This window comes from Mytilus trossulus, chromosome 5 (assembly GCF_036588685.1).
Source record: "Mytilus trossulus isolate FHL-02 chromosome 5, PNRI_Mtr1.1.1.hap1, whole genome shotgun sequence".
NCBI lineage: Eukaryota > Metazoa > Mollusca > Bivalvia > Mytilida > Mytilidae > Mytilus > Mytilus trossulus.
This window is the reverse complement of record NC_086377.1, coordinates 17,089,190-17,218,110: the sequence shown is the minus strand read 5'-3', so window position 1 is coordinate 17,218,110 and position 128,921 is coordinate 17,089,190. Positions and strand designations below refer to the sequence as shown.

The window sequence follows — 128,921 nt, the reverse complement described above, 5'->3', positions numbered from 1 at the left end:
CTTAATATGTATATGTATAATGTGAAATGATATAATATGTAGTTTGTATAAAATAATGCATACTGCTCATGTAGTAAAATTGTAATTTCAAGATTTTTCAGATCCTTGTAAGCAAAATGTAGACTTGTTCCCTGTTCATTGTCTGTTTTACTCTGACAACAAAGATGAAACAGATACCTGTAAGTGACAAGAAAGATAACTAGCCTAATCACACATGTTTTAAACATAACACATGCTTTTAACGCCAGGTCAACTTATGTGCAAGAATGGAAAAGAACTACAATTAGTGTTTAGACTGTTAGTTATTCAGAAGCGTTTTGTCGGAATATTGTTCTATACAAATCTGTTTACATACGCATGTCTTTGTTTCTTGTGTTGAAAAGACGCAAAACACAAATTCCAATGCTGAAGCTCAATCTTTTTAATGCAGGATCTACTCTTGATGATATGATTTCTACATTTTTCATAAACTCAGAGATCTGTTTTAAATATTCATAAAGCAATTATCAAAAACAGTTTAAACATTGTTTTGTTTTTTGCCCTTCATACATGACATTTTATCTGTGTTAAAATACTTATTGTTTTTCTAGCACTATAATGGTGTTTCGCAGCGAATGGCGATAAAATGAAGGCTTCTATGGTGACTTGTAAAGTTATACCCGATGGTATTCTTTATTTGTTTGACAACTCATCTTCATACATTGCAGGAGTATCTTTGACTAACTGTATTGTCAATTTTACTGCTAATCAAAGTTCGGTGATTTTCTCCGGACTTTCTGACAATCTCCTCCAATTTAAACCAGACCTCCATGATAAATAAAACTCACAGTTTGCTGAAAGTGGTGTTCAATACCAGAAATCGACCAGTCAATCAAATGTTTATTACAACACAACTTAATCAGATATAGGAAGATGTGGTGTGAGTGCCATTACAATAGGGATTCTATGTTTAACACAAGACAAGATTATTTTAAAAGCTTAACGTACGAACAACACTCTTCAAAAACGGCCAAAGGGAGAGAATATTAACACAAACAATGTTGTTCCTTTCATGAATCGTAATATATTTCTTCATAATAAGATTACATATGAAAAAAAAGAAGATGTGGTATGATTGCCAATGAGACAACTATCCACAAAAGACCAAAATGACACAAACATTAACAATTATAGGTCACCGTACGGCCTTCAACAATGAGCAAAGCCCATACCGCATATAGTCAGCTATAAAAGGCCCCGATAAGACAATGTGAAACAATTCAAGCGAGAAAACTAACGGCCTTATTTATGTAAAAAAAATTTAACGAAAACCAAATATGTAACACATACAGTGGAGATCACTTCTAACCTCTCATTAAATCTGTCAGAATCTGTCAGGAGAACTGTTCTAGGACAGTACGTAGAACTGTCAGCCTGACACCTTTTAGTCAGTTCTAGGTTAGAACTGTTCTAGCTAGAACTGATTTGGTCAGTTCTACCTAGAACTGATTTGGACAGTTCTACCTAGAACTGGTCCTGACAGTTCTACCCTAGAACTGATTTGGACAGTTCTACCTAGAACTGATCCTGACAGTTCTACTCTAGAACAGTTTTAGTCAGTTCTACTTCTAGAACAGTTCTGATTACAAATTCTACGGCTAGAATTGATTTATAAATTCTACGGCTAGAATTGATTTTTAAATCCGACGGCTTAAATTGATTTATAAATTCTACGTCTAGAATTGGTTTATAAGTTTGAAGAACTCTTTGTCTAAATATAAAGGCTTCGGCAAAATAGCGATTAATATTATAAAGAGTTTTGCTATTTTGCCGGTTTTATTTCAAATTTTTCGTCGACAAGAGAACATGTTTAACCCCGTCATATTCTGCATGTATGTGGCTGTTCCAAGTCTGGAGCCTGTTATTCAGTGATTTTCTTTTGTTGATGTGTTACATAAATTATTTGTTTTTCTTTCATTTTTGAACATAGATTAAGCCGTTAATATTGGGAAAAAGGGGGGGCATTTGTATTTCAATTGTTTTACATTTGTCATTTGGGAAGTCAGGATAGATCATTTTACATAAAAAAATTATCTGACCTTAATCTTTGTGTAATATGTTATTCTGGCCCAAACCACCAGGGACGGATCCAGCAGTTTTAAAGGGGGGGGGGGGGGGGGGGGGGGGTCCAACTAAATGGCCTCATTCAAATGCATTGATCGTAAAAAAAGGGGGTCCCCCCACCGCTCTGGATCTGCCATTGAGCCACTATTAACTTAAACTGATCATATTTGATTTCATCATATAAATCTAAATACATTTAGCTGCAAACTGCAGGAATCCAGTTTATCTTTAGGCAAGGATACCAATTATATTGGAAAACATTAATGATTTCAAAATCTTATTTGCACTCAATTTATAGTACCTAAGCATGTCCTCTTTTTATTTAAAATATTGAATTGTAAACAAATGTGATATCTTTTTACAAGTAGTTTTCATACCTCGGACGGACCTGTTATACAAAAATCTTTTGACCGCATCAATCTAAACTGACCTTATTTGCTCTTTCTTCCTGCAAATCTATATAGCTGCACAGTAATTCAGTTATAAATTTAGGTCAAGAGGGACTGTAATATACAAGTTACAGCAATATTGGAAAACAATGACCTCAAAATTTTGTTCACATGAATTTAAAGTGCTAGCATGACCTCTTTTTATTCAAAGTATTGAATCGTAAACAAATATCAGTAGTTTTCATACTTCAGACTGAGTCGTGTAATAAAATATTTTGACCGCACCAATCTAAACTGACCTTATTTTCTCTTTCTTTCTACAAATCTGCTTAGTATATAGCTGCACAGTAATTCAGTTATAATTTTAGGTCAAGAGGGACTATAATATACAAGTTACAGCAATATTGGAAAACAATGACGTCAAAATTTTGTTTGCATGAATTTATAGTGCCAGCATATCCTCTTTTTATTCAAAGTATTGAATCGTAAACAAATATCAGTAGTTTTCATACTTCAGACTGAGTTGTGTAATAAATTCGTTTGACCGCATCAACCAAAAATGACCATATTTTCTTTTTGTTTATGCAAGTCTATATAGTTGGACAGTACATCAGTTAGAATTTTAGGTCAAGAGGGACTGTAGTTCATAAATAACTGCAATATTGGAATTCAACAACCACAAAAAAAATTCGCATTGATTGAGAGTGCCATCATTTCCTACTTTTATTCAAAATATCGCATCAGAAACAAACATCAGCTAGTTTTCATACCTCAGACTGACTCATGGAACAAAAATATGTGTCTAGGCAACAACAACCCAACCATAGAGCAGACAACAACAGATCACGATGGATTGTATAATTCAAATGACAGCGTGTCCTCTTTTTATTCAAAATATTGAATTGTTAACATATTTCAGAAGTTTCGATATATCAGACTGAGTCGTTTTAATAACAAAATTATTTAACCGCATCAACCAAAACTGAACATATGGGACCTTTTATAGCTTGTTGTTCGGTGTGAGTCAAGGCTCAGTGTTGAAGGGCGTACATTGACCTATAATGGTTTACTTATTTTTAAATTGTTATTTGGATGAAGAGTTGTCTCATTGGCACTAACACCACATCTTCATGATCTTCCTATATCTATATACATCTTCTGACATCAGACTCGGACTTCTCTTGAACTGAATTTTAATGTGCGTATTGTTATGCTTTTACTTTTCTACACTGGTTAGAGGTATAGGGGGAGGGTTGAGATCTCACAAACATGTTTAACCCCGCCGCATTTTTGCGCCTGTCCCAAGTCAGGAGCCTCTGGCCTTTGTTAGTCTTGTATTATTTAAAATTTTAGTTTCTTGTGTACAATTTGGAAATTAGTATGGCGTTCATTATCACTGAACTAGTATATATTTGTTTAGGGGCCAGCTGAAGAACGCCTCCGGGTGCGGGAATTTCTCGCTACATTGAAGACCTGTTGGTGACCTTCTGCTGTTGTATTTTTTTATTTTGGTCGGGTTGTTGTCTCTTTGACACATTCCCCATTTCCATTCTCAATTTTATTCTTTATCATGTAAATATATATGGCTTCATTGTAAACCAATAATATTTCTAAGTCAGGACAGATATTGTATGATAAAGAGGACACCAAATTTTATCCACATCAGAGCGCCATTATTTCCTCTCTGTATCGATAATATTACTATTTAAGGAATGACTGTAATATTTTTTCTGTCTATGACGAAAATACATAAAAAATTTGGTGCACACTGATAAATGCGCGTAGAGGGTTTTTTAACAGTGTGCACCACATTTTTTACGTTATATATATACATGTATAATATAATAGACAGAAAAAATATTACAGTCATTTCTTATAATTTAATTCTAAATTTCATTTTAACAAAATGTTTAAACCTTGGCAAAACATAAAAAAACGTTGATGATGTTACGTTCACATGACTAACTTATGTCTATGGGTGTTGATAACAAAATAATGTCAGAAGACCCGTTACATCCAAACTTAAATTATTAAATATTGAACCGTCACAAAAGTGACTTTTAAGTCAGTAGTTCATGATGTTTTTTTTAAACAAAACTATTTAACGGCATAATCCAACACTCACATGACTGATTCATATACTTTATTTTAAAATGAAAAGTACATGTATGAGAAGTTCTCTTCTTAGACTTGGAATAGTATACTGACTATACTGTTAATATATAATTTGAAGAAGGACAAATGATTGGTTTTGTTTGTAGCCTAACGTCCAGTGGCAAATATTTCATTTATGTTCAATCGAGTATATTTTTCAGACTTTCAGGACTCCCAGATTGAGATATTATTCATAATCGTTATGGATAAGTTTGGCAACGAGCTAATGCAAATGTGCATATTTTTTTTTACGTTAACAACACTGATTTCATTAATCCCATAATCCATCCACTGTACAATTTTCGTTTGAACATTTGTCAAAACAGAATCCTAAGTCATGAATGTAAATCCAAGGCAAACAAGGTAAATTAAGATTAAATTTCCATGAATTAAATGCAGAGTTATATTTATGAAGAGACAGTTAAACACGGGGAACGAAGAAACGTAAACAATGATGTTTCATTTGCAATCTTATAAAAATATTTCTCCGATGAGTTGGATAACCTCCTATCCACTTCGATATTTGTACATGTAAATTTTGATCAGTAAAAATATAGAAAAATCCGCTATTAAATATAGTAAAGTAATTGGAACTGATTTTTTCTTCTAAATTCTAAAGTGCCCTTTCTGCAAAACGTCATTTAGAACTGTTCTTCAGTCCTGACTGATTTGGTCAGTTCTGCTGACAGTTCTACAGTTAGAACTGATTTGGTCAGTTCTACCTAGAACAGTTTTAGACAGTTCTACCCTAGAACTGATCCTGACAGTTCTACATAGAACTGATTTAGTCAGTTCTACCTAGAACTGATCCTGACAGTTCTACGTAGAACAGTTCTAGGGTAGAACTGTTCTAGCTAGAACTGTTCTAGGACAGGTTAGAACAGTTCTATGACAGATTATTCTGACAGTTCTAATGAGAGGTTAGAACTGATCTCCACTGTAGTATGTAAACACTCATAATTCAAACAAACTATATGTTTCACCCACCAAATTCTTTTAACTTACATCACGTGCCTGTAATTTAGCAGTTAGTCGATTCATGTCTTTCACATTTGTTTTTTTGTTTGTTTGGAAAATAGTATTGCTATAAAGTAGACCTTTAATTTCTCGTTCGGATTATTTCACATTTTTCGTGTCATTTTTAATCTGACTATACGTTGTGTGTTATTCTCGTTATTCAAGACCCTAAGGTGGCCTATTATTAATTATATCTCGACCTCGAGTTGAAAGTTATCTCATTTGTAATCATACAACATCCTTCTGTATTTATTTACAAACGTGTTTTAAGGTGGTATCTAACACTACAGGGAGATAACTCTGTAAAGTCAGCTAAACGCTTTAATTACATTGTGTTGTAAAGGGTATATTAAGCTTCTCAGCGAGCAAAATTGGTGTTTGTCAAACTGCTATATAACCAGTGTAATTTTTCTGATAAAAGAGTTGGTTTAAAGTTTTTGAAATTTCAATATTTTTGTTAAAGGGTCAAAGTAAATACTTTATTAAAATTTTATGAAAATTAAACAATACAAAATAATTTTAGTGAAAGTGTTTGGTACTACCTATAGCCGTCGATAAGGAGAACAACTAATCTTACTACATATGCGTTCTTATAAAAGGCATCGCTGTCAGTCATTGCTTTAACAAACTTCTCAACCTCATCTTTATCAAACAAGTTCCTAAAAACAAATACCATACTAAATGTGTTATATATATATATGTGTTGTGTACCAGATGTAAGTTTGTACAAATTATAATTTCTACAGGGTTTTTGACACCTACCTTCTTGCAACAAGTGATGCAGGTACTGTATCTTATAAAATGTACCAGTTTAGTGTTTTAAATTAAAAAAAACCCACATCAACCTAACATTTAATTCTATTCTCCTAGTCTTCAATCTGGAAACGAGGATACCTGAATGGTTTAAATTCTAATATTATTTTTTTCCTTATACCATATTCATAAATTACATATGTGAAACGTCTATATAACAAGAAAATTTAACGTAATTTAATTTATATATTATTCATGTTTTAGGCTACCACTGCTTCGAGTGTGATAAGAACTAGAAAAGTTAAATTTTTAAAGTTGGCTTACTAGAGGAAAGCAAAATAAGTTTTAGGCACATTTTATTAGGCTCCAATCGTCATGATCGTACGATAATTGTCAATTACAGAAAAAAAGGTCATAATGAAAAACGATAATCTTATATCTCCTTACTGCTAGTGAGAGTTGTCATTTTTTTTTTTTTATCAAAAAATATTCTCAATCGAAATAAAATATGAACATCTAATAATAAATATAAAACTATGCTTTTATTTACTAGTAAACATCTAATATGTATCGAGGCAAGCAATTTGTGGTGTTATCCCCAAGACAAGCCTTTAAGTAATATTAATTTAATGTACTGATCCTGTTTTGACATATAATTGTTTACTTTTAGAAATTGTGACTTAGATGGAGGGTTGTATCCTTGGCACTCATACCACCTCTTCTTATTTCAAATTTAAACGTACGAAACAAAAAATGCACATACCTGACAAGAAGAAAACCTTTGGCTTTAAAATCTTGGACCATTTGGTCAGTGGTCTCAAAATTATCAGTGAAGTTATACTCTGTCAAAAAGAACGATTAAAATGATCTCTGTCTGGTATTTCAAGGTCGTATGATTGACAAATTCAACATGTGACACAAGGTAAGGAAAACAACGAAAATCTGAAATTGTCTTTAAAATTTAATTTTACATCTTTTAAGAATTTTCGTATAGGCTTATCCCATTTTTTTGTACATAAACGAAAACCAATATCTACGGTCAGCAAGTCCGAGGTAACGGTCTTCAGATGTTACATCATATCCTTTGTGTCCGTATACACAACTTTGGTTAAACTTCCGTTTTGTCATGCGCATTGTGTTCCTCATCAGCTGCGTTGTGATTTTGATTTTTTTTAATGTCACTTGAAAGACACTTGAACCAAAAGCACCAAGGAGTATTTTGAAGATTTATATAGTCCGATCTTATAAATTCAAAAGATGAATATTAAGTGAACATGTTTTTTTATTTATATTTGGTTCATAAATTAAGCCGTTAGTTCTCTCGTTTAAATTGTTTTACATTTGTCAATAAGGACCTTTGATAGCTGATTATGCGGTATGGGCTTTGCTCATTGTTGAAGGCCGTACAGTGACATATAGAAACTTTATGTGGGTTTTGTTTGTTTGGCAATCATACATTGTACCACATCATCTTTTGTATATATATAATGTAACCTATAATGCCGTTCTGGTCTTTTACAGAACAAAAGGCTTGAAAATCAGTAAATTTACATTTTTATAAGAATTCAAATATAATATGAGTCAAAAATAAAAACATACCAGCTAGCTTTTCCATGCTAAAAAAGATATTCAATATCATATAAAGATAATACAATTTTGTCAGTGTCTGTTTATTCTTTTTTTCACCATGGCGTTGTCCGTTTATTTTCTTTATAATGTGTTTGAATATTGTTATCAAATGTACCAGGACTATATTTTAGTAGAATGTCCCTCTGGTATATTTACCTCGCCATCAAATAACATTTAGCAATTGCATTTATAAACATGTATCAAATAGGATTTGACATCATCTGCATTACAATGGCTAGTAGGGTTTGTTTTAACAAATATAAAACGAAAAGGCAACAAATTGTTTTTCGCCCTTGGAACAAAACAAATTGTCTTAAGGTCGTGAGATTAATTAGAATCTAATGCGATTTGACAATGTCTTTTTCTTGTCTTTATTTTATTGGGTAGATGAATAAATTAATCAATCAAAGCTATTTTGTTCAGGAAACTTTCCAACTTAATTCTTAATATGACGTGCTTTTATTGGGGGAAAACATCTAATCGTTTTTTCTAGACATACGAAGAACGAATAAAGAATAGAAAACATATTAATGTATGAAAACATTGTCTTGCTTACTCCCTGACTACTGCTAGGATTTTTTTCAAATAAGGACCTGTTGTATATTCGTTTAACGTTCAGTGGCAAATATATCAGGCATGGTCAGTAGATACGTCATTGATTTTATGTATTATTGTCATCAATGTTAATTCGCCTTTTAAGAATCTAAAGGATTATGGGTAATCTCATTGTTCGTACACCAAAATGAAATTAACGCTACGTCATTAGATCATTTTTAACCTATCACAACCTTTTGGTCTACTTTTTTCAAAATATTACCCGGAATGCAATAGATACTAAAACGGCGAATTTGCTTGTTCGCTATTATTTTTGGTTTGTGAGTATTCTATTGTTTGGTCGGTCGGTATATTGTTAAAAGCGATGTGTACAAGTGATCAAAGGTAGATAAAATAAGTCTTTTAGATAATTTTTAACTGCAGTGAATTTATTAAAAAAAAAAGCAAAGTAAAGGACGTCCGACGGATGCACAGTAGAATCAATATACAACAAGTAACGCGACAACTGCACTCACTTCTGTTTATTTTGTCTAAATACATCTAAAAGATCCTAAAAGTTTACTCGGTTTACATTAATTATTTTAGCAGGTTTTTTATTTGTAAAGAAAGTGTGCCATTCAAAGGACTCAAGGTCATTGCATGATTTTATCTGTTTGTTATATGCATATTCAGAACAAGGAAACATCAACAGTTAATATAAACATAATAAGCTTGGAAGATCGACCAGAATGAATGGCTGGAAGTGTGTTCTGCCACTATGAAAAGGTTTTGCACCATGTTATTAAAATATTTTTCGTCACCTATTTAAAGAATGCTTCTGGACATTTTCTAAAATTGCTTGTAAAAACAGAACTAAACAAAACAAACAAATACAAATACAATTTAAATTTACCTTGCAATACTGTCCAGAAATATGTTATCACAAGCGATAATTTAAATCGTAACGACGTCCTTAAATTTGAACTTCTCATACATGTATAGTATATTAGATTATGTACATGAACATTACATACAATAAGTAAATAAAGAAGTGAATTTGTAGGTTTACAAATAAACATTACCTACTATATTCTATATACTATTTTCATTTATTGTTTTGTACAGTCTGTTCTTTGTATTTTATTGTAGGTGTTGGTGAAGGGTTGGCCGCCGGCCGAGAACGTGTTTAACTCAACCCTATTCTGTATATATATGTGTCCTTTCTGGGGCAATACAGCTTGTTGTGTGGTCTGAGTTTTGCTCATTGTTGAAGTTCGTAAGGTGACATATAGTCTCTTAATACTAGATCTTAATATGTATATGTATAATGTGAAATGATTAATGTAGTTTGTATAAAATAATGCATACTGCTCATGTAGTAAAATTGTAATTTCAAGATTTTTCAGATCCTTGTAAGCAAAATGTAGACTTGTTCCCTGTTCATTGTCTGTTTTACTCTGACAACAAAGATGAAACAGATACCTGTAAGTGACAAGAAAGATAACTAGCATAATCACACATGTTTTAAACATAACACATGCTTTTAACGCCAGGTCAACTTATGTGCAAGAATGGAAAAGAACTACAATTAGTGTTTAGACTGTTGGTTATTCAGAAGCGTTTTGTCGGAATATTGTTCTATACAAATCTGTTTACATACGCATGTCTTTGTTTCTTGTGTTGAAAAGACGCAAAACACAAATTCCAATGCTGAAGCTCAATCTTTTTAATGCAGGATCTACTCTTGATGATATGATTTCTACATTTTTCATAAACTCAGAGATCTGTTTTAAATATTCATAAAGCAATTATCAAAAACAGTTTAAACATTGTTTTGTTTTTTGCCCTTCATACATGACATTTTATTTGTGTTAAAATACTTATTGTTTTTCTAGCACTATAATGGTGTTTCGCAGCGAATGGCGATAAAATGAAGGCTTCTATGGTGACTTGTAAAGTTATACCCGATGGTATTCTTTATTTGTTTGACAACTCATCTTCATACATTGCAGGAGTATCTTTGACTAACTGTATTGTCAATTTTACTGCTAATCAAAGTTCGGTGATTTTCTCCGGACTTTCTGACAATCTCCTCCAATTTAAACCAGACCTCCATGATAAATAAAACTCACAGTTTGCTGAAAGTGGTGTTCAATACCAGAAATCGACCAGTCAATCAAATGTTTATTACAACACAACTTAATCAGATATAGGAAGATGTGGTGTGAGTGCCATTACAATAGGGATTCTATGTTTAACACAAGACAAGATTATTTTAAAAGCTTAACGTACGAACAACACTCTTCAAAAACGGCCAAAGGGAGAGAATATTAACACAAACAATGTTGTTCCTTTCATGAATCGTAATATATTTCTTCATAATAAGATTACATATGAAAAAAAAGAAGATGTGGTATGATTGCCAATGAGACAACTATCCACAAAAGACCAAAATGACACAAACATTAACAATTATAGGTCACCGTACGGCCTTCAACAATGAGCAAAGCCCATACCGCATATAGTCAGCTATAAAAGGCCCCGATAAGACAATGTGAAACAATTCAAGCGAGAAAACTAACGGCCTTATTTATGTAAAAAAAATGAACGAAAACCAAATATGTAACACATAAACAAACGACAACCACTGAATTACTGACTTGTGACAGGCACATACATACATAATGTGGCGGGGGTTAAACATGTTAGTGGGATCACAACCCTCCCCTAACATGGGACAGTGGTTTAACAGTACAACATAAGAACGAACTAAACAAAGCCGTTGAAAAAAGCTTAACTCATCAGATAGACAAAAATTAAAAGTGGACATGTATGCTTCCTCAGAATCTGTATCGAAAGATTTTAATTTAACTCTTCGATTGCCACTCATGACAGCACGTACATTTCGTGACATTGACAAAATAACTGAACGTGCATCCCGTGACATCGTCACAATGACTGCACGTGCATCCCGTGACATCGTCACTATGATAAGACGTGAATCCCGTGGTATTATTACCATACAAGTACGTGCATCCCGTAACATTGTCAAAACAATGTAAAGGAAAAAGAAAGAAAAAAGATATAACTCTAAACATCACGGTTGTACATGTAGCATACATAATGTACGTATAATTATAAGATGAATAAGCATGTTTTTATTTTTGGATAGTTGTTATTGGCTATGAAACTGCGAGTACGTTCATATTTGTTTTGAGAATGTATCAGTACCCGTCCACGTCTAACTATGATTTTGTTATATATATGTTTTTTGTCTTTTAGTTAATCTACTTTTTCAGTTGATTTTTATAGTTTTTTTTCTGATGTTGTAATGTAACACAGCTAATCCAGGGTAGGATAGGGTTTGCGCCTTCAAACTATTTTAACAATCTGTATATTGCTGTCCGAATCTAAGAGCCTGTAAATCAGTGGTTGTCTTTTATTGCTGCGCTACAAATTTGTTTTTCGTTCATTATTTTGGGAATAATTTAGTCTCCAGTTGGATTGTTTTACATTTGTCATTTTGGGGCCTCTTTTAGTTTATTATGCGTTATGGGCTTTTCTCATTGTTAAAGGCATATGGTGACATTCAATTGTTATTTTCTGTGTCGTTTTTGGTCTCTTGTAAAGAGTTGTCTTAATAGCAATTACATCAAATTATTTTTATAAATCATAAGAATAGAATATATCTTTTTGTAATTTTATAGGGTTGTAAAAGTGTTAATCGTGCGCTCTTTTTAAGCAAGAAATGAGCAAGCGTTTTATAGAAAATGAATTTCAATTAATTGGTACCAAAACCTTAACTAAAATTAAGTTTGCTCGTTTTATTTTCATAAAATTTTGCCAAAAATATTTACTTTGATCCTTTGACAAAAATCTTTCGACAAAAATGTAAAATAAAAAAGAAAATGAATAGACTCCTTTATCAAAAAGACTTCATAGGTTTAAATAGCAGTTTGATAAACACTAACCCTGATCATAGAAAAGCTTTATATTTCATTAACTATAGAACGTGATTAAAAAATTCACCTGGTCTTTACAGAGTTATCTCCCTGTAGTGTTATGTACCCCCTAACATTCTTAAAGAAATCTTGGTAGTACTGACGTTTTCTTCACACTTTTGTTCGATATAGGTTCCTGTTATTTATTGTTTTATGAGGATCAGGGGACAGTTTCTTTCTTTCATTTTTTGTCGAGCCTTCGACTTTAGTCGAAAAAAGCGAGACTAAGCGATCCTACTTTCCGTCGTCGTCGGCGGCGGCGTCCACAAATATTCACTCTGTGGTTAACGTTTTTGAATTTTTAATAACTTTCTTAAACTACACTGGATTTCTACCAAACTTGGACAGAAGCTTGTTTATGATAATAAGGTAGTATCCAGGAGTAAATTTTGTAAAAATAAAATTCCATTTTTCCGTATTTTACTTATAAATGGACTTACTTTTTTCTGGGGGGAAACATAACATTTACTCTGTGGTTAAAGTTTTTAGAATTTTAATAACTTTCTTAAACTATCCTTGGATTGTACCAAACTTGGACAGAAGCTTGTTTATGATCATAAGATAGTATCCAGAAGTAAATTTTGTAAAATATAAAAAAAATAATCCATTTTTTTTTTAGTTTTTCTGTGGGGAAACATTACATTCACTCTGTGGTTAATTTTTGTTTTAAATTTTAATAACTTTCTTAAACTATCCTGGGTTTGTACCAAACTTGAACAGAAGCTTAGTTATGATCATAAGATAGTATCAGAAGTAAATTTTGTAATAATAACTCTATTTTTTCTGTATTTTACTTTTAAATGGACTTTGATTTTCTTCCAGTTAACATTACATACAGTCTGCAGCTAAAGTTTTCAAAACATTTATTAGATTCATTAACTATCCTAGATTTTTACCAAACTTGGACAGAAGCTTCTTACAATCAAAAGATAATATCAAGAGGAATATTTTTATTGATTTTTTTCCTTATTTTTGTTGAGCCTGCGATTTACAGCAAAAGTAGGCGAGACACTGTGTTCCGCGGAACCCTTACATTTTTTTTATGGAGAGATTATTTCTCTAAAACCAGAAAGCACCACATATTTTTTTCGTTATGCATTAAATGAAATATTTCTGATAGCTGATTATGAATTATACAAAACGGGAGTGGCAATACAAAAATAAATTAAAAACGATAGAAAAAATCGGATAAAATAAACTCACGATCAAAACAATTAAGATAAACAAGAGGCCACAATCTCAATCAATAGCAATCACTATATAAAACATTCGAGCACAACAAACCCAATTAAGTAAGTCATAGTGCGTCGAAGGGATACACAGTTCCAGTTAAAATTTTTGACAATTGTATTTTTTATAAAAAAAGAATGAAAAGAGACAGTACTTTTTAAATAAAAACACAGACAAAGAGATAAAAAAAGATATGGCAAAACCGTATGATTGCAACTGAGACAACTCTCCACAAGAGACCAAAACGACACAATACGGCCTTCAACAAAAAGCAAAACTCATACCGCATAGTCAGCTACAAAAGGTCCCGAAATGACAATGTAAAACAATTCAAACGAGATACCTAACGGCATAATTTATGTATAAAAATTAATATAAATCCATATTCCTTTTTGGCTATCAAATTACATAATTGTTATGCACATCTTACTGCCACCCTTTACTAGTATATATCGGATGTAAATATTTGAAATTCAGTTATATCCTTCTCAAGAATATTTTATTAAAAAATTGCTTTATATACGTTGTTCATGTTTTGTCAAAACATTTCAGTTTACTATATTTTCCAATCAAATATTTACATTGAGACAAAAGTAACAATTTGAAACTTATGAATGTTTTATTATAAACTTCAAACACAAATTGAAAATCATCATCAAATATAAAATACAATTATTCATAGAGAAAATTTAGTTCATATTTCAGTTAAAACAATAGAGTTCATGAAACACAAGTTATTTGTTTACACGATTTTAGACTGTACATTTTGTCGCCTCTTTGATCTGAAATATATTGACATCACAACCAAAATGGCAACCATTGCCACTGCTACAACGACGACTCCAACGACGTACAAAGGCTTGTTTCCCTTGTTTTCTACTTCCGGATTGTTTCCTGCATTCAACGCCTCTGAACCTGTAATTTTTTGAAAGCAAACATATGCATTGATTTCAGTCTTCAACAAATATGTTTGTTCCGATATTGGAATAATTCTCGTGATAATTATAATGTAAAAAAAATCACGCTGTGCTTTATTAACATGAATGAAATACCGGAACAAAAAAAATAAGCAATGAACAAGGTTTTTAGATTTAATATATTCTTTGTGCTTCTTTGTTAAATTTTAGCTTGTTTTTGTTTTCATTGAGAATGTGACACGGTGATGACTGCTGTATCCGTATTTTGACAATTTTTTGCCTATCATGTCTATTTTAACCACGTCAGGAATATGACAGTTGTTGTCCATTTATTTAATGCGTTTCATTTTTTGACTTTGCCATTTGATTAGGGACTTTCCGTGTTGAAGTTTCCTCGGAGTTAAGTAATTTTTTAATTGTACTTTTTAATGTGCTAATTTGCGGAGACGCTATTTATAACCAATGCAAGTTTGTTAGGATAATAAAAACCTTTTGAACAAATGTAATCTAAATGACTTCTAAATTATTTAAAGTTTTAATTTATATTTAACATCTCCTTGGATACATGAAGAAATTGTCAAAAAGTTTCTACATCACTCAGCCAAAGTTGTCATTGGACAATTTCGCTACGCTTTTACAGTATCTGAATTTAGTTATATGGGTCATAACTTTGTATGCGTATATTCATCCCTGGTTTTAAATGTTTAGGCCACACCAATTTGATTTCTTGTTCGACGGACCCGCCCGCACTTTTTTTTTTCAAAACAGATTTTTTTAATTTTTTTAATTTTCCCGCTTCACGCATCCGGAAATGTAATCGTGTCCATTTCCCGCACCGTTTTTTGTTGTTGTAAATATTCTAAAAAGATATCAACATCTGTTTTTAAAAATTTAAATCACAGTCTAACCTGTATATAAAGATTTTAAACATAAAAGCACCGCATCGAACTGTGATATATCTGTGAGAATATTTGTTTTAGCATGAAACCTATTTATCCAAAGCGGGAGTGCTCCGATATAAATTGCAGATGGCAGTTAGGTCCGCTGCTGTATGCCCTGAGGTAATCGGTGCCCTCAGGTAATCGTGACAATAGTGCCCTTATGCGTAGTAATAACATGATCTAAAAATAGAATAAACTAAAAATACGTATTGTACTTTCTATTTCGACTGATAGTATATGTGCGAAAAATAGGAGAAAACAGGAACACATACAATGTTTTACAATAAGTTACGACAAATAATTCACGAAAAAAATCCAAATATTTGGTTTATTTGTGATCATTGCAACGTGAACAGATATTTATTTAGTGAAACGTAAATGACTTAAAATAATTAAAAAGAAAACACTTTTTGAATGGCGATTTAAACTTTTATAATAATAGTTGTCAAAAACTAGAGCTTTATGTAAATAAATGTTTATACAATTATTTAAACTAACTATTAAAGAATAAAAGTTATCCACACATGCCTAAGGCAGCAAACATTTGATTTTCGGGGAGGGGGGGGGGGGGGGGGCTATGGATTTTTTCTTTCATTTCAATTTTAGCATTACATATAGTGGCAAAACAATTAGAAACAAACTTTAAAAAAAACCAAACCTCCCCCCCCCCCCCTGAAAATGAAATGATTGCTGCCTAAGTTTCGTGAATGTCCTGTTGAAACTTTGACTATCATTGTGTTTGGTAATATATGACACTTACATATGGACAGATTACGCATATATTGATTTTGGTTACTTCTTTTAAAGTAACATAAGTAGAAAATGATAACATTTAATAGATAGGTTATTAAAATCAGTCCATCACTACATGAGGGGCAGTGGCGGATCCATTCATTTAAAAAAAAGGGGGAGTCCCCAATCAAGGACACAAGGAGGGGGTTCCAACTAAAAAGGGTTCCTATCCCCAGAACACCCCTGGACCCGCCACAGAGCTGTTACAAAAAAAATCGCTATAAACTGTCACGGCATTATTTGAATTTAAGTGTACTGCACGCATCTTGCACTGTAAGATTAGCATTAACACAAATGCAAAATTGTTAAATAATTACCACTTTCGTTGGTTTTTTCTTATCTTTGTTTGAAATGTATTTTATTTAAAGTTTGTTTGTGTACCATTCTTTGTTTATTCGAAAGGGGTAGTAGATATAGATATATATATATACAATTAAAATAGAAGAACCTGGATAACGATATGTATGCGTTCAATAATGATACATATAAAAAAGAAGCTGTGGTATAAATCCCAATGAGAAAACTGTCCACAAAAGGAAACAGAAATTAACAACTATAGGTCACCGTACGGCCTTCAAAAATGAGCAAAGTCCATATCGCATTGTCATCTATAAAAGGTTCAGAAATAACAATAAAATCCAATTCAAACGAGAAAACAAACGGCCTTAATTATATGAAACAAATGAACAAAAACAAATATGTAGCACATACTAGTAAACAAACGACAACCACTGAATTACAGGCTCCTGACTTGGGGCATACGTTTTTTTTCTCATAAAAGTTGTACACACAATCGATATGTGAAATGTATTCCATCAATTATATCAAAGTATAAATAATCATAAATCTTTATCATTTAAGCAAAGCATACATTTATAGATTCGTATTTTACTCGATTGGCTTTAAAATAGTTAATAATATATGACACTAGCATATGGACAGATTATGCATATATTGATTTTGGTTACTTCTTTACATAACATAAGTAACATAAGTAGAAAATGATAACATTTAATAGATAGGTTATGTGAAATCAGTCCATCTTGTCCGACTGCATGAGGGGCAGTGGCGGATCCATCCATTTTATAAAAAGGGGGGTTCCCAATCCAGGACACAAGGACACAAGGAAGGGGTTCCAACTATATGTTTCCATTCAAATGCATTGATCTCCACAAAAAAGGGTTCCTATACCCAGAACACCCATGGACCTGCCACTGTCCATTGTTCAACTACTAAATTGTCTGTTTTACTTACTAGTACACTTGGTACAATAAAAAAACCTGATAATAAATTGTTCAAATAAGGCCTTTGAAAATAGTGGAATTAATTACTTTTGGAGTGTCAAAAACTCATTGGAAGTACTTGATAAATTGCATGCATATATTGGTGATTTTAAATCTGTTCAAAGTTTTGATTTTTCTACCGTATATACCACTTTGCCTCATATTCTTATCAAGAAAAAAATCACATTCCTAATTAACTGGGCATTTAAAAAGTCGGAATGCGAGTGCATATGTTCAAACTCTTTGCGATCATTTTTTAGTAGCAATAAACAAAAGAACTATGTCAATTGGACATGCTTTGATACTATTTATACGCTTGAATTTTTATTTGATTACATTTTTGTTCGCTTTAGAGATTCCGTATATCGTCAAGTTATTGGAATTCCAATGGGGACTAAGGGAACATATATTTATTCTAGTGAGCTTCCTCCAGGCATGCTTGGAGGATGCTCCGAGCATTTTAGAGAAGCTAATATCGTTAATACACCATTACATTCCCATTAATGTCAATCAAATATAATAGTAATAGTTAAGAGCTTGTGTGAGCTTTTTGTGAGCCTTTTGTACGCCTGAATTAATAAAGTTTTACTAAGTTGCCCTAGAAAATTAGTTAATTGACACAAAAATAGATACATCAAAACTTGAGGTTAAACAGTTTAGGGACATTTCATCAACATGAGAACGAAAAGCTCTTATATAACTAAAACATATTTATATAAAGCCGATCATAATAACACAACAGTGGTTGTAAAAAATGAATTACATCAAACCAGTAACAAGTCACCTTAACAGTTATAATTACTTGAAAATAAAAATGTTGTTGTCAAATCTATACAAAATATTGTTGAAAAACTATATAGGAAAAAAGAAATAGATTCACAAACCTATATTTTTTGGAAGAAGGATAACGAATCAAAACATAAACACATGTACTTACTTCCGAAAATTCATAAAGTCAATCTAGAAAAAATTAATGAGGCATTTAGAACTGGTCAAATAGTTAGCAACATAAACATTTCTTACCAACCAATCATCCATAAATGTAACTCTACCACGAGACGCATTGAAAGATTACTGGATCTAATTCTAAAACCATTATTGAAGAGTCGTCACTTTTACATTCAAGATACCAAAGACTTCATTTATCAAATAAATTCGCACAAGGTACATTTAGAATGCATTCTCATTGTCTATTATGTAACAGTTATCAATGCATTTTCATCAGTTGACAAACTAGAATATACTTTAAAAATTGAAAACAAACAGAATAAACGGCATTTGTAGAGTTAAGAAACATTGAACTGGAATTCAATGGGCATTTATACAAACAAATAATACGAGCGCCTATTGGTGGTATATGATTTACATCTGTCTGGTCTATTAAAAATATCTCAGATATTAAGTTCCAATGGATAGAAAACATCAAATTCCACTGCCAATACAAAGACGACAGTTTTATGTACTTCACAGGCACATTAAAACAGGTTGAAGATTTCTTTAACACAGCGACCAACATTGTCCCTCTGCTTAAAATCACATTTGAGGTGTCTAGATTTAGCTTCACCTATTTATTTACCGAAGTGTACAGAGGTGAAAGATTCAATAATAATAACATACTTGATGTTCAATCAAAAAAAAAAAAAGACACGAAACGTAAAAATATTTGAATATTATATGTTTATTTAATTCAGCGATGTGACTATCTCTAACACTAAAATTACGAGGTCCAATCTGTCAGCCGTCATCACGTGAAAAAGAAGAATCAAAAAATTCAACTTTATATATAACTAATATAGTACAAAGGTGTAGATTAAAAATTACACCACTCCAGGTCCGTTTGTTTTCCACGTAATTAATATTGCCAATAATTAAAAAGTTCCGGGTCGTGTCCGATACCGATACCAATTACCTTATCTGTACGTTCCGCATCTAACAGGCACACCACAAAACGGTGTATTCATTATTGATATGCTATATACACGAGTCATAATGACGGGGTTGACACTACTAAATTGTCAAATTGTAACCTATTGTAGTATTTTAATCAGTAAGACTTTCTAAGATAACAATACGAATACTTATTTTTATTTATTCAAATGTATTTATAACTAAGACTAGGACATTGCTGTTGATTAAAAAATACTCCATTCCAGGACCTTTTGTTTTCCAAATAATTAATATTACCAATAATTGATTCGACGGGTTAAAACAGAAAGATTTGACAGCAGAGAAAACTGTGCATCTTAATATCGGCATGACTTTATCAGATGACAATACTACATGTAATACAAAAATAAGGCTTGCGCATAGTTATATACTTTAATTCAGTCACGGACCCGCTATATCACGGGTGTGTTCTAGTTATTTCTAATATGACATATATAGTAACACACTGTAATACTTTTTAATGTGTGTGTATGATGGGCTCTAGTGATTGGTAAATATTGATACGTTTTGCGTTTTTGTATATTTGATTTAACAAAAAGTAAGTTATTATTATGGAATCTTTCACCTTTGTGCACGTCGGTAAATTCTTAATAGGTCATACTAAATCTAGACACTTAAAATGTGATTTTAAGCATAGGGTCAATGGTGTTCGCTGTGTTAAAGAAATCTTCAATCTGTTTTAATGTGCCTGTGAAGAACATAAAATTGTCGTCTTGGTATTGACAGTACAATTTGATGTTTTCTATCCATTGGAACTTATCTAAGAAATTTTTAGTAGGACAGACAGATGTAAATCTGAATGTCGGAAAAATTATACCACCGAAAGGCGCTCCAGTAATTTGTTTGTATAACTGTCAAGTTAATTCAAGTTCATTGTTTCTTAACTTTACAAATGCCGTTTATTGTGTTTGTTTGAAATTTTTAAAGCATATTCTTGTTTGTCTACTATTGAAAATGCATTGATAACTGTTTCTTCTTAGTTATTAATCTTCATATTTGTGTACATTGACGCTACATCATAGGCAAACAAAATGCATTCTTTCTTGACCTTGTGCGACTCTATTTATAAATGAAGTCTTTTGTATCTTAATTGTAAAAGTGATGACTCTTCAATAATAGTTTTAGAATTAGATCCAGTAATCTTTCAATGCGTCTCGTGGTAGAGTTACACTTACGGATGATTGGTCAGTAATAAATGTTTATGTTGCTACCTATTTGACCAGTTCTAAATGCCTCATTAATTATTTCTAGATTGATTTCATGAATAATTTTTGGAAGAAGGTACATGTGTTTATGTTTTGATTCGTTATCATTCTTCCAAAAAGTATTATTAAGTTTATGAATCTCTTTTTTCCTATATAGTTTTAAACAATATATTTTATAGATTTGACAACAACGTTAATATTTATTGTCATGTAATTATAACTGTTAAGGTGACTTGTTACTGTTTGGATGTAATCGATTTTATTTATTCCACTGTTGTGTTATTTTTATCGGCTTTATATAAATATGTTTTAGTTATATTATAGCTTTTCCATCTCATGTTGATGTAATGTACCTAAACTGTTTAACCTCAAGTTTTAATGTATCTTTTGTTGGGTCAATTAATTAATTTTCTAGGGCAACATAGTAAAACTTTATTATTACAGGCGTACAAAAGGCTCACAAAAAGCTCATACAAGCTCTTAACTATAAACTCTTCTATGTGATTGACATTAATGGGAGTGTAATGGTGCATTAACGATATTAGCTTCTATAAAATGCTCGGAGCATCCTCCAAGCATGCCTGGAGGAAGCTCACTAGAATAAATATATGTTCCCTAACTGTGAACCAATTATTGCGGACCTGTTTTTGTATTGTTATGAGTTACAATTTATGACTTAAGTTAGCAAAGACCCATCAAAACAATATTTGATACAAACATTTAACTATACTTTTAGATATTTGGATGATATATTGGCTCTCAATAATAACGACTTCCGTGTGTATACTAAAGAAATTTATCCTGTAGAACTTACTTTAATTAAAGCTAATGATAACAATGACCACTGTCCTTTCCTCGATCTTGATATCTATATCATAAACGGGAAGATTAATACAAAAAAATTTGGTAAGAGAGATGTTTTTTCATTCCCTATTGATAATTATCCATTTGTAGATGGTGACGTTCCCTTGTCATCATCTTATGATGTTTATATATCTCAACTTGTACGATTCTCTCGTGTATGTAACAACGTATTAGATTTTAGCGAGAGAAATTTATGAATTACTAAAAAATTATTACACCAGGGTTTTCGATATCACAAACTGGTCAAAACATTTACTAAATTTTATCATCGGTATAAGGAAATAATTCGTAAATATAACTAAACATGCAGACATCTTATACGTTCAGGTATTTCACATCCATTTTTTTATGGAAGTATTCTATATAAAGAACAAAAATGTCAGTATTCTCCTCAGAAACTAACAAAACCTTTAAATAGACTTGTTAAAAAGGGATATAGTTACGATACTGTTGTCAGGTCATTAAAGATTGCATATTTTGGCTTTAATATTGATTCACTGATAGAGTCTTTGAATCGGAACTAAACACATCTATTTTAAAAAAAACAGTTGTTGGCATGACACGGGTTATGTTCTTCTCATATATTTTATGATAGTATGATACTAAACCCCTAACGGGAGGGATTGTGCCTGATATTCATATGATGAACACACAATCTTTCAATCAGTTTAATTGAGGTCTGGAGCTGGCATGTAAGTTAACTGCTAGTAGTCTGTTGTTATTTATGTACTGTTGTCATTTTATTTATTTTCTTTTGTTACATCTTTTGACATCGGACTCGGACTTCTCTTGAACTGAATTATAATATGCGTATTGTTATGCTTTTACTTTTCTATACTGGCTAGCTGTATAGGGGGAGGGTTGAGATCTCATAAACATGTTTAACCCCGCCGCAATTTTGCGCATGTCCCAAGTCAGGAGCCTCAAGCCTTTGTTAGGCTTGTATGATTTTAAATTTTAGTTTCTTGTGTATAATTCGGAGTTTAGTATGACGTCCATTATCACTGAACTATTATGCATATTTTTAGGGGCCAGCTGAAGGACACCTACAGCTGCGGGAATTCTTGCTACATTGGAGACCCATCGGTTGCCTTCGGCTGTTGTCTGCTCTATGGTAGGGTGGTTGTCGCTTTGACATATTCACCATTTCCTTTCTCAATTTTAATAACTATGTTTCTGATCTTATTTTGTAGTCTATAAACGGCATCTATATATTTACACTACAAATCTACAACTCTCAGTCTATGGCTACACGTGCTGATCTTATCTATATTCATGCATAATATTCCTTAGCTGTGTATGAGTATCAAAATCGTATCATACGCGATGATGACCAGCCAGTACACACTGTAAGGATTTTATTCACCAGTATTAAAAAAATCTAATTTGTTTTCATTTGATATTACTTTGAAAGTAACGTAGTTACAAACACAGGTTATAAAGTATATAACTGCTTTTTTAAAATGTTAATTGTCTTTATCAATCTTATTTGAGAGATGTAAGATATTTTCAATGAAAAACCTCACATCTCCAGTGGACTTTTGTACATTGTCAGATAACCTTAGGTCATCTCTAAATTACTGTGTATTTCCTGTATCTCAGATCATATCTATGATTGCTCACATGGTGAGGTTACCTCAGGTCACCTCTGTATGATTGAACATTGTGAGGTTACCTAATATTACCTCTGTATTGCTGTACATGGTGAGGTTACTCTGTATTACTGCACATACTCGTATTACCATACTTTGTATAAACTGTACAAAACACTATATTTTTAGTTTTCCTCAGGGCACTTCTGCATTTCTATACATGGCCAAGTGCACATGTTAACTAATGTAATTTCTTAACTACTGTATATAAATATGTAACCTCAGAATACCTCTGTATGTTAGAATATGGTGAGGTTACCTAAGGTCACAACTTCATGGTCATTGTACCAGCTGCATGTTACCACAGATAAACTTTGCAAAACGCTAATTTTCTACAAACCTCAGGTTACCACAATTGAATGTTCATAACTCCCTTCGTCAGCTTAGTCAGTCCAGATTACATCTATGTTCTTTTTTTTCACGGACAGGCTACCTCAGGTCATCTGTAAATTATTGACATGACCAGGTTACCTCAGGTCATCTGTAAATTACTGTACATGACAAGGTTACCTCAGGTCATATGTAAATTACTATACATGACCAGGTTACCTCAGGGAACCACTGTACTACTGTGCATGGTAAGGTTACCTCAGGGAACCATGGTACTACTATGCATGATCGGGTTACTTCAAGGAACCATTGTTCTACTGTGCATAGTCTGGTTACCTCAGGGATCCATTGTACTACTGTGCATGGTCATGTTACCGAGGGAACCATTGCACTACTGTGCATGGTCAGGTTACCTCAGGGAACCACTGTACTACTGTGTATGATCAGGTTACCTCAGGGAACCATTGTACTACTGTGCATTGTCATGTTACCTCAGGGAACCTATGTACTACTGTGCATGGTCAGGTTTCCCCAGGGAACCATTGTATTATTGAAATGGTCAGGTTACTTCAGGGAACGATTGTACTACTGTGCATTGCCAGATTACCTCAGGGAACCATTGTACTTCTGTGCATTGTCATGTCTCCTCAGGGAACCACTCTACTACTTTGCATGTTCAGGTTACCTCAGGGAACCATTCTACTACTGTGCATGGTAAGGTACCTCAGGGAATCATTGTACTATTCTGCATTGTCAGGTTTCCTCAGGAAACCATTGTTCTACTGTGCATGGTTATTTAAACTCAGGGAACTATTGTACTACTGTGCATTGTCATGTCACCTCAAGGAACCATTGTACTACTGTGAATGGTTAGGTTACCTCAGGAAACCATTGTAATACTATGCATTGTCAGGTTACTCAGGGAACCACTGTTCAACTATGAATTGTCAGGTTACTCAGGGAACCACTGTTCAATTATGCCTGGTTAGGTAACCTCAGGAATACATTGTACTACTGTTCATTGCCAGGTTACCTCAGGGAACCCTTGTACTACTGTGCATGGTAAGTTTATCTCAGGGAACCATTGTACTACTGTGTATGGTCAGGTTACCTCAGGGAACCATTGTACTTCTGTGTATGGCCATGTTACCTTAGGAAATCATTGTACTACTGTGCATGGTCATGTTACTACATCGGACTCGGACTTCTCTTGAACTGAATTATAATATGCGTATTGTTATGCTTTTACTTTTCTATACTGGCTAGCTGTATAGGGGGAGGGTTGAGATCTCATAAACATGTTTAACCCCGCCGCAATTTTGCGCATGTCCCAAGTCAGGAGCCTCAAGCCTTTGTTAGGCTTGTATGATTTTAAATTTTAGTTTCTTGTGTATAATTCGGAGTTTAGTATGACGTCCATTATCACTGAACTATTATGCATATTTTTAGGGGCCAGCTGAAGGACACCTACAGCTGCGGGAATTCTTGCTACATTGGAGACCCATCGGTTGCCTTCGGCTGTTGTCTGCTCTATGGTAGGGTGGTTGTCGCTTTGACATATTCACCATTTCCTTTCTCAATTTTAATAACTATGTTTCTGATCTTATTTTGTAGTCTATAAACGGCATCTATATATTTACACTACAAATCTACAACTCTCAGTCTATGGCTACACGTGCTGATCTTATCTATATTCATGCATAATATTCCTTAGCTGTGTATGAGTATCAAAATCGTATCATACGCGATGATGACCAGCCAGTACACACTGTAAGGATTTTATTCACCAGTATTAAAAAAATCTAATTTGTTTTCATTTGATATTACTTTGAAAGTAACGTAGTTACAAACACAGGTTATAAAGTATATAACTGCTTTTTTAAAATGTTAATTGTCTTTATCAATCTTATTTGAGAGATGTAAGATATTTTCAATGAAAAACCTCACATCTCCAGTGGACTTTTGTACATTGTCAGATAACCTTAGGTCATCTCTAAATTACTGTGTATTTCCTGTATCTCAGATCATATCTATGATTGCTCACATGGTGAGGTTACCTCAGGTCACCTCTGTATGATTGAACATTGTGAGGTTACCTAATATTACCTCTGTATTGCTGTACATGGTGAGGTTACTCTGTATTACTGCACATACTCGTATTACCATACTTTGTATAAACTGTACAAAACACTATATTTTTAGTTTTCCTCAGGGCACTTCTGCATTTCTATACATGGTCAAGTGCACATGTTAACTAATGTAATTTCTTAACTACTGTATATAAATATGTAACCTCAGAATACCTCTGTATGTTAGAATATGGTGAGGTTACCTAAGGTCACAACTTCATGGTCATTGTACCAGCTGCATGTTACCACAGATAAACTTTGCAAAACGCTAATTTTCTACAAACCTCAGGTTACCACAATTGAATGTTCATAACTCCCTTCGTCAGCTTAGTCAGTCCAGATTACATCTATGTTCTTTTTTTTCACGGACAGGCTACCTCAGGTCATCTGTAAATTATTGACATGACCAGGTTACCTCAGGTCATCTATAAATTACTGTACATGACAAGGTTACCTCAGGTCATATGTAAATTACTATACATGACCAGGTTACCTCAGGGAACCACTGTACTACTGTGCATGGTAAGGTTACCTCAGGGAACCATGGTACTACTATGCATGATCGGGTTACTTCAAGGAACCATTGTTCTACTGTGCATAGTCTGGTTACCTCAGGGATCCATTGTACTACTGTGCATGGTCATGTTACCGAGGGAACCATTGCACTACTGTGCATGGTCAGGTTACCTCAGGGAACCACTGTACTACTGTGTATGATCAGGTTACCTCAGGGAACCATTGTACTACTGTGCATTGTCATGTTACCTCAGGGAACCTATGTACTACTGTGCATGGTCAGGTTTCCCCAGGGAACCATTGTATTATTGAAATGGTCAGGTTACTTCAGGGAACGATTGTACTACTGTGCATTGCCAGATTACCTCAGGGAACCATTGTACTTCTGTGCATTGTCATGTCTCCTCAGGGAACCACTCTACTACTTTGCATGTTCAGGTTACCTCAGGGAACCATTCTACTACTGTGCATGGTAAGGTACCTCAGGGAATCATTGTACTATTCTGCATTGTCAGGTTTCCTCAGGAAACCATTGTTCTACTGTGCATGGTTATTTAAACTCAGGGAACTATTGTACTACTGTGCATTGTCATGTCACCTCAAGGAACCATTGTACTACTGTGAATGGTTAGGTTACCTCAGGAAACCATTGTAATACTATGCATTGTCAGGTTACTCAGGGAACCACTGTTCAACTATGAATTGTCAGGTTACTCAGGGAACCACTGTTCAATTATGCCTGGTTAGGTAACCTCAGGAATACATTGTACTACTGTTCATTGCCAGGTTACCTCAGGGAACCCTTGTACTACTGTGCATGGTAAGTTTATCTCAGGGAACCATTGTACTACTGTGTATGGTCAGGTTACCTCAGGGAACCATTGTACTTCTGTGTATGGCCATGTTACCTTAGGAAATCATTGTACTACTGTGCATGGTCATATTACTACAAGGAACCACTGTACTACTGTGCATGGTCATGTTACCTCAGGGAACCACTGTACAACTGGGCATGGTCAGATAACATCAGGAAAGCATTGTATTACTGTGCAGGGAACCTTTGTACTATTGTGCATGGTCAAATCTCCTCAGGTAATCATTGTTCTACTGTGCATGGTCATGGTCCCTCAAGGAATCATTGTACTGCTGTGTATTTTAAGGTTACCACAGGGAACCATTGAACTACTGTGCATGGTCAGGTTACCTCAGGGAACCATTGTACTACTGTGCATGATCAGGTTACTTCAGGGAATCATTGAACTACTGTACATGGTCATGTTACCTCAGGGAACCATTGTACTACTGTGCATGGTCAGTTTATCTCAGGGAACCATTGTACTACTGTGCATGGTCAGGTTACCGATAGAACCATTGTGCTTCCGTGCATGGTCAGGTAACCTCAGGGAACCATTGTGCTTCTGTGTATTGTCAGGTTTCCTCAGGGAACCATTGTACTACTGTACATGGTCATGTTACTCAGGAAACCACAGTACTACTGTGCATGGTCAGGCTACCTCAGGGAACCATTGTACTACTGTTCATGGTAAATTTATCTCAGGGAACCATTGTACTATACTGTGCATGGTCAGGTTACCTCAGGGAACCATGGTACTACTGTGCCTTGTCAGGTTTCCACAGGGAACCATTGCACTACTGTACATGGTCATGTTACTGCAGGGAACCATTTTACTTCTGTGCATTGCCAGGTTACCTCAGGGAACCATTGTACTTCTGTGCATTGTCATGTCTCCTCAGGGAACCACTCTACTACTTTGCATCTTTAGGTTACCTCAGGGAACCATTCTACTACTGTGCATGGTAAGGTACCTCAGGGAATCATTGTACTACTCTGCATTGTCAGGTTTCCTCAGGAAACCATTGTTCTACTGTGCATGGTTATTTAAACTCAGGGAACTATTGTACTACTGTGCATTGTCATGTCACCTCAAGGAACCATTGTACTACTGTGAATGGTTAGGTTACCTCAGGAAACCATTGTAATACTATGCATTGTCAGGTTACTCAGGGAACCACTGTTCAACTATGAATTGTCAGGTTACTCAGGGAACCACTGTTCAATTATGCCTGGTTAGGTAACCTCAGGAATACATTGTACTACTGTTCATTGCCAGGTTACCTCAGGGAACCCTTGTACTACTGTGCATGGTAAGTTTATCTCAGGGAACCATTGTACTACTGTGTATGGTCAGGTTACCTCAGGGAACCATTGTACTTCTGTGTATGGCCATGTTACCTTAGGAAATCATTGTACTACTGTGCATGGTCATGTTACTACAAGGAACCACTGTACTACTGTGCATGGTCATGTTACCTCAGGGAACCACTGTACAACTGGGCATGGTCAGATAACATCAGGAAAGCATTGTATTACTGTGCAGGGAACCTTTGTACTATTGTGCATGGTCAAATCTCCTCAGGTAATCATTGTTCTACTGTGCATGGTCATGGTCCCTCAAGGAATCATTGTACTGCTGTGTATTTTAAGGTTACCACAGGGAACCATTGAACTACTGTGCATGGTCAGGTTACCTCAGGGAACCATTGTACTACTGTGCATGATCAGGTTACTTCAGGGAACCATTGAACTACTGTACATGGTCATGTTACCTCAGGGAACCATTGTACTACTGTGCATGGTCAGTTTATCTCAGGGAACCATTGTACTACTGTGCATGGTCAGGTTACCGATAGAACCATTGTGCTTCCGTGCATGGTCAGGTAACCTCAGGGAACCATTGTGCTTCTGTGTATTGTCAGGTTTCCTCAGGGAACCATTGTACTACTGTACATGGTCATGTTACTCAGGAAACCACAGTACTACTGTGCATGGTCAGGCTACCTCAGGGAACCATTGTACTACTGTTCATGGTAAGTTTATCTCAGGGAACTATTGTACTATACTGTGCATGGTCAGGTTACCTCAGGGAACCATAGTACTACTGTGCCTTGTCAGGTTTCCTCAGGGAACCATTGCACTACTGTACATGGTCATGTTACTGCAGGGAACCATTTTGCTTCTGTGCATTGCCAGGTTACCTCAGGGAACCATTGTACTACTGTTCATGGTAAGTTTATCTCAGGGAACCATTGTACTACTGTTCATGGTAAGTTTATCTCAGGGAACCATTGTACTACTGTGCATGGTCAGGTTACCTCAGGGAACCATGGTACTACTGTGCCTTGTCAGGTTTCCTCAGGGAACCATTGCACTACTGTACATGGTCATGTTACCTCAGGGAACCACTGTTCTACTGTGCATGGCCAGGTTACCTCAGGGAACCATTGTAATACTGTGCATTGTCATGTTACCTCAGGGAACCATTGTACTACTGTGCATCGTCAGGTTTCCCCAGGGAACCATTGTACTACTGTACATGGTCAGATTACTTCAGGGAACCATTGTACTTCAATGCATGGTCAAGTTTCCCCAGGGAACCATTGTACATCTGTGCATGGTCAGGCTACCTCAGGGAACAATTGCACTACTGTGCCTGGTCAGATTACTTCAGGAACCATTGTACTACTGTGTATGGTAGGTTTCCTCAGGGAACCATTGTACTAATGTGCATGGTCAGGTTACCTCAGGGAACCATTGTATTCTTGTGCATGGTCAGGTTACCCCAGTGAACCACTGTAAAAACTGTGCATGGTCAGGTTATTCATTAAGATAGACAAGAATGAGATTTACAGATAATTTAGTAGACTGAATTTTTTTCTGAAGTCATTTTTTTCTGTTTGTTTATAGGTTTATGGTGAATGGAAACATAAATATAGACTTTTTACAAAATCTTGCATCTTTTTGAGATATCATTCAAGGAAAGTGGAAGGATATCATGTTTACTTGAAGTGGTGAGGTCTAGTAAAAATAGCAAACAGAAAGTAGAAAAAAAATGAGTTGACTTCAGGATTGCGTAACGTTTTATTCTTCGTGGCAAGACCCCCTTTTTCAATTAAATCACAATTTCACTTTTGTACATCCATGGTATGAACATGAATTTTTTTTTCTAAGATCAGCTGTTTTGCATGTAAGCCTATGGAGCAGTCAATAACAAGACTGCAACCTTATGTTAATTTGATTTGAATCGATTATATTTGTTGTTATTTTTTGGGTTACCTGAGGTAATCCTGTTATGAAAGAATACTTCGTAGATACTTTGCTGGTATATGCATTTATGCTGTAATTACACAACTTCTTAATTTAAAATGTAAGACTTCATAGATTTGTATTGTTTATGCGATTATATGTAAATGTTACACGAGTTCACTTGTTAAATGGGTTGTATTTGGTGTTAAAATTGGGGTTACCTGAGGTAACCCTGTCATGAAGGAATACTTCGTAGATACTTTGCTAGTCTTTACATTAATTGTAATAAACCAACTTATTCATTTTGAATGTAGGACTTCATTGAAGTTATGTTGTTTATGGGATATATATGTAAAGGTGATCTCAAATAACTTCAGCTAAGTGGGTTATATTTGCAATTATATTTGGGGTTACCTCAGGTACCCCTGTTATGAAAGAATGCTTATTAGATAGTTTGCTAGTGTGAAAATTTATGTTGTAATCAAACAATTTCTTTATTTTACATGTAGGACTTTACAGATGTAAATTGCTTACGCGATATTTAGAAAATGCAATCTGTCTTAACTCGATTTAAATGGATTATACTTGTAGCTATTTTATGGGTTACCCGAGGTAACACTGTCATGACAGAATACTTAGTAGATACTTTGTTAGTATATGTATTTATGGTATAATAAACCAACTTCTTCATTTTCAATGTAGATATTCATTGAAGTTATATTGTTTATGAGATGTAAATGTAAAGGTGATCTGAATTAACTTGAGTTAAATTGGTTGTAATTGCTGTTATTGCTTTGGTTACCTCAGGTAACCGTGTTATGAACAAAATATTAGTAGATACTATGCTAGTGTATACATTTTTATTTTAATCACACAATTTCTTAATTTGAAAATGTAGGACTTCATAGATTTGTATTTTTTATTTGATGTTATTGTTATGGTTACCCGAGGTTATCCTGTCATGTAAGAATACTTTGTAGATAGTTTTCCAGAATATACATTTAAGTTGTAATAAACGATTTACTTTTTTATAAATTTGAACTTCATAGATGTGTATTGTTTATATGATATTTAAGAAAGGCAACTTTAGTTAACTTTATTTGAATTGATTATATTTACTGTTATTTTTGGGGTTACCTGAGGTAACCCTGTTATGAAAGAATACTTCGTAGATACTTTGCTAGTATATGCATTGATGTTGTAATTATACAATTTCTTAATTTAAAATGTAGGACTTCATAGATTTGTTTTGTTTATGCGATGTATAGATATATGTTACCTGAGTAAACTTGAGTTAAAAGGGTTGTATTTGTTGTTATTATTAGGTTACCTGAGGTAACCCTGTCTCTCAGGTAACCCTGTAATGAATGAATTCTTGGAAAATACTTTGCTAGTGTTTACAGTAATTGTAATAGACAAACTTCTTTATTTCAAATGTAGGACTTCATGTAATTTGTATTGCTTATGTGATGTACATGTAAAGGTGAACTCAGTTAACTTCAGTTAAGTGGGTTATATTCGTAATTATGTCTGGGGTTACCTCAGGTGCCCATTTTATGACGAATGCTTTTGAGATAGTTTGCTAGTGTTAACATTTATGTTGTAATCAAACAATTTCTTCATTTTAAAATGTAGGACTTCATAGATGTGTATTGTTTATTTCTGAAAGGCGACTTAAGTTAACTTGATATGAATGAATAATACTTGTTTTTATTTCATGGGTTACCTGAGGTAACCTGTCATGACAGAATATTTAGTAGATACTTTGCTAGTATATCCATTTATGGTGTAATAAATCATCTTCTTTATTTTTAATTTAGGAATTCATTAAAGTTATATTGTTTATGTGATGTATATGTAAAGGTGATCTAAAGTTAAATAGTTTGTTTTTGTTGTTTTTGTATTGGTTACCTCAGGTAACCCTGCTATGAAAGAATTCTAAGTATATACTTTGTAAGTGTATACATTTATATTCTTTTTACACAATTTCTTAATTTAAAAATGTAGGACTTCATTGATTTGTATTGTTTATGTGATGCATATATATTTAAAGGTGATACCTGAGTTAACTTGAGTTATATGGGTTGTATTTGTTGTTATTATTGGGTTACCTGAGGTAACCCTGTAATGAATGAATTCTTTGTAGATACTTTGCTATTGTTTACATTAATTGTAATAAACAAACTTCTTTATTTCAAATGTAGGACTTCATGAAACTTGTATTGTTATGTGATGCACATGTTAAGGTGACCTCAGTTTACTTCAGTTAGGTGTGTTATATTTGTAATTATGTCTGGGGTTACCTCAGGTACCCATGCTATGAAGAATGCTTTTGAGATAGTTTGCTAGTGTTAACATTTATGTTGTAATCAAACAATTTCTTTATTTTAAAATGTAGGACTTCATTGATGTGTATTTTGTATGTGATATTTCTTAAAGGCGACTTAAGTTAACTTGATATGAATGGATACTACTTGTTTCTATTTCATGGGTTACCTGAGGTAACCTGTCATGACAGAATATTTAGTAGATACTTTGCTAGTATAACCATTTATGGTGTAATACATCAACTTCTTCATTTTTAATGTAGGAATTCATTAAAGTTATATTGTTTATGTGATGTATATGTAAAGATGATCTGAATTAACTTGAGCTAAATAGGTTGTTTTTGTTGTTTTTGTATTGGTTACCTCAGGTAACCCTGCTATGAAAGAATTCTTAGTATATACTTTGTAAGTGTATACATTTATATTTTAATTACACAATTTCTTAATTTAAAAATGTAGGACTTCATAGATTTGTATGGTTCATGTGATGCGAATATATTTAAAGGTGATACCTAAGTTTACTTGAGTTATATGGGTTGTATTTGTTGTTATTGTTATGGTTACCTGAGGTAACCCTGTAAGGAATGAATTCTTTGTAGAATCTTTGCTATTGTTTACATTAATTGTAATAAACAAACTTCTTTATTTCAAATGAAGGACTTCATGAAAGTTGTATTGTTTATGTGATGTATATATATAAAGGTGACCTCAGTTAACTTGAGTTAGATGGGTTATCTTTGTTATTATTGTTATGGTTACCTGAGGTAACCCTGTAATGAATGAATCCTTCGTAGACACTTTGCTAGTGTTTACATCAATTGTAATAAACAAACTTCTTTATTTCAAATGTAGGACTTCATGTAATTTGTATTGCTTATGTGATGTACATGTAAAGGTGAACTCAGTTAACTTCAGTTAAGTGGGTTATATTCGTAATTATGTCTGGGGTTACCTCAGGTGCCCATTTTATGACGAATGCTTTTGAGATAGTTTGCTAGTGTTAACATTTATGTTGTAATCAAACAATTTCTTTATTTTAAAATGTAGGACTTCATAGATGTGTATTGTTTATGTGATATTTCTGAAAGGCGACTTAAGTTAACTTGATATGAATGAATAATACTTGTTTTTATTTCATGGGTTACCTGAGGTAACCTGTCATGACAGAATATTTAGTAGATACTTTGCTAGTATATCCATTTATGGTGTAATAAATCATCTTCTTTACTTTTAATTTAGGAATTCATTAAAGTTATATTGTTTATGTGATGTATATGTAAAGGTGATCTAAAGTTAAATAGTTTGTTTTTGTTGTTTTTGTATTGGTTACCTCAGGTAACCCTGCTATGAAAGAATTCTAAGTATATACTTTGTAAGTGTATACATTTATATTCTTTTTACACAATTTCTTAATTTAAAAATGTAGGACTTCATTGATTTGTATTGTTTATGTGATGCATATATATTTAAAGGTGATACCTGAGTTAACTTGAGTTATATGGGTTGTATTTGTTGTTATTATTGGGTTACCTGAGGTAACCCTGTAATGAATGAATTCTTTGTAGATACTTTGCTATTGTTTACATTAATTGTAATAAACAAACTTCTTTATTTCAAATGTAGGACTTCATGAAACTTGTATTGTTATGTGATGCACATGTTAAGGTGACCTCAGTTTACTTCAGTTAGGTGTGTTATATTTGTAATTATGTCTGGGGTTACCTCAGGTACCCATGCTATGAAGAATGCTTTTGAGATAGTTTGCTAGTGTTAACATTTATGTTGTAATCAAACAATTTCTTTATTTTAAAATGTAGGACTTCATTGATGTGTATTGTTAATGTGATATTTCTTAAAGGCGACTTAAGTTAACTTGATATGAATGGATACTACTTGTTTCTATTTCATGGGTTACCTGAGGTAACCTGTCATGACAGAATATTTAGTAGGTACTTTGCTAGTATAACCATTTATGGTGTAATAAATCAACTTCTTCATTTTTAATGTAGGAATTCATTAAAGTTATATTGTTTATGTGATGTATATGTAAAGATGATCTGAATTAACTTGAGTTAAATAGGTTGTTTTTGTTGTTTTTGTATTGGTTACCTCAGGTAACCCTGCTATGAAAGAATTCTTAGTATATACTTTGTAAGTGTATACATTTATATTTTAATTACACAATTTCTTAATTTAAAAATGTAGGACTTCATAGATTTGTATGGTTTATGTGATGCGAATATATTTAAAGGTGATACCTAAGTTTACTTGAGTTATATGGGTTGTATTTGTTGTTATTGTTATGGTTACCTGAGGTAACCCTGTAAGGAATGAATTCTTTGTAGAATCTTTGCTATTGTTAACATTAATTGTAATAAACAAACTTCTTTATTTCAAATGAAGGACTTCATGAAAGTTGTATTGTTTATGTGATGTATATATATAAAGGTGACCTCAGTTAACTTGAGTTAGATGGGTTATCTTTGTTATTATTGTTATGGTTACCTGAGGTAACCCTGTAATGAATGAATCCTTCGTAGACACTTTGCTAGTGTTTACATCAATTGTAATAAACAAACTTCTTTATTTTAAATGTAGGACTTCATGAAAATTGTATTGTTTATGTGATGCACATGTAAAGGTGACCTCAGTTTATTTCAGTTAAGTGGGTTATATTTGTAATTATGTCTGGGGTTACCTCAGGTACCCATGTTATGACGAATGCTTTTGAGATAGTTTGCTAGTGTAAACATTAATGTTGTAATCGGACAATTTCTTTATTTTAAGGGTAGGACTTCATAGATGTGTATTGTTTATGTGATATTTCTGAAAGGCGACTTAAGTTAACTTGATATGAATGGATAATGCTTGTTTCTATTTCATGGGTTACCTGAGGTAACCTGTCAAGACATGATATTTAGTAGATACTTTGCTAGTATAACCATTTATGGTGTAATAAATCAACTTCTTCATTTTTAATGTAGGAATTCATTAAAGTTATATTGTTTATGTGATGTATATGTGAAGGTGATCTGAATTAACTTGAGTTAAATAGGTTGTTTTTGTTGTTTTTGTATTGGTTACCTCAGGTAACCCTGCTATGAAAGAATTCTTAGTATATACTTTGTAAGTGTATACATTTATATCTTAATTACACAATTTCTTAATTTAAAAATGTAGGACTTCATAGATTTGTATGGTTCATGTGATGCATATATATTTAAAGGTGATACCTGAACTTGAGTTATATGGGTTGTATTTGTTGTTATTGTTATGGTTACCTGGGGTAACCCTGTAAGGAATGAATTCTTTGTAGAATCTTTGCTATTGTTAACATTAATTGTGATAAACAAACTTCTTTATTTCAAATGTAGGACTTCATGAAAGTTTTTTTTTTTATGTGATGTATATATATAAAGGTGACCTCAGTTAACTTGAGTTAGATGGGTTATCTTTGTTATTATTGTTATGGTTACCTGAGGTAACCCTGTAATGAATGAATCATTCGTAGACACTTTGCTAGTGTTTACATCAATGGTAATAAACAAACTTCTTTATTTTAAATGTAGGACTTCATGAAAGTTGTATTGTTTATGTGATGCACATGTACATGTAAAGGTGACCTCAGTTAATTTCAGTTATATGGGTTATATTTGAAATTATGTCTGGGGTTACCTCAGGTACCCATGTTATGAAGAACGCTTTTTAGATAGTTTGCTAGTGTAAACATTTATGTCGTAATCAACAATTTCTTTATTTTAAATGTAGGACTTCATAGATGGGTATTGTTTATGTGATATATTGGAAAGGCGACTTAAGTTAACTTGATATGAATAGATAATACTTGTTTCTATTTTATGAGTTACCTGAGGTAACCGTGCATGACAGAATATTTAGTAGATACTTTGCTAGTATATGCATTTATGGTGTAATAAACCAACCTCTTAATTTTTAATGAAGGAATTCTTTGAAGTTATATTTTTTATGTGATGTATATGTAAAGGTGATCTGAATTAACTTGAGTTAAATAGGTTGTATTTGCTGTTATTGTTTTGGTTACCTCAGGTAACCCTGCTATGAAAGAATTTTTAGTACATACTTTGCTAGTGTATACATTTATATTTTAATAACACAATTTTTTTAATTTAGAATGTAGGACTTCATATATTTGTATTGTTTATGTGATGTATATATAAAGTTACCTCAGTTGACTAGAGTTTAATGGTTGTATTTGTTGTTATAATTGGGGTTACCTCAGGTAACCTTGTCATGAATGAATACTTCAGATCATTAATTGAAATTTTATAAAAAAAAAAAAGTTTATAATTTTACCAGCCATCCCCACCCTACACGTACATACGAAATGAATGATCGGTGAATACAAATAATAAAATCATTTGGGAAGTTTGTTGACATCTTTGGTACTTGGTCACATTAAAATTTGGTATTAAGATCTATCTTAATAAGAACTATATTTTCGTGCGTATTTAATTAATGACGCACTACCATGATTACCTCAGGGCACCGATTACCTCAGGGCACCGATTACCTCAGGACACCGATTACCTCAGGGCATACAGCAGCGGACCTAACTGCCACCTGCATATAAATTTAGAACAGCGGAAATACCTTTTAAGAACAAAACAATGGTTTCTATCCCCCTTACTTATATTCCATTTCAACAAATGTTCGTTGTCAGAATAAAGTACAAAGAACTTCTGATGGATTTGCCTTCAACTGCAATTATATTGTATGCTGGCGAAACAAAACTATCCATAGCCGCTGCATGTTTATGCACCTGTCCTGATACATTTAGGGGCCTGTCGTTCAGCATCGTTTGTTGATGTTGTTCATTGGTATTTTCCCGTTCAGATATATAAATTAGATCGTTGGTTTTCCTGTTCGAATTTTGTATGCTTATAATTTTGGGGTCCTTTTTAGCTTGCTGTTTGGTCTATGTATCTATGAACGCCCCCCCCTTTTAAAAAAAATCAAAAAAATAAAAAAAAATCGTTATAATCTGCTAGTATTGTAATGAATAATGGCATTTTACTGATATGCCTTCGCCTGAAACATTCAGGCAAGAGATGAGACTCTGGAAGTCGTTTTGGGAAAATCAGCCGGACAAACCAGAGTCAATAACATCAATCTTAACTGATGTAAGGGCATGTTCGACTTTATTTCCAAACATCACAAAAGTTCTCTTCTTACTTGCTTTGACGAGCGTCACGTCAAACTCCACCGAAAGAGCTAACGCATTCCTTAATTTGATCAAGAATTATTTGAGAAGCACCATGAAGGAGGATCGCTTAAATGCTCTGCTTCTTGCTTCTGTTCACAGAGACATTAAACTTGATTTTGATAAAATTATTGACGATTACGACATGAGAAATCTTCGTAGAATGGTTCTAATGAATCCACTCTATTAATTGAAAATGAGAGTCCGTCAGTATTTTTCTGTGTTCATTTTAGGTTTTGCGTCAAGGTACATGTATACTTGAAATATGTATATTTCCACATCAAAGCAATACTCAGAACGAAAGAACTTTATTCTTCAGTGTTTATTTTTCTTGTATCATGTGTGTCGTTCAACGAAACCCGAGACTTAATCAAAAATAGAGGGATAACTTCATAATTTGATGCTAAATTTTTGAAATTCAGGAGCTTCAGAGCTTCCCCATGGACCCTCAACCGTAATCACGCCTCTCGTTCATAAAATCCTGGCCTAGGAATTGAAATTTTAAGTAACTCCTTATACCCTTAGTTTGGATTTTCTCGTTATTGGTCTACTGCTGTTAAGATCCATCCAATCATAGACAATTAATGGAGAGAACTCGGCATAAAAAATGTCACACCCTGATACTTTAACTATAAAATATACATGCTCCAAGTCAGGAACCGTTACATTAGTGCAATTCTCTATTATTTTATGTTTTTAAGCCAAAAAAAGGTCCAAATTTTTTTTCGGCGAAATATTATATTCTACGCCCACCCTTTCAAATATCATGGACACGCCCCTGAAAGCCCTGTGTAAAAGGTCGTACTTTGACCTGTGTTTGTTATTATCAGGTTGAGAACAACCCACCCTCAGACAAGGGGTCATTTTACTGACGTAGAAAAGAAATTAGAAATACCAACATGACCAAGGATTTGTTTAGTTCTTATATACAAAACCTTTGAAAACTTAGAATTTTGTACTCAAAAGAGGAGAGTTTCATCATATTTTAAACAACTTTTTCTAAAAGAGGGTCCACTGATTTTGAATAATTATTAAACTGTTAAAGTATGATGTGTTAACATGCAAGGTTAAAGTCCAGGAATATCACAAAAATTCTTGGACATGTTTTAACCATTTAATACCAGATAGATATATAGTTTTTTGAGAAAATATGAGCCCTTTTGTACAAACAAATATACATTTGTGTATTATAACTTATATTGATCCCTCATAAAACATGTAAAAGGGATAAATTTATAGCATTATAAGGGTTGCCCCAAAAGTTGAAACTGAAAATGACTTGGATGGAGAATTGTCTCATTGTCATACATAGACCAGATTTAAATATTTCTTGGTGAATAGGGAAACAGTACTTCAGAAATTAAAGAAATGTCTAAGTACAAGTGATAAATCAAGTTTTAATTTTGTCAAAACCTACTATTTTATGTTTACCAAAAAAAATCATAATCGCTCGCCTCTACTTTCCAAGCTTCGCCTCAAAAATTTGCAAATTAAATATTTTTTTATTAAAATTTTCAAATCGCTCGCTCGCCCCAAATTTTTGAGTCCAAAAATCCGTAGAACAAGAAATTAAACGGGTGTGGCCTTAGCTCTGATAAACCCAATGAAGGTAAATCAAGAATGCGTTTTAAAAAAAGTATAATTTTTATTTAAAATAAATGACTATATCCCCGAATCGTTACTTTATTGAAGTTTATTTTTTCAATGAACCAAGTTCTTTGTTCGTTAGACTTGGTTTATTTGTCACCTTGATTTTTTTCTTAATCAATTTAAGAAATGTAAACGTCGGTACCGAAGTTAATATTTTACCGTGCCCTGTTCAATGTTTTGGAATTTCCTTAACCAACTTGCCTTTTTGAAAAACAACTGTAGCTTCATCTTCAGCATAACTAATTGGTCCAACACCTTCAATAGGTTCATCATCTTGATCCATAATCCCGACTCGCTTCCTGTTGCTACAACGAGGCTCACAGTCCCGTGAGTAGTCATTGCTATGACAAAACGTGGCATTGCAATGAACATACATTGAGTCAGGGTGGAATGCGTACTCGAAATCCTGGAAGTGGAATCTGGTCTCATGTGTAGACTTGGTAGTGACAAATACACTAGGTGCCGCAGGACATCTGTCAAAAAAATATATTGTGGTACATTTTTTAAAAATGTATTTACAAATACATTTTTAAAGTAGAATTGAGAATGGAAATTGGGAATGTGTCAAAGAGACAACAACCCGACCATAGAAAAAAAATAAAAGCAGAAGGTCACCAACAGGTCTTCAATGTAGCGTGAAACTCCCGCACCCAGAGGCGTCCCTCAGCTGGTCCCTAAACAAATATATACTAGTTCAGTGATAATGAACGCCATACTTATTTCCAAATTGCAAGCATGCATGCAGGCCGTACTTTGCCCTATAAATGGTTTTTCTTTTACATATTGTGACTTAGATGGTGAGTGGTCTCATTGGCACTCATACCACATCTTCTTATATCTAATGATTGCAAAAGACAAGAACTAATTAAAAGTTTAAATGATTTTTAGAGTTGCATTTCTAAGTGTAATATCTTTTTATGTATTTAAAATATTGTAATAAATTGAAATTGGAAGAATAATGGAACTTAAACAGCAAAGAAATTGAACTGTTCATGCGCTTATTTTGGCGATTTAAGCCCTTGAAAATTTGGCGGGATCTGAGTCTCTCTGATTTTTTATGTACATTTTACATATGCACCTTTTTTTCTTTTAAAAATTAAGAAATAATAACAAGGATTTGATTGTACTTTTAAACATGATTTTTTAAAAAAAATATATGTATTAAATTATGAAAAGATAAATAGTGGCAAAAAATGTAATGATACTACATAGATAAGACTAGAGGATTCTGAAAACTGTGATATCGTGACACCAAATCGCCTGCACTGCAGCCGTCCCGCTAGACCACACGACCACCTGGGTTCTCAAAAAAAGAGCTTTCGCTGGCCATGTGTTACCTTTCCACGTCAGTGTTAATCTAGCGGCGTACTACAGTACATGATATATAAGGCATGAAGATGTTATTGTTACAGATCAGCTAAATTATCTATAGTAAAGGATCCTACAAATTAATGTAAGATACAGTCACAAAAAATAATTATATGCATAAGTACGTCTGAGTCAGTGACAACCCTACAACAGATGTATCCATCGGATCGCCATCAATGATGGTGATACATGGCTGTGTACATAATGTATATTGTTACGATTTAGTGATCGTATTTTTAAATTAATGGAACTCGTGTTTTCCATAGTTTACAGTAGTAATTTTATGAGTCAGCTGTTTTTGTTTACGTTTTCGCAACGCTATTTTTACGATGGAATGTCACCTCGTACAGAGTATTCACGGTTGGTTGGCATATATTTTTATGACAAATGATGTGGTTATGTGTTTACCTTATAAGCTTATTTATTTTCTTAATGTAATAACTTGTGTTTTAGCCGTAATCGTCCAAATACCAGCAGTGCCATTGTTTATTTACAAGAGAAGCCATATTTATTTGTGTATTGGCGGCCTAATACACGAGATTGCCTGTGAACATAACAAACGTTTTGATTGGTCGATAAAATTATAAATAGAAGGTTGACGAAACGAACTTTAGAATTAGTCTCACAATTATTCTCACCGCCTGCAAGAGCAGTCGTAATTTAGCTGTCTTGATGTCCTTATATTTAGTGTGAAGGTTTTAATGGTTTTGAGAAAACTCAACCTTCTTAAACATGGCAATTGTTTGTTTGGAAGAAGAAGAAGACGACCTTCGACCTACGGGAAAGTCCCGTCAGCTGTCGTTCCACTTAGTCAACTTTCTATAAATACGATGAGAGAGGTTTTCTGGAAACCTACTTTCACTTTAGCAGGGAGAAACCTTTAAGAGACGATTACGGCAAATGTATATAAATATAAATGTATGTTTTTAGATCAATTGTAAATATTTGATTATATAGATGTTATATAAAATGCATCTGAACTTTATACCTGACTTAGTTATTATTTCAACCATATACCGACTCAAAGGATCCATGCAAATTATGTTCGATCGAGCCTCCTTATTCATTTAAACTTACCACTCGGTTTAAGGGGCGAAATCGTTACATTGGTGTCAGAAGTGGGATTCTATCAACTTTGAATTTGGTGGTTGAAATAAATAATTTATAAATTATACTAAAGAAGCTTTAGTATATTTACCTGATTTCACTAAATTTTTATAGTAAGAATTATTAAAATTTTAGTACAATATGGATGATTCTAGAGAAGTAATTATAGATGTAAATCATTCTTTCCAAGAGGAAAATGATGGGGAAATTACCATTCCTTTAAATGAACAGAAGGTTGATAGTGTTGACTATGCAGAGCAGACAATAAGCCCTGACAAAGAGCAAAACTTATTTATGAATGAATTAAGAAACCTTAAAAGTTTATTTCATAACCAATTTGGGGAGATAACCCATGAGTTTTCTAATTGTCAAAAAGAAGTAATCATTGCTGTAAATCAGATAAAAAGAGATTTTCAAGAGGAAATTTCTTGTATTAAAGACCGCATATGCAAAATTGAAGATGCTGTATATGAAAACAAGAGAAATATTTCTACCAATTATAAAACTATTGAACAAAATAAAGATTTAGTAAATCACAATAATCACATGAGTGACATTGTAAACACTGAAAACAAATCTAAAGGTGATGGACAAGCAGTTCCTGATGAAGCTAATCAGACAAATCAAAATACAGAAAAACAACAACAAAACACAGATGATTTTTATTCATTTAATAAAGATAAAATGTATAATATAAATCAAAACTATGCTGTACTGGATAGACCCAAGGTTACAAGATTGACCAATTCCCATACCCATTCACCCAAGTCTAGTAATGTAACCATGAAGCCACAGTTGTATGAGGGAGATGAAGATTTAGATGAATATTTAGCTCAATTTGAAATTTTAGCTGAAATAAATGGTTGGAATTATGCCACCAAATCATTATATTTGGCTGGTAGTTTAAAAGGGGGAGCAAGAGCTCTTTTAAATGAACTAGATAAAGAATCTAGGAAAGATTATAATAGCTTAGTAAAAGTTTTGGACAATAGATATGGTTCAGCTGAGAAATCAGAACTTTTTAGGGCAAAACTCCAGACCCGTATGAGAGGTAAAGAAGAAAGCTTACCTGAGTTAGCTCAGTCAATTAAGAAATTGACTAAGCAAGCTTATCCAAGTGCCCAATCCACAATAACTAGTGTATTAGCACTAGAACATTTTATAGATGCTTTACAAGATGCTGATTTAAGACTAAGACTTAGGGAATCTAACCCTAAATCTATACATGAAGCAGAAACACTAGCTGTTAGGCTAGAAACGTTAAAGTTAGCAGAGAGACAAAAAGGGAGGATGGTTAGACAGGCAGATTCAGTTCAGACTGATGCTAAATTTAATACAGAGTTGAATGATGACAAGGGAGAAGATTTAAAATCATTAAAAAATGAATTGAGTGATTTTAAAAGAGAAATGATCTCATTGTCCAGAAATATAAAGGGTATGTCCCAAAACCAAAATAGGAACCAAGGGGGAGGTAACCAGCAGAGGAACTATCAAAATGGTCAGAGAGGGTATAATAACCAGAATAAGAATTTTGGTCAGGGCAATAGAAATTTTAACCAGAGAAATAATAATTTTGGTCAGAATCAAAATAATTATTATCAACAGGGAAACCAGTTGAGGTCGGACTCAGGGGTCGGAGCCAGGCCGGGACAGAATGGCCCAAGTCGATAAAGATTAATGAATCTTTGGCAAATAATGAGGGACTATTTGTTAGAGCTAAAATTAATGATAAATGTTTAGCTTTTCTTGTGGATACTGGAGCAAATGTTACTATTTTGAGTAAGAAATTTATTGATGAAATAAATCCCTCATTACTTCCAAAAATTAATCCTGTAAATATTAATTTAATTACTGCTACTGGTGATAGTGCACCATTTATAGGACAAATTGATGTTGAAATTTGTCTTGGAAATTATATTTATCACCACAATGTGTTAGTGGCTGATATTTCCAATGAAGGTATCATTGGAATGGATTTTCTAGTGACTCATGACTGTGATGTCTTGTTAAGTCAAAATCAGTTGAAGATTAAAGGGGAGATAATTCAATGTTATCATTATGCAAGCAGTGCTAAATCTTGTTATAGAGTTGCTATACAAGAGACAGTAGATGTGCCTCCTAACTCAGAAATGATTGTTTCCGGGGAGTCAGATGAGCCTATTTTTAGAGGTTATGCTGGGTTAATAGAACCTAATGAGAAATTTATGGAGAAAAATGGTTTATTGGTGGCAAGATCAATTGTACATCCAGAGATGTATAATATTCCTTTGAGGATAATAAATTTAAATAAAGAGCCCTGCACTTTATATAAGGGTACAATTATTGCAACCTGCAATAAAGTAGACGAAGAAGATATTCAAACTTCTGAGTTTGTAAATAGTGTGGCTGGTAGCCAAACTATAGTAAATAAGGGGAGACAATTACCTGATTATTTACATGATGTATTTGAGTCTAATCAAGCTAATCTTGATAAAGATCAAAAGGAGAAATTTAGAGACCTTTTAATAGAATATAGTGACATATTCTCAAAGTCCTCTGAGGACATTGGTTTAACTGATTTAGTTGAACATACCATAAATACTGGAAATAACCCTCCAGTACGTCAGCGACCCAGACGAATACCCCTAGTTAGAATGAAGGATGCTGAAGCAGAAATTCAGAAAATGGTTAAGCAAGATATTATAGAACCTTCTACAAGTCCCTGGAACTCCAATATTGTTCTCGTGAAGAAGTTGGTAGTTGGCGATTCTGTATTGATTTTCGCGCCGTAAATTTATTGGTTTTACGCCCATCCTACCCCTTACCACGTATAGATGACACAATTGATTCCTTGTCGGGTTCCAAATTCTTCTCAACCGTAGATTTAAAGTCGGGATATTATCAGATTCCAGTAGCCAAAGAAGATAGACCAAAAACAGCCTTTTCCTTTCCAGGGGGTGGTCTCTGGCAGTTCAAGAGAATGCCAATGGGTCTATGTAATAGTGCCCCTGTTTTTGAACAATTAATGGAGACAGTTTTATCAGGTTTGACCTGGAAAATTTGTTTAGTTTACCTAGATGATATAATTGTTTTCTCAAAATCATTTGAGGAGCATATGAAAAACTTGAAAGAAGTTTTTCAAAGATTAAAAGCAGCTAATTTAAAGCTGAATCCAAAGAAATGTAACTTTCTTAAGAAGGAAGTTAAATTTTTAGGTCACATTGTTAGCGAAAGTGGAGAAGCTACTGACCCAAATAAAATTCAGTCAGTTAAGGACTGGCCAGTGCCCAAGAGTGTGAAAGATGTGAGAAGTTTTCTAGGATTGACATCCTATTATAGCAAATTTATTTTGAAATATGCTGATAAAGCAAAACATTTATATAAGGTTACGGAGAAAAACCAAAAGTTTGTCTGGACAGAAGAATGTCAACAATCTTTTGAAGAATTAAAGACTACTTTAATTAGTGCACCTATTTTAGCCTACCCTACTAGGGAGGATTTATTTATTTTGGATACCGACGCAAGTAATGTTGGTATGGGAGCAGTGCTATCCCAACTCCAGGATGGAGTAGAAAGAGTAATTTGTTACTTTAGTAAAACTTTCAGTAGAACTGAGAGAAAATATTGTGTTACCAGAAGAGAACTACTAGCTGTAGTTGCCTCTATTAAACATTTTCACCATTATTTATATGGTAAATACTTCAAGGTTAGAAGTGACCATGGTGCATTAAGATGGTTGTTCAATTTTAAGAATCCAGAAGGTCAGTTAGCTCGTTGGTTCGAGGTCCTGGCATCATATGATTTTAAAATTGAGCACAGAGCTGGAAGGTCCCATAATAATGCAGACGCCCTAAGTAGAAGTCCTTGCTATAATAAAGAGTGTCCTCACTGTGCTAGAGCAGAAATGAATTATGAATTGGTTGCAACTCATGAAAAAGTTTTAACGGTTGAAAAATGTAATGATAATGTCACTATTCGTGAATCTTGCAGTAATGTTCAAGATGTTAGTGTCAAACAATCAGTTACAACAACTAGTATTAGCTGTAAAAATGAAGATTGGCCAAACATGACAATTGACGAAACTTGCCACAAAGTAAAAAGTCATGTTTTTCATAATGAATTTAGAAGTAAGGGTCCAGATGAAAACCCTGATGTACTCCCTGTTCAGTCTAAGATAGTAAGAGTTTGTACCAGATCTAAGGATTATGGTTGCCGTCAAAATAAGAAGGACGACCCAGAGAAGGAGATAAATTTTGAAAATGTTTCAGAATCTCAATTATCTGATGATGTAATCAGTATAATTATCCAGTGGAAAATAGATGATGTTAAACCCATATGGGCAGATATATCCCATATGAGTCCTGAAGTTAAATTTTATTGGTCAAGATTAAATTCTTTAATTCTTGTCAATGGAATTTTATATAGAAAGTGGGAAAGCTATAATGGAAAACATTATGATCTACATATTGTTCTTCCAGCTATTTTTAAAAGGTTCGTGTTGAACCAAGTACATAACACAGTGACCGGTGGTCATCTTGGTGTTAGGAAGACTCTATCAAAAATAAAACAGATATTTTTGGTATAAAATGAGACAGGATGTTGAATTTTGGTGTACCAAATGTGATATTTGTGCTTCTAAGAAAGCACCTTGTAAAAAACCTAAGGCCCCGATGAAGCAGTATCTTGTGGGTGCTCCTTTGGAAAGAATGGCTATTGACATTCTAGGACCTTTACCAATAAGTGAGAATAATAATCGCTATCTGATGGTAGTTCAAGATTATTTTTCTAAATGGACAGAAGCTATACCAATTCCAGACACTGAAGCAGTGACTGTAGCTAGGAAATTTGTGGAAAGAATAGTAACCATTTTTTGGGTTCCTCTTTCCATCCACTCAGACCAAGGGTCTAATTTTGAATCTAATGTATTCAAAGAGATGTGTTTTATTTTGGGTATCCATAAAACCCGTACAACACCATTTCGACCAAAATCGGATGGTATGGTTGAAAAGTCGAATTCAACCATTGAGACGATGTTATCTGCTTTTGTAAGCAAACACCAGAGAGATTGGAACAAATATATTTATTTATTGATGTTGGCCTATCGGTCATCAGAACATGAGAGTTTGGGTACAACTCCATGTTCTATGTTATTTTGGAAGAGAAGTTAATCTTCCAGTAGACTTAATTCTGGGTAGACCAGAGACTGAAAAGTCACCTTTGCCTTTAAAAACTGTTTATGCATATGAATTATCCCAAAAGTTGGAGGTAATTCATAAATTTGCACGAAATAAATTAAAACTGTCAAGCGACAGAATGAAAAGAAATTATGATGTTGGAACTAAGATGCAAACATTTGATGTAGGAGATCCAGTATGGTTGCACAATCCTCGTCGTGTAAAAGGATTGTGTCCTAAATTACAAAATAATTGGGAAGGCCCATATATTGTTGTAAATAAACTTAATGATGTTATATATAGAATACAGAAAGGACCAAAGATGAAACCTAAGGTGGTACACCAAGACAGGTTGAAGCCATATCTAGGAGAAGATGTTCCTGTTTGGTTTAAATAGAATACATGGAGATTGCAGTACAGAAGAAGATGTTGAACAGTCAAACTAGAACATTTTTTGGAAGAAATGAACATTGTATTATATATTTATTTATATGTGTTTTGTAAATGATTTTATTGTGCATATTGATGATGATATTGTATTATAAGACAGGGTTGTCTTATTGGATTTTGTTTTCAAGTTTTGAGCCAACCAATTATTTAGTGGATTAATTTAATTAATGTATAGGTAGTTTCTGTGCATTTGAGGACAAACGCCTAGTGGTTAGGGGGCTGTGTTACGATTTAGTGATCGTATTTTTAAATTAATGGAACTCGTGTTTTCCATAGTTTACAGTAGTAATTTTATGAGTCAGCTGTTTTTGTTTACGTGTTCGCAACGCTATTTTTACGATGGAATGTCACCTCGTACAGAATATTCACGGTTGGTTGGCATATATTTTTATGACAAATGATGTGGTTATGTGTTTACCTTATAAGCTTATTTATTTTCTTAATGTAATAACTTGTGTTTTAGCCGTAATCGTCCAAATACCAGCAGTGCCATAGTTTATTTACAAGAGAAGCCATATTTATTTGTGTATTGGCGGCCTAATACACGAGATTGCCTGTGAACATAACAAACGTTTTGATTGGTCGATAAAATTATAAATAGAAGGTTGACGAAACGAACTTTAGAATTAGTCTCACAATTATTCTCACCGCCTGCAAGAGCAGTCGTAATTTAGCTGTCTTGATGTCCTTATATTTAGTGTGAAGGTTTTAATGGTTTTGAGAAAACTCAACCTTCTTACACATGGCAATTGTTTGTTTGGAAGAAGAAGAAGACGACCTTCGACCTACGGGAAAGTCCCGTCAGCTGTCGTTCCACTTAGTCAACTTTCTATAAATACGATGAGAGAGGTTTTCTGGAAACCTACTTTCACTTTAGCAGGGAGAAACCTTTAAGAGACGATTACGGCAAATGTATATAAATATAAATGTATGTTTTATGATCAATTGTAAATATTTGATTATATAGATGTTATATAAAATGCATCTGAACTTTATACCTGACTTAGTTATTATTTCAACCATATACCAACTCAAAGGATCCATGCAAATTATGTTCGATCGAGCCTCCTTATTCATTTAAACTTACCACTCGGTTTAAGGGGCGAAATCGTTACAATATACAACTCGTCTAAACATCAACCCAACAATGTTAGATCTGTAAATTTGCTTTCGCAAATTTTTGATTCTTCCCTCGCCGGGATTCGAACCCATGCTACTGTGATATCGTGACACCAAATCGCATGCACTGCAGCCGTCCCGCTAGACCACACGACCATCTGGGCTCTCAAAAAAAGAGCTTTCGCTGGCCATGTGTTACCTTTCCACGTCAGTGTTAATCTAGCGGCGTACTACAGTACATGATATATAAGGCATGAAGATGTTTTTGTTACAGATCAGCTAAATTATCTATAGTAAAGGATCCTACAAATTAATGTAAGATACAGTCACAGAAAATAATTATATGCATAAGTACGTCTGAGTAAGTGACAACCCTACAACAGATGTATCCATCGGATCGCCATCAATGATGGTGATACATGGCTGTGTACATAATGTATATACAACTCGTCTAAACATCAACCCAACAATGTTAGATCTGTAAATTTGCTTTCGCAAATTTTTGGTTCTTCCCTCGCCGGGATTCGAACCCATGCTACTGTGATATCGTGACACCAAATCGCCTGCACTGCAGCCGTCCCGCTAGACCACACGACCACCTGGGCTCTCAAAAAAAGAGCTTTCGCTGGCCATGTGTTACCTTTCCACGTCAGTGTTAATCTAGCGGCGTACTACAGTACATGATATATAAGGCATGAAGATGTTATTGTTACAGATCAGCTAAATTATCTATAGTGAAGGATCCTACAAATTAATGTAAGATACAGTCACAGAAAATAATTATATGCATAAGTACGTCTGAGTCAGTGACAACCCTACAACAGATGTATCCATCGGATCGCCATCAATGATGGTGATACATGGCTGTGTACATAATGTTTATATAACTCGTCTAAACATCAACCCAACAATGTTAGATCTGTAAATTTGCTTTCGCAAATTTTTGGTTCTTCCCTCGCCGGGATTCGAACCCATGCTACTGTGATATCGTGACACCAAACCGCCTGCACTGCAGCCGTCCCGCTAGACCACACGACCACCTGTGCTCTCAAAAAAAGTACTTTCGCTGGCCATGTGTTACCTTTCAACGTCAGTGTTAATCTAGCGGCGTACTACAGTACATGATATATAAGGCATGAAGATGTTATTGTTACAGATTAGCTAAATTATCTATAGTAAAGGATCCTACAAATTAATGTAAGATACAGTCACAGAAAAAAATTATATGCATAAGTACGTCTGAGTCAGTGACAACCCTACAACAGATGTATCCATCGGATCGCCATCAATGATGGTGATACATGGCTGTGTGCATAATGTATATACAACTCGTCTAAACATCAACCCAACAATGTTAGATTTGTAAATTTGCTTTCGCAAATATTTGGTTCTTCCCTCGCCGGGATTCGAACCCATGCTACTGTGATATCGTGACACCAAATCGCCTGCACTGCAGCCGTCCCGCTAGACCACACGACCACCTGGGCTCTCAAAAAAAGAGCTTTCGCTGGCCATGTGTTACCTTTCCACGTCAGTGTTAATCTAGCGGCGTACTACAGTACATGATATATAAGGCATGAAGATGTTATTGTTACAGATCAGCTAAATTATCTATAGTAAAGGATCCTACAAATTAATGTAAGATACAGTCACAGAAAATAATTATATGCATAAGTACGTCTGAGTCAGTGACAACCCTACAACAGATGTATCCATCGGATCGCCATCAATGATGGTGATACATGGCTGTGTACATAATGTATATACAACTCGTCTAAACATCAACCCAACAATGTTAGTTCTGTAAATTTGCTTTCGCAAATTTTTGGTTCTTCCCTCGCCGGGATTCGAACCCATGCTACGGTGATATCGTGACACCAAATCGCCTGCACTGCAGCCGTCCCGCTAGACCACACGACCACCTGGGCTCTCAAAAAAAGAGCTTTCGCTGGCCATGTGTTACCTTTCCACGTCAGTGTTAATCTAGCGGCGTACTACAGTACATGATATATGAGGCATGAAGATGTTATTGTTACAGATCAGCTAAATATTATCTATAGTAAAGGATCCTACAAATTAATGTAAGATACAGTCACAGAAAATAATTATATGCATAAGTACGTCTGAGTCAGTGACAACCCTACAACAGATGTATCCATCGGATCGCCATCAATGATGGTGATACATGGCTGTGTACATAATGTATATTCAACTCGTCTAAACATCAACCCAACAATGTTAGATCTGTAAATTTGCTTTCGCAAATTTTTGGATCTTCCCTCGCCGGGATTCGAACCCATGCAACTGTGATATCGTGACACCAAATCGCCTGCACTGCAGCCGTCCCGCTAGACCACACGACCACATGGGCTCTCAAAAAAGAGCTTTCGCTGGCCATGTGTTACCTTTCCACGTCAGTGTTAATCTAGCGGCGTACTACAGTACATGATATATAAGGCATGAAGATGTTATTGTTACAGATCAGCTAAATTATCTATAGTAAAGGATCCTACAAATTAATGTAAGATACAGTCACAGAAAATAATTATATGCATAAGTACGTCTGAGTCAGTGACAACCCTACAACAGATGTATCCATCGGATCGCCATCCATGATGGTGATACATGGCTGTGTACATAATGTATATACAACTCGTCTAAACATCAACCCAACAATGTTAGATCTGTAAATTTGCTTTCGCAAATTTTTGGTTCTTCCCTCGCCGGGATTCGAACCCATGCTACTGTGATATCGTGACACCAAATCGCCTGCACTCCCGCTAGACCACACGACCACCTGGGCTCTCAAAAAAAGAGCTTTCGCTGGCCATGTGTTACCTTTCCACGTCAGTGTTAATCTAGCGGCGTACTACAGTAAGTGTTAATCTAGCGGCGTACTACAGTATATATATATATATATATATATATATATATTGTTTGTTTTGAGTTATGTCTTGGAGATAGTTGATGATCTGAGATAAAAACAAGAAGATACATACTGTTTTCGCCTTTGTCACACTTTTTATCATCATGAAAAAACACGACACGACAGATAACACTACTGGAGTAGGAACATCATACATTTCTGATGCACAGTGCCACGATGATGGCGTCTCCGTATTCTTGGTTATATGGGAAGTGTTATTTTTCCGAGGGTATCACAGGTCGATTCCACTGCTGGTGGATATTTATTTCCCCGAGGGTATCACAAGCCCAGTAGTCAGTACTTTTTGTGCTGACATGAATTGTCATTGATATGGTTATATTTATAAATTAACTGTTTACAAATTTTTGAATTTTTTGAAATACAAACGCTTTTCTACCTCAGACATAGATTATCTTAGCTGTATTTGGCAAAACGTTTAGGAGTTTTGGTCCTCAATGCTCTTCAACTTCGTAATTTATTTGGCCTTTTTAACTTTTTTGGATTCGAGCGTCACTGATGAATCTTGTGTAGACGCCTGGCGTATATACTAAATTTAGTCCTGGTATCTATGATGAGTTTATTTTAAATATTGTCTGTTTGGGCTACTTCTTTTTTTCCCCCACAATGATGTATTTCTGTCTATTGGGTTTTGTTTGTGTTCTATTGACGTTCTTTTTCAGCTGGTCAAGTTTTAATTCCCCGAGGGTACTTCTGTGCTGACATGAATTATCCTTCCTATAGTCGTATTTAAAATTAACTGTTTACAAAGCTTTTGAATTTTTTAAAATACTAAGGCCTTTCTATCTCAGGAATTGATTACTTTAGCTAAATTTTGGAAACCTTTTAGTCCTACAATGCTCTTCAAATTTGTACCTCATTTTGCCTTTTAAACTTATTTGGATTCGAGAGTTCAAAATTTAGTCCTTGTATCTATGATGCGTTTATTTTTTATTTTTTTTAACAAAAACAACGTTGAGGTTTACTAATTTGTGGTCCATGAGAAGACAGCGGGTTTTTGTTTCAGTTCATATTGAACAGTCTTTTAGTTTTTATGTTGTGTTTTGTATACTTCTGTTTGTCTGTTTTGCCATTGTTTTGTTAGTTTATTCCGAATATAGACTTTGAATGTCCCTTCGATATATTTCGCCTCTCTTTGGCATTTTTTCTGCGTTGTAAGCTGAATGTTTTGAAACATTAGGTAAAAGGAAATACGCAATATTACAAAAACTATGTAAAAACACAACACAGTAAATATCTAGTAAACAGTTCGAAAAATAATACATTAAGGAACACATTTAGTGTTTTAGGTACCAATAGACGTATGATGAATTTGTAATAAAATTCTCAACCATTCTTCACACAAAAACATGTAATTGATAGTACCAGACTATGCCGATGTTTGACAATTGTATCAATAACATATGTTATGACATAATAAACCAGTGTTAACTAGAAATCCTTATACATCAACCAAACAATTGAATTAAAAAAGAAGATGTGGTATGCTTGCCAATGAGACAACTCGCTATAAGAGAACAAATTACACAGAAATTTGCAGCTATAGGTCACCATACGGCTTTCAACAAGGAGCAAACCAAATTGTGTATTGTTGGATATAGCTAGGCTAACTGTAGTATTTTATGCTTTGAGTGTTATTACTTTGTTCTGAGCGAAAGTTCTGATTACTTCTACATTTGGTATATGTATTTACAAATGATCCAGTAACTTACTTCAAAATAGGAATTTACATGTAACATACGTATGTATAAACATTTATCACAATAACTTACTTCCAAACAGGAATTTTCTTTAGTGCATTTATCTAGAGCTACCCATACTGTCATCATATCCGGATAAAGATTTCTGCAATTATACCAGTATCTAATGAAGAAGAAAATAATGAGTTTGTATTAAAACAAATTTAAATGAATGAAATTGAGTGAATTAGAATAAAATCATTGGAAGAATGAAATAGTCACATTATTTTGTAAAGCTTGACAACGTGTATTTTTCTATATACAAAATACACATGTAATATTTAGAGTTTTGCAGAATTCCCTTTTATTAGTTTTATTACTCGTACCATGTGGTCAGAGAACACAATATTTTGCAATCGTCTTAAGTATATTCACAAGTCTGTATATCAGTACATGTACAAAGTGTTTTTAAAATGAAGATTTTGTTTGCCTTTTGTGTACTCTTTTATTCGGCGGAATATATTCCCAGTGGTTACTGTAGTCTGTTGTACAGCAGTTTGATAACTGATACTCGTATACACATTAAACTTTATCTTATTGTGACTAGAAATGTTTAAAACAAAAAAAATATATTTAAAGAAAGAAAGAAGAAAGACAGAAGGAAAGAACGAAAGAAAATGGAAAAAAGAATCATTACCCATAGTCTTGGTGCCAGTAATGTGGTGCTGTAATTTTAGCATCTTTTAACATATATTTTGAATGGTAATGGTATACCTCGCCACCAAGTAGCTGTTAACAAAACAAAATTACAACAAGTGCGTTAAACAAACCACACATACCATAAAATATAAACACCCGTACAGAAAAATATACAAACGCACTAAACTAAATTCACACGATACACTCGTAATACAAATATAAAATGTTTCGATAATACGTTACATGTATTAAATCTTTTTTGTGCGCCTAAAACCTAAGCAATGTGAACGTGACATTATTATGGGAATCGGATAGATATTAACGTGTGTTTATAGTTTAGAAGGATTGGATAATGTCAGGATTAAGTGTCAAAAAAGAAAGGAGAGAGAAATAAAAAGAATTAATGCATTATTTTGAAAGTAGGAATGAATGTATCGAAATTATGTATATTAATGTTATTTTCATTATGACCCTTGTGAATCGAATTTGAGGGTTTTGGTTGAACTCACTTTAATCTGCCAAGACAGAAGATTTTGTCTTTCCAAATTTGGACAAATATGTGATAGACGATTTTGGAAAAAAAACATTCCTTGTTCTTTAACTGTTTACGATAAACTATCAACATGGTGTGTACATATTATTTAGTAATTTGCATTACTTTATATGTTTTCTCTATGTTCAAGGTTTTACAATACCTTTTCACACGTGGTGACCACCTTTTCGGATCTAGCCGCTAATCCGGTCACGTCACTTCCTGGATGACTCCATGTTATTCTGGGAACTTTTCTTTCCCCGGCTTCTAGCTAAAAGTAGACAAGTGTCAGAAATATTTTTCTTACTACCCATTATAAGACTAGTTATTCCGCTGTTTCTTTTAGTTATTCCGCTGTTCCTATAACACATTTTGATAGATATCCTCTCTATGGCAAACAAAAACAGCGTTGATTTTATGAACAATACGTACAGTCATATACATAATAATAAATTTTTAATGTGTTATCTTTTTTTATGCATTTTAGAGGGGTTTTTAAGAAATAGCTTATCTAGTTAATTGTATTTTTTTGTTTTACATGCTTCAACATTTTCGAAGTTTTTAATCCTCATTGTTAAGTTTTTAATCCTATATCAAGGAAATCAGTTTTAATCAACCAAAAATAGAGAAACACGACTCGCGATCGTGTCTAATTAAATGATGTTATAAATCGTACATTATTCAATGCACCCTATTCAGTAAAGAGCTCAAACTATTTTAAAAAGTAAGCAACAAACAAACATCTAAACGAACAAACTAACAAACCAACAAATTAACAAAAACTTGTGTGTACATATGTGTCTGCTCCTTTATTTAATCTCTCGGTTATGATGTCTGCTGGAGGTTTTTTTTTCACCTCATGCTGTAATTACGGTGGCAGTTTTCACCTCTTTTCTTGAATTGCAAATTACCAATACAAATAACAGAAATGTCATAGAAAGGAAACGTTTTCTGTGAACACTCATAATTCCAATCTAATTAAAAACCAATCTCTCATCTCCCCGTTTTCTGATATGTCGCGTGGGAGATCTAACGAAACCCGCTTTGAGGTCACATGTGAGTGACCTCGTAGGTGTGTCTTTTTCGACCAATGAAAATGAGTCTTCTACGATCTTGAAAGTTTATCGTGAGGTAAAGGGATGTAACTCATTTTATTTACGAAGAAATCGTCAGTCAAAAGAATTCATCAACTTTTTTGATTAGCTTTTTGATAGGTCGTCAGCTCATTTGCATATCATTATAAAATCATAAATTCTAGTTCACTCACATGTGACCTCAAAGCGGGTTTCGTTAGATCTCCCACGCGACATATCAGAAAACCGTGAAAACGGGAGCGATGAGAGATTGTTTTTTAATTATAATCATAATTCATAACATCATACATTTTTCACCCACCAAATTCTTTTTACATGTATCAAGTGCCTGTAATTAAGCAGTTAGCCGATTCATGTCTGTCACATTTGGATTAATTTTTTTAGAAAATCGTATTGCGATAAAATAGACCTTAAATTTCTCGGATTATTTCACATTTTTTCATATCGTGTCATTTTTTATCTGACTATACGGTGTGTGTTATTCTCGTTATTCAAGACCCTAAGGTGACCTATTATTATTTATATCTCGACCTCGAGTTGAAAGTTATCTTACTTGTAATCATACAACATCCTTCTGTATTTATTTACAAACGTGTTTTAAGGTGGTATCTAACACTACAGGGAGATAACTCTGTAAAGTCAGCTAAACGTTTTAATTACATTGTGTTGTATAGGGTATATTAAGCTTCTCAGCGATCAAAATTGGTGTTTGTCAAATTGCTATATAACCAGTGTAATTTTTCTGATAAAAGAGTTGGTTTAAAGTTTTTGAAATTTCAATATTTTTGTTAAAGGGTCAAAGTAAATACTTTATTAAAATTTTATGAAAATTAAACAATACAAAATAATTTTAGTGAAAGTGTTGGGTACCACCTATAGCCGTCGATAAGGAGAACAACTTGTCTTACTACATATGCGTTCTTATAAAAGGCATCGCTGTCTGTCATTGCTTTAACAAACTTCTCAACCTCATCTTTATCAAACAAGTTCCTAAAAACAAATACCATACTAAATGTGTTATATATATATATGTGTTGTGTACCAGATGTAAGTTTGTACAAATTATAATTTCTACAAGTTTTTTGACACCTACCTTCTTGCAACAAGTGATGCAGGTACTGTATCTTATAAAATGTACCAGTTTAGTGTTTTAAATTAAAAAAAACCCACATCAACCTAACATTTAATTCTATTCTCCTAGTCTTCAATCTGGAAACGAGGATACCTGAATGGTTTAAATTCTAATATTATTTTTTTCCTTATACCATATTCATAAATTATATATGTAAAATGTCTATATACATTTTTGACAAGAAAATTTGACGTAATTTAATGTAAAAACAAAACTGTGTATTATACATGTTAAAGTCTACCACTGCTTCGAGAATGATAATAACTAGAAAAGTAAAAAATTTAAAGTTGGCTTACTACAGGAAAGCAAAATAAGTTTTAGGCACATATCATTAGGCTCCAGTCGTCATGATCGTACGATATTTGTCAATTACAGAAAAAAGGTTATAATGAAAAACGATAATCTTATATCTCCTTACTGCTAGTGAGAGTTTTTTTTTTTCAAAAAATATTCTCAATCGAAATAAAATATGAATATCTAATAATAAATATAAAGCTATGCTTTTATTTACTAGTAAACATCTAATATGTATCGAGGCAAGCAATTTATGGTGTTTTCCCCAAAACAAGCCTTTAAGTTTTATTAATTTAATGTACTGATCCTGTTTTGACATATAATTGTTTACTTTTAGAAATTGTGACTTGGATGGAGGGTTGTATCCGTGGTACTCATACCACCTCTTCCTATTTCAAATTTAAACGTACGAAACAAAAAATGCACATACCTGACAAGAAGATAACCTTTGTCTTTAAAATCTTGGACCATTTGGTCAGTGGTCTCAAAATTATCAGTGAAGTTGTACTCTGCCAAAAAGAACGATTAAAATGATCTCTGTCTGGTATTTCAAGGTCGTATGATTGACAAATTCAACATGTGACACAAGGTAAGAAAAACAACGAAAATCTGAAATTGTCTTTAAAATTTCAAAAGTAATGTTACATCTTTTAATAATTGTCGTATAGGCTTCTCCCGTTTTTTTGGTACATAAACGAAAACCAATATCTACGGTCAGCAAGTACGAGGTAACGGTCTTCAGAAGGCACATCATATCCTTTGTGTCCGTATACACAACTTTGGTTAAACTTCCGTTTTGTCATGCGCATTGTGTTCCTCATCAGCTGCGTTGTGATTTTGATTTTTTTTAATGTCACTTGAAAGACACTTGAATCAAAAGCACCGAGGAGTATTTTGAAGATTTATATAGCCCGATCTTATAAATTCAAAAGATGAATATTAAGTGAATATGTTTTTCATTCAAATTTTGATCATAGATTAAGCCGTTAGTTCTCTCGTTTAAATTGTTTTACGTTTGTCAATAAGGACCTTTAATAGCTGATTATGCGGTATAGGCTTTGCTCATTGTTGAAGGCCGTACAGTGACATATATAATCTTTATGTGGGTTTTGTTTGTTTGGCAATCATACATTGTACCACATCATCTTTTGTATATATAAAATGTAACCTATAATGCCGTTCTGGTCTTTCACAGACCAAAAGGCTTGAAAATCAGAAAAATTACATTTTTATAAGAATTCAATTATAATATGAGTTAAAAATAAAAACATACCAGCTAGCTTGTCCATGCTGAAAAAGGTTATTAAATTTTATTAAGATAATAAAAAAAATGTCTGTACCATTTTTTGTCAGTGTGTCTGTTTGTCAAGTCTCTTTTTTTTAACCATGGAGTTGTGCGTTTATTTTATACTTTATATTAAATGAGTTTGAAATGTTCCTCTGGTATAATTTTTTATTTACCTTTCAATCAAATAACAAAGCAATTGCATTTATAAACATGTATCAAATAGAATTTGACTTTTAAATTATCTGCATTAAAAGGCTAATGCGATTTTAACAAATATAAAAGAAAAAGAAACACTTAGCTTAAACATATTTATTTATAGTGGATTGGGAAACAAGTTTTATAACTTATATTAATCCATGAATAAATTAATCAATCAAAGTTATTTTGTTCAGGAAACTTTCCAACTTAATTCTTAATATGACGTGCTTTTATTGGGAAAAAACATCTAATCGTTTTTTCTAGACATACGAAGAACAAATAAAGAAAAGAAAAAATATTAATGTTGGAAAACCTTGTCTTACATATTCCCTGGCTACTGCTTGGATTTGTGAAAATAAAGAACCGTTGTATATTCGTTTAACGTTCAGTGGCAAATATATCATGCATGGTCAATAGATATATCTCTGATTCTATGTATTATTGTCATCAATGTTAATTCGCCTTTTAAGAATCTAAAGGATTATGGGTAATCTTATTGTTCGTACACCAAAATGAAAATAACGCTACGTCATTAGAACACTTTTAACCTTTCACAACCTTTTGGTCTACGTTTTTCAAAATATTACCCAGAATGCATTAGATACTGAAACGGCGCATTTGCTTGTTCGCTATTATTTTTGGTTTGTGAGTATTCTATTGTTTGATCGGTTGGTATATTGTTAAAACGATGTGTGCAAGTGATCAAAGGGAGATAATATAAGTCTTTTAGATCATTTTTAACTGCAGTGAATTTAGTAACAAAAAAAGCGAAGTAAATGACGTCCGACAGATGCACAGTAGAATCAATATCGAACAATAACGCGACAACTGCACTCACTTCTGTTTATTTGTCTAAATACATCTAAACGTTTACTCGGTTTACATTCATTATTTTAGCAGGGTTTTTTTGTGTGAAGAAAATCTTCCATTCAAAGGAATCAAGGTCATTGAATTATTTTATCTGTTTGTTATATGCATAATCAGAACAAGGAAACATCAACAGTTAATAAAAAAATAATAAGCTTGAAAGATCGACCAGAATGAATGGCTGAAAGTGTGTTCTGCCACTATGAAAAGGTTTTGCACCATGTTATTTAAATATTTTTCGTCACCTATTTAAAGAATGCTTCTGGACATTTTCTAAAATTGCTTGTAAAAACAGAACTAAACAAATCAAACAAATACAAATACAATTTAAATTTACCTTGCAATACTGTCCAGAAATATGTTATCACAAGCGATAATTTAAATCGTAACGACGTCCTTAAATTTGAACTTCTCATACATGTATAGTATATTAGATTATGTACATGAACATTACATACAATAAGTAAATAAAGAAGTGAATTTGTAGGTTTACAAATAAACATTACCTACTATATTCTATATATTATTTTCATTTATTGTTTTGTACAGTCTGTTCTTTGTATTTTATTGTAGGTGTTGGTGAAGGGTTTGCCGCCGGCCGAGAATGTTTTTAACTCACCCCTATTCTGTATATGTGTATGCCCCAAATCAGGAGCCTGTAGTGCAGTGGTATTTGATATATCATTAAGAATTAATAATAATCATAGTTATAAATTGTATGTAAGTATACTGCTCTCTTAGGGCAAACTTGATTGACAATAAACAGATTGCATTATATTGTATTGTTTTGTTTGTATGTATGTATGTACTCGAGATTCTCCCAATTAAGACGCACCCCTTGATTGACTGCAAGGGTACAGCGGATCCATGTACACTCCCTAAGGAATAATGGAGATGTGTCCTTTACAATACTATCCCACCACCAGAACTATCCCCACTCAACACCGCCCAAGGGAGCATGTCTGTTTAAGGCTAATTGGTTTGTTTGAAAAATCAGGCCTTTTGTTTTTTCGATTGACTTGTTTTATATTTGTCCTTTCTGGGGCAATATAGCTTGTTGTGTGGTCTGAGTTTTGCTCATTGTTGAAGTCCGAAAGATGACCTATAGTCTCTTAATACTACATTTTAATATGTATATGTATAATGTGAAATGATATAATGTAATGCATACTGCTGATGTAGTAAAATTGTAATTTCAAGATTTTTCAGATCCTTGTTAGCAAAATGTAGACTTGTTCCCTGTTCATTGTCTGTTTTACTCTGGCAACAAAGATGAAACAGATACCCGTATGTGACAAGGAAGATAACTAGCATAATTTTTAAACATACAAAATGTAACGCATGCTTTTAACGCCGGGTCAACTTATGTGCACGAATGAAAAAGAACTACAATTAGTGAAATGTAGACTGCATGTTGGTTATACGCAAAACGCAAATTCCTATGCTGAAGCTCAATCTTTTTAATGCAGGATTTGCTATTAATGATATGATTTCTTAATTATTCATAAACTCAGAGATCTGGTTTAAATATTCAAAAAGCAATTATTAAAAACAGTTGAAACATTGTTTTCTTGTTTGCCCTTCATACATGACATTTTTTCCGTGTTAAATTATGTATTGTTTTTCTAGCACTATAATGGTGTTCCGCAGCTAATGGTGTAAATTGAAGGCTTCTATGGTGACCTGTATAGTTATACCCGATGCTATTCTTTATTTGTTTTACAACTCATCTTCATACATCGCAGGAGTGTTTTTGACTAACTGTAGTGTCAATTTTCCTGCTAATAAAAGTTCGGTGACTTTTTCCGGACTTTCGGACAATCTTCTCCAATTAAACCAGACTTCCATGGTAAATAAAACTCACAGTTTTCTAAAAGTGGTATTCAATACCAGAAATCGAAAGGGAGAGAATAAAAACACCAACAATGTTGTTCCTTTCATCAATCGTAATATATTTCTTCATAATACGATTAAATGACTGTATGCTTCCTCCGAATCTGTATCGAGAGACTTTAATTTTTAAAACTCTTCGATTACCATTCATGACAGCACGTACATTTCGTGACATCGTCACCATGACTGCACGTGCATCCCGTGACATCGTCACCATGACAGGAAGTGCATCCCGTTGTATTGTCACCATAAAAGCACGTGCATCCCGTAACATTGTCAAAACAGTTTAAAGGAAAAAGAAACGAAAAAAATATAACTCTTAACATCACGGTTGTACATGTATTATACATAATGTACGTATAATTATAAGATGAATACGCATGTTTTTATTTTTTGTTAGTTGTTATTGGCTATGAAACTGCGAGTACGTTCATATTTGTTGTGGGAATTTATCAGTACCCGTCCACGTCTAACTGTGATTTTGTTTTATATATATGTTTCTTTTTTATGAGTTTGTTTACTTTTTTCAGTTGATTTTATAGTTTTTTTCTGATGTTGTCAATTTGTAATGTAACACTACTGTCCCAGGGTAGGATAGGGTTTGCGCCTTCAAACTATTTTAACAATCTGTATATTGCTGTCCGAAGCTAAGAGCCTGTAAATCAGTGGTTGTCTTTTATTGCTGCGCTACAAATTTGTTTTTCGTTCATTATTTTGTGAATAATTTAGTCTCCAGTTGAATTGTTTTCCATTTGTCATTTTGGGCCTCCTTTTGTTTATTATGCGTTATGGACTTTTCTCATTGTTAAAGGCCTATGGTGACATTCAATTGTTATTTTCTGTGTCGTTTTTTGTCTCTTGTAAAGAGTTGTCTTAATAGCAATTACAGCAAATGTTTTGTATAAAACATAAGAATTAAGTATATCTTTTTGTAATTTAATAGGGTTGTAAAAGCTCTTTTTAAGCAAGAAATGCGCAAGCGTTTCATAAAAAATGAACTTCAATTAATTTTCTGAAAGAAGCCCTTAGGTGGTACCAAACACCTTTAATAATGAAATTAATTTTGCTCGTTTTATTTTTCATAACATTTTGCCAAAAATATTTACTTTGATCCTTTGACAAAAAGGTAAAATTAAAAAAAAAATGAATCAACTCCTTTATCAGAAAGATTTCATAGGTTTAAATAACAATTTGACAAACACTAACCCTGATCATAGAAAAGCTTTATATTTCCTTAACTTAAGCACGTGATCAAAACGTTCACCTGGTCTTTACAGAGTTATCTCCCATATAGTTTAATGTACCCCCTAAAATTCTAACAACTTTAATTTTTAAAACTCTTCAATTACCATTCATGACAGCACGTACATTTCGTGACATCGTCACAATGACTGTACATGCATCCCGTGACATCGTCACCATGACAGGACGTGCATCCCGTGGTATTGTCACCATAAAAGCACGTGCATCCCGTAACATTGTCAAAACAATGTAAAGGAAAAAGAAACAAAAAAGATATAACTCTTAACATCACGGTTGTACATAAAGCATACATAATGTACGTATTATATATAAGATGAAAAAGCATGGTTTTTATTTTTTGTTAGTTGTTATTGGCTATGAAACTGCGAGTACGTTCATATTTGTTGTTGGAATGTATCAGTACCCGTCCACGTCTAACTGTAATTTTGTTTTGTATATATGTTTTTTGTCTATGAGTTTATTTAATACTTTTTTCAGTTGATTTTCATAGTTTTTTTCTGATGTTGTAATGTAACACCACTGTCCCAGGGTAGAATAGGGTTTGCGCCTTCAAACTATTTTACCAATCTGTATATTGCTGTCCGAAGCTAAGAGCCTTAAATCAGTGGTTGTCTTTTATTGCTGCGCTGCAAATTTGTTTTAGTTCATTATTTTGTGAATAATTTAGTCTCCAGTTGGATGGTTTTAAATTTGTCATTTTGAGGCCTCTTTTAGTTTAATATGCGTTATGGGCTTTTCTCATTGTTAAATGCATATGGTGACATTCAATTGTTATTTTCCGTGTCGTTTTTTGTCTCTTGTGAAGAGATTTTTATAAATCATAAGAATTAAATATATCTTTTTGTAATTTTATGGGGTTGTAAAAGTGTTAATCGTGCGCTCTTTTTGAGCAAGAACGAGCAAGTGTTTCATTTAAAATGAATTTCAATTAATTTTCTAAAAGAATCACAAGGTGGTACCAAACACTTTAACTTAAATTAATTTTGCTCGTTTAATTTTCATAAAAATTTGCAAAAAATATTTACGTTGATCCTTTAACAAAAATCCTTCGACAAAAATGTAAAATTTAAAAAAAAATGAATCAACTCCTTTATCAGAAAGACTTCATAGGTTTAAATAGCAGTTTGACAAACACTAACCCTAATGATAGAAACGCTTTATATTTCCTTAACTATAGAACGTTATTAAAACGTTCACCTGGTCTTTACAGAGTCATCTCCCTGTAGTGTTATGTACCCCCCTACAATTTTTAAATACATCTTGGTAGTACTGACGTTGTCTTCACACTTTTGTGCGATATACTTTCCGGTATTTATTGTTTTATGAGGATCAGGGGACATTTTCTTTCTTTCTTTTTTTTTTAAGGAGAAATTATTTCTCTAAAACCAGAAAGCACCACACATTTTTTCGTTATGCATTAAATGAAATATTTCTGATAGCTGATTATGAATTATATAAAACGAGAGCGGCAACAACTTTTTTTTTAAATGAAAACAATAGAAAAGTTCGGATAAAACAAGCCCAAGATCAAAACAATTATGACAAACGAGAGGCCACATGCAATCTTAATCAATATCAATCACTATATAAAACATTCGAGCACAACAAACCCAATTGAGTAAGTCATAGTGCGTTGACGGGATGCACAGTTCCTGTTAAATGTTTGACAATTGTATTTTTTTTTTTATCAAAATAGAATGAATAGAGGCAGTACGTTAAAAGAAAACACAGACAAAGAGAAAAAAAGATGTTTTAAAACCGTATGATTACAACTTAGACAACTATCCACAAGAGACCACCATGAAACAGAAATTAACAACTACAGGTCTGCGTACGGCCTTCAACAATGAGCAAAGTCAATACCGCATTGTCAGCTATAAAAGGTCCCGAAATGACAATGTAAACAATTCAAACGAGATACATAACAGCCTAAGTTATGTATAAAGATAAATATAAATGCATATTCGCTTTTGGCTATCAAATTACATAGTTGTAATGCACATCTTAATGACACACAATAGACATAATGTATATCGAATACAAATATTTAAAATTCAGTGATATCCTTCTCAAGAATATTTTAATAAAAAATGACTTTATATATGTAGTTTTGTCAAAACATTTCAGTTTACTATATTCTCTAAACAAATATTTACATTGAGACATAAGTAACAAAATTTATGAATGTTTTATTATGAACTTCAAACGCAAATTAAAAATCATCATCAGATATGAAACACAATTATTCATATAGCAATTTTTTTCATATTTCAGTTAAAAACATAGAGTTCATGAGTCACAAGTTATTTGTTTACACGATTTTAGACTGTACATTTTGTCGCCTCTTTGATCTGAAGTAAATCGACAGCACAACCAAAATGGCAACCATTGCCACTACTACAACGACGACTCCAACGACGTACAAGGGGTTGTTTTCCTTGTTTTCTACTTCCGGTTTCTGTCCTGCATTTAACGCCTCTGAACCTGTAATATTTGTAAAGCAATATATGCATTAATTTCAGTCTTCAACACACATGTTTGTTCCGATAATGGAATAATTCTCGTAATAATTATAATGTAAAAAAAATCACGCTGTGTTTTATTAACATAAATGAAATATAGGTACAAAAAAAGTAAGCAATGAACAAGGTTTTTAGATTTAATATATTCTTTGTGCTTCTTTGTTTAATTTTAGCTTGTTTTTGTTCTAATTGAGAATGTGACACAGTGATGACTGCTGTACCCATATTTTGACATTTTCCCACTTATGTCTGTTTTGATAACACATCGTTGTCATTATAATGGAATGTGATGCGACTGTCATACAAGTGAGAGTTTGAGCGCTATTAAACTAGGTCCAATCCACCGTTATCCACAAGAGAAAACGCTTGTTCCAAGTCAGGAATATGACAGTTGTTGTCCATTCGTTTAATGCGTTTTATCTTTTTATTTTGACATTTGAAGTTTCCTCGGAGTTCAGTAATTTTGTGATTTTACTTTTTAATGTCCTCATTAGCGAAAAACGATACTTGAAACCAGTGCAAGTTTGTTAGTATCATAAACAAATGTGATCTAAATGTTAACACCCTTGGATAAATTAGGAAATTATCAAAACATTTCTACATCACTCAGCCAAAGTTGTTCTTGGACAATTTGGCTACGCTTTTACAGTATCTGAATTTAGTTATATGGGTCATGACTTTGTATGCGAATATTCATCCCTGGTTTTAAATGTTTAGGTTTGAAAACCCTGATGACGGTAAATCAATAAAATTGAATAATGCGTTTTAGACGAACGAAATTTAAAAAAAAGTATAATTTATATTTAAAATAAATGACTTTATCGGTAATTCGTATATTTTCCCTTTGATCTTACTGCCTAATATTTTCGAGTATCAACGTACCACTGAAAATATTAGGCAACATATTGCCTGACGTTATAACTTTGCGTGACGTCATAATTACCGATAAACAGAATAATAGGTAGACTGACTATATCATGTTGAATACCTAACGGGCTCGTCTAGATATTCCACATGATATAGTCAGTATCAAAAACTCAATTACCTATTATTCTATATATATATCCCCGAATCGTAACTTTATTGATGTTTATTTTTTTTAATGAACCAAGTTCTTTGTTCGTTAGACGTTGTTTATTTGTCACATTGATTTTTTTCATAATCAATTCAAAAAATTTAAACATCGGTACCGAAATTAACGTTTTTTCCTGCCCTTTTCACTGTTATCAAATTTCCTTAACCAACTTGCCTTTTTGAAAAAGAACTGTAGCTTCATCTTCGGCATAACCAATTGGTCCAACACCCTCAATGGGGTTATCATCTTGATCTATACTCCCAACTCGCTTCCGGTTACTACAACGAGGCTCACAGTCACGTGAGTAGTCATTGCTGTGACAAAACGTGGCATTGCAATGAACATACATTGAATCAGGGTGAAAGGCGTACTCGAAATCCTGGAAGTGGAATCTGGTCTCATGTGTAGACTTGGTAGTGACAAATGCACTAGGTGCCGCAGGACATCTGTCAAAGCACATATATTGTGGTAGATTTTTATTATTTTTTAATTTATACATAAATACATTTTGTAGAGCATGCATGCAGGCCGTACTTTGACCTGTATTTTTTCAAGAAATTAGATGGAGAATTGTTTCCATGGCACTCATACCACATCTTCTTATATCTAATATTGCAATAGACATGAACAATTTAAAAGTTTAAACGATTTTCAGAGTGGCATTACTATGTTTATTATATGTGCTGCCCTGTCTAAAGTTACAAACTATCTAAAATATTGTAATAAATTGAAATTGGAAGAAATAATAGAACTTAAACAGCAGAAAAAACTTGAACAGTCCATGCGCCTATTTTGGAGATTTGAGTCCTTGAAAAATTGGCGGGACGTGAGTCTCTCTTGATTTTTTTGTACATTTTTCATTAGCACCGTTTTTTCTTTTAAAAAATAAAAAAATAATAATAAAGATTTGATTGGATTTTCAACCAAGTTTTTTTTTTAAATAATATCTAACAAATTTATGAAAAGACGAAAAGTGGTTTCTAGTTTAAATGTCACTACATGGGTAAAACTCGAGGATTATGAATACCTGGCAATGCTTAAAAACATGTTTCAGTAGGATGTTACCATAAATTTACCCATTCCGATTACCAGTAAAATTGAGAATGGAAATGGGGAATGTGTCAAAGAGACAGCAACCCGACCTAAGAAAAAAACAACAGCGGAAGGTCATCATCAGGTCTTCAATGTAGCGAGAAATTCCCGCACCCGGAGGCGTCATTCAGCTGGCCCCTAAACAAGTATATACTAGTTCAGTGATAATGAAATAGTTTATGCAATAAATATTCCCAATTTCTGATTAAATAGTAAATGTAATAAATCTTACACGAACTAATTCAATAGTTCATGATATAAATCTTACCAACTATGGTATACCAGTTCATGTAATGAATCTTACCCATTACTGAATAAAAAAGTTCATGTTTAATGAATATAAATAGTCCATGTTATAATTTTAACCCATTTCTGATTAAAAATGTATGTAATGAATCTTACCAATTTTGGATTAAAAGGAAAAAAACGAATCTTACCCATTTTGGATTAGATAGTAGATGTACGAATCACTTGCTGATTTACTTGGCTTTGTGTAGCAATCTGATAACCTCATTTTAACATTATAGTCATGGATTGGTGTAGTGGCCTTGACGTACACATTCTGACCAACCATGTAGGAAGGAGGGAATCCACTAAATTCGTGCTGGAAGTTTGAATCACTGAAGAACTTTAGTTGAACGACAAAATGTCCTACACCAGAAATTGTCTGTTGTTCTAAATTGCCATGGATGTTGTTGATGTTATTTTCTCCTGACTCCCGCTTTGACATGTCACATTCGACACTCACCCGGAACCTGTACTCGTGGACAATGTAGGGCTGGTTTGGATCGTGTACGGCGTAAACAAGCGTGTTTGTATAGATAACCCCATTTGCAGATGCCTGTCAAATACAATAAGCTTCGTCAAAGGACGTATTCATTCTTTCTAAATTGATTATATATAATATAAAAGTTATATCAAAATGAGCATATAAAAATTATGCACTGTAAATTATGTCAAAAATATTGATTTATAGGTCATTATTTTGATTTTTGTACCAAAAATAAATAATTGTATAATTAAGTAAAATAGAATTATGGAAACTTTTAGTTATTACCCTCATTGCTGAACTGTTAAAGAATACTTTTAGTGTTTGTGCATTTCTTTGTAGGCAAAATAAATTATAAATCCAAAACATAGAAGATTTTTTTAAGAGCTGATATAACAAAAAAGAAGTTGGTGTGCATCACAACGATTTATTTTGAAACACGAAAAAAAATAAATATTTAAAATGTCTAATTCTTTCAAGGGATATACATATGGCTTAACATTGATAGACCTATGTTGGCTTTTTTTGGTTTTGTTTTAATAATTTGTATCAATATTCTATCTGCTTGAACACAATTGACAAAACTACATATCCTCAATCACGTTGTTGTATTTGGAGCATTCCTACTTATTTGTTTGCACTTGTCATAATTGAGGAATATGATGTTCAGTAGTTGTCGTTTAATGATGTGGATCGTACTATATACTTTATACTAAAGGAGTAGGTCTAGTAAGACCATTTTTGACCCCAACATATAGCAGTTTTACGAAACTGTTAAAATGTATACCCTTAGTTATTAATTGGACAGTAGAATGCTTCTGCTACATAATTATGGGCTGTTTTCAACAATACGATGTACATATATCGAGTACTAGCACCATTACGTCATGTTAAATTATGTATTTAATAATAAAACATAACATATATAAAAGCTGAGGATGAACACGGATGCGGCCACTTTCGTTTTTGACAAAAACAATCTCAAAAGTGACATTTTCACCATATTTGATAGATTATTTATATTTGAGCTTGAATCGGAGCGTTTTTATGACTAAATTAGTTAAAATCTTTCACATACATTAATTGAATCAAATAAAGTGGACACTTAAGTGTTTAAATAGTGGTCAACATCTTTCGTCAGATGAACCTGAAATTTGAGGCCAAAATCGGTCCTTACAGGACCTACTCCTTTAGTCCTGGTATCTATGATGAGTTTATTCATAGGTGTTTCTCGCTTCTCGTCTTTTTTTTTATAAAGATTTTATCTTTTGTTTTCCTAATTGAATGGTTTCCCACTAGTAATTTGTGATGTCCTTTATATAGGTTGCTGTTCGTACTTTGACCGTAAATGGTTAATTTTTATAAATTTCGACACATTTCCTTATATATATAATGAACAATGATTCTCTTAGGATTCCTCAGACACATAAAAAAAACAACACCACAAATACCCGACCAACACGACAACCACGATTTAACTGACGTTCAACTCAAAAAGTCAATCGTAAAATTTCTATGGGACAAGACCCTTATATGACTCAAGTTAAACTTATAAATGCAATTTTATATATGTGTTTTTCATCATTCATTTTTACAGAAGCATCTTAATGGATAGCGTTACAGTCATGATATAGGACGCCTACAGGTTGTATATACTGTTAGAAAAACAGGATAGTTACACAATTTGGCAAACGATCATACAGTTTCCAGATTCATAAAACAAAGTATATATAACTTCACCTAAAATTAAATATGCATAGTTAGACATTCAATTTTGACTGTAGTAAGGGAAACTAATTTCTTTTGTAATATGGTTGTTTCTTTACTTATATTTCTTTACAAATTAGGATCATTTGATAACTGATTAATCACCCTTTTTTGTATCTGATTCGTTAAATATAAATCATATGACCACATGGGACAAATGCCGCTTATGAACAATCTGAATGTTCGATAACACAAACAATTAAGAAAATGTTCATTTCTAATAGAAAAGTCATATTTATCAACGCACTACTTACTATTTTATTTGTTCCGCATGTTGTATAATCTTCATTGAATATAAGGTAATCACCAGACCTAGTTCCAGTACAACTGTGGGAGCCCAGGTAGATATCACTCTCTTTAAAGTCGGAATATTGTTGTTCCATTGGAGGAAGGTGGACCTTAACATACCAGCTACTATGCTGACAGTTAACAGTGATGTGTTTGGCATTGGTTGATTCTGATGAATAAAATAATTATTTAGACTCATTTCATTGGTTATAATTTTATGAACAAATAAAATCTGTATTTTGTTTACAAACAGTATCTGCTATATATTTGATACTTGGTATAAATATTTTTTATTTGTATGTTGAAGTTGATTTTATGTTTGAGTTAATTTTTTCATTTTTATTTTTGATTTCTTAATTTCATGTTTTATATAAAAAGACGACAAATACCAAGGGGGGATAACACAATATGTGAATTTAATGTCTTATTCTCATGTCGGTGAATACGATAGGGTACCACATTATATAATTCAACATCTGCATTATGTTTTCCTTTATTTTACGGCAGATTAAATAACGTCTACGTCCTTTGAATTATATACTATTTCTAGCAAATGAGGAAATCATAGTATTTAATCAGAAAACGTTATTTTTCGACAGTGAGTCTAGCTTCTCTGTTTTATAGCTTACGGCCACTTTCAACACAAAAATATAAAACAATGGATAATTTCATTGCATTTGAATCGTCAAAAACTTAGTTCATGTAAGTGTAAAAAAACATATGAAGAAAATCAAATACTGATAAGTACCTAAACCACCACAATTAACAGCTGTTGTTACCAGTTTGGGTAGGAAACCAGCAATATCGGAATAGTTTGTACTTAGGTAATAGTCGTAATTGTAGGCAAGATTTCTTAACACTTGTTCATCAATACTATCACCGATTCCAACACTTATAATTTTAGTTCCCCCAGCTTTACATCGGTCAGCCTCTTGTTGGGCCTGTGATTGCCCATCTGTTAACAACACAAGGTAATTTGTGGCGTTTGACCTGTCTCCGTTGAAGCTGGTAAACATATTACTACATGCATGGGAAAGTGCATCTGCAATATCGGTCCCTCCCGAGGAATATGGCATTGACATAACGCGATTTACCATGCTGTTAGGATCACCTGGGTAATTGTTCAGATTAAATACTGTTCGGCTATTATCGTCAAAGGTCATGACTCCGATTCGTATAAAATCGTTTCTGATATCAAGATGGCGGATTGTGTCAACAATAGATGCTCTTGTTCTGTCAAAATTAGCACTTCCTACACTTCCGGATTCATCGACAACGAAAATAACATCAGCCGGAGATGACGTCACTGACTGACATCCTAATTAAGACAAATTTAAGCTAAGGTTTAGTTTGATTATCGGCGAATTATAAGAAACCAGTTATACTAACACATGTGAATGATAATGATAATAATATTATGCATTTCCCTTATCGTAATGTAGTGTCAATGATAATTATAATCATATTTTTTCATTAAAACATAACAGTTTCAGTTCTAATCAAAATTGACAATTATCATTATATAAATAGCACATGACTGAGAGGATGATAGAGCATACTGTTAACTCGAGAAAACAGCGGCGAGTTCAAGGTTCTAGGGGTATCAATCTGTTCTATCACCCTCTCAGTATATGTGTGTTAAATAATTTATTATGCTGTATCATGTGTATGTCGTATCATTATTGTCTTTTACAGATTAATTTTGTTTAACAGGTATTTACTTTGACGTCACGTGCATAAAACATTACGAGTTTTAGAAAGAAGAAGAAAACCGTAGTGAGGAAATATCAAAGGTATCAGAATTATATTTTTAGTACGCCAGACGCGCGTTTCGTCTACAATCAATTATTGATTGGTCTAAACGAGTGGTTGACATCAATAAAAATGTCACTCGTTCAGCCATGTGATAGTCTAAGAGTAAATCAATACCCTTGTATTAGCCAACCAAAATATGACATCTTAACAAAAAGTATGATAATTTATATTAATAAATAAAATTGTAAAAAACATATTAAACGTACTAGGTGTATTATTTCGTATAACAGACGCAATGTTTGTCTTTAGGCGTTTCATTGTTTACCCACGTATCAAAATGTGCCGATGGCAAAATCAATTACGAGGTTCAAAACATTTGAATTCAAAATTCCAAAAGGTTGTGTAGGAAATTATGACACTTCTTACCTAGGGAAAAACAGACTGTTTTAAATTAATTTTTAAAGTAACATAAGTTAGGGAAAATAACCACATTAATGAGATTTCATGTCCATGTAAAACGGTCATAATATTCAAGTTTGTTTTTGTTTGATAAAACGATCAGATGATTTAAGTTTGTATTTGTTTGATAAACCTACCCGTCTTAAAGGGTACTGTAGCTGTTTCCTCGGTTGTTACGGAATCTGGAACAGAAAATAGAATTTAAAGGAAGTACACTACAGGGAGAAAATTCTGTAAAAATCAGCTAAAGCTACGCATCACGTTCAATTTTTTAGTAATTATTAAGCTTCGCGATGACTAATAAAAGTGTTTGTCGAGCTATAAATACAATGAAAGTTTTCCGATTAAGTGTGTGGTTCGTGTTTTTGATTTTGGTTTTTGTATGTTTATTCAAAGAATCAGAGTAAATACTTGGTCAACATTTATTGAAAATTGAACTAGCTAAATTGATTGTATTTAACATATTTGATACCACCTATGTTTGATATTTCTAACAAGGACAATCATTTGATTCGCTGATTGAACATTCCATAACATATTTTCAATCCAATCATTTTTGAAAATAAAGTATTTGTGGGTATAGTTTTATATTTTCCATAGCTTAAAATACTCATAAATTTAACTTTCATGTGTGATACCATAAATTGTTAACACCATACCGCAGAAAAATAACCAAATAGGAACAAAAATGAGATGGCACCATAAAAGCGCTTGCAATTTGTCTTCATTGAAGACCCAATCATGCAATTTAAGTTAGAACAAAAACAAAAAGGAAATAAACAACAATAACTAAATTATAGGCTCCTGACTTGAGACGGACACATATTTTTCTGTGCTACATTTTCTCCAATTTATTTGTAGCGTAGAACTGTCGTGTAATGTTGTCATTTTAATGTTATAATTAACATAGCTTTAAAGCGGGAGGATTGGCATGCCACAAAACTAGGTTCAATCCACCATTTGTATCCTAAAATGCCTTGTAACAAGTCAGGGAAATGACCATTTTTATATGTTCGTTTCTGTGTGTGTTACATTTTAATGTTGTGTATCTGTTGTCTCGTAGGTCTCTTATATATGATGCGTCTCCCTCAGTTTTAGTTTGTAACTCAGATTTGTTTTTTCTGTAACGATTTATGAATTTCGAACCGCGGTATACTACTGTTGCCTCCATCTACATACATAATGTGGCGGGGTTTAACATTTTAGCGGGATCCAAACCCTCCCATAACATGGGAGTGTTGTGTAACAGTACAACATTAGAACGAACTATACACATCAATTGAAATGGCTCGTCAGGATAAATAAACAAACACTACCAATAGAAGTAGACGTGCCCACGAACTTCGTACATCCCAACAAGAAAAAGACACTGGATACAGATTTCAGAGTACGCACAGGCTAGTTCAACGACACAAACAACTCATAACATAATCATGCATCTAAGACTAAAAAACCATCAGTACACATCCAACATTTAATGTGTTTAGCAAAAAGACGTCATAAACAGTCAGAGAAAACATGACCTTGTGCAATGCCTAGATACAGTTATCGACTAATCCATGAATGTTTATAGGTATATAACAATAATATTTTAATAGTTTGGTTTTCAAATAGAGATAACAAAAGGAATATTAATTCCAATAAAATAATATTCAATGATATAATTACAATGCTGTATTGGTAACCTTTTAGAATAAGTGTATTTAAAGGATCCAAAAATTTACCAGCATCATTTTTAAATTTCGGGCATTGATATGACTCTAAATTAAATATGACATCCATATAACTAGCTAAATTGAATTCATCATAGCTTGGGAAAAAAAGCATTCCATGGTAATTAGAACCAAAGAAAATGAATAAATTCACAGCATCTAGCGATGAAATGTAAGTACTCTTTTCCAGCTATAAATCGTCAGTCAAATCGTGTATTCAGTTCTAGATAGTCAGCAGCATTCTAGTATATGAACAACAAGAAGTAATTGTAACAAGGTGCTGTTACGAAGTCCCCAAGCAAAGCTCCTATATCTCGCCATTCCTATTGTTCCATCCATTTACAAGTATTCAAACAGGAGGGGGTGGAGGTGACCACCAGGGACTTTGATTTGTGTTATTGTCCAATACAAGAATATGTATGGTTTAGGGGTGGGGATCTCAACCATTTAAAAGTTTTTCATACGTGTGGGGAAGACTGACATCCATGGACTCTCCCTATATTTCATTTGATGTGTTTTATTCTTCTATACAAGAATATATATGATTTAGGGGTGGGGATCTTGACCGTTAACAAGTTTTAAAACGAGGGGGCGGAGTGACCTCCTAAGGACTTCTCTTTAATCTTATTTCGTTTGTTTTATTGTCCCCTACAAGAATATATATGTTAACACATTCACAAAGTAAACAATGTGGGGGTGACCCCAGTGACCTATCTTTGATTTCATTTGATTTTTTAACGTCCCGTTCAAGAATATATATGGTTTAGGGGTGGGCATCTGGACTGTTTACAAGATGATTGCATATTCTCAAATTGAAGGGGATGGTAGTGACCCCTATTGACTCTCCCTATATTTCATCAAATGTGTTTTATTCTTCCAAACAAGAATATATATGGTTTAGGGGATGGGGATCTTGACTGGTAACAAGTTTTCAAACTAGAGGAGGTGGGATGACCCCTAGGGACTTCCCTTATAGTTCATTTCAATTGGTGGATTGTCCCCTACAAGAATATATATGGTTTAGAGGTTGGGATCTGGACTGTTTACAAGTAAATAGCACCTTCTCAAAATGAACGGGGTGGGGTGAACCCAGGAACTTCCCCTTTATTTCATTTGATTTGTTTTATTGTCCCCTTCAACAATATATATTGTTTAGGGGTGGGGATCTGTACCGTTTACGGGTTAATAGCATATTCTCAAATTGAACGGGGAGGGGTGACCCCCCGGGACTTCCCTTTAATTTCGTTTGATTTGTTTTATCGTCCCATTCAATGATATAATGGTTTAGGAGTGGGGATCTGGACCATTTACAAGATAATAGCATATTCTTAAATTGCAGGTGGAGGGGATGACCCCCCCCCCCTTTGGGGACTCACCCTTTACGTCATGTGATTTGTTTTATGTCCTATAATCATTTCTGAAGATTTTGTGTGTTTATCATTTACAATTGTCATGTTATATTCATTTGAAAATTTTAGGAAATAAAATCCCATAGTGTTCTATAGTGAATCCCTCCCTTCTTTCGGCAAATTAATTTCTTAAAGTGGCGGAAGGAAAAGAAATAGAAAAAGAAGAAGAAGAATAAAAAGAAAAAGAAGAAGAAGAACAAATAAGAACTGAGCAAAAACATAACTCTCCGGGAGACTTAATTTATCAAGTCTACGAATATTATGTACCTTGTTCAAGAGAGATGTGTACGTACCACATTCTATATAGAGTTTGTCGTTACAGTAAGTGGTGTATCCTAATCTGTCACCCATGCAGTCATCTATCCCATTTGAGGAGGAATAATAATAATAACTCCCTGGACATTGTAGATCTGTCACTAGAGCAGTATGAGAACTTTCGTATCTACCATATACGTAATGAGCACTAAAAGAATTGAAACAAATAAAATACAACTAATCGTATGCTAAGAAATTTGTTAACAGACATGTTTCTTGGTCTCACATTTTATCATACAATGTACATTCATTTAAACATGGAGCACAATACATTATCATAATGTCAAATAAAGACATGACCATTCGAATGCTTTTAAAAATAAAACCAAATAGAATCTAAATTATCTGTTTCGTATATATCTGTATCGTTACGTCGAAGGTACCAATACTGGCTTTTAAATATATATACAACAGGCATTTCATTTGAATATATAGTTAAAGTCATGTACCCCGCACAATGAATAAAACATTGATGTAAAGAGATCGAATAAATATTTGACATTGAAAAACTAGAGGTTTCAAGGAGCCTGTCTCGTGTGATATTTTTATTTATTATACTTCATCATGTTCATGTTAAGAATGCCAAATTTCTATTGGCTAATAAGAGGGTGTTAATTAATTCTATCACAAGGCTGAGTGGGTGACAATTTATTTGAATGTACCCTCTCGTCCACACCAATCAAAAATAGAAAATGTCAAGGACTATGAATTGAATTAACATCAAGCTATTAAATACAACGCTTAAGTTCTACGTTTCACTGCGGTAAAGCTGATGACCTTAACTGCATTCACGGTCATCCCAAGATGTCGGATGAAACATTAGGTGAGTATCTGTATTGTCTGTTAAAGTGTTTCTGTATCTTTTTCCTTACAAATCATACATTTCAACGATGTAAATTCATAAAAGATTCACACGGAAACTACTAATTACTACCGAAAAATGTGCATGAAACAGGAATTTCGATTTGAAAAAATCTCTCAGAGGACCATAAATCACAATCGAAATGACCGTAACAGAATCAGCGATTCATAACAAGGATGGCCGTAATTGGTTTTAAGATGACCGTTATTTGTGAATGATGACCATAACTTTTAAAGGATGACCGTAATTTTTAAGAAATATCCGTATTTATATAACTACCTTTTTGTATCCAATGAGGTTAATCGTTTTGGTATAAACGTATTAATATGAGAGTATTATCCTATAAGTAGAAGAAACTAAGACGTGCTTCAAATGCATAGTTCACAATATGTACTTATTTTTACAGTACAGGGTTGAATTTTTAAAATGAATTTGCAACAAGACATGCACATGAACAAGTGGGGAAACCGTGCAACAAAAGCGCGATAAAATGACACCTTACAAGTATAATGCACAAAAATGCGGTACACAGCCTCCAACTACTAGACAAAAGATTTATTTTTTGTTATTTCTGGGATAACAAATACACATTTTTAAAAATGCCAATGCATGAACACCCATTGATATTATATCGGTTTCTATTTTGTCGTGCAGATAAAAAAAAAAAAAATTTTGAAAATATCGTACGACTAAACTAGTGATGGTGATCTGCAGCAAAGTAGATCCTTAAAATAGTCTTGTACGAATAGCGTATTACAAGTGAAAACCTTGTCAATTTGTATATATATATATATATGCACACGTATAAAAATTGCGGTTTTTATCCAACGCAGTCATAGGTTTGAACGTAGTTTTCAATTTAGACTCGTATATATATATATATATACAGAAATGTTATTCATGCAGTCAAGATTCTACTTCGTAAAATTTATCTCCCCATTAGGCCAGACAGTTCATTCTCACAATCGTAGAAATGGAAGCCATAGTAGGGATGACGCACTGCCAATTTTGATTTTGAAAACCGATAAATTTATCCACACAGCACCATTACGACCCTTATATGTCAGTTGTATTTTAAAAGATAAATGTATCTACTAGCTAATGAGCGTCAGTAAATGATCTTGTCTGCATGATTTAACTTAAAACTATTGTATAATTGGATGTCAGGTGGAATTTTCAAAAATTCTTAAACATTTGAAAAAAATCTGATTGAATATTTCATAGATGGGCAGACTAAAAATGTTCAGTGGTTAAAGATTATAAACCCTAGTTATCACACACACACACACATTTTTATTTCTTCGAAAATATGCATTTTCATCATCCAAATTAAAAGATTGTCGTAAAGTACTTTTAGAAAAAAATAGCTATTAGAACACCTACTCTGTGTTTGTGATTATTTAGATAGTTATTCAACTTGACCCATATATTTCATCTTTTCGTACTGTCATTTTTTACTCTATAAAGTCAACCTGTAGCTTTGATATATAAAAAACATAGAATCAGAAGCGAGATGCTATATCAAATTATCTTGCTTTGTACGTTTTTATTTAAAGACAAATATACAAATCAAACATGCCCTAACATAAAAAGGTACACTCGATTTTCTCTTTTCGATACAATAGTTGCCTATTTTGTGGAATTTTTTCTTGATTCACATAATGGAAGGGCAGGTAAAAAACAAGAATTTGTCCACATTTAACGGATGCTCAACTCGCACTATAATTTTCTATGTTTACTGGACGGTAAAATTGGAATGAATTCTCTAATTTAGCATTAAAATTAGAATGATCTTATCAAAGGGAACATGTATACTAAGTTTCAAATTGATTGCACTTCAACTTCATTAAAAACTACCTTGACCAAAAACTTTAACATTAAGTGTAACAAACGGACGAACGAACGGTCGCACAGACCAGAAAAACATAATGCCCCTCTACTATCGTAGGTGGGGCATACAAATTCTGAACTATTAGATTGATATGTTCTCCGTCCGTGGTAAAAAGAAATCGGAGGTTATGCATTTTCTACATCCAACTTATAGTACCTATGTCGTCGAATTGATATCTTATTGTTCTGCATTACTATGTAATAGATAAATTGAAAACTTATGCAAATGGTATTTTTAAAATTAAACACTTCGTTATTGAGAAGAAAATGGTCTTTTTATTTTTTTCTAATAATTTTTAAAAATGTTTTTACTTTAGTAAACATTTATCGACTTCTCTAACAAAGAGCTACGATTCTTTTTATCAGCATCCTCTGGAACTATACACATGGGCTCAAGTACCGAATATTCATACATGTATGTATTATTAATGTTTTTTATGCTCCATTTATGAAAATTATGTTTTGCTGGTCTGTGCGTGCGTTCGTTCGTTCGTCTGTTCGTTTATCCGTTTGTCCAGCTTCAGGTTATATCAACTTGAAACTTAGTACACGTTTTCCCTTCGGTATGATCTTTTAAATTATAATGCCGAATTACAGTTTTATCCCTTTTTCACGCTCCACCAAACAAAGATAATGATAGTGTAGATGAGGCATCTGTTTACTAAAGACACATTCATGTTTCTTCAAATTTTTGTCGTATCGCTGTCAATTTGTATTAAAATTTTAACATTGTTATCAATAAATATTTCATTGTTTACAAGAAATATGCAATTTACTGTCATTGTCATGAATCCAAAATACGGCCAATAGTTGAAAAAAAGAAATTGATGAAACATATTTATATCCGCTAACCGAGCCCCTAGTGAAATCGACAAACTCAACAAAAAGCTTTGAATACAAGTACGGATATTCCTTAGAATTGACGGTCGTCCTTCATAAATTACAGCCAGCCTTTACAAATTACGATCATCTTTTACAAGTTACGGTCATCTTTTTACCAATCACGGTCATCCTTGTTATATGTTACGGTCATCTTAAACATATTTTGATTTTGATTTACGGTCATCTTAAATATTTTTTCAAATCGAGTTTCTCATTTCATGCACATTTCTCGGTAGTAATTCGTGATTTCCGTTTTCGTTTCGTTTATGAATTTACGTCGTTTCAATGTATGATTTGTAAAGAAAATGACAGACAATACAGAAACTGACCTAATTTTTCATCAGCTTTATCCCAGTGACGTTTTGGTTCAGATTTATTTATTTAATTGTCAAAAAAGAAAAAAAGAAAAAAAAACATCTTGCATAACTATTTTTTCTAATACCCGTAACGTTGTTATGCATACGTGACGTCAACAAAAATACTTTTAAAATTAATCTGTAGAAAACCATAATTTATTAAAATAAAATAACATATAGCTTAGAGAGTGATAGAGCAAATTGCTACTCCCTCGAAAAAGTATTGTCAATGCACAATGTTTTCTCGGGGTAACAATCTGCTCTATCACCCTCTCAACGTAGATAAATTTACATATTACAATTGATGCATGCAGTAATGCTATCTCAGTTGTTTCAGGGGAAGACTTTGTGTAAGATTACAAAAGATTACGAAAAATTGTTAAATTCGACTTTAGAGGGCAAAACATCTTTATGAGGTCAATTAACCATTTTGGTCATGTTGACTTATTTGTAAATCTTACTTTACTGATTATTTTTGCTGTTTACAAATTATCTGTCTCTATATTTATATTGAAAATGATAACCAAAAATTAAAAAAATATCCTTAAATTTATTAATCCAGGGGCAGCAACCTAACAACATTTCGTCTGATTCGTCTTACAATTTCAGGATAAGTATCCTGATGAACATTTTTATCCCATCAAATTTGCGCTAAATAATTTTAATATAGAGATAGTAGCCCAAAACTGTATTTTGCCCCTTTTACTATTTTAAGCTATGTCGGCAATGTTGGTTGGTAGGTGGGTTAATATTAAATACCCTAATAATGATTGTGACCAGGTTTTGTTAATTTTGTCTTCGCAGTTTCAGAAGAGAAGATTTTTGTAAGATTACAAAAAATTACCAAAAATTGTTAAAAATTTACTATAAAGGACAATAACTCCTTTATGGGATCAATTTACCAGTTTGGTCATGTTTACTTATTTGTAAATCTTACTTTGCTGAATATTATGCCTGTTTACAGTTTATCTTTATCTATAATAATATTCAAGATGATAAACAAACACTGGAAAATTTCCTTAAAATTGTCAATTCTGAGGCAGCAACCCAACAACGGGTTGTCCGATCGTCTGAAAATATTAGGACAGATAAGCAATTTTACCCCCATGTTATATCTCCTTTTAATGCTTCGGTTTCAGCTATAAGAGCCAAAAACTGCATGTAACCCTTATGTTCTATTTTTAACCATTGCGGCCATCCTGGTTGGTTGGCCGGGTCACCGGACACATTTTTAAAATAGATATCTCAATGTTAATTGTGGTGAAGTTTGGTTAAATGCACTAAATATAAAAAACATACGATGAATATCCAAGATTTCGGCAAACAGAATTAAACTGGTTTTTGGAATGACTGGAATTGTGGCAGACATATCCCCAGCGTCCATTATAGTAGATCTGTAGATATCCTTCACCACCGTATGTTAATCGTACGGGAATATGACCTAAAACCACATAATATTAGTTCTATTTACGACACACACAAATAAGAAGAAAGTCAATATGGTGCATTTATTATTTGAAACAACATGATTCAGTGTACTGTTGTTGTTTGACATTAAGTACAGCTCTTTTTAAGAACCAGACAGGGTGCCATATACATGTGATTTATGAGGGTTTCAGATTTTATCTATAAATGGTGTAGAAGAAGCAGTAACTGAATACTGCTGAAAACAATATGAGTGGGAAAATACGAGTGGTTGCCATGGTAACGGACACTCTATTGTTTGGTTGTGAAGCATAGTAAAATCTTCCAAAATTCATCTAAATCACTCCAATTCAGAGCCTGATTAGGAATAGAATCAAGCATGTTTCATTTATTTTCATATGTAACATTGATACAACTTGGTTTAAGCATCCTTTTAGTTGAGATTTCATGTATACTAAATTCGTAAATTTTTTTTATAAAAATTTGCCAAAAATTGCATATTTTCAACTTTTCTGAATTTGGGAATTTTGCAAAATTATCAAATTTTCTATGGTGTTTTTCACCAAGAGCAACTGTGTATAGCATAGTTACCACTTTAGTTATGAAGTTTGGATACTACTTTACCCACTTAAATAGAAAAAAGCTTAAGACTTTCTTTAGTTTTATCTCCATAGCAACCGATTTTTTCCTTGGAAACGGAGTTATTATTTGCAGAATATTGCAGTTTTAGAGCTTAAATGTACTGAATTGTTTCATAACTAATAAACAAATACATGTTAGCATAAGCTTTCTCTAAATTACCATCGTTAATAGTTACTGACTTCAATATTCACCATGGAAATACATATTGACCATAGCAACATCTATTTTAAAATGTATAAATAGAAATTTATGTAAAAAAATACATATATTATATATTCGGTGTTAATATTCAAATTGGAATATGACTGCATGTTTTGCCTCACTCACAGTCTTGTCGGTTCTTTACAGAAGGTTCAACAAATGTAATATATAATGAAACATTGGGGTTAGAACCGAAGGTAAGGAAAACAAGGGGAAGGTTTATTAAAAAAAAATCATATACATGTAGATTCTTGAAAAGATAACGTTTGGTCGGAGAGCCTGGTTATGAAAAGAATAATGATTATGAATAGAACCAATTTTATTTTCAGAAATTACATATACATGTATAACATCGATATAACTTGGTATTAGCTTCAGAGCTTAGTTAGTATTGCAGTTCAACCCCGACTTTTAGACCTAAAAAAATACTAAAAAACTTTCATTTTTTTCAAAATCCTGAAGTATTGTTAAATTATAAAATTTCCTCGTATGTTTTTTTTCCGAAAATTGAAAATATGTAAATCATAGCTAGCATTGTTGTAACAAAGTTTAAATACTTCCTGACCAAAATAAATAAAATTTTGCGTGGGGCTCTCTTGACTTTTATCACCATGTTAACGTATTTTCTCCTTGGAAACAGAGTTATTATTTGTTGAATTCCGAAGTATAGGGAATTCAATGTTTTCAATTGTTTCCAACCTTTATGAAAAGACATGTATTGAAGCTAATAGAAGCTCTAAACTACAATCGTTAGGTATTGTTACAACAGTTGCCATGGTAACAAATATCACCCATAACAGTCAATCAAATGATATATAATATAGTTTATGTAACAAATTACATATATAATTATGTTAATAATGTTCATTTTTCTAATGGGAATATAACTGCATGCTTTGCTTTGTTTCAGTCTCAGTACTGTCATGACTGTCTTTGCTAATTGAAAAGACTCAATAAATTTATATATATATTTGTTCCGGACCATATGAGTATTTGGACCATACGCGTATGGTCAAGACCATATGCGTATACTCATATGGTCCGACCATACGCGTATGGTCCGACCGTACGCATATGGTCGGCCCATATGAGTATGATACTCGTTTGGTTATAAACGGGCCGGACCATATGAGTATTTGGACCATATAGGTATTTATTTTTCAATAATGCATTAGAAAACTTTATAAAAAACAATGATTTCTACATGCAATTGTATTATTAACAATTTAAATAGCCCCAAACATAACAAAATTGAGGAACAAATCATGGAAACAAATTAAATAATTATGCCAAAGCTACTTTCTATCGCTAATGGTATTCTTGCTTGTATGCGTAGGGTGAAATTTACTTCCATACGGTACCATAGCTTTTCTTTGGTCCTGGGTCATTCCGTTGTGTCTACGATGTTTTTAAAAAGCTATAGATCTCCAATATCGTAACAAGACTGAAGTACAGCATATCACCAGACAACTTAGAAAATTAAACTAGGGTCCCTGCCGATTACTTCATTCATTTTTTAACAACAAAAACACGTATTGGTATAAAAATTCTACATGCATCGTTAAATAAATGCTAATTATAGAAAGTTTCAAAAGTAAGCAACTTATTAGACTCTTAATCCTGTCGATTTTTACGTCAGTTTATAGTAAAAGAATTGATTTCTTAAAAGTTATCTTCCCAGCAAGCCAGGTCGACATTTTGCCATTCACTCGTAATAACACATCGAAAAATGAAAAAAAAAACCAAATGTTTATACTGTAGTTTTGACTAGTGATGAAATTTACTGTGTGAAACTGCTTATTTCATTTTGTTAATCTTGTTATTATTATTTTTTTTATAGATCTATAATAAAATTACCTTTGGTAGTGTCTTTTTAATTACGTGACAACTTGAAGTAAACCTGTTAATTACCCCGACCATACGCGTACGGTCGGACCATACACGTATGGTCGGACCATATGATTATATACCCATATGGTCATGACCATGGTCCGGAACATATACACTGTTGCATTTTGGGGGAGGAGTGGAAGTGGGGCAGTTTTTGTTTGGATCTTTCATAGATCAGGATCATGCACAGCTAAGGTGTACATTAACTACCTCAGATATACTGCAAAGTTCAAATGTACTCTTAACTGATCCTAGACTTTGAAAGGGGTGTAATTCCATAAAATAAAAATAAACAGCCGCGCCATAAGCGTATATTCCGCCCGTCGCTTTTTCAAAGAATGATAAAAGATTAATAACTTATCAATGTCATATCACAAATTCATGAAAAACTAAAGGGAGGTTATGATTATAGATATAAACCCTTCACCAAACTTTCATAACTGCTCAAAGCATAATGTGTCTGAAAACTGGAATATACCCCCCTTTTTATGAATAAAATCACATTTATCCGTGACCGAAAAATGAAAAAAAAAATTGAAAGAGTTTAAGTTCGGAAAGTAAAGAAACTTTTTTTTTTTTATTTAACTTTCTAAATTGAGGTACATTTCTCATTGGTTCATTTTTTTCTAAGCATATAACCCAGGGGAAGAAAAGCAATGCATCTATATTTAGTTATGATTTTTCATACATCTTTTTGAAAGTACACAAAAATGGAACTAAAACTGTAGGAGATGTAGGTTATAGTCAATAACACAGCAATCAAACGAAAAAAAAACCCCAACTAATGACATTTAGCAGGCAACATAACGATTTCAACAATACAAGTAGTTATAGGTGTCTACACAATATGTCAAATTCTTAATCATTACTAATGTAAATATATAAAGATCTTCTTGAGGATTAATTTATATATAGTTGGGATCCTGCTAACATAGTTAACCCCGTCCCATTCTCTATATATGTGCCTGTCTCAAGTCAGAATCCTGTAATTCAGTGGTTGTCGTCTGTATATGTGTTGCATATTGGTTTGTTGTTCACTTTTTGGATTTTTTTTTTAAGGACAAACATTTTTTCTCATAGTTTTATGTTACATTTAAATATAGAACTTTACAGTAAAGGTATTTTATTAATTCTAAAACATGTCAAAAATAATAATTCAAACAGAAATAATGAGTCATTTTATTTTAAAGTAATTTTGACGCCTTTAATAAAATCTTTATGCTTGATTTTCAATATTTGATTCGTTATCTAACTCACATGTATTCACAAGGCGCAGTCTACATTTTGAATACGTTTTGGTATATGGACTTCGGGTTCTGCGAACAAAGACGCACTGTTTATGTGTGTATTTGCATGGCTAATGCGTACACATGTTAAACCCAACCAAAATTTGTGTGTGCCAGTCATGAGCTTAAAATTCAGTGGTTGTCATTTACTTATATCTGTCATTTTTGTTTTTGTGTTAAACATTCTTAAAAATTAGTCTGCTCGTGTTCTCGTTTGTATTGTTTCACATTTCTTCATGTCGGGACCTATTATAGCCTTCTATACGCCTTGATTGACATCAGTAACACTGCATTAAGTTGCTTGTATTTATTTCATTTGAACTTTTGTGGATAGCAGTCTCATTTAAAATCACACCACATCTTCTTTTTATTTAGCAGGATATGCTTTCCTGTCGAGGTACCCAGACATGCTCTTTTCAGAGGTTATACGATTCCTTCGTGTCTGGAACATGAAATCTTTCGCAATTGACTTATGAGTCGTCAACATATTTGAACTGCAATTGCCTCTAGTTTGTAATTCTACAGAACGTTTATGAATTATACTTGTTTTTCTCTCAAACATTCTTCCTATAATAAATATTTTCAAATATAATTTCTTCTGTACAATTTCGTTTATTTTTGTATAGAAGAGATGAAAACTTTCTTTTATTTCTTGTCACAACACCTTAAAGAGAATAATATTTTTTTACGTCCGGGAAGAGACAAAAAAAATATGGGGCTAGTCTTAGCATCCCGATTATATTCGTATAAAACGTAAGATAGGCATACAAATCAGAAAAAGAACAATAGTGTAATTGTCTTACCATGACTACCAAGCTCATCATCAGTTGTAACTTCATATCCAACAGTAGAAGTATCCAAATCTACAAGTTATTGAATATGTTTCCGAAAATTAAAAGAGAAGAAAAGCAGATTAGAAAAAAAATTAAGATGAGAAAAAAATGAAGATAAGAAAAAAATGCATTTGACTTAGCACTGTATGAAGATTATGCATTCCAATACTTTTGAAGAAATCAGCCATGCTTCTTTTTAAAAAAAAAGATAAATATGCAGTGAATAAAAAACCAGCTGAAGCATCTAAATCTACAAGTTATTGAATTATGTGTTTCCGAAAATAAAAAATAAAAATAGGAAAAGCAATTGATTAAAAATGCATTTTGATTGATTCTGTATAAAGATTATTTATACCAATATTTTTGAAGAAATCGCCCATGCTTCTTTTTTTTTAATAAGATAGATAAGCAGCGAAACAAAAGACCGACATGCTTCTAAAATCATGTAAATTTAATAAATAAAAAATCATTTCCAAAAAAAAGTATACACAATTCAAGACAATACCTCCTTTTTTATGTGTTGAGACAAAAAAAAATTAGCATGTCTGTCCAAAGAATAGAAATTTCAAAGAAACCGAAATTTTAATAAAATGTTGAAAACTCTTACCCCTATTTTATTCAACATTTAACACATGAAAGTATGTGTTTAATTACATATTTGAATTTTACAGGTGAAACATTACTTGTGTTAAAATATTTGTAAAAACTCAAGGTGGGGTTCAGAAGTATGTCCAAGACACGATGTTGATTCGATATCAATACACGACTTTTAGTATTTATGCTGTTATGTCAACATATGGCCTGAATCCTCTGACTTAATGTTGATATCGAATCGATATCGACAACCACTCCATATCCCTAAACCTCTTTCTTTGTTGTCGATATCGACAAACATCCCAGAACTTGAACAGCAGCCTGAAACCTTAGTCTTTGCTGTCGATATCGACGACATCGACTATATCGAATTAATATCGACAACACATTCCATAACTTGAACAACGGCCTTAAACCTTTATCTTGGTTGTCGATAATTGTGAAAATAACAATATGTGAGATAAACAATGAATATAAAATGGTGAAAAACGCATAACAAGCAAAGTAAATTTGAAATGTTTTAAAATAATGTGACAATATGACACAATTGACATTTTGTCTATGATGTTATTCAATGTAAATTTCTATGTTTATTATTAAGTAATAAAAGTACATCGTATTAGATGTTAACACTATGAAGATTTATATTTGACAACGCATGAGGGCACTGTGATATTTGATTGTATCATTCGAAAGGGGAACTATGTGCGTTTGTATATTGTTTTCTCCGTTTGAAGTTAATCCGTAAATTTTCTTTTCAATCCAGTTTACATAAGATTTTTGTCTATGTTAGCAATGCATTCAAGACATCATGTAAAATATCTTAATTTGACATTCATCGATACATAGATGTGAATGCAATAAGGATTATGGTATGGTTGCCCCAGAAAAACGGATTCTGCGTTTTTCATTTGATTTTAGTTTCAATGTCAAAGGTTTTCCTTGTACTTCTTATTTGTTACCGGGTTTGTCTTTTGTCCTCTGTTTGCTCTGCCTTTTAGATAGTCCTGGGTTGTCAACACTTCTGTTAAGATTTTGATTTTTTTTCTCCTTTAATGTACGTCATGTATGTCCTTATACCACTTATCATCGGGGAGAGGTTTAAGATATTCTATGTCGATATCGAATCAATATCGTATCGCTTTGTCGATATCGATAATATCGACGTCTTGTTTGTTCATAAAAATTTTAATTCACACATTTGTTATACCGTGTTGTTATATATATCGACAGTATGTATTTTAATGCTATCTCCATATCGATTCGATAACGTACCGACAATTTAGATATCGACAGTATGTTTTGTCGATTTGTATTTATTTTGTCGATACCAATTCGATATCATGTGGACATTGTCGATATCGTGTGGACATTGTCGATATCGTGTGTACATTGTCGATATCGACATCTTGTTTGGTCTTGGACATGTATGGGGGTTAAAACTGTATCGGATGCCTTTAACGATTGGGGTTAAAAAATTCGAAGTAACTAACAAAATTATGCTCTTAATAACCATCCATTAACTTCCGTAAGCATATGCTGCAAATCTATACTTACTGCATTCAATGTAGAGTTTGTCATTGCAGTAGTTGGTATATCCTAATCTGTTACCAGTACAGTCATCAATACCATTGGAAGAATAATAGTAACTACTAGGACAGTTAAAATCTGTTACTATAGCAGTATGGGAACGGTCATATCGCCCATACACTCTGTAAGCACTGTAAACAAATAATATGAAAAAAATACAAAACTGGACTGCAGTTAATAGTGATGATTATTGATAAGATAAGAAAATAATGTTCTAATTATTAGTGACATATACATCCCTTAGAGACCAAATGCTTTAAAAACTAAACAAAAAAAGTTATCATAGATACAAGTATTCACATTCTGCACTTCAGACGGTCGTTTTTACCAAAAAATGTCATCAGTGACGCTAAAATAGCTAGCCAATTAAAGAACGAAATTGGAGATCATTGGAGACCAAATTGTCCACAATACATTTAATGTAGTATAGTACTTGGATAGAATATTCGAGTTTTATGAAAAATTTCAGTTTTTGTTATCAGTTAATTATGACAGTATCAGTGAATATTAATGTAAATATAGAAGTGCTGACTACTGGGTTGGTGATAACCTCGTGGATGAGACAAAATAAACTAATTATATACTTGATTAGTGTTTCACTTTTAATATCTATATTAACAATGACGTAACAAACATTATGTCAAATCAATACTTAAATGTAAATTGGTGTTTATTTAAAAATTGATTCTGATATGACAAGACAATAACCATTATAAGAAAATTTCTTATTGAAGTGATGTAGCAATATGAAAGAATATGTACATCTATTCCCACAAGATTTATTTGCCCTGAATTGTATCCTCCTGGATATAATTTGGTAAAATAAAACTACTGACCAAATTAAAGTAACATTTGGTGCAAAATTATGCACCACCTAGAAAAAATATGCATATTGTTCCAAATGAATTTATTTTAGTATTATCAGCCATGATAGTTGATGGATCAAATCTTCATATAGAATTACCAACCTAGATACTATAAGAAACATGTTGTTTGGAAACATTTATTAAAGAAGTTGTAGTGAGAACATTTTTAAAAATGTTTACGATAATGTATGGACAACGGACCACATACGATAGACTACGACGATCGCAAAGTGATGGCAAAGGCTTCAATTGACTTTTAAACTAGGTGAGATACAAGTAATATTTATATTATTGCATCAATCATGTCAATTATATCGCCTAAAACTTTAATAATTGTGTTAAAAAAGACATACGAGGAATATCCCAGATATCGGCAAGCAGAATGAAACTGGGTTGTATATTGCTGATTGTTGTGACAGACATAACCCCACTGTCCATTATAGTAAATCTGTAGATATCCTTCACTACCATATGTCAGGCGGAATGAAAAATGACCTGTTGATCAAAATAAAAAGTATTTTATTCAAACACGTTAAAGCATTTGAAACAGTTGTGTTGTTTTAATACAATATATAAGTGAAATAACAACAACTTATTAATATGACAAATGAAATACGTTTTTTTGTAAGCTGCTTTGATTTTGATTCGAATGTACGATAAACATTAAGATTTAAACAAGAATGTGTCCCTAGTACACGGATGCTCCATCCGTTCTATCATTTTCTATGTTCAGTGGACCGTGAAAATTGGGTAAAAACTCTAATTTGGCATTGAAATTAGAAAGATCATATCATAGGAAACATGTGTACTAATTTTCAAGTTGATTGGAATTCAACTTCATCAAAAACTACCTTGACCAAAAACTTTAACCTGAAGCGGGACAGACAGACGAACGAACAGACGGACGCAAGGACGAAAAAATGAACGAACGCACAGACCAGAAAACATAATGACCATAAAAAAAAACCACACAGACCATGTTATAAGGTTTGATTGATCGAAAGATAGTTGCTAAACCTCCCATCAGCCCAAAAGGCTATATCGCGATGAGTATTAGATTCGAGTGTTAATTTGCGATCATAGTTCATTAATATGAATTTATCAAATATCCAGTTTGAGTCCGATAGTTTTCATAGCTGATGCCCATTCGCTTAAACCTTGTTCTCATTTTTTTTTGTGAATGCAAAGTTATGACTTTTTGTTACGTTCTCTGAGATTGCCATCTTAATACTAATTAAAATGACAGCAAGATCATCTAATTAAATCACATTAACAAACAAATAAGTATGCAATTAAAGCGGCTATCAAGATCGTCCTGAAAATAACAGAAACAAATTAACACCGGTATTTAGTCAGTTGATCTCAACACTAGGTTTCCTTATATTGTTGTCTGTCTTGTCATTTTTTCTATAAAAATAACAATCGCGCCATTTTTTTCTGGAGCTTTTGATATCTGCTCGTCTTTTGTGAAGAAACCTTTTGCTGTTTGAGACTACACAATAGTGTAAACGGTGTAACATAATGAAAAGAACTGTGACTCTTACATTTTTATTTTTTATCATAAAATGACAAAGAAGTATATAATAGTATACCATGTTTTCCAACTACGTCAGCAGTTGTAGCTCTGTCAAAGTATTGAGCAGTTGTAACGTCACTTCCTAAAACCATATCATAATTTTAAAAACAACAGGTCATTACAAATAGTGTGTACAAAACAATCAGTCCAACAGCAATGTATTCATATATATTATGTGTTTAATATACAAAATAAATCCCTTGTATAACTTGAAAATAGCGAGGGTTATTCTAGTTTAGTTTAAACATGTAATCCAATTCAATATTAGTAACAATGGGTACAAAATATTAGCATTTTTACTATGCGCAACGTGGTGGTTATCCCGTGTGAATTAAAGCATGTATAGCTCATATTATGTTAATTCTTTTAAACATCGATTCGTCTGAAATACTTCAAGTTCCAGGATAAATATTCTTTAATTTGACAATGGCTCATCTGGAATTTAACGCTTTTCTATCAAAATTATCGATAAACATCGTTAACATTCATTAATAGTTAAGAAAAATGTTATGTGGATGTTTTATCTTTAGTTATGTCAATGAAAGAAGTATCAAAGTTAATATAGTTGAATGCTGAAATTATATACTACACCAAGCAAAAGAACATAAACGGTTGTATTGCAACAACTTGAAACACTTAAACTTTCAACCTTTCATATTATACCTTTTCAACATCTCTCGACACCGACTAATGACACCTACAGTTTACAGGTAAAATGGATGGGTCGTTTCAAAGACAAAAACATCATGATTATCCTTACGTAGCATATTGGATTGGCGGTTTTATACTGTATCGACTATATAGTTTTAAGAATATACATGTATATCAACCAAACAAATAAATAAATATATGTATGGTGGCCGGATGCGGCCATTTATTTTGCCTGTTCGCGTTTTCGTGACTTCTCCTTTCATTTTGCAAACGCGAAATTTGGAATCCGAGAAATCGATACAGCAAAATCGAGAAATTGAGAAATTGAGATATCGGGAAATCGAGAAATAGGGAAATCGAAAAATTTGACAATAGATAAGATCTGGAAATCGAGAAATTGGGAAATAGATAAGATCGGGAAATCGAGAAATCAAGCAAGCGAAATCGCCAAAACACGAAAGAAAAACACGAAAACGTGAAATGAATTCTCGCTTTTGCGTTTCTGCTTTCTCTTTTTCTCGATTTCCAAATTCTTTATTTCTCGATTTCCCGATTTTTCAATTTCTAGATTTCGCTTTCTCGATTTTTGGATTTACCCGAAAACACGAAAAGTGGAAACGTTCTCTTCCGTCCACCATACATATGTCTCTGTCATATAATAGTCATATTTCGTATGTATTTGCACGACATTTCATGTTAAATTGATTACACAAATATTCCAATCATTCTGAATCCTAACCGATTTTCTCTTCACTTTTGTGATTATGTGAGTCTTTCGCCAAATATATGCCGCATGCCAGTAACGATTTAATTTGTTGGCGTAAAAGCTTTTATGATTTATTTTCAAAATTGAAAAAGGATACTGGACCGTCCGTTGAAATACACATTCAATTTCTGGAGGGATAATTACATATCGATTTTTTTTTGTCGAAGGATAATATCACGGGTTTTTTTTCTTCTCTGCTTTAAGATATCTTGTTCGAGTTAAAGTTTTTCATTGATAAATTTTGAAAAAAAAATATAAATGACCCCTCGTTTCAATGTTACAACATTTAAGCAGTGATTGGCGAATGCATAATTCAAGTGGAACACCAAATTGGTGAATTGAAATGATACAAGGTATATATTGAGTACATTATGGAGGCATCCAAGGCCAAAACTAAGACATGTGCCGCCATTGTCAATAATCATTGTTTAATTAAATACCAACTACAATAAAACATGATTTGTTCTTTTGTTTTCCAAATTCAACAAGGGCAGCTATCGCTAAACGATGAAACGTGATTTTTCTTTTTTTTATATCAAATTAAAAAAAACCATATTATTTGGACTCTGTAGGAAAGTTTTATCATTTTCTATGATTAAAAGCAATAAAATCAATAATGATCTCACTTTTATTATTTTTGAGACGACCTTTCACATTTTACCTGTCGTGGTCGTTCCCAACTGTTGGTGTCGAGAGATGTTGAAAAGGTCTATTGACATAATTAGAACCACATAAAAAAGAAAACAAATACATGTCAATCTTTTTTACAGAACATTACACTAGCTGATTTAACGGTTACAGTTGAACCTTGAACATGTCTCTTAATAACCTTCTGACGTCAATCAACAATCACTCTTTGTGTATATATGACGTCATCTATTTTGAAATTGTGATGCTAAATTTTACGGGAACTTGAGCGCTTGTATATTAATAAAATGTACTTACTACCTTCTGATTTAGGGTAACCTGCAATTAAAAAAAGAATTGGTGTATGCATTGTGACAAAATATGTGTGACTTGCAGCTACACATGAATTCAAAGTATGCCTATGTTTTCATTTGACAGTATTTAATTAGTAAATACTTGCGTTTGAAAAAAACGTTAACAGAAATAAAAAAAAAACAATTAAATAAACAATGCAAACATTTTTTTTTCATTTAGCACTAGGTTGCTCCATTATATTTGTATTTTATGGAGTTGCTGATATATCGATGCGCATAAAGGTATCGTTACATATGATACGGCCAATGAAGATATAGTACTAGTATCTAGTCTTTTTATGTCAGTCTTATTATTTTAAAGGAATAATAAAACAGAATGAAGAGAGGATCAGTGAATTCTTTATAACGAACACTGTCTTTTTAATTCAATAATTATAGGTATATAGACCATTGAATCATTCTATTAACAATAATGCTGATGAATGTATACCTGTGTTTTAATATTTCAACCCTGTCACTTAATATTGATCAATGAATTGACCAAAAGTAAATTGAAGGAAATACAAAATTTGCTGTTTGTTTTTATACTCTATGGTCGTGTTGTTGTCTCTTTGGCACATTCCAATTTCCCAATTTCGAATGTCCTATGCGATTTAAGTTGCTTTCAGTGTTCTATGAAGGGACATCTTTGATAAATAATAAGGGAACGAAGTCCCCTAAAACAGTAGAAAAATCAATACAAAACAAATATATATATATATAATTTCCAATGTTCTAATGACCTCATAATCGTTAACTTTTTTTCTAACTTTTGTATATTTGCGCAGAAACCTCTTTCTTTCTTTTTTTCCAGTCTCGTGTGTCATAAGATTTTGAGTAAAATAGGATCAACATCGGAAACGTTACGGTATATCCGATTCTTCTTTAACATTGACATATGTTAGAATTAAAATAAAAGTAATTGATACGGACTTCGCCCCTCTCTCAAGTAACACCTGCCTTATATTAAACACTGATGATGTCTTCCCAAATATAACAACGACAACTGACCAACAAAGTTGAAACTCACTTAAATCATTGGTTTTTTTTTAAACCAACGTTAAGTAAGTACTGCCTCTCGATACTTTATTTAGCATTGCACAACTCATGTCTTCTTTGACTATCCATGACGTTTAAATACTAAATCCATTGGATGTGATTAAGTTGATTTTAGACTCTGATGTATGATCTTTTTATTATAAATTGATTTTGGCTTTTAATTAGCTTTCAGTAACTGCGAGTACTCTCAAATCGTACTTTCATGTTAATTTGACCTGTTGATACAATTGTCATGTTGTTTTGTTATTTTATGTTTCTCTATTTATAATATATACCAGCTTTGATAAGTGTTTAGTATGACTATAAATTTTCACTTATGTTTCTAGTACTACGAACAAAAAAAATATTTCATTGTTAAACAAAATTCCGTACTCCATTAATACTGTATACCTAACAATACAATTATTTTCTTTTACCTGTGTACAATATTTTATTTGGCGACAAGGTTATTAGTTCAAGGTTATGGTTCACTTTCTGTAATTATTTAACATTTCCCAGCTGTATACTACTGTTGCTTTTATCTAATCACCCCTTATTTTGATTGATTTTGAATTTACATTGGTCATAGATCAAATTTATTCGTTCAGTGTATGTCTTCTGATAAAGTTAAGCCATTTCAATTGATATTTAGTGTGTATTTCTATGTTGTGATGTAACACTATTGTATCGGGAAAGGGTGAAGGTGGGTTTCCTTTAAAACGTTTAAACCCGCTGCGTTTGTTTGCACCTGTCCTAAGTCAGAAACTTGATGTTCAGTAGTTGTCGTTTGTTGACGAACTTCCTGAGTTTTTCCCGTTTGTCGTTTTTTTATATATAGTTAGACCGGTGGTTTTCCCGTTTGAATGGTTAAACACTAGTCATTGTTTACTTTTGCTTACTGTTTGGTGTGAGCAAATGCTCCGTGTTGACGACCGTACTTTGACCTATAATTATTTTTTTTACCAATTGTGACTTGGATGGAGAGTTGTCTCATTGACACTTATAACACATCTTCTTATACCTACACAAAACGACTAGCTAATGCAAGGAATAGAGACACATGAATGTATTACATGATCAAAATTATAGTTGGACTAACAAATATTACACATTTTAATTCGAGTTAACTTACGACAAGAAACACTTGCGTCTTCCCCATGATTACAATTATGGTGGTTCCAACCATTTGATGAGCACTGGGATATGTCACTTTTCATACCCATTACAGGATAAATCATCCAACATAATAGATCCATACCCTTGACCAAAGGCAGCATTACCATATGCTGTTACGCTTCTACATGTAAAATAGTAAATCAGTAAAATATATTTTTAATTGATTAAAATTTGCTTAATTGACAAATAGTGTTTACTAAAATGTTTTCCCTAGGAATATGTTCCTAAACTCTAATTGACAAAACATTTCGGAATTTTTTATTGCTGTGTGTTTGTTTTTCTACTATGGCTAGAGGTATAGGGGGAGGGTTGAGTTCTCACAAAATATGTTTAACTCGTGCATTTATTTTGCGCCTGTCCAAAAAAACATTCAGACGTTTTGCTGATTCATATTATCTTGTCAGTAGCCAGTGTTGCCGTATTGCTAGATAAGGAAATGGTAGTTAACCGATGTTCAGATCTTGTAAATTGATTTGATATAGACATAGACAAATCAAGGTAACAAACTACAATAGAGGGAATCATGTGTACCACAAGAGAGCAAGGACGGTTGCGTCGACCAGGATAGATATCATACTTTGTCATCAACACTCATCATGCGAATTCACACTTAATCAAATAGTCACAATCGTGACAAAACCTATAAAATTTGAGATCAGACGACTATGCTGGTATTTTATTATCTAACACCGCGAACATATTTCGCTAGTGAGTTGAGATACGGACGCATTGGTCAATCGGTTTGTGGTTTTGGCTGTTAAACTTATGCAGTGTCGATTTCAGTCGGTCTTACTATTCACTCTGTAAGTTTTATGTAATAAGTATACCCCTATTAATCCATTCTGTAAAGTGTGAACTTACACGAGCGTAAAATATTAGATGAGGTATGTAAACGCATTACAACGACGCACATGTAATATGGTATATGTAAGAAGTATACCCCTATTAATCCATTCTGTAAAGTGTGAACTTACACGAGCTTAAAATATTAGATGAGGTATGTAAACGCATTACAACGACGCACATGTAATATGGTACTGCCATATTAGAGGTTTCTCAAAAGTATTAAAGAAGGTTAAGATAAAGCTTCTGTTGTATAAACGTTAACACTAGCATACGATTTATCATGTACAAGTTATTGCTTTGTGTTGCATGTGTTTCATTTAAATGTTACTATAATTAAAACAAAGAGATCAAATATTGTTTATAAAATGACTGAAAATTCTTTCTGAAACATCATAACAATAACGACTTCCAATAAATCAGAAAAAAACAAATATCTTTTAAGAGTAGCTAGATTGAATTACCCGTATCTATTGTACCCTAACATTGCACATATTACTCTGGCGTCCTTTATATCAAAGCTGTCATCACAAATTGTTCCCCAAGCTCCATTGTGGTATAATTCAACACGTCCTTCCCAATAGTAGTTACCACCAACTAGCCTTACATCTACAAAAGTAAAAAGAATAAGACTAATAATAAGAATACGAATTTTATTAGTTTAAAATTCTGACAATAGGATTGTTACTAAATAAACAAATCAGTACAAAAACTAAAACAAAACAAACAAACAGACAGCCAGGCATATAAAAAAGTTTATTAATATTAATTATAATACTATTTTTGACAGCATGCCTCCTCTATAAAATTATCAGTTTAACTATAATGATTATATTTATAGATTATTACATGGCATTTTCCATATGGCCCTGGTATCAGCCCAAGACTCCCATATCAAGCCAGAGGGCTTTAGCCCGAGGGCTTGATATGGGTCATGGGCTGATACCATGGGCTATATGGAAAATGACATGTTATAATCTATTTATCACATATTTTCAAGCAGGAGAAAACAAATAGCTTACACCAAATTATGTTTGATATTTCATCAAAAATCAAAAAGATATTTAACGAAAACAATAAATAAATGTATCACTGTGCCGTTGATTTAAAAAAAAGTTCGTATCACAGTTGGTTAACAACGTTTTGTGAAAAGTTTCAGAAATAAATTAACAATAAATATATTAATTCTAAGAGTTGCAAATATCAAACGACTTTAAAGTGTTACATTACAAATTCTTCTACAGCACATTTGTAACTTTCTAAATTTCTTTTCATTGTGTTTAACTTGTTTACAAGTAGCCTTTGATTGACAGGTCACCGGAAGTTAAACTCGGGGGCTTGATATGGATTTCGAGGGCTGATATCGATATCGGCCACGAGGGCTGATAACCAACCTTGACTTCCGGATATTATTGGCCATGCAAAAACGTACATATCAGTACAAAATATGTGATAAATTACATTATAAGTTAGTTAAGCCACCAACACACACAGTTCATATATTGGCATTATTATTGTTTCTCTCATTCTACATTAAACATATATTGTTAACAATGATAAGTAAAATATCAGATTCTTCACAAAAGGTATTTTTTTTTCATTTGTTTATTTAAATACGAAAAAACTTGATTAAAGTAAAGAAAAATGAAAAACAGAATTATTTTAAGAAGCTGTATTATTCATTGATCATGTTGATGATTGGCATTGTTATATTTTTTTTTACACACGCATTATACATTTTATAAGTGACAAATAAACTTTTTAAGATAATTTTTGTGTCATCTGTTATTTATAGATTATTACATGGCATTTTCCATATGGCCCTGGTATCAGCCCTAGACTCCCATATCAAGCCAGAGGGCTTTAGCCCGAGGGCTTGATATGGGTCGTGGGCTGATACCATGGACCATATGAAAAATGCCATGTAATAATCTATTTATCACATATTTTTAAGCAACTTGTTTACAAATAGTCTTTGATTGACAGGTTACCGGAAGTTAAACTCGGGGGCTTGATATGGATTTCGAGGGCTGATATCGATATCGGCCCTGAGGGCTGATTACTAACCTTGACTTCTGGCTATTATTGGCCATGCAAAAACGTACATATCAGTACAAAATATGTGATAATATATAATAGTACATTTATTTTAAAACACGCTTAGGTATCCTAATGCATCTTATGAACGCGTGATTTCAATAGCGACACGTTAGTTTAAACTCACTTGTATATGAAACACTAGTTTCTCCTGGAAGAAATATAAAATATATATAATATAAGAATTTAAAGATTTGCTTGCAAATAAATGGCGTAATTCATATATCAATATCATAATTTTAAAAACCAAATCAGCTAATTAACCACACTGCGCATACGTCATTTACATGTTTCTATGTGTTTTGGCGTTTGTTTTTGTAGCAGTTCAGTGTTTCGGTTATTCCGTTGGTTTCCTCTTACAGTTGATTATTTCCTTTGGTTTTGGTTCGTGAAACGGATTTGATTTCGTTTAATCGATGTGTGACTATTTAACAGCGGTATACTACTGTTGCTTTTTGATGTGTTTCAACTATCCAACTACTGCAAAATAAAATAGTAAATAGTTATCAAAAGTATCAGGCTTATAAGTTGATAAGCCAGACGTGTATTTACGTAAGACCCATCAGTGACGCTCATATCAAAAAAGTAAGAAAGACAAACAAGTATTAAGTTGAAGAGCATTGATGTCCTAAAACTTTATGTGCGAGATCGATGATGCAGTGCTCCGTTAAAGTTGATAACAAAATTCAACAGATTTGTCAAAATATATGACATCAAAATATTATTCTTAGAAAACAAAAATACATTTTCTGGGTGAAAAAGCTTTTCTGTAAACTGATATGATGAACTCATGTTTTAAACGAATTTCAATTGTTAAACAAAATTCGAAGTATCAATTATTCGATAAGATGACTGACTGTCATCGATAACTTAGAACCTGTTTCATCAATGATGACCATTTATTATTAATTTTGGCAAACAAACTAGTTGACGAATATACTTACATTGAGACTACGAAAAAAGGAAAATAACAAAGATATCGAACGCCAAGGAATATCAAACGGAAAATTCTAAGTCAAACGAATTGAAAATAACTGTCATATTCCTGAAAATTCCTGGAATTAAATGGAGTATGAATAAATCTGCATCATTTGAGGTAATGACTGTCCTTCCCCGACTCTGATACTGATTGAAAACTTTGCCATATCATCATTTCATTGCCATAGTTTTGCATAAACATTCGCCTAAATGTTTTAGGCGGTTCAATAGTAGGTATATCTTCTTCTGTTAGGACAATTTAAAACCTTGAAATAATTAGTCATATTAACTTACAACGAAATACATACCTGAATAGAGAGTCTGTGTGACTGATTCCACAGTGGTTAACGGGTCTAAAATAGAAAAAAGTATAGCAAACATATCGAACTCAAGGAAAATTCATAATGAAAAGTCATTTATCAAATGGATAAATCAAAAGCTCAAAAACATCAAACCAATAGAAAATAGCTGTCATGTTTCTGACTTACTACAGACGTGTCATTATGTTGAAAATGGTTGATTAAACCTGGTTTCATAGTTAGCTTAACTTCTCACTAAAAAGGAGAGAAAATACGGAAATAAATTCATACGTTATGTGTCGATTTGTTTAGATCATTTTCCTTCAACTTTATCAGAAACCGGACACTCAAAATATACCAAAGTTTTGGCAGCAAGATATGTTTCATAACTCATTGTTTGCATTCCTATTTGCAATAAACGTCATTTATCAAATTGTGATTACATAATTGCTTATACAAACATTCAAATTAAGATGATATGATATTCATTGTCATAACAATAATGAAAAAGAAACACATTTGAGCTACATTTGAATACATTTGAATCCAAATTTTCATCAAAGCGAAAACCTGTATGTATTATGTCCAAACATAACATGGATTACTCAGACATCGGGCACGGAGTTTGACTGTACATATTGTTGTGTTTTTGTTTTTTCTACATTGGCTAGAGGTATAGGGGAAGGGTTTAAATCTAACAAAATAAAAACATGTTTCATCCCGCCGCATGTTTGCGACTGTCCCCAGTCAGAGACCTCTGGCCTTTGTTAGTGTCGTCTGAATTTTGATTTTAGTTCATTTATGTGTTTTGGAGTATAGTATGGTCTCCGTTATCACTTAACTAGTACACATTTTTGCTTTAAGGACCAGCTGAAACACGCCTTCCTGTGCGGGATGTTTTGGCTGAGTCGGAGACTCATTGGTGGCCTTCAGTTTTGTTTTTCCTCTTTTGTCGGGTTGTGGTTCCTTTGACACGTTCCCCATTTTCATTATCAATTTTATAATCAACAACTATCAATTGTGTATCTCGACATTAAGTTTCACTATCTAGCATCAGTTTATAACCTTCATTTTTTTTTATATAAATATGTTTTGATTACATTATCCTGTACAATGTTGTTCATAGAAATTAATCTATATTTCTAGATGATAAGATATTCTTTGTCATGACAACAATAAAAAAGAAACACATTTGAGTTATATGAATTCAAATGCTTACACAATGGATTAATACAGATAACTCGGTTTTAATCACAAAGAAAATGAACGCTTTATAACAAATGTAATTTAACAATTTGTTTTAAAAAAAGAAGCTTAAAAGGAAGCAAAAGATACCATAAGGACATTCAAACTCATAAGTCAAAAACAAACTGACAACGTCATGACAAAAAAGAAAAAGTATCAAAAGACAAACAACGGTAATTGGTATCTTAACCTGCGTTAACATCGCATAACTTTCAGAACTATTCTTAACATACTGCATAAGTTACATTTAAAATATTATTTAGATTAATGCAACAGTCTTTACATGTACCGAAGTTCAAATCTCATACATTGAATACAAAATAAGAAAGCAAACGAAAGTTGATTTGGGTGAAACCGAATACGTCGTCAGGGTACCTGTATTCTGCAATGCATGCATTATCCGCCATGCGAATCCACAATCAATTTTCCTTATTAAAGATAATTATGCAATTTGAGTTGAAGGTGCAGCTTTAATTATGGAGCCAATTTTTTAAATATTTCCACATGATTTAATAATTACTGAAACAGTACATTAACATATTTGTGAATTTTACATACCACAATCAATATATAACTTGTTATAGCAGTAAGTGTTGCTTCCGAAGTTCCGTCCAATACAATCATTTACGTCATTGCTGTAGTTATAATCAGGACAATAGAAGTCTGAAACTATAGCTGGATGACTATCATGTTGTCCATGTATTCTGTATGCTCTACAACAATTAAGATAAAGCTTTGTAGTTTTGACGAAACTTGACACAGAAATCTCACATGAGACAGTAAAAATACACATTGAATGTCACCTATTTAGAAATTCTGCATGCTACACATATCTGATAATTGCTATCGATCATTATTTGCTCTCACATATCAACGTATCTATTTTTCATTAGAATTGTCCGTAAAATCCTTATGATAAAAAGAAAAACAGAATTATAATTAAAATTGTTTGTGAAATGATTTTAACAGTACAAGTACATACGATGAGTATCCAAGAGACTGACAGACTGGGTTCAACTTATGTGTATGTTTATGATAGTCGTAACAGACATATCCCCAACTTCCGTTGTAGTAAAGCATCAGAAACCCTCGGATCCCTGCAGTTAACCGTATCGAAATGTTACCTATAACAAGACATTTTCTTTTCTTAGAAGGTAAGATAAAAATGAGTTTCTTAAGGTATCAAACAACTTTGGAATGGATATACGGAAAATTCATTTGAATATACATAACTAGTTGTCTAGCGTACATAGCCAGTGATGTTTCTGTGTTTTTTTGTGGGTTTTTTGCTGTGCATGTACTCATTTTGTGTCGTGGATTGATACCCCATATCATTTGTTCTTCTATAATACTGCATTCTGTCGATTTCTATATTTCGGCATTACATGATATCATGTTTTTTCTCTGACTGTTTATGACAATAATTTCAACGGATATGTATTGTTGGATATTTTAGTATAAGGTTCATCATAACCTTTTGGCTAATATGGCCGTATTTACACCACGAATTTTACTCTGAGTACAGACAAACCTATTCACCTGCAAACGTTTTATTTAAGGGATGGCAGGAACTAGATTTATAAATTGTAACTGCATTTTATGTTTTAGAAAATATAAACTTTACTAGATTTTGCTTTCCATTTTTTTTTCGTTCCTGCAGAAGGTGCCAAAATAAACAAAGTCGGGAAAGAGGTTTGAGAATCTCCCCTTATATAATACATGTTGTGAGTAGTATTGATTAAAATAGACAATAGATTGACAATTGACATCTGTAGACAACAGGTGATTTAAACTGTGTAAATGAGTGGACCGTATCAAATGAAACTCGGGTGTTTGTTTATTTTGCTATCTTCTTCAGACTGGAAAAAACTGGACATCAAAATCCAGGTAAGTTTTTAATTTTCTGAATCGTATACTTTATATAACTTTTATATATCTAGTTCCTGCCATGCCTTAAGACTTTCCTAGATGTGTCAGTTTCTCTGTACTCATAGTAAATTTTTAGGGGTAAACACGGCCATATTTTTAAATTCCTTATGATGAACCTTAAGTCACAAGTTAGTTGCTGGTTAGCCTCTTAAAAATATTTTTAACACCTCCACATTCTGTATGTGTCTGTCCCATGCCATAATCCTGGATTTCCGTAGTTTTCGTTGTTGCTGTTTAATCATATTTATTTTTTCGTTTATTGTTTTGCATTTCAATCAGAGTACCGTTTGTCAAAGCCATCGTAAGTCCATCGTAACGAAATCGTAGGTTTTACGGCCGTTTCACAAAGCCGTCGTAAGTTAAGATGATCGTAAATAAGACATACATCCTGACGTAACTTACTACTGCTATACACAGTCGTATCTAGATATTAGTTTTTAGGCGAATAAGAATTAAACCAACAAACCTAGTACGATTACTGCAGCATTCTGTATTCTTCATCAAGATACCGCAAATGTCACAAGACGAATAATAATCTTCAATATATGAACTACACTTTCTTCGTTTGTTCCCATTGAAAATAACATTGGCAATAGATGGAACCAGATTTAAAACAAGATACTTACTACTGAAACGCAGGTTCTATTAGTTTTGCGTTACTACGATTAGGGGGTGGTAGTGGGGTGATGTTCCTATCAGAACTGGTCGACATGGCGTTAGTAAAACGGTGCTAGTACGTGTTACAAATCTCATCGTTAGGTATTTTGAATCACTTTTAACTCATCTTATTTACTACCGGCTTCGGTCTAAAAAAATAACTTAATAGGCTTTCTATCACGTCCGCATTATGTACCTATTTATAATTTTATTACTACTGGCACAGTGGTAATCGACAAAATGTGTAAAGTAGGATGTTTTATTCCAATTAACTAATTAAATGAGCACACACTGAACATATTCATACAATATTAATAATACATTTTTTTACCAATTATATACCAACGCAATCATTGAGATGAAGTTATAATAGTATATACACATTTCAACGACACAGTTTTAACGAGATAGTATTTGTGTTTCTACTTTTTTGGAAGTAAAATAACTCTGTCTGTGGCACGCATCTACAGTAGAGAAAATAATATAAAAACTGCATATCGAATATGCCCCCTGACCTGTCTGCATGCATACAGATAGTTTGCATAACCATATGTTCAAAACCATATGAGTATTTGGTCCGTATGCGTATCTCGATCGTATTTTTTGCGAATATGAAAAAATAAGATAGATGCAGTGTTTTTTATTCTCAATCAAGATGCCGCAAATGTTAGAAGACGGAGAAAGTCCTTCAATTTTATATATTTTGTTGGATAGTTGGGCTATCAATGATAATATCTGGTTCTGGTGATAAAATTCTTACTCTATCAGATCCCAGATTACTCTTAATGTCGGATAACTAATGGTGCTGTAAATTTTATAAATCTAAATGCTCAGCTTCGAAGTACTATGATCTACTATTACCTCAAATCACAAACTAGTTATGATCAAACATAAATAATTTCATCTCATGTACTGCTTGTAATCCCAGATATCCAAATAATTACAAATAAAATAAAACATTTATATTTAAGCGTGTTTAGTTTCAATCAAATTTGATAGACGGTTTATTTGTGTAGTGCAGTGACAAATTCAAAAAGGACACATTATTTAAAGAATAAGTATATTTCTTATTGAATAGATAAGAATGGTCAAAATAATTACAGAACAAATTGTTAAGAAGAGAAGATCCCCTCCCCCCTTTCCCCTTCGTTGACCCAACCAATCCATATCCTCACTGTGACGGATAATTTTGTTTAATATATATATATATATGTTTCTGTCTTGGAAAGGAACAATTGTACAAAGTGTTGTTTATATATGTAATGGACAATACTAGTATATACACTGAATGCCTTCTCAACCGACGTCGTAATTTAATTTCAATAAAAGAAAGCATTTGAAATTCCCCCCACCACCCACCACCCCTTTGTAATATGTTACCGGGTATCAAACTCAAAGGGCATAACAAATTTTCAGGAAATACTTGCATAATTCTATAATCGTTCTTAATTCTGTATTAAATATATATCTATAATAAAAGTGTCATATCTTGAATATGGAAAACAGGCTAAACTTTTTTACTTGCATTAATTTTGATATAAGAATATCGCAATAATTCGCCATCCGTAATTTATTATAATTATTTAATATGTTTTTTTGGCATGCAATACTCGATAAAAGCACTCTTCCGTTTTACGATATCCTTACGATGGGTACGTTACTTGCGATAATGTTTGTATTCCTTTACGATGCCTTTTTGAAACACATGTAACGGCCGGAACGTAGAACCACACGTAAACGGATCGAAAATTGATACGATGATCGTAAGTTAGGAAGGCGTTGTGAAACGGTGGCCAGGCCGTTAGTTTTCTCGTTTCAAATTTTATTTTGATGTCAATTAACTTGCTATGTTGTATGAATTTGTACTAATTGACCAGTGCCGTACGGTGAGTGATATATAATTACGTTTACTCTGTTTAGTCTCCGGTAGAAAGATGTCAGATTGTCAATGCTATCCCTTTTGTTTTCAAACCTTTTCGACAACAATGTATCAATTATTTTCAATCTTTGAAAAAGATGGTAACTACATTGTAAATATAATGAATTCACATGCAATCCTATTATGTCTAAAACATTATTTCATAATCTTGATATTACAAGATAACTGAAAAGAATTGAACTCTCAATTGATTTTTTTAAAACCAATATAACACAAGGAAATATATCAATATGTATATACCATATCCTCCAAGTGTATCAGGAGTTGTCATTCCATACTGATAAGTAGAAGATTCATAATCTGCAAACATTTAAAATAAACCAATTATAAAAGAAAGAATTAAGATGGACTAAAAACATGAACAGTCATTACAGTTTAAATGTTTCAAACTTTTTCTACAATTGTCCGTTTATAAATTTTAGAATTATAAAGAAACTAAGGTTTCAACTCCCATCAAAGCTGGCTAGATGAATTTGTCTATTTTATGTGTCCGTTTGGTCATATTGCTTTCAACTGTTTCTGTTTTTATAGATGATCGGCTTTCAAAAATTCTACTTTGAGCGTTCCTGATGAAGGCAAATCATAAAAAGCGTTTCGGACAAATGAAATAAATAACATGTTGTTTTCATTTTTTACAGAATAATTGGTTCGAGTTACAATGTACACCCGTCGAGTTACTCAGAACTATAATAATAAATCTAGTAGTTTGTCACTTCTGATGACAACTAAAGGGGGTAGGGATTATAGCAACGAGAAGCGCAGTTTTACATAGACACTACACATGCATTTTACAAATTTATTTATAAGCGTAATTTATGATAATTTAACACTTAAATAAGCAAATTGTATTCAGTTGTTTACCAATATCGGGTTTCTGCATGCTTAAATGACATTTATACAAACATTCGTCTTTTATATCTACATGTATAGAAGTAAACGTAAAATATCATCCTCTCTATTACCAATAACAATGAAGTGTAAATTATACATTGTATACTTATTTTTTTCAATACAATGAGAAGTTTAGTAGTTTATTTTTAACATTTGTGACAATTGTCGACATCTAAATTTCTGAATTTCGCCATTCGTTGACAATAAAAGGAAATCATGTTAAATACTTACATGACTTTGGATTTCCTATTACAATAAAGAATGAAATATGGTTTATTACAAAAAGAATAAAGATTGCACGGTTAGATCCGTAAACTTAAGTATTTTGTAATTATGAAAATAAAATATATCAGGATTTTTACAACTATAGTGATGAATTCCGAGTTTTTGAGGGGTATGTATATTTGGTGTACATTCGAAATTGATATTCTGCACTTTTGACATATTTACACAGAGTCTAATTCACATCGAGGTTTAATTGTTCTTTAATTTATAGCTATTAAAAATCAGACATGTTACTTTCCGTTTTGAATTTCCCTCGGAGTTTAGTATTTTTGTGATGTTACTTTTTTTTAACAGTAAATCATTCAATGTCTTTCATACAAACTATATATAAATATATATACATATATATTTTTTTTTATACAAGTCATGTTACCTGAAGATCTGCGGAAGTAGTGAAAGTACTAGTAAAAATTGATGCATTGAAACCGTTTTTATCTTTTAATAATTTTCTTATACATTTTCTTATATATTTGTTCTAAAAAGTCATAGATGAAAACATTTTTGGGGTCTCACAGTCAACTGATATAACCCACATCAATGTGTTCATATGTTACAGTGAATTTGTATAATTAGGGACTATGTATAATCCCTTATTTTTCAGGGATTATGTAGATTCACTAAAAGCATTTTTAATTTAGTGATTATATATATTGCCTGAAAATTACCAGTGATTTTACATATTCACTGAAAATTACCAGTGAATTTACATAATCACTGAAAATTTTAAATAATTATTCTACAAATTCTCTCATATTAATTTAGGGATTATCAATAATTTAAAGATCCTTGTTTGATAAAAAAAAAAATTGTTGCTTTTTAAATGTGGTGCTTGACATTAAAAAATTGTGTATAGTGCCTAACATATTAATATATATTAATATATTTTGATAATCATTTTAAAAATGGCGCTTAACATTTTAATATATTGTGCCTAACATTGTAATATATTGAGGTTATCATTCAAATATAGTGTGCTTAACATTTTACAATGTATGTGTATAATGATGTTTTAAAATTATTAGATTGTTTTCAAGATTACCTAGATGTATGGAGGCTAAAAGTAAATGTTGATAAAACAAAGATGGCGTTTTTTCAAGGAGACGACCATCATGTTATTTTCAATTTTTCTTTAATGAAAAAAATCTGGATATCGATGATGAATCAAATACTTGGGCATTAATACTTGTTAAACTGAATAAAGACTATTTTAAATGAATGTTGTATCTCCAATGCGTGGGAAATGCAGTAATTTATGAAATGGTTAGTTACATAATTTTCATTCAACATGTTCAGACTTATAGATCAGTTTGTACAAGTCTGCCATTCTCTGCTTGAAAACGTACCAAAAGCACTGCATTATAAACTTTTTAAAAATATTTTTGGAAAAGAAGCTGATTTTTAAATTCTTTGAGAACAAATATCTTTTTTGATTTGTGTAGATTTAAGACCACAAATCACAAGTTTAATATCGAACAGGATAGATGGAACAATATAGTTAGAACTAATAGACCGTGACTTCTATGTAATAAAAATGACACCGGTGATTAATTTCATTACATACTAGAATGTAAATACTTTGAAGAAAACAGGAATCATTGTATGTCAAATTAATATTTTAAAAATGCAGATATTGTTAAATATAAGCAGATTTATAATACTAGTAAATAAAACTAATTAGCCATTTCAGTTATTATGCATAATCCCTGACGTATTTTGTAGTGAATATACATAATCCCTGAAAATTTCAGTGGTTATATATAATTCCTAATCTAACCAGTGATTCTACATAATCACTGAAAATTTTAGGGATTCTACATAATCACTGATTATACAAATTCACTGTAACACATATACATTTGCATGATACCGGATCCTGTGGATTTAAACGTTTCATTTTAAAACTTTACTCTGTATGGTACTGTCAGAAAGTTTGCTGAGCAAACAAAAACATTTCTATAGACAACAACAGAATAACGCACAACCTAAACTGATCATTTTAAACTATCTACAGTCAATTTGTTTTATAAGAAAGGCAACCATTGTAAAACTGTAAATTAAAAGCGTAATTATCGAAAAGTCCGTTATCTGAATCAAAAGTATATGATGTCAATATAGCCTATTATTTAATAGTGTCACGAAACATGCGCTAGTTAGTTACTAACCACAGGAAATACTAGCATCTTCACTGTGTGAACAGTCATTTGTGTACCATCCGTTAGATCTACACTGAGCTATATCACTCTCATATCCTGAACACTCCAAATCATCTAACATTATGGACCCAGAACCTCCTCCGAATCTTGCGCTACCATATGATGTGACGGACCTGCGCAATAAACAATCGTGAATGTAAACAATGGCTATGTTCAATTCAACGCATGATGGACTAATATAAATTAAATATAATTAAACTTATATAATGAATCATTTATATCACCGTATATATAAACTAGTAGAGTTCATTTAATAAATTTATTTTTGTTCTGGGATGTATACTAAGTCTACTGTGCATGATTACCTACATAAGGTCTTAGTGTTTGGTGACTATGGAATCCAGAATTTATGTTCCTTTTTTCAATGTAAAAAAATGTTCGCGATGACTTCAAATTAGAATGATTAGGTCAATGAGGTTTTTTTCTGTCGTGTTTTGAAATTTTTCTTACAAGAACTGACAATTAGCTACTGTAGTACATCTTTCAATGAGATGGTTACTTACTACTGTACCTCTTTAATTCGTCATTTTTAAAATAAACTAATGAACCAATTAATGAATGTCTTGCCAACACATTTGCAAATAAAGGCAACAGTAGTATACCGCTGTTCAAAACTCATAAATCCATGGACAAAAAACAAAATCGGGGTAACAAACTAAAACCGAGGGAAACGCATAAAATATAAGAGGAGAACAACGACACAACACCGAACGCAACAGCACACAGAAACGGACCAAGCAACAGACAAAACACCACGAGAATAACAAATATAACATCAAAACAAAATATATGAATTTGGGATAGACAAGTACCGTGCCACGTCTTATCTCAAAAATAAGAGAAAACACAAACGACTCAACGTTAAAATGCAACACACACACAGAAACGAACAATATTATAACAATGGCTATCTTCCTGACTTGGTACAGGACACTTTTAAAGGGGAATAACAGTGGTGGGTTGAACCTGGTTTTATGGCATGCCAAACCTCGCACTTTAATGGCACAGTAAAATATAACATTGAAATAAAAACAAAATATTACAGGAATACAATACAAATAAAAAGGAGAACATATTAGACAAAGAAAAGCATGATTAATAGATAACAAAAAGCATCAGGTTTAAAATTCAATACGCCAAAAACGCGTCTAGTCCACACGAGACTCACCAGTGACGCCCAGATATAAAAGATCGAGTTTGTAACGAGAAAGGAATCTGAATTTCTTAAATGATAAATTATTGCTAGAAATATTCTTTATATTGAATGGATCGAGTAATCTTACTTGGAAATATTATTAAGATATTCTCCAATTTTCCGCTATTTTCACATTTCTTGTGCGGTGTGGGGAAATGTTTCTCCTCACTAGTGAAACATATGTTCTCATCAACTGATTGGTCGAAATTTAACTGTGACGTTAATCTTGTTTTCTTCTTAATTTTTCAATTGTGACATCACAAAACATAGGCGACTATGCCGTGTGACGTCACATAAAAAGTACACAACTTTCTTCAAATCTTTGAAAAGGTAGGACAAAAATCATCAGAGAAACAGATTCCATCACTATAACGTTTATTACGATATTTCTCCCCTCTAGAAAATTAAATCTTAATTATTTAAAAAGCTCGAAAAGCCTCGCGCTTTTTAACAAATATTAAATTTAACTGTCTCCAGTTGCAGTTGTGTAACCTATATTTAACTACACAAGTTCAGCAAATCATTGCCGTTGGTATATTAACATAAACATGTTCTTACAAAAGCAATCCAACAAACGAATTTACTATTTGTAGTAAACGTCTAAACTAATTATTCACGTTCACTCCCATTACTACCTTAAAGAATCAGCATTAATATCCCCACACTATTGTTACTTGTACTTGTTTGCCTAATGAACTGGCATAATTGTTCATCAACAGATTTAAACGGCGTAAAATTTGACCTAAAACAATGTTTTGTAGTTCCTGATATTTTATGACAATATGAAATATCAAGAGATTCGCAACAGAAATATCGGTAGTAAATGAACTTACTCAGCTATTCGCAACTTGAATCTGATTTTCGTTCGATCGCATAAAGGGTTTTTGACGAAGCGTTGTGAAGAAATGTTACATGTTCTTGGGGAACACACGAGCGATGTAAGTTTCATAAATTATTAAGCGTAATTTTGACGGAAATCATTAGGTGTACACTGACAAGAAAAGTAAAAGTGTGTTATTACTTTTACACAGGTACATGTGTAAGCAATAAAATAATATGTTTCACATACTGCTCCACACAGTCTTTACATTTGAATACTATTCAACTATATTCCAAACTATTTATTTATTGAAACAGATATCATTATGTTTAAATAAAAATCGAGGACACAACCGATGCGTTTTTTTACCAAAGTTGCAAAAAATAGTTTTGCTTTATTTCCTATCAAATGTGAGTGATTACAGTCATCACAACTGGAAAATGACCGCGAGGAACTAAAAAAACTCATCATAGACACCAGGATTGAATTTTTCTTATTTGCGCCAGACGCGCGTTTAGTTTACAACAGACCCATCAGTGACGCTCGAATAAAAAAATGTTAAAAATGCCAAATAAATTACGAAGTTGAAGAGCATTGTGGACCAACAATTCCTAAAAGTTTTGCCGATTACAGCTAAGGTAATCTATTCCTGACGTCGAAAAGCCTAAGTATTTCAAAAATTCAAAGTTTTGTAAACAGTTAATTTATAATTATGAGCATATCAATGGTCGCTCAACAAATTTAACAATATAAAATAGTCTGGAATAAAACAATTATACCAGAGAGATTCATCCTTTGTGATATGAAACTGGATTGCTTCTTAAAATAAAATCAATAACTAAATTTTCCAAGAGGCTTATTTTCATTCGTTTTTTCAGAAAATTATATTTTTGATAGAAATTGGAAAAATTGTGTCATGAGCGCAATTAAATATTTTCAGTGAAAAAAGATTCAAGGCTTTTGCATTATGTTCAAAATGTCAAAATCGATATCGAATTACGTAATCATGGTGATGTAAATTGTGTGTTGTTTCATTCAAATTTAAAGGTTTAATTAATTGACTGACTTTATTTGTAGAATGAACGTTAAAATGACGTAGCTAAACAATTTACCCATATCTGCTGTATCCTAACATGGAACAAATAACTTGAGCGTCTTGTCGATCGAACTCGTCATCACAGATAGTTCCCCACTGACCTTCGTGGTAAACCTCTACACGCCCTTCCCAATTATAATATCCACCAAAAAGTCTAACCGCTGAAATGAACACATATGCATATGATGATAAATCAACTTTGAAACTGAACGTTTTCTTAAATGCCTAGGTTCTAGTCTTCTATTATACTACTAAACGAAGGGACCAAATCATTCAGCCGCTACTCCTATGAAATATAAAAAGTTGGAAATATTTGTGATATAACGTATAAATGTAGTTTTTGTACTTTCTAAATGTGTCTTTTTTGTTAGAAACAATCTTATTTCCACAAAAAACGCCATTTTCTTTTAAGAATATATCCAAAGTTAGAGACCTTTTATATCAGTGTTGTATACACTTTCGCGCACGCTCAGTCGACGTACTGCAAGACAACTCCGCTCACGGCCAAGTCGCACCACTTAAACACTTTCACTTATTATTACAATAAGAAATGTGTTTAATAAGTTGTCACACACTACATCATCAGTCTTCTATGTAATTTTTTTCTTCTCTATGATATTTCCTCCGTTCAAGGAGCACATGTGTAACAGCGAGACAGACTTTACTGATTGGATATTAAAAATCACATGGAAGATGAACTGCGCGCATTTTTTCAAGTGTTAATTTAAAATCAAATTCTTTGTCTCATTTTAATTATATGAATACTAATACATTATATGCTCTAGACACGTCAGTTCTTCTATTAATTTAGAAGAGACAATATCGTTATGTATTTGTTTCAGGTTTTAATGAAGTAGGTCTTGGACTTCAGTTGATACAAAAATATTCTTTAAATTATCAGCCCAAACCGGTATACAAGATCAGTACACATACAAATTTCTCAATACTGGACATAATCCAAAGATACTTAGCGACACAATGTATGATATATAAAAGATACAATTTATAATTTCTTCTCACAAAAAAGGACAAAAAAATATCAAACAAGAAGGCAAATTCGAAAAAGGGAAGTCCATAACACTGACAAATTCAAACGGAAGCAATCAACGGAACCAGCGAAAAAAACACTGTCATATTTCGCGTAAGAAGACACCCCTATCCCCCCGCCAACAAAAACAACAAAAGTGAAGGGTTAAACCTGGTTTTATAGCTTGTTGACCTCTAAACTTATAAACAAAAATACGAATTATCTAAATGTTAAAGATAATGTATACGTATATTGCTTATTGACATCCGCTCATTAACACAATGAATAGATGTCATATGCTCAAGAACTTTACTTTTCAGAATAAGCTCAACGGACAGAAGAAACATTATAAGTCAAAGTACGTCCTCAACACGGAGCCTTGGCTCACACCGAACAGAAAATTATAAAAGGCCATAAAAATAACCAGTGTACAACCATTCAAACGAGAAAACCAATATATATGTGGTTGTGTTGAATTACTAAATTTAGATTATTCCCATATACATTCAACAATGAATCTTTAGGTATATTATAAAGGTTAAAACTGTGGCTTGCTTCTTTATGCTATAACTTCTAGTTACAATACAAGATAATAGTTATAAGAGTTTGCGTACACTAGAATAATTAAAGAAATAATTATTAAATAATTGTTCAAACAGAAGAAGAATCAAACATACTTACGAGTGTTTGTGTACGAAGTCATATCTGAAAAGAAAAATAGATATGATTTACCAAACAAATGTATATAAAATTATGTCATATATTCATTGTTTTTATACAATTTTATTGATAATACTTACAAATGTACTTTCTTTCTATAACGAAAATATCTTTCAAATTTGTATTCTGCAATTTGGTAATCTAAACAAATTAAGCTTTCGGTTAATCAATATAAATATATGTTTTGATGAATTTTTTTTGTCTAACGCCTCTTCCAGCTCTCTTATCTTTATCCTGCCTGCCAGATTGTATTGACAGAGAAAGCTGGAGTGCCGTCGGAGATAGTGGTAATGGTGCTTGTCACATGCAAAGTTTGAACTCATGAACTTAAAGAGTTGACATGCTAGTGATACTGTAAAAGTACAACTTATACCTCTCCACAGCCGATTCCCTATATAAATGTTTGTACATAAAGAACCAATGCGCAGTTTTAACAATCAATAAAATGACAACAAATTATAGTATAAAATATTACAAAAATGCTTTCGATTATACTTTATTCAAACTTATTCTGAATATTGACTACATGTAGTACAATGGGAAAAGATATGATATGTGTGTTATATTTAGAACATAATCTTACTTAAATCCTGAGGCTAATACACAAGTTATTATCACATTTTCATTAACATGCATGATAAAGGTATGTACTTTTCTGCTTATATTAACGTGATATAGAAATAATCTTACCTACTAAAGTACTCCAGTCCTGTGTTGTTTGCTCGGAACTGTTACCTTTAAATATAAGATGCATATCAAAGTTAAACATATAGTGATAATTAAAAACATCGGATGCTTAGTAACACAACGTGTTAACCAACGAAATTGCTATTCGCGGCAGCAACTCATAGAAGAGTAGACTTATTATTGCAGTCAACTGAACTCTAGGTAGATCGATTCGTTTGTTAATTTTTTTTCTCTATTTATTAAAGTATAAACTTGAGAATGGAAATGGGGAATGTGTCAAAGAGACAACAACCCGACCATAGAAAAAACAACAGCAGAAGGTCACCAACAGGTCTTCAATGTAGCGAGAAATTCCCGCACCCGGAGGCGTCCTTTAGCTGGCCCCTAAACAAATATATACTAGTTCAGTGATTTTAAGAATCATAAAAAAAGTTAACATCAACATTTAAAGAAAATAACATTTTTAGTAATTCGGCTGATTATTTTGGCGATTTTGACTCATTCATAGATGTTGTCCTTGTTCTATGGTTTTGCCTTCACATAATAGACCATTTTTGTATTACCGACTTATAATGAGCAAGTTCAACGTAAATACATAAATTTAAGCTTTTTATTGGTACAATGTCGAGAAAAAGTTAACTGTTTAATGCTTACTATACATGACTGAATCATAGATAAACAGTAATCTTTCCCCCCAAATTGCACCGATTATTTATTTGATTGTACTTGATGTGGCACGTAATTGATGGAGTACGAGGTTGTCCTACCACAGAGTAAGTTACCTGTCGACAAATTATAGAAACCGAAGTTAAAAGTCAGTAATATGACAATAGTTTATTCTGATTAATTTTAGAGTTTACAAGATAATGGTAATTCAATGTGTATTTTGATATTATGTATAGGTAAATTATCTTACGTTTATATTACAATTTAACAAATTATTGATAATTTAATACTTGTATTTGAACTCCATGCTCTAAATTAAGTCTTGGGGGGAATTCTAATTGTATATGTATTTACTTTGTTCATCCCTTAAGAAATACACTTTATTTATCTAAATGCACATACGTTGCTGTTAATGTTATTATTATATAGCGATGATTTTCTTAACAAACTCAATGCAGTTTATCGTTGAATACCATGTAATGTAAGGAATTGTGTGAACGCCTATAAAGATAAGTTTGAATGTCCTTTAAGAGTTATGATGGCCGGATGCTACCATTTCCCCTTTTCGTGTTTTCGCGTTTTCTCCTCTCACTTTTCCAACGCGAAATCGGGAAATCGAGAAAGCAAAATCGAGAAATTGAGAAATCGGGAAATCGGGAAATCGAGAAATAGAGAAATCGAGAAATTCATTTCGCGTTTTCGCTTCCGTGTTTTCGCGTTTTTGCTTTCTCGATTTTTCGATTTCTCGATTTCCCTATTTCTTGATTTCCCTATTTCTCGATTTCCCTATTTCCCGATTTCTCAATTTCTCGATTTTGCTTTCTCGATTTCTCGATTTCCCGATTTCCCGATTTCGTGTTTGCAAAGTGAAGGAAGGAAACACGAAAACGCGAAAAGGCGAAATGGTCGCATCTAGCCACCATACAGAGTAGATAATTATGTATTTACCATCAGTAGGATCCATAAGTTAATTTTTTTTGTTCAAATAGGAATTCAGTTACATTTAACTAGTCTTTACCTTGGCAATCAACGCCTGCATCTTCATGGTGTCCACAATTATGTTTAAATAAACCATTTGACTGAAAATCTAATATGCTAGCTTCTGATCCATTACATTGTAAATCATCAAGCACAATAGGTCCGTAGCCATCGCCAAAATGAGCATTAGAATAAGGGACTGATCTAAAAGTAATAATTTTGTTATGTTATTCAGTGTCGATATTAAATGATAAACTTAATAAATAGTCTTGAATTATTTGATTATTTTAACTAGGGAATCTGGAAATGCGCAATGCAATGTATTTCGACGAGAGGTTTCTTTCGTGTAGTTACGCGTTGTGAAAATTGTCGATTTCTAAATAATCTATTTTCTAAAAATTGGATTTATCCTGTTACATGGAGATAGTCATTAATTTAAAAGTTAGACTTGACATAGTTCAATAATAAATTGACATTAGGTGCACTTCATATCTTGAACACAGGAATTCCATTATCATTGTAAATGAAAACAACTGATAAAAATAAGTTATGTTAATAAAGCGATGAAAAATAGTATAATTACAAAAAATACCGAATTCCGAGGAAAATTAAAAAAATGGCGATTATTTAACATCCAAATGTAGTTATCATGGGTAGACATCTCATACAATAGTTACATGTTGTTCACCTAGTTGGTGGGTACAATAGTCTTGTACCCATAATTCCCAGTGCATCTGTATCGACACGTTTAAATATTTAGATAATCAATCTCTAGTTTATAAATGTATGCTCCCTTCACATGTTCAAACTTTTGTTTCGAGTACTTGTATATCATATATGTTGTCCATAACAAGCATTCCAAAATAACTTGCTTGCTTAAAGTCGTCACAAATTGCAAAAATTCACAAGCACTCTTAAGCATCCCTGAAAGGGGAGGCAAATTTCTTGACATGTCATTTTTTTAATGATTGTCAATGGATTTATTTAAGGAAAATAATCCACTCGTAACAAAATGTTATAAACTTTTATCTGCTCTCAATAATCCGTAAATGACTCTTTACAATTTTTAACGATTTGTAGCAATTATTTTACAATTATTTTAACGACTATTTACTGATCATTTAGGTGTTGTTTACGTGTTACAATGGCTTTATGACTCGTACAAATTAGTACGAGCACTTCATTAGGTATGTGTAGGTATTGTTTAAGACTCTTGAAAAGGTTTTTTAAAAGCGATAATGATTATGTCAAAAGAGAGGTCTCTGTGGTGCCCGCATACCTCTCTTTTGGCATAATGATCAAACCCATTCTGCGAGCTTCATCTATTCTACGCATCAGAGTGAGACGAGAAATATCTAATATCTGCTCGGCCTCATCCTCCTTCTATGCTTTTCAAAGGAGCATTTAATAATTTATTGATGTAACTTAAATTGGTAACTCTTATATGACATGTTGTTTCTCTGGATGTCAGTTGTCTAATGATGATACACTGAGAACTGTAGGATTTAAACTCTTTTTTCAAAACCTTATATGAACTCGTAAATACTCGTAACATACTCGTAACTATTCGTAACGACATTAAAGAAGATCGTAACTAACACGTTAAAGCTTTAACGAATAGTAACATTCCATACTATACTGGTAACGATCCGTAAATACAAAAAAAACGTTAGTTGTGTGTAGTTGTCTGTGACAACTCGCTACAACCGTGGAATTAAATACTTCGTAATAATCACGGTTGGCAAAACCCGGGTTATTGTCCAGCTGGGAAAACCAGGGTTTTTACTGGATTTTAGAGAGTAATACTGGGCAATACTGGGGGAAAAAAATTACTGGTCTGAATTTTAAAGGGGATTCGGTGATCAAACACAAATGTAGTAAAGTTAAGATATTTATAACCTATTTGGTTTATCTAGATTGGTCAAACTGTTAATATAAAGCAAAAAATTCAAAAACATATAACATGTATATCTTCTATATATTAAAAATTAAAAATTACATGTAAATTAAATTATATTTAAATAATGTATATGAACTGTCACTAATTAATTAGTAATTATTCAGATTAGAACCCAGATTTGTTTATGTTACAATAATCAGCCCTTTCAATTCTATAAGTGTTAATGGCATGACACCTTAGAATGTTTATTTAGCAATATGAATGTATAACAATTCAAATTAACAATTCACTGGAATAAGATGCATTTTTAGTTCACCTGACCCGAAGGGCCAAGTGAGCTTTTCTCATCACTTGGCGTCTGTCGTCCGTCGTCGTCCGTCGTCGCTAACTTTTACAAAAATCTTCTTTTCTGAAATGACTTGGCCAAATTAAACCAAACAATCATCATTGGGGTATCTAGTTTATCAAATGTGTCCGGTTACCCAGCCAACCAACCAAGATGGCCGCAATGGCTAAAAATAAAACATAGGGGTAAAATGTAGAATTTGGCTTATATCTTTAAAACCAACAATGACCAAAGTATTTAGAGCAAATCAGACATGGGGTAAACAAATTTATCAGGTCAAGATCTATCTGCCCTGAAATTTCAGATGAATCGGACAACCCGTTGTTGGGTTGCTGCCCCTGAATTGGTAATTTTAATGAAATTTTGCCGTTTTTAGTCATTATCTTGAATATTATTATAGATAGTGATAAACTGTAAACAGCAATAATGTTCAGCAAAATAAGATCTACAACAAAAGTCACATGACAAAAATGGTCAGTTGACCCCTTAACGAGTTATTGTCTTTTAAATTTAATTTTTGTCAATTTTTCGTAAATTTTTGTAACCTTTTACAAAAATCTTCTTCTCTGAAACTACGAAGACAAATTTAACTCAACTTGTCCAAAATCATCTTTAGGGTATCTAGTTTCAAAAATGTGTCCGATGATCCCTTCTGCGAACCAAAATGGCCGACATGGCTATAAATAGTACGTATATATATATACATAGGGTAAAAAGCAGTTTTGGACTAAAATCTCAGACACCTAAGCATTTAGAGCAAATCTGAAGAGGATAATTTTGTTTGTTAGGTCAAGGTCTGTTTGTCCTGAAATTTTCAGACCAATAAGGCAACCCGTTGATGACTATAAATGATTTGAAAAGTTCTACCTAGAACAGTTTTAGACAGTTCTACCCTAGAACTAGTCAGGACTGATTTGGTCAATTCTACCTAAAACGGTTTTAGGACAGTTTAGAACAGTTTTATTCCAGATTATTTTGACGGTTTTCATGCGAGATTAGAAGTGATCTCCACTGTATTCATGGTATATTTTCAGCATTATAACAATTTTCCCGAACTTTCTCACCCAGCTTTGGAATATCCTAGCATACCACAAATAACCTGTGCTTCTTCTTCTCCAAACCTATCATCACAAATTGTCCCCCAGCTTCCATTAAGTGTGTGGAGTTCTACTCGTCCTTCCCAAGGATAATTACCATTTACCAACCGAACTTTCAGATAATCTTCAAAGAGTAAAACAAAATGTTCATTCAGTTCAAATAAGTGAAAACACAAATCCAAAACAATAATTAAATCACTGGGTTATATAAAAAAGAAGATCTGGTACGATTGCCAATGAGCCAACTGTCCACAAGAGACCAAAATGACACAGACATTAACAACTATAGGTCACCGTACGGCCTTCAACAATGAGCAAAGCCCATATCGCATAGTCAGCTATAAAAGGCCCCGATAAGACAATGTAAAACAAATCAAACGAGAAAACTAACGGCCTTATCTATATAAAAAAATGTTCATCTGCAGGTAAGATCATATTCTGAGATTCAAAATAAACTCTAGTAAGACAACACCTAAGAATGTTTTATACTTCTTTAGGGACATAATAATATTTATCCTGAAAATGAATACTTTATAATTAAAAGAGGGTGACAGTAGTTACTATAATACTAGTCTCTTCATATGCCCTTTGAACTCCAAATACAAATATAATATATACAATATATGATACATCTCATTATGAAATCAAATGGTGAAAAGCATCGATTAAACGTGTCATGTACATACTTTCTGACTGATTAACAAAACAAAGTGTAGATTTTCCCGACCAGGAAAGAACAAAAATGTTCGGAACAGATCTAACATTGTTGGGCTGATATTTAGACGAATTATATATATTTATGTGTATACTAAGAACCTGCTGCACAGTTAACACTGACATCTTCGTCATGGTTACAATTGTTGTTAAACCAAGCTGTGCTTTTACACTCAGATACGTCATCTTCTTCTCCAGAGCAGTCCAGATCATCTATTAGAATTGGACCATACCCGCCTCCAAAATGAGCCCTACTGTAGTATTCGATTGATCTGTAAAACAATATAGCATACATTAATACAAAGACCATCTAAGTTTGCCGTATTGAAACACACCTCAAACATATGAAGGATGAAATTGCGTTACCTGATGTTACAATTGCTAGAAAATGAAGTTGAAATGATTGTTGTCAGCTGTTGTAAGCGAAGCGTGGACGTCAGATCTGTATTTGAATTAGGAAGTAGCATAATCTTTCAACAAATGAGTTATTTTAAATATTTATATACTGTATATAGATGCTGATTATACATCTGTAATGCTTGAACATTGAACTTTTTTCTGTAATGGTAAACACTTGTTAGACTTGTAGAAATCGTAATTACCCTTCAGTATCATTGTATCCCAACATTCTACACACAACTGCCGTATCATTTATGTCAAACATATCATCACATATTGTACCCCACTGGCCATTGTGTTCAATCTCTACTCTGCCTTCCCATGAATACCTGCCTCCAACAAGTCTAATTGCTAAAAACAATATTTCGATTAAGCTCAACATGTCATTGCGTATCTGCAGTGAGCTTACAATTACCATTGAAAGTTTAGTCTCAAATTATGTGAACCAGAATAGGCCAACTCTTTCGGAAAACCTAAGATTTTCATCCTACGCCGGTTTTTTGCTGGGTTCGTGATGCACAATTTTATGCCACTATAAAGTGTTTTGTTACACTTGTTCGTCTTATCGTCGTACGAGTTTGCAATAGCGTCGACTTATGTGTAGTGAAGTAATGTATCTTTGTTGCTTCAGTCTTATGTTCATAATTTGGCACATGTAATTGTGTTTTCACCACGTGTTTCAATTGCAAGACTGGATAACAATTAGACTTTAACCATTTGTTATTGATTAAATAGAAGACCAATTTTGAACAATATTTTCAAACGCGGTACTAAAGTTTAATTTTATATATGTATATAATACTTACAATAGAATAAAACGATCATATATGACACTAATGTTGATAAGATGTCACACTAACAACGTTAGATAATATAAAATGGAAATTTCAGTTTTGATATCTCTATTAAAAATTGTTTTACTTACGTGTAGATGTTTTCGACGAAACTTCTGTTGTGGGACCTTGAACAAAAAATTGAAAATGTTAAGGATAATTAGATAATTAAGGTGAGTAAATAAAGCAAAGCCAAGAGTTGCCCCAAGACTCCAACTGATGGTTGCAAGTTGTATGTAAGGAAATTTACTTTAAATGTGTCAGTGTTCGACAATCTGAGTCTATAGTACTAGATAGTATCTTACTGTTTATTATCTTATCATTTCATACCGCATACAACAGTGCGCTTTGGTTGATTGAAACCCCTTACTATATGCCTCTGCAGGATATTGTATTATTTCCTCCATATTATGGAATAATTGCAGGAATATTGATGAATGATCTTCAAGAAGAATTTTGAATATTCGCAAAAATACGGAAGTCTAAAAGAATGTGAACCAGTTTTCAATTTTTAGGACATGGTGTATATTGAAAAAAAAAAAAAAAGTAAAAACACAAAAATACTGAACTCCGAGGAAAATTCAAAAAGGAAAATCCAAAATCAAAAGTCCAAACACATCAAACGAATGGATAACAACTGTCATATTCCTGACTTGGTACAGGCATTTTCTAATGTAGAAAATGGTGGATTGTACCTGGTTTTATAGCTAGCTAAACCTCTCACTTGTATGACAGTCGCATCAAATTCCATTACATTGTCAACGATGCATGAACAAAACAAACATACTCAAAGAGTAAAAATGTCAAAAATAGGGGTACAACTGTCAATATTGTGTAATCATCTTAATATCTCTATATAAACAACAAATGTAACAAAGAAGCACAAAAAGGCATACATCAAATTTAACATTCTCATTTTGCTTTTCTTATACGGCTGAATTTATCTATGTAAAGTCTACCCATAAATGACAGAATGTTTTCATTACTGGTGTAAAATTGCGCGTTTGAAATTCGCACAGGTAGACATAAAAATAATTTTGTCGTATGACGGCATACATAAATGCAGACTCACGTAAAGTAGATATAACAAAAACCAGACTTAACAGTAAAAGTAATAATAATAAATAAAATAATGGTGTGGTTCAAAGTATGACGGGATACATAAGTACAGTTTCACGTCAAATGTATATCATAAAAAACAGACTAAACAGAAAAGGTAGTATAATTGAATAAAATAGTTTTGTCACTCATAGTATGTCAAGATCCTTAAGTAAAAGTAATATCAATAAATTAAATAATTTTGCCGTTCAAAGTATGTGGTTTTACATAACCACAGAGTCACTTCAAATGAATGTCTAAAAAAGACATATAAAAGAATACTATAATACGTAATTAAGATGATAACAAACGTCAGTACGCAAAATCTATACTTCAAGACCATCTTGTATTATCTGTGAAGTTGATACGGAATATTTATCAACAAGTTCTGGGTATCTTCCGATGAACTTTTTTTAGAAAAAGGACGAGACGTTCTTTGACATACCCCTGGTTCATCAACTTTCTGCTTAGACACTGGTGACGTTTTACAAAGTCTGATATATTTCTAATTAGGTACATTTGTATCAAAAGTACCTGGCCTATAATTTGATAAGTCAGACGGCTGTTTCGTCTACATAAGACGCATCAGTGACGCTCAGATCAAAACATTAAAAAAGCTAAAACAAGTACAAAGTTGAAGAGCATTTCTTTAGTGATTTAATGCAATCGGATCTATTGTTTGAAAATAAAATATCAACGTGAGGTTACATATGATCGCAGTAGATGATTGGTTATAAACTTTATCAGTTCTCTGGATGAACCGAAATGTCCTACATTGTAACAGGTGTTAAGAAAAATTGAATATAGTACCAACCGCTTTTTTTTAAGGAATTCACTTTGTATACACTGGACAAATTCACTAACAAAAAGTCCATAGTAAATGTCAATTGGCAGTAAAGCCTGTATTTCAAATGAAATAAAAAGAACCAAAACTAGATAATCAAATAATAAAAGACTGTTATAATTGCTAAATATTAAAATTTGATTTTCCCCCGACCTTCTGAGAGTGTATTATTAACTTACCGTTATTAAACCAAAATGCAGATATTCCGTTCAGAAAGACGCAACTAATCTATAAATATAAGAATCAGATTCATTATGACATGCTGATGTTCTTTAGTATATAAGAGAGCTCATCCGAACATTGTTCAGTTTGAAGGTTTAGTGTATATCTGTTATATGACAGTTGTTATCCATTCGTTTGATATGTTTGAGCTTTTGATTTTGCCATTTGATTAGAAACTTTCCGTTTTGAATTTAATCGGAGCTCGATATTGTAGATTTACCTTTTTAAAACTGAACTATACAAACTATAAGCTTTTTCAGCAGAAAAGTATAATTGGAATTAATTCATATTGGTCAGTTAGTTTTTGGAACTATATCCATAATGATGGACACTGGTTAGCGTTTTAAAACCAATAACATGACTCGACTTATAAATGTCATGACAGATTCTTGCTTGCTTCTTGTTTTATTATTGATTGATTAGTGATTGATTGGTTGATTATTGATAAATTGATTGAGTGTGATATCCTAGGAAATTCATATTTAAAATGAAGTCCAACAATATATTTTAGTAAGCTAAAGTGACCAAATTTGATCAGAAAGGGGGAAAGAAACAAATCAATTTAAATATAAAAAGAGTCCAACATCTTTACATAAATATTTAGCACAATTCAATGTTCAATTTTTACAGACGAATACCCTCATGATTGAATGATATAAAGTAAATACTCACAGAGACTAGAATTAAATGCATTATATTCCTGTGAACAATTTCGGGTAAATAGGGTCAACAAAATATCAGTTGATGACATTTCTAAAAATATTAGTTTTGTCCTTATGGGGCACCTCAAGGGAAAAGTTTAAAAGTTTGATCTGTTTATTTTATCTTTACGTTCAAAAACAAAAGTCATAAATAGTTCTTAAATGAATTATAGATATTTATATGATTTTTTTTTTATATCAACTTTTTTATAATTTGTGTTTTTTAAATGCAAAAAAAAACATATTTATAACCTTATTACATTGAGCTAATGATAAAACAAGTATTGATTAAAAGTTGTGTCACTATCAGGGGTAGCTATTTCCAAAATCAGATATTTATCCATAATCTTCACATTATCAAGTATATCCATATAACTTTGATATACCTTTAAATTAATCATAAATAAGTGTATTATTTGATACGATTTGTTTTTAATTGTATACAATACACAGAGATCTGCATAAAACAATTACAAATTGTTCTGACGTTTAGTAATAAAACCCTTTCAAGACATGAAAAACATTGTTTAATCTGTCCTTCATATATTATCTATGGTATGTTAGTGTTTTATTGATAGCTAATTCTTGAATGATTATATTTATAACCTTTTGTTCCAACCTATATATTATTTTGATTAACTTCTAAAGTTGACTTCCGGATATCCCTCACATAACTTTATATAGAAGTATTAAGACAAATTCCTCAATTTTTCACACATTGTAACAAGACAATAACCTCGATTTCTCTGAAGTTTTCCTCGCATGTGCAAAAAGGTGACGTTGGTTTCTCTGGCGTTTTCCTTACATTTTAATAAGGCAATTACCATTTTCTGTCTGAAATTGTCTTTAAATAGTAATAAGGTTATTAACAAAGTTTTTTCTGACGTTTTCTTACCATTATAGTAAAGGACAATTACCTCATAAGAGGCTGAAACTACCGAATGGATGAACAAAACTCTGAACACGAATATAAACTAACAGAAGCAATAAAATGCGCGAAAACGACGATTGTCTACAACCTACAACACAAAACACTAACGAACCCTATAACAATCAGCGATGATCTCAGGTCGCCTGGAAAGTTAAGTGCCAGTCTGCCTAAGAATAAGGTAGTGGTAAAAATATGACCAAAAAACCCCACCCAATTTGACTTTGATTACAGTTCATAAAATGTAGTTATGCACAAAAATAACATTCATTTCCATTTTCTGTTCTGGTAATAGAAGATACAATTTAGTTGAAATGCACTAGAAATTAATGAATAAGGAGAGATAACTCTGTAGTTTGCTATCATTCTAACCATCTTTCAAACCAAGTTATTTGATATTACCAGACACGCATAAACAAAAGACCATTTATTTTTAACTCAAGATGATGGTTTATATTAAATAGCATGATTAGCTCGGTGGGTTTTTTCTGATCATGCTTTTATTTTTACCCAAATTGCCTGATTTTTACAAAGACTGGCACTTAAGAATCAATCGTTTTCACGTGATAATTTGGTTTATGAGCCTTGTTAAATTTTGTTTGAGGGCTGATTGTGTCTACTTTAAAGCAAATGAAAGAAAATGACATTAAGAATAAAATGAACGCGATATGTGTATTGGTGCACTGTAGATTCGTGGTGATTATTTAAATGTGTTTGTACAAAGTCAATGATTAAGTTAAGTCACCTGCAAAAGTATATTTATCAGAACTAATGGATAAGAATTGTATTAAACTAGCAATAACTTCTTCTAACTGTTTGAAAGTTGCATGTTTGTGTTGTACAATGATTATTATCGTTTGAGTATCTACAAATTGAACTTCGACTTAATATTAACAAAACTGATGGATCACACAAACAAACAAACAAAATACAAAGAAGTAATATTATTTTGGCCGATGACGGCGCACAAAATGAAAGGAAATATTACAAACAAAATTATCAATAACATTTTATATGAAAATCAATTCAAGACAAATAAAATAAAGCGTAATACTTCAAAGTTCTATTTTATTACATTTATTCAAATCTAATATATTGCACGAACTATGTTATAGTGACAAGATAATAATATTTATAAATATATGTAATGGATCATTACTCTTGACCCTTTCGTTACACACGTAGCTCTAATGGACAGCACACTTGTAACAACAAAATAGGCTTGATATTTTCATATGTTATTATTACAGATTAAATTTGGAACGGTTCCAATTTATTCATATAAACATATGCCCAACATCAGTCATACTTTGTTGTTGTGGTACTGTCATAATGATTAGCATAAAAAATGTCATATCGAAGATAGGATTGATAATTTATAAAAAGCAGTTGATTATTACTTTTAGCTTCCACGGTCAACCAGACTCCATGCTAGTACTGTCTGTGGAACTCAATCTCGAATCCCGATAAAATTGCTCCTGCTAGCAGATGTAGATTTTATAAAATTCCAATCAAGCTATTCATAGCCGTCATCGTTTAGTCAATTGTATTATAACGGAGATAGTAATAGTACGTAGTTCAAACCTTGAACCCGCAAAAAATAAATGTCATCGTAAATTTTTCTAGAGTTCGGACCCTTCGTATGTAATTCATCTTTAAGAGGATTAAAGACTCAAACATGAAAAAAGTAAAAAGATATATGACAGATTCATTATAAAAGATTGCAAACAACATGTTTGTTAATTTCATGCGTCCGACGTGCTTTTCTGAGTTTACCTACAGAAGGAACGCTCAAAACCCAAACATTTGATATCTGAGGTTGTATAAGTACCGAAACAGTTGAAGAGCAATATTACAAAATAGACATAAAAAAGCGAAAACTTACGATTAAGGGTGATTTCTAAGATGAAACATCACGTGTTTTTGTGGGTTATTTTTTGTGTTTTTAGGGGGGGATTCAGCCCTCTTCCTTTTAATGAATTATTAAGCAGATATGATTCTGGGGGTTAAAGCCACCCTAGTGGTTTGTGCTGCAGACAATAGGATCAGTAGAAGTAGCTTTTGATCGAAAACCTAAAACTGATTCCCTCGCTATGAGTTTTGATTAATTGACTGTTAGCTGTCTTACGTGTTTTGGCAAATATTTCATGAATGTTCAAGTCGACATGAGTTGTTATTTGATTTTGCCATGTGATTATGGATTTTCCGAATTGATGTTCCTCTAAGTTCAGTATTTTTGTGATTTTACCTTTTGGGAGCCAAATATTAATTACAACTTCTGTATTTCTATCTGTTTTACAATTTCAAAATTTTTCGGTGTCGTTTTGGTGTCATACCACTAATTAAAAGTTTTTGCCTGTTCAACCAAAATTTGCAATTTTCACAGCTTTCTCAATATTTTACCTTAAGTTTAACTTCAAAGAAACCAAGTATACTGAATCGTACATGTATCAGCTTTCTGCATGCCAATTTTCAACAGATTTTTAAAATCATATAAAAAAGAAAAGGTCTCCCGAATAGAGGTACCACTAAAAATAAACCCCTGGTTTTCTGGAATGTCTGGAATTAAAGTTTCATTTATTTCCAATTTGTTGGTTAGTTTATAAACAATGACATCAAATCCACTATTTTTTGTCCAAGTAGGCGTACGTTCTAAATTGGAGGAAGTAATTGGTGGTGTGACACCTAAAGTGACAAAAAATTGATTAGAAATCTTATGTTTTGCTTTATTCTTAATCCTTATTCAATTTGTAGTTAAAAACAGCATATTTGAGCATAATGCGACTAATATTAAAAATATCACAGCTCAATTTAAACTGACTGTAATGTATGACTTTGATAGAAATTACTTGAAAAGTTCATTTTTGCCTACAAAAATATAAACTATCAATATCAAGATCAGTTTTTGCTAATTTTTCCTTGTTTGTTCTACTTCTTTGAAGACTTACCAAACTTTTTGCAATGAATTTAGAAAAAGATCCAAGGTATTGAAGTGTCAAAAAATATTGACCCCACTTTTTCATCTGGTGTCAGTATAGTACTAAAAAATCATCAAAAGTGCAGTCACTGTGATTAAACTGATTTAATTTACATCAGTTGATAAAATTTAAGATATACAAATGCTAATTTCATTTTGAATAATTAAAGCTACTTTTGTGAGTTTCTGAAGTGTTTACATTAGGCTATGCTATATGCCAAGTACATAGTATCACTCAATGATATAAGGGGTAAAAATCAAATAATTTCATTAAATCTGCATGATAAAATTTGTTTGGCGGTAGTAAACGACCTATGTTTCAATGTTCAACACTACAGAAACAACTTTCTGTGCATTTATAACAATTTAGGACATTTTTTTTATATAAAAGCATATTGTCAGGGTTGGGAAAAGCTAAAAGCTCAATCTCAAGTGTTAGGCTCTTTCATGTCTAAATTTGCAATATGTGACATGATGCTCCTCCCAAAAACATTGAAATGTGGCTACTATTTTTTGAAATGAGCAGTTAAAAAAAAAAAAAAAATCTGATTTTGTTGATTCGTATGATGTCTCTTTAACCAAACTAGCTAAGGACATTTTTAGCACATGGTAGATTGTGGTTTGTCATTATGTCGTCTAATCTTTTAATTACCAAACGTGACTTATTCCCGATTGTGACCGTTTTGCTGAATGGGAATTCGCATTACTATAAGACGTGTTTCTGTACTTGTTTATCCCAAATTCATGTATTTAGTTTACATGTTTAATGTTATATTTGTAATTCTCATCAGATTTTGTCAAATGTGTTGACGTCTTCTTATTATATATTTAGGTATGACGTAT

The 128,921-nt window shown here is 32.6% G+C and overlaps 4 protein-coding genes across 4 annotated transcripts; all 4 read right to left on the bottom strand.

The window, feature by feature from the left end:
• Nucleotides 1-14,439: 14,439 nt before the first annotated feature.
• Nucleotides 14,440-41,447, bottom strand: LOC134717670 (uncharacterized). The gene is made up of 3 exons (XM_063580167.1): nucleotides 41,404-41,447; nucleotides 39,909-40,180; nucleotides 14,440-14,725 (listed from the first exon to the last, which is right to left on the bottom strand). The coding sequence occupies exons 1-3, from the start codon at nucleotides 41,445-41,447 to the stop codon at nucleotides 14,553-14,555; spliced, it is 489 nt and encodes a 162-aa protein (XP_063436237.1). The 3' UTR covers nucleotides 14,440-14,552.
• Nucleotides 41,448-53,048: 11,601 nt separating this feature from the next.
• On the bottom strand, nucleotides 53,049-60,063 carry LOC134717669 (L-proline trans-4-hydroxylase-like). Its single transcript, XM_063580166.1, has 8 exons — nucleotides 59,969-60,063; nucleotides 58,552-58,568; nucleotides 57,709-57,787; nucleotides 56,761-56,842; nucleotides 54,922-55,029; nucleotides 54,225-54,316; nucleotides 53,621-53,711; nucleotides 53,049-53,057 (listed from the first exon to the last, which is right to left on the bottom strand). Exons 2-8 carry the CDS (start codon nucleotides 58,565-58,567, stop codon nucleotides 53,049-53,051), a joined length of 477 nt encoding a protein of 158 aa, XP_063436236.1. The 5' UTR covers nucleotide 58,568; nucleotides 59,969-60,063.
• Nucleotides 60,064-66,535: 6,472 nt separating this feature from the next.
• On the bottom strand, nucleotides 66,536-72,691 carry LOC134717668 (pancreatic secretory granule membrane major glycoprotein GP2-like). The gene is made up of 5 exons (XM_063580165.1): nucleotides 72,652-72,691; nucleotides 71,049-71,618; nucleotides 70,267-70,469; nucleotides 67,914-68,317; nucleotides 66,536-66,830 (listed from the first exon to the last, which is right to left on the bottom strand). Exons 2-5 carry the CDS (start codon nucleotides 71,461-71,463, stop codon nucleotides 66,536-66,538), a joined length of 1,317 nt encoding a protein of 438 aa, XP_063436235.1. The 5' UTR covers nucleotides 71,464-71,618; nucleotides 72,652-72,691.
• Nucleotides 72,692-74,830: 2,139 nt separating this feature from the next.
• Nucleotides 74,831-121,715, bottom strand: LOC134717667 (deleted in malignant brain tumors 1 protein-like). The gene is made up of 22 exons (XM_063580164.1): nucleotides 121,679-121,715; nucleotides 120,679-120,826; nucleotides 120,179-120,348; nucleotides 119,330-119,486; nucleotides 116,060-116,223; nucleotides 114,379-114,423; nucleotides 113,650-113,673; nucleotides 111,958-112,102; nucleotides 108,780-108,943; nucleotides 105,682-105,741; nucleotides 99,681-99,725; nucleotides 98,522-98,545; nucleotides 96,762-96,906; nucleotides 95,505-95,575; nucleotides 93,206-93,226; nucleotides 90,860-90,925; nucleotides 89,621-89,762; nucleotides 88,369-88,532; nucleotides 86,188-86,247; nucleotides 81,240-81,381; nucleotides 75,929-76,098; nucleotides 74,831-74,874 (listed from the first exon to the last, which is right to left on the bottom strand). The coding sequence occupies exons 1-22, from the start codon at nucleotides 121,713-121,715 to the stop codon at nucleotides 74,831-74,833; spliced, it is 2,208 nt and encodes a 735-aa protein (XP_063436234.1).
• Nucleotides 121,716-128,921: the final 7,206 nt, after the last annotated feature.

Excerpts from the sequence above, each read along its gene's own strand:
- LOC134717670 (XM_063580167.1), bottom strand. The coding sequence starts at position 41,447 with ATGCCAACCAACCGTGAATACTCTGTACGAGGTGACATTCCATC. Across the intron at positions 40,181-41,403 it reads GTACGAGGTGACATTCCATC|ATGTCCTGCGGCACCTAGTG; the intron begins GTAAAAATAGCG and ends TTTTTTTGACAG. Across the intron at positions 14,726-39,908 it reads TACAGTTGTTTTTCAAAAAG|GTTCAGAGGCGTTGAATGCA; the intron begins GCAAGTTGGTTA and ends AAAAAATTACAG.
- LOC134717669 (XM_063580166.1), bottom strand. Across the intron at positions 56,843-57,708 it reads AAAGGTTATCTTCTTGTCAG|GAACTTGTTTGATAAAGATG; the intron begins GTATGTGCATTT and ends ATTTGTTTTTAG. Across the intron at positions 54,317-54,921 it reads TGGTCACCACGTGTGAAAAG|CTACTTGGTGGCGAGGTATA; the intron begins GTATTGTAAAAC and ends TTTTGTTAACAG.
- LOC134717668 (XM_063580165.1), bottom strand. The coding sequence starts at position 71,463 with ATGACCTTTGACGATAATAGCCGAACAGTATTTAATCTGAACAATTAC. Across the intron at positions 70,470-71,048 it reads TGTTAATTGTGGTGGTTTAG|AATCAACCAATGCCAAACAC; the intron begins GTACTTATCAGT and ends TTTATTCATCAG. Across the intron at positions 66,831-67,913 it reads TACTATCTAATCCAAAATGG|ATGTCCTGCGGCACCTAGTG; the intron begins GTAAGATTCGTT and ends GTGCTTTGACAG.
- LOC134717667 (XM_063580164.1), bottom strand. The coding sequence starts at position 121,715 with ATGGAGGAAATAATACAATATCCTGCAGAGGCATATA. Across the intron at positions 105,742-108,779 it reads AGATGCTAGTATTTCCTGTG|ATTATGAATCTTCTACTTAT; the intron begins GTTAGTAACTAA and ends AAATGTTTGCAG. Across the intron at positions 81,382-86,187 it reads TGATGAGCTTGGTAGTCATG|GTCATATTCCCGTACGATTA; the intron begins GTAAGACAATTA and ends ATGTGGTTTTAG.